The 144,179-nt window shown below is 44.3% G+C and overlaps 1 protein-coding gene across 1 annotated transcript; it reads right to left on the bottom strand.

Annotated features, from left to right (window-relative positions):
* Positions 1-36,731: 36,731 nt before the first annotated feature.
* On the bottom strand, positions 36,732-136,671 carry VSTM4 (V-set and transmembrane domain containing 4). The gene is made up of 8 exons (XM_069240878.1): positions 136,262-136,671; positions 98,020-98,418; positions 82,211-82,279; positions 64,381-64,488; positions 58,993-59,026; positions 57,857-57,957; positions 53,698-53,762; positions 36,732-39,101 (listed from the first exon to the last, which is right to left on the bottom strand). The coding sequence occupies exons 1-8, from the start codon at positions 136,314-136,316 to the stop codon at positions 38,976-38,978; spliced, it is 957 nt and encodes a 318-aa protein (XP_069096979.1). The 5' UTR covers positions 136,317-136,671; the 3' UTR covers positions 36,732-38,975.
* Between the last annotated feature and the right edge of the window lie 7,508 nt (positions 136,672-144,179).

Here is a 144,179-nt window from a genome sequence, read left to right as displayed (position 1 = left end):
ATATGGTCGTAGGGAACAGCCTGGCCACCGGCCTGGAGATGCCTTGCGCAGGCCGCCGTGATCTGTCCACTGTGGTGGTCCGAACTGAAACATGTCTGTGTTCTACAGGTGCCTTCCCAGTACTTGTAGTATGGGGGTCTTCACTGCCACGCCCGAGTGTCCGCCACTTTCACCGCGGCGGTCTACTGACCGCCAACACCGTAATGAGGGCCTTAATCTCTTTTTCTTTGAAACTGTGTCCCTGCAAACTAATAATATGTACTCATTCCATCAACCATTTGCTTCTCACATAACTCCCTCTAATCATCGCACCTAAGTCATTAATGTACTACAAAGAAACTGCTGTAAATACATGGAATGGCTTTTTGAGAGCCCAAACTAAACCCAGTAATCAATGGATGGATCACTAAATACTTTTTTAATACTTTTATTAATAGTTTTCCAGCAAAAACAAATCAAACAGTTCACAGGTGAGCAATGAGCAAATACCCAAGGCAAAATACAGATAAATTAGACATCACACAACTTTGTAGCACATTTTGGTACAGGCACATACATCTTCAAGTCAAAATATTGTATACAGTTATAAAGATTGGTCTGGTTTTAAGATGAAGAAATGCACACAGCAATAACACTCAATATAAATGCTCTTGTACACCAGCATGGTTTGTACAGTTCACCTTTAATAATCATATCATGTTCAATACTAACCATCCAGATGTGGGTAAGGGAACATGATCTCCTGGCTCCCTTTCCAGAATCACCGATCTAGGTTCCATCCAGAGTGCTAAATTGACAGTGAGTGAGCCCCATATTTCTTTAGGGTGCGATCAAGAAGGCATCAGATCTCAATACCCTTCAAGCTGCTCCTGGCATGTGACAGCATCCTAAAGCCTGCACCCAAGGACAGAGGTGGGATATCGGCTCCAGTAAATTGCCAGCCTCTTCTTTGCCACCATAAACAGTATAGCAATGAGATACCTAACCACAGCTGGAACATCTGTCATGTAGCTGAGCATGGCAATTAAAGGGGATCGCGCCAGTGAAAAGTCAGTGATGGAATCGGTAATATTGAATACTGATGCCCAAAATCTAGCAACAGCAGAGCATCCCCAGGCCACAAGCAGAAAGTCAGCATCTTGGGCACCACCGCGCACGCAATTAGGGCTGCATGCTCCATTCTATGTATAGAAATAGGTTTATGGTACAGTAGGTGTAGAACCTTGATGTGAATCAGGTACAGACATTTCTCCAGTCTGGAAACAGTATTGCCACTGATCCACAGTTGAGAAGGGATGCAGTTCTGTCACCCGTTAGGACATTGTGCCCGCAGCCCATATAGGTGCTTTATCCTGCATGGTAGGATGGTAAGATATAGTTGGCTGTGAGATAAATTCATGGGGGGAGGGAGTGGCAATCATGTCTTCAAGTGCATGCAATATAGGGTCAGTTAAGAAAGAGTTGTGTATCTACCTGAATGTCACAAAGAGGTGATAGTAGAGGAAAACGTCTAGAGGGGAGCAAGGTAATCCTCTTTTATAGCTCACAGAGGAAGGAACTGACTGCCAGGATTTCATTCCCTAAAGGAGGTGAAGTGCAGGTGGGTAAATTGAAGACATACCCACTATCCATGGTGAGGGGCAGCGCAGGATTGCGCATGCCAGGCATCCCATTTGTATACAATACATTCAATTTAGCCAGTTGTCTGAGTCGTCTCCAAGCCCACAGCGTACAATCTACAGGGTTAATTTGTAACAGAAGGCAGTATCCAGAAGGCAATGTGCAGCGTTATCCACCTCATTGTCAGAGTACGGTTGAAGTTATGTTGGATGGTGCCAATAATACGCAAAAATGGCCTGAGCACAGTATTAGTACAACCTAAGATCCGGTGCGCAGACCCCACCCTGCTCAAAGGGCAAAGTGAGGATTTCTCACGCCACCCTGAGCTGCATACCTGCCCCTGCTAATAAACAATTCTAAACCTAATTTGATAAAAGAAGTATTTAGAGAGCAGAAGCAACACATTAACAAAGAGGTACAAATATTTTGGAAAAACTAGCAATCCTGTGCACCAAGGACAGCGGGAGCCATGTTCAAACAGGAACCCACTCTTCGGGCCGATCAATAGTCCTACATAATTCTTCCCAAAGAGTTCCTAAATATCTAGCCTGCTCCAGATACCTAAGTACTTAATAACCTAATTGGCCCACCTCGATGGAAACTCCACAAAGCATTCACTTGTAGAAGGGGTAGGTGGGAATTCAGTAAATATCAACCAATTAATGGTGACCCTGATGATGGCTCCAAACCTGATGAATTAATATAGTACGAGCCGAACATTGGTCTCAGGATCCCTGATGTACAGCATCATATCATCTTGATACCACAATATGAAGAGCCTACGTAAAGTGAAGTATAGGCCATAGCTAGAATAGTGCTGCCGTAACCTGGTGGCCAATGGCTCCATGGCAATGGCAAACAATACTGAGGACAGAAGGCACTCTTGTCCCTGTCAATGAGAAATAGAGGAGTTACACCGCATGACAGGGCTCGCGTATAGTAATGGATTGATCATTAACTTTGGCCTTCCGGGTAGCGTGCTACTTGCCATAAAGTACTTAAACACCACGACACGAGTAGTAAGCAGTACAGAGATCAAATTTCAATACGCATTTGTCAGCTGGTTTGATTACAATTTTGTCATTACTTGCAGAATTGCTTAAGGCTATATTATTTTCCTCAAAGGGAATAGATTTCACTTATTTTTTTAGATTTGCATGTATTTCTTCAAATTCATTCGAAATCACGCTTTTAAAAGTCAAGATTTCATTGCATAAGTGGTGGTAAAGTCTTGAAGTATCCTTGTTTTTACAAAAGTCTTTAGGCCTCATTTAGAATTTGGTGGGCTGGATAAATCAGCAGTGCTCCCTCCCTAGCATATTCGGCGTTTCCCTGCCTTATTTAGAGTTGGGTGTGCCAGGGTTTCCAGGACCAGATCATCAGCTGGCTCCACGCTGGAAACCGTTGACTTGACAGTGCCCCCTTTATTGGACAACTGCTTCACAGTGACTATCACCTTGAGTGACCTTCAGAGATTGTTCAGTGCCGTAATCATCATGCAAGACAAGAAGGGGAATGTGACAATGCTGCTGACATACGTGGAGAAACTTATCTGCACCTCAAGGACTTATCCCTCTTGCTTTCAAGTAATAGCCTCCTGCCCTGGGGGTTTCTTCCCGAAAAGGAAAAAAATAATGCAAAACGGGACAAAAAACACACAGCGGCATGGTCGGCATGCAATTGTGATGAAAGATAATCGAACAAAGCAGCGGACACACTTTTATCACAGAGATCCATACCATGAGTGCAGGGACCTCTAAATATAAGCAGGACCTCTTCTGGCCAGGGGGCCCCCATCTCTTTCTGTGCTAGTATCATTGGAGGATTCTGAAAAACGTGCTACCCTCATACACTGTGGGTACCCTCTATTACATTCAATTCGTTGAGCCTTATACTACTCTCCTTGTGGTAAGGGATACATTGTTCTCTATTGTCATTCTAAGTATCCTTTTCTAGTTTAGTTGTTTTTAGATTATGCTGTTATGATTGTCAGTCAGGACTCTCATGTTGCAGATGGTTTAGTTTTCTAATATATGCTTTTTTCGTTACCAAAACTGAGCTTCCAGCCTCTGTACATAAAACAGAGCAGTTTTAGTCACAATGCCACCCATTCTGGGAGCAGATCTTCACAACAAACCTACAGGACTTATTTATCAACACTTTGCACTGTGCAAATTTACAAAATGTGACACAAACCGGAGCAAATGATGATAAATTATTTACTTTCCAGCGCTAAACTGTTTTTGCACTGAATTGGAGCCTGTAAAGTAATGCAAATTGAGCTCTGGGCTGCTTTCTGTTACTTTGCATCAAGGAGGTGTTCTGTTGGTGGTAAATGGGTGTTTTCATGCTACAACCCATGGTTTTGATGAAAAGCCCTATTTACTAACAAAAGTAGGCAGGGCACTGTACCAGACAATAATATTGCCTGTGGCAGGCGCTAACAAGAATAAATGTTTGTATTTTTTCCTAACGTTTCCAACATTCCATATGTGCTGCTCTTTACAGCACGGGTACACCTACAGGCCCAGATTTACTAATGCTGTGCGCTGGATTTGCGTTACGTTTGTAACACAAACCCAATCAAAGTGTTATGCTGGGTTTTGCTATCGCATTTGGACAGCTTTCCAAACTAACACAAGGTAGCAATATGCACATTATTACTACCAAACTCCTAACTCCCAACATTTGTAGTCACGTATTTGCACCAAAACTTTACACTTCCTCGAGGCAGGCGCATTTCTAGGGTTTTACAGTTTCCCTGCAAAGGTGTACATAGACCAATCTAAACAAGTGGCTATTTAGAATAGAGTACAAAAAAGTTTTAGAGATATTTACTAAGGCTCTAAACCAGTGCTAACACAATGCAAAATGCAGATGGGATTTTCTTTCCAGTGCAGAGTGTTTGCGCTGCAGAGGTGTCTTTTTCACAGCAGCAAATCCACTTTGAGTTGTGGTGGGGTTTCTACGGTGGGTCAGTGGCAAATACTCATAGGTTTTGACTCAAAGCTCAATCATCTAATAGAGCAACACTTGGCCTCTGTGTCAAACACATATTCTAAGAGGAAGTAGGGCACAAACAAGCAGGAATGCACTGATTTTCTTCAAAACGGATGCGATGCATGTGTGCTGAGCATCACACTTTCAATGTATCTGATCATTCTACATATGTATAGGCACAGGAATTGGTTCTGGAATAGTATGTCTCCACTGTAAGACCTATGCAAGAGAGTACACACTCTCCTTTGAACCAGAGTTCAGATCTGTTGATCATGCTTTCTACGTGACGGTACCAGCAGTAGGCCAACCTTTGTAGATTTGTTTACCTTTTCTTGCCATTCTGTGCAGCACATTTTGAACTGCGTTGTGTGAAAACTTAGTAAATCAGGGCATCAAAAGCTATCCAGTTTTGCTAACTTCCAATAAGGTTTCATTTTGATGTACTCCAAGTCAATGAAGGGATAAAAACTTACTTCATGACAGGGAAGCTGCATTTTTTAGGGTTATGAAGTGTTTGTATGATTGTGATGATTATGTGGGCATTTTTTGCTGATTTTTGTGTTTGTTTCCTTGTACCGTGGGACCAATGAATGATTAGTTCATGCTTTCTTAATAAACATAAGGAAAGTCAAAGTATAAGAGTTTAACAAAAAAATTATAAGTGGTCTCTCCCACTCCCAACTATCAACCTTCTACTCAGTTCTCCCTCCACAGTCAGAAGGAACAAGCAGCTCTACCGTGCATACTCCATTTTTCCCAGCACCTACTTCATAACAGAGAGAAGTCAGAAGCAATTTTCACACCCCTACAGGGGAGACTTTATGATACTTACCAACGGGGTACATGTCTAGTTCTGCACTATTTCCACTCCATTACATCAACAATGATCTATCACCTTTGTAGCTCGGATTAAAGCTGCTTCCTGAGATGAGGTTTTCACAGACCCACCACATGTCCAACAAAACAACACAGTACACTGACCTTGCAGGGCAGAGATCCTAATATCAAAAGTGGTCGGCTCACTCATCGAAGCATGCTATATTTAATTTTTTTAAATATGCCAGTCCCCTACCCTGTTTGACTGCGTCAGGGTGCCTTTTCTCATGGGTAACAGGTAAGCTGACGGATAGGGTTACAACAAAATGCCTTGGATATTTACCAAAACATTTCTAATATTGTCAATTCCACTTTCCTTGTTTTTTTCCTTCTGAACTTTTTTTTTAGCTTCTTGCCCCTCACTTTAATATTACCCTACCTTTCTACCAGCCAATAGATTTGAAAGCCTGAATTATTCATCTATATCCATAATGTAATAAACATTTAATGAAATATCCCTCATGAAATGATAGATGTTTTCATTGGTGAAATCTGCTGTATCTGCTCGAATTAAAGTGTATCTTCTGCGGAACAAAATAGATCAGCCGATTTGAAGTCAAAAAGATCACTTTTCTTTATTGGCAGGTTAGAAACAGATAACAAACAAGTAATTTCAAATGAACTTGTGACCTGGCTACAATATCAAAAAAGGCCAACCATTCAACAGTTAAAACTAGGAGCATGAGATCTTACGAGGAAATAATTGTCTCCTACCCCAATCTCGCAATTCGCACACACGTGGCGTGCAGATTGCATTTGGCAGCATTAGAATGCAGCCAATGCTTGCAAATTTGTAGTGAAATGAAGTCTTCATATTAAAAAGGTAAGAAACCTATTTATGAAGAAATCAAATTTCTCTTGCCCACACTTGGTTTTGTCTCCAGAGCCCTCCTCTGTATTTGCCGAGCCTGAACAGAGTGCGGAGAAGTGAAGAGAGGTGTGCCGTACAACTTCACTGCAAGCATCATATAGAACAATTTGCCTTCAAATGGCCTGATTCCACTGTTTGAAAACTATCGCACAGTATTGTTGAGAATACTCTGTGGTATCAACATAAAGCAACATATGGAAAAGCTAGGACCTTTGCTTTCTAGTTTGCTCTTATAAAACCTTAGAGCAATGAGCCACTAATGCCAGAAACCCTTTTCCCCACTCTTCGGCCAGTCATCACAACCATTAATGAACTTTGTGGGCCCGATTCACAAACTGCATTTTTTAGTACATAAAGTAGTACTGCAGTAACATTGCTTACTACAAAATGCAATTCACAAACCTATGAACATTAATCTCCATCTCATCTATCTTTTCTACTGGGAGACTCACACACATGTTTCACTACATAACGATGAGTAAAACGAGAATGCCTACAATGATCTACAGCTTTGTGGTCAACAATAAATTAATAGATTGAACATTTGTTTGGCTAATGTATTTCCCCCTTTTGGTGTATTTAACTTAAAGGCAAGCTAGACAGCAACACTGCAATGACACCAGAGCAGAACTTCAAGATAAAAAACACAGAAGGCAGCTTATTTAAAAAGTGAGTTAAAATTGTATTTTGTAACTAAATGAAGTATATCCATGTTTACACACACACACACATACCGTTCAATGCATCTGAATAGCCTTCATTTTATGTTGGTGAAAAATAAAAAATAAAATGTGCAATGTGTTGTGTTACAATTGCATTTATACAGCGCTATATAGCCTGCCAAAACATTTGATGCATAGTTTCAACATCTGAGTATATGCAGTCTTTTTCAAATTATGCTTTGGAATCCACATGGATATGGTGGGGCTGAAAGTGATACAGTTAACAGTGATGTCCTGTCACTTCTGGTTTTACAAGGACTGTTCCTGTGCCCTGGCACTTTTTACTAATACAAAAACTTGCCCCAGATTTTGGGAGAGGGTCGGGTGAATATAAATTGAAAGGAGTCCTTCCTGCACATAAACAATCCTGCCTGCAATGAAGGAACTCTTACACCATGATGCAAGGGTGCCTGCCTTCACACTGGCTGCACTGAGTGCACCAGCGCAGAGAGGTAAAGATAAGGAATGAGCCATATGCTAGTAAATATGGCACATTCCTGCTCTCTCCGTTTGATGCGCACGTTTTCTTGCTGCATTGCACTGCATCAAATAATGATAATTATATATAGTGGGCCACAAGTCCCAGTATGCAATGAAACCCTGAATGACCTTGCATGTGTGTGGAAGGATATCCAACTTTAAATCTCTATTCTTTTTCCGAGCCTAGACATTTTTTTTAAAGAAACAAAGTGCACAAACGTAGAAAAGCTGGTCTGTTATAGTATTCTTAGATGTATGTTTATAGGTTTGTGTAATATGGCAGTGGGACCTGCCTTCTTTGACGGTGGGTGCTTTATTGCAGTCCTTCAATATCCCAGGCCAGTGCCTCTATTTAGTCCTACTTCTATGCCCATCACCGTTCAAGTTTTTGGTTCTGAAAGTCTGGTCAGCCTAACTAAAAAGCAATTTGTATGTCAGAAGTGCGTCCTCTGGATATGCCTGTTTGACCTCCATGATAGAGTTTGTTTTGATCATGACATAAGTTCAGTTAATTATTTTACCAATCAGTTTTCAGTGCATATGTTGTGCCGATGAAGTCTTGCCATGATCCTAGACATTAGCCCTCATCACAAGTTTGTTGGAATAGGGTCAGGTATTTTCTGCACATGGTAATCACACAACTTGTAATTTCAAACATTGAGTTCTTAGAAGCTGTTGTAAATGGGGTTTCTTGAGAAGCTCTACATCAATATTGTGGATTCCGCTTCCCAGCAGTACACAGAGGATGTGTTTACATCCTGAAGGTTCAGGTTACTGACTCAATAGTATCTGCACACCAGGTTCAAGAATGAGAAGATGAGCGGGCAGTTGGAGTGGAGTTGTAGATGAGGCGGTTGTAGGTTTGCTCTCCTGAATAAACTCTTGAATTGGACCTACCTGTCTCATGAAGAGTTCTTACATAATGGCGACGAGCGTGGGATGCAACAGTACTTTGTGATAGGAGAGCAAACAAGATATCCAAAAAAGAAACCTATGCGGCAGCCTTAAGAAGGGACAATTAAGATGCCGGATGACTTCCATCAGCTGACTTCCATTCAGCTGTGAAGGTACAGACTTTCAGGGGAAAAAAAACTCACCTTTTGGCATTAATCTGAATTTGGATGTGTGGTGCTCGTACCGTGCTGCACGAACAATCTATTCTGACGCAGGCTCCTTCAATGGATCACGTAAGTGATGTGCTCTTTCAAAAGATTACGCATGTGACGCAACACGCTACTTCAAAGGATTACGTACATGACATGCGTACAGCCCGGCTATTTTAGGTTGGGGGAATTACGACGTCTCCAGTTCCGCTCGCTGCCCTGGTCTCTGCCGACAGTTGGATTCACTATTTTAAAAATAAGGTAATAACATTAGCAGAGCACAGGGCTACACACATTTCGTAATGTTCCAAGTGAGTGTTCAGCTTTGAGTGACAGAGTGTATTATACATTATCATAAGCACAAAAAGTTGGTATTAAAGGTAGGCACACAAGAGGAGTCAAGTGCGTTAACTGTAGTGACCTTACACTGTGGTACGCACACAATAAAGACTGCAGCACGGAGGATTTACTATTTAATTGAAGATGTGTGCCCAAAGCTGTAGCTTAACTCCTCCTGTACCATTTCTCCCGAGACCAAGAGATCCTTTACTTAAATGGCCAGATCGGAAGGAGTATTTTTTTTAATACTTATCTGCGCTAAAAGAAGAGAACGACAAACAGTTTACACCTTCCAGGAAAAAGAAGATTCTATTGCATAGCCTTGGTCCTGAAGGTTAATGTATTGACAGTCAAATTGGAAAAAAGGATATACAAACCGGGGATACTAATACATTCAAGGATGCACTGGAAGATTTAGATGTGTATTATCAACCAACAGTCTGTGTGGCAATTGACAGCTATGCATTATTTTAAAGGAAACAATTATCTAATGAAACAGTTGAAGATTACATATCAGCTTTAAAGAAACTCGTCGTAAATTGCAAATTTGGCATACTACAGGATTACCTAATTAGAGACCAAGTAACTATGCATTCAAACAACACTAGTATACAGGAGAAATTGTAGGTGTGTAGCGAGTCACCTTTAAATGAGGTGGTCGCAATTGTGAAAAAAGCAGAAATGTCTAAGAGATGCGCTAATGTGGTTCTCAAAAACAAAAATGGGGAAGAAGCTTTATGCAAGATTAGTCATCCCATAGATCAGGGAAGGAGAATGGACAATTACTCCGTAAAAGAGAAAATGACTAAAAGTAATTATAAATATGTAGACAAGTGTTCCATGTGTTTTAGGTGTGGCAACAAAGGACATTTTGCATAAGATAGAAGCTGTCCAGCAGTTAAAATTAAAGGCACGTATTGTGGAATCGTAGGACATTATGAAAGAGTGTGTAGGAAAAAGAAAAGTGCAAAAAATCATATGGTAAAATGTGTAGTAACTAGAGAGGAGACAGATTAACATTATTCCACGAGTGATGAGACTGTATTAGGTATTAGTGAAAATGATACATTTTAGATGTTAATGTTAATGTAAAACGAAGTGTGATTTAAGCATAAATGGAATTAATATGCAAGTGGTTGCAGACTCATGATCTCCATACTCCATTATTCAGCGTTCTGTATGGGAAGAGAAATTCGCAGCTGTGTTGGGGGAACAGCTGCATTCCACTGACATACATCCAGTGACGTTTACAGGCGAAAAGATGTAGTTTTCAAATTTAAGAACAGAAGGCCCATGGAAGTTATACATTGCTTAGAAAGGGCCTTTGATTCTTGGGTGGATTGGACATGACACCTTGCGCATTGTGTTGAACCCTAACGGTGGGGACCAAGTGATGCTTGTCAAGGTTCCCACTTTAAAACTGGAAGAAATGGTTAAGGAACAATGTCCAAGTGTGTTTTCGGGTAATGTCGGGAAACTAAAAGGGTTTACACATAAAATCAAATTAAAGGAGGGCGCCATTCCAGTATGTCACAAAGTTAGAAATATACCTATAGGCATAAGAGAAAATGTTGTTCTGGAATTTGAATCGTTGGCAGGTAAAGGAATTATTGAACCAATAGAAAGTGCTGAATGGTTGGCTTCGCCGGTGGTAGCTGGTAAATCAGATGGACGTTTATGCCTTTGCATTGATTTGAGGGAATTGAACAAAAACATTGTTTTTGACAAGTTTCCCTTTCCTAAAATTGATGAGCTTCTGTCTCAGTCCAAAGATGCAAAATGGTTCTCCGCCATAGATCTCACTTTGGCTTACCACCAGGTCCAGTTACATGCATCTAGCAAGGACCTTACAGCATTCATTATTCCATTTGGTTGTGACAGGTTTATTAGAATGCCACTTGGGTTAGCATCAGCAGCGGCTGTATTCCAGGGGTTGATGTATAAACTTTTCAAAGGAATGAGTAAAGTCATTAATTTGTAAGATGACATATTAGTTATGTGCCATAGTAGAGAGAAACGTGATCACAAACTCAAATTGGTATTGAAGAAGCTAGCTGATGTAGGTTTAACAGCAGAACTAAGGAAGTGCAAATTTGCCATTAATTCAGTAACTTATTTGGGACATGAAGTGAGTAGTGAGGGCATCACACCTAAGAAGAATATTATCAGAGCAATTAGTGACTCGCCGGCACCGTCATGGAAAGATGAAGTAAGATCCTTGTTAGGACTTACAGAATTTTACGCTAAACTTTGCCATGAAAACACACAAATTGAGAAAATTATTTAAAGTAAGGCAGGAGTTCAATTGGGATGAGCAATTACAAATGGATTTTGAAAATATTGCACTATATATTTGCAAAGCCAGTCCCTGGCAGGGATTTAAAATAGGAGTACATAGCATTGTTACAACAGATGCTAGTGGGAAGGTTCTAGGCGCAGTGCTCACCCCAGTATCTGAAGATAGTAGTGAAAGCACAGTGGCTTATGCCTCCCGTTCACTTTCACCTGCAGAAGAGAAATTCTCTGTGATTGAAAGGGAGGTGTTATCTGCTGGGAAGGCCTTGGAAAAATGTAGGCAGTATATATGGAGAACAAGATTTATTCTAAGAACAGATCACAAGCCACTAGTGAAAGTCCTCACTTCAAGTGGGAATCTCAAAGCAACACCACACGTTGCGAGAATTGCCTTAAAGCTGTTGGATTATGTGTATGATGTAGAATATCTACCAAGGAAAATGAATAAAGTTGCAGATTATTTAAGTCGATCTGCATGTAGAAGAGATTAAGACTGGAGACTGGGATAATTACAATGTAGCAGTAGTGAATGATGAACATAGCGTAATATTAAAGGAAGAATGGGATTCGGAATACAAAAAGGATAAGAATATGGAGTTAATAAAACATCTCATTGTCAAAGGGTGGGAAACAAAAGACAAACTACAAGAAGAGTGCAGGAAGTATTGGGCAATTAAAGATGAACTATCTGTAAGAGAAGCAGGGTATATTTTCAGGGGAGAAAAATGAGTACCTCCAGAAGGGTTACGTTTAAGGATTTTAGAATTGAACCATGAAGGGCATCTGGGTATAGTAAAATTGAAGAGAAGAATTAAATCCTTGTTGGTGGCCTGGTATGAATGCAGTAATTGAGAGATTTGTGAAGGATTGTATTACTTGTTGCAACGCTGATAAATTCGACTCTGTGCTTAGACCTTCCATGGCTAAATGTATACTTCCAGAACGCCTGTGGGAAGAAGTAAGTTTAGACATATTAGGACCCGTTTTGAATGATTGGGGAATATCGAAACACATAATAGTCGCCGTGGACAACTACTCCAAGTAGCCTGAGATTGTGGTAACAGAGAAAATTGAGGCGAAAGAAGTAGTTATCTTCTTAGAGAGTCTGTTTTCAAGGGAAGGTATTCCAAAATATGTGTTAAGCAACAATGGACCGCACTTTATGTCAGAGAATTTTGATGAGTTCACAAGGAGGAATGGAATTATCACAACAAAAAAAACAGTTTACCATCCAGAGGGGAATGGAATAGTGTAGCTGTTTAAGAGAGTAATTATGGGTAGTATACAGGCTGCCATCGCGGGGGAAAGGATTGGGAGGAAGGTCTGAATAGCACTATTTGGGCATGCAGGATAACCTCAACTAGAATTGGATATAGCCCTTTTAGGATATTAAGGGGGAGAGAACCCTTCCTAAGAGACAATGTAATTTACAGGATAAGAAAATGTGTAGTAAGCGGTCATCCTCTGTAGTTAACAACAATATGAGAAAAATACAAGAAGTGTATAAAATGCAGTATGACAAAAAACATGGTGAGCAAGAGGTGCGTTTATCCCCAGGTGACTGGGTTAAAGTGAAACTTGGTCACAAGGAAGGGTGGTAGCACATTTTCAGTTCCACTACGTGTATGTGAAGTATACAATAAGTCAGTGTTGTTAAGTGATAAAAAAAATTGGCATTTTAACAGAATGTTTAAATGTAATAAATAAACAGTTCGAGAATTCCACAAGAAGGAGAACTTATGTACAAATAACATGGATTGGCTGTGGGATGATATCATAAACAAAACCACACAGCCTAGGTGCACTCCTGAGCCTACGGGTATGGTTCCCAGCATTCAAGGGGATACCGCTGATAATTTACTACAATCTGCTAATAAACCAAGTGCACATTCATTTAAGACGACTTGTAGGGGAAGGGAAGTTGTGTTACCAAAAGGAATTTGAGGATTTTGCTATGCGAAGAATATGATTAAGCATACAGTAAAGTGCGAAGAATTGTGGGGAAGCTATAGTAACGGGTGTTGGTGTATTTGTTTATTATGTATTGGTTCCATTGTATGTTTATGGATAGGTTTAAAATTTCTGTTAACACTACTCTGTGTAAACATGTTTACATGACATTGTTAAATATTATTAAAGGAGGGAGAGGTGGTGTCTGGGTTACTGACTCCATAGTAACCGCACACCAGGTTCGAGAATGAGAACTGAGCGGGCAGTTGGAGCGGAGTTGTAGATGAAGCGGGTGTAGGTTTGCTCTTATGAATAAACTTTTGAATTGGACCTACCTGTCTCCTGAAGAGTTCTTACGGATGTTATGCAGATGAAGCCTTGCCACGACCCTAGGCCTTAGCCCTCATTACCCGTTTGTTGAAATAGGGTCAGGTATTTACCACACATGGTAAATACCATTATGACACAACCTGTAATTCCGATCATTGAGTTCACAGAAGCTGTTGCAAATGGGGTTTCTTAGGAAGATCTACATCAATCTCGCGGGTTCCGCTACCCAGCAGTACACGGAGAATGTGTTTACATCCCGAAGGTTAAGCAGACAAGGAAAAAAATATCTCCCTAGGAAAAAAAAGCACGGATCGTAATTATTGTTTTTACATTAAAGGGAGTTTAAAAGCTTTCACATAAAACCTGCAGAAAGCGCCGCTCACTTCATTACAGGAAGACAGCTGCGCTCGGCTGCGCGGGCTCTGTGCAGGGGGTTTCCCAGAATCCTGCAATATTGATTGCAGCGGTTGGCAGACAGCACTGTTGCCGCTGGAGTGCTGCGGGTGAATGGCGAATGTGAGAGGCAATACCTTTCCAGTATGCATGTGTGTGAGACGGTAATGTACTTTTGCGTCCATGCTGTGGTTGTGCTAGGGTGCTCAAGAGGTGCCAAGCACTGCTTTGTATTACTTAGCACCAAATGGGTGTTACATGGGTGGCACGGGTGTTCTCATGCAACCATCCATGCCTTTTGACGCAAAACCCTATCTACAATCAATATTAGACAGGGTTTTGCACCAAAAGTTGCCATTTGAAAGCAGGCGTTAAAAGGAGAAATGTGCAGCATGCATACAAAGTAGGAAAATATTTAGGGCCATATTTATACTTTTCGACGCACAACTGCGCCAACGCAGTTGTGCGTCAAAAAATTTAACGCCGGCTAACGCCATTCTGAAGCACCATGCGAGCGCCGTATTTATTCAATGATGTTAGCCGGCGTTAGCCGGCGCTGCGGAGTGGTGTGCGTAAAAAAAAATGACTTACACCAGGCAGCGCCGGCGTAGGGGAATATGGAGGATGGGCGTCAAAAAATGGGGCAAGTCAGGCTGAGGCAAAATTTTCGACTCAACCCGATTTGCGCCTTTTTTTTTTTTTACTTCCAACCCCCATTGAAATGACTCCTGTCTTAGCAAAGACAGGAGTCATGCCCCCTTGCCCAATGGCCATGCCCAGGGGACTTATGTCCCCTGGGCATGGTCATTGGACATAGTGGCATGTAGGGGGGCACAAATCAGGCCCCCCTATGCCACAAAAAAAAAAAATAATAATACGTACCTGAACTTACCTTAAGTTCCCTGGGATGGGTCCCTTCATCCTTGGGCGTCCTCCTGGGGTGGGCAAGGGTGGCAGGGGGTGTCCCTGTGGGCATGGGAGGGCACCTCTGGGCTCTTTCCGAGCCCACAGGTCCCTTAACGCCTGCCCTGAGCAGGCGTTAAAAAATGACGCTAACGAGGGTAGACGTCATTTTTTTTGACCCGCCCACTCCCGGGCGTCATTTTTGCCCGGGAGTATAAATACGACGCACATGCCTCGGAGTCATTTTTTAGTAGGGAACGCCTCCCTTGCATATCATTAACGCAAGGAAGGTGTCCACGCTAAAAAATGACGCAAACTCCAAGATCTTTGGCGCTCGACGCGTCTAACGCCAAAGTATAAATATGGAGTTAGTTTTGCGTCGGATTTGCGTAAAAAAAACGACGCAAATCCGGCGCAAACAGAGTATAAATATGCCCCTTAGTGTCGATAAGCAGGGTACCCTTCCAGAACAATACCTATGCTAGACTTTCGCACACACCCTTGCACTATGGTGCAAAGGTCTGTGTGTGGGGCACAGCAGCTAAAATCAGTGCCAGTGCTAGGGAGAGGGGAGGGGAGTACCATATTTGTTTAGATATGGCGCTCTCCTGCTCCCTCCCCGTCACGCAACGCAGCAGAGCATTTATGGGTGCTGCTGTGCCTTTTCTGTAAATCTGGGCCTTAGTGTATAACCTCAAGGTGTACGTGTGAAATACGTAATCAGTGTAAAGTGTGTGCTAGTGAACCCAACTCTAATCTTTCAATGTACTGGCCATTTGGTGAGCTGTGCGAAGTAGAAATTGCAACTCTCAGAGCTATGTGTCTACCGGAAAACCAGTCATCTCAGAGCGATTTTTGCAATCAATAACGGTACATATCTGTGACAGCGCGGATGCAGATTTTAAGCCAGGAGAGTAAGAGATAGTACAGAATTTTGCCTCGATATGCACCACGGTTCAAAGTGGTTATACAGAAATGGGTTGCTTTGAACAGCATAGGCTGTTGAAATGAGAACGTGGTGTTGCATAACTGCTTTCCACAAGTTACTGAGAGACAGAAGTGAGTGGGCTGGGGTCCTCCAGGAGGGTTTGGTGGATACCTACCGTAGTCCTGAGAACATCTTGAAAAACAGGGCCACAAGTCAAATTGTTGCATGCATGTGCACCTACAACTCTGTGTGTATTCAGTATACAAAGCCACACATTTTAGCTTTGCCAATGCCTGTTTGTCTCAAGTTAGGACCTCATACCCAAAGTCGCCCTGAAGTACCCTCTCCAGTTAGGAAGGAAATAGTAAATCAACTCCACTGGCAAGTCACATGGTGAGTGACATGACCCGAATGACGATGGTGTGGGAAAGAGGGTAGAAAGCTGTGGTTTATTGCGCCTTGATGTTTATGGGCGGTAGGAAAGCAGGGTAACAAACAGGCTGTGCCAGACCCGTGCTTAAAAATCTAGAAATGGGAACTGTGCTCACTGTAGTTTACAAGCCCACTTGGAGTGCTCCTTAGTGATTCACATCATTATGATAAGGTGAGATCTCATCTCCTCTTAATTGTTTATGACGCTCTGTACCTCAGCTCTATCTTTGCCCTGGTGTCTGCAGTATGCTTTTCTTATCCTACATAGAGGTCTCCTTCCAGACATTTAAAATGGTTAGGACTACTGTTAGTGTCGCCTATTCTCTTTTGTGGGCAGTGGAGGGAATAATCTCCTAGGTAACATGTACATCCACAGCCACACATAACGAGGCCTAGTTGTTTTACTGTCCCGAAGACTGCACAGCGCAATATAGAAGATGATATGGGAAAAGGTGAGCTACTTTCCCTTTTATTCAAGCACGTAGAAAACAGTTCTTAGGTGGCACCAGAAGGCCCTCATTCTCTCGTCATCATCAGAATCAGCTCCTTAGGTTGCACCAAGAGAATGAGATAACTAAGAGGTTTTAGGATGCCCTCATTAGATCATTTCTTGCTGCAGTCTCTATACTCTGTTGGTGTTAATAACGTGTTCACAGTTTGTTATGTTACATTATATTGATTAGCATAATCACTCAAGAGGGTATCCTGGCACTTGAGAAGGTGTGTAGGTTTGTGGTCTCAAGATGCTGAAATGAAGATCCAGGTCTTCTGCTTCTTGCGGAACTCAAGAAGTGAGGAGGAGGCTTTGATGTGTTGAAAGAGGTTGTTCCATGTCTTGGGTGCAATGTAGAATGAGCGACCCTCAGTTGTGCTTCTGCGGATGCAGGGAATGTGTGAAAGTGAGAGTGAGGCAGAGCATAAGTGTCTGGTGGGTTGGTCAATGTTTATGCAGCTGCTCAGGTATTCTGGTCCTGTGTTGTGTAGGGCTTTATATGTGTGCCTGAGAAGTTTAAGTGCCCTATCTCCTTTGTGTATTGTGGACACCTGTGCACCTGAACAGTGGCACTCCCTCATACACTAAAACAAGAATTGACAAAGGCAATAGATGTGCCTTTATGAACAAGTGACAAGCTACTAGCTATGCAACAGAATAGCCTGCTGCACGAGATCCTAGCAGAAAAATAACACAGATAACTATTTGCAAGTTGTGAGGAATGTGGTGTATTATAAGGTGTGGTTGCGCAGGCTCACCATGAAATACTCTCATGTTACCGACTTGGATCCACTCAGGCTCATTTGTTAAACCTTAGCTCAACCCTTGATAGCTGTGGCTTTCAGCATTTAGGCTTAAGAGGCACAAGTGTAAAGCATTTAGAAGTACTAAAAAAATAAATTAAGAAAGCCACACAACACTGCAGAAATTGGACACCAATTTTTAAAAAGAGACCTTATTTTTGTGTATCTTTGGACATCAAATGAATAAAATCCACTGGAAAGTTCCAGAGACTCAACTTTTTAGGTAAATCGTAAATCACAGCATTTCACTCAAAAAACGTCAACAAGCATTGGTAACTGCAAAGTATGGAAAGATTGTTTGAGTTGTGTTGGCTATACCGGCCTGCTTTGGGTGACAATCTGACAGAAGGAAGATCAGGGACTGCGGCAATGTGGAGTAGTAAGAAAGTTACCTTGGCATCAAAGCAGTCTCAAGTTCAGTTCCTGGCTTTATAGACAAACCACAATAGACTTCAATGGAATAGTCCTGATAAAAGGGATACAGGATGTTGAAGATGCTGTAAGATGACGAGGATGCTGTATGATTGGCAGGTGTCTTCCTGGGTCTACACCTTGATTCGTGGTCCAGGAGGAGTACTTTGGCCACTGGGATCGATGTCCCTCAAACTCCTCTCTGGTTCAGCAAAAGTTCTGTACCCACTGGACTAGTAGTCTCCTGTCACAGCAATACCAGATGTTTCCTTTGGTGAAGGCAAGGTTCCATCTTGAGAGACCAAACTGCACTCTGACAATTATCCCTGTTCCGGCAGACTTGGGTGTAACTATTGAGCATCAGGGCTTGGTCATCCGGGTTGCATATTGGCGTTCAGTGGTAATCAGGCAATTATGGCTATAGACTGGCCAGAATGGCCCTCTTCAGTTTTTGTGGCCCTGGTACTGTAACAGGAAGTCAACCAGCTGACACTTGGAAAAGTGATGATGATGCACCACTTCTCTTGCGCCCCCCCCACTGGCACCTAACACCATGGTTCCACTGTATTTACAATATAGTGCACCATGGCGGTTGTTAGCACAATATCGTCAACATTTTGCTATTGTGGCCCTTTGCTACACTAATGTCAAAATGTTGGCGCTAGTGCAACAAAGCACAGGAAGGCCCATTGAATATAATGAGTGTGTCATTTTAATGCCTGCTCTCAGCAGGTGTTAAAAATGATGGAGAAAATGTCACGGTGAAATGCTGAAATTTCACTACGCCATTTTTTCAGGCCTCCCTACGCCGGAATGCCCCCTTGCATACATTATGCCTGCCTCAGGCATAATGTGGCGCAAAGGGTTACAAAGTGGCGCAATGCAAGCATTGTGCCACTTTATAAATATGGCGCAGCAGAAAAGCCATCTTAGCATAAAATTATGACACTATGGCAATTCTGAGGTGGCCCAAGGCACTTGTAAATATGCCCCTTGGAGTTCACCTCCTCTGTCTGGGGTTCGGGAGCTACTTTTCACAAACCAGGCACCAGAGGTACAGTCCCCTCTTTGCTAGCCCATGAATCAGCAGGTGCAGTCCAGCCGGTTGATACAGCCTCTCGTGCAAGGTCCAGGGAACTGCAGGGCAGTCCTTCTTTGGTACTCTCTCAATTGTAAGGTCAGCCAATGTGTTACTAGGACCCTTCCAGCTTGATGACTAATTCCTGCAATGTGTGACATCTAACTGTCTCAGAGTGCACTATACTGCCCATTCTCAAGATGGCAGAACCCCTCTCGCAGTGTTTGGAGCTTGGTAGCCCACCCCAGAGGTGTGCGTCCTTGGGGTTCCAAGTCCATGGTAGAACTGGTTTGGCAACTGGTCTCCCTCTCTGTTTCCGACACCAACCTGTCTCCCTCAGCAGAAGAGCAGCCCCTTCTCATGTGTGTTGACCATTTGCCCTTCAAATGGATCTTTCCCTTTGAAGCTTGCCTTTTGGGGTCACACTCTGTTTAGCTTCCTGTCAGGGAAGGGTGACGTCTCTTCCAGCAGCAGGTTTCTATTTTTCATACTCCTGGGAATCTTTCACACTTCTCTCCAAAAGGTCAGACGCTGACTTTGTCACCAGTATCTGCGAGGGGCCACAGGAAGACTTACGCAAGTGGCAAATTTCTATTAAATCAAATCAAATCATTAACATTTATAAAGCGCGCTACTCACCCGTGCAGGTGTTAAGGCGCTAGGGGAAAGGGGGGGGTTACTGCTGCTCGAAAAGCCAGGTTTTTAGGAGTCTCCGAATGCGGAGTGGTCCTGGGTGGTCCTGAGGCTGGTGGGGAGGGAGTTCCAGGTCTTGGCTGCCAGGAAGGAGAAGGACCTCCCACCTGCCGTGGAGCGGCGGATGCGAGGGACGGCAGCAAGCGCGAGGCCAGAGGAATGGAGGAGACGGGTGGGGGCGTAGAAGCTGAGGCGACGGTTGAAGTATTCCGGTCCCTTGTTGTGGAGGGCTTTGTGTGCGTGGGTGAGAAGTCGGAAGGTGATCCTTTTGCTGACTGGGAGCCAATGCAGGTGTCTCAGGTGTGCAGAGATGTGGCTGTTGCGGGGTACGTCGAGGATGAGGCGGGCCGAGGCGTTTTGAATACGTTGCAGGTGTTTTTGGAGTTTGGCGGTGGTCCCAGCGTAGAGGGTGTTGCCGTAGTCCAGGCGGCTCGTGACGAGGGCGTGGGTCACGGTTTCTCTAGTGTCGGCGGGGATCCAGCGGAAGATCTTGCGGAGCATGCGGAGGGTGAGGAAGCAGGCGGAGGACACGGCGTTGACTTGCTTGGTCATGGTGAGAAGAGGGTCCAAGATGAAGCCGAGGTTGCGGGCGTGGTCTGCGGGGGTTGGAGCGGTGCCGAGGGCCGTGGGCCACCAGGAGTCGTCCCAAGCGGATGGGGTGTTGCCGAGGATGAAACTTCCGTTTTGTCAGAGTTCAGCTTTAGGCGGCTGAGCCTCATCCAATCTGCGACGTCCTTCATGCCCTCTTGTAGGTTGGTCTTGGCGCTGGCGGGGTCCTTGGTGAGGGAGAGTATAAGTTGGGTGTCGTCGGCGTAGGAGGTGATGATGATGTCGTGCTCGCGTACGATGTCGGCGAGGGGGCTCATGTAGACATTGAAGAGTGTCGGGCTGAGCGATGAGCCTTGAGGTACGCCGCAGATGATCTCGGTGGGGTCTGAGCGAAACGGTGGGAGGTAAACTCTTTGGGAACGGTTTGAGAGGAAGGAGGCGATCCAGTCCAGGGCCTGGCCTTGGATCCAGGTGGAGCGGAGGTGGGTGATTAGGGTGCGGTGACAGACGGTGTCGAAGGCAGCCGAGAGGTTGAGGAGGATGAGGGCGACTGTTTCACCGTTGTCCATCAGGGTTATGATGTCGTCTGTGACTGAGATGAGGGCGGTTTCAGTGCTGTGGTTGGTTCGGAATCCGGTTTGTGAAGGGTCGAGCAGGTTGTTGTTTTCCAGGAAGGTGGTCAGCTGTTTGTTGACGGTGTTCTCTATTACCTTGGCGGGGAAGGGCAGGAGTGAGATGGGGCGGAAGTTTTTCAGGTCGCTCGGGTCAGCCGTAGGTTTCTTTAGTAGGGCGTTGACTTCGGCGTGTTTCCAGCATTCGGGAAAGGTAGCAGAAGAAAATGAAGAGTTGATGACGGGCTGGAGGTGCGGGGCGATGATGTCGTCGGCTTTATTGAAGATGAAGTGAGGGCAGGGGTCCGATGGGGCGCCGGAGTGGATAGAGTTCATGATGGTTTTGGTTTCTTCAGTGTTGATGTGGGTCCAGTCGTTGAGGGTGATGGCCGGGGGTGCGGGTTCGGTGATGCTTGGTTGGGTCTGGTGTCCGAAGCTGTCGTGGGTCGCTGATCTTGCGATGGAAGAAGGTGGCGAGGGAGTTGCACAAATCTTGTGAGGGTGTGACGGCGTTGGGGTTGGAGAACTCCTTGACAATGCTAAAAAGTTCTCTGCTGTTGTGGCTGTTTTTGTCCAGTCTGTCGGTGAAAAAGTTCCTTTTGGCAGCGCGGATCAGGTGGTGGTGTTCGCGGGTAGCGTTGTTGAGGGCGGTCATGTTGTCAGCGGTGTGGTCCTTGCGCCAGGCAAGGCATATTAAATGCCTTTCTTGAAAATTTACATTCAATTCAACTTGGGCATCAAGTCAGGTCTAATGTAATGATTATTTTGATACTTTGATATATCAGCTTTTTTAGTCCTTCTTAGTAGAAGTTAGCATAGCTGACTTGTCAGCTTGTAACCCTGTACTAACCTTTCCACAGAACAAACAACAGTTAACTGTTTTACTATTAAGAAATAAAAAAATAAAATTCTACTCTTTGCTATACAGCACCCTGCCTTAGGACTCAATAGGTCTGTTATAGGGGTGACATATATATATATATATATATTAAAAGGGAGGTTTTAGTTTTGCCATTAGTTTAAATGATAAAGTGGAGTTAATAGTTTAAAACCTCTCAGTCAGTGTGATTGTGCTTCCACATCCAGGTTGGCACAATCAGGGGCATATTTATAGTGCCCTAGTGCCACCTTTCGCCACATCAACGTCATTGTTTTTTATGTTAATTTGGCCCAACCATGCCAAATGCGCCAGGCATAATGTACGCAGAGGGGGCGTTCCCTCATTAGGGAAGCCGGAAAAATGGCGTAAAGGAAATCAATGAGCTTTCCTTTTGCCATTTTTCATGGCACTTTTAATGCCTGCTCCAGATATTTTGGTGCTACTTCTGCAGAGTACATCAATAGCGTCATGAATAATGACACTATTTCCCCCTACCCTGCACCATATTTTAAATACGGCGCACACATGGTGGTGGTAGGGGGGTGCTAAGGGGAGAAAAATTCCTTAAATCTGCCCCTAAATGATGCAGACTTGCTGGATCACTTTAGCTTTCAGGTCTTGGGTACCCCTGGCACCACATGCTAGGAATGAATAAGTAAATAAAGTAATATCAATTGGGTATAAGACAATATATACTTTGTATGGTCCGAACACTTGCACTAAGGTTTGGTTAGAAAGCCTTAGTGCACTTTGAGAGTCGAAAAACCAGCAGCAGCAGTCCAAACCCTGGGGGGTGTTCATGCAAAAAGAGGAATTCCTTAGACAGGCACTTAATAGCTCATAACTGCAAGTCTGAGGCTGCAAGTAAGAAAGTATCAGAAGTTAAGGGAAAACGCTTGCAAAAACAGGGTTAGAATCCTGTTCGATGCTTCGGGTATTTGGTTCTCTGGAGCAACCCAGGAACTCAAACCCCAGCTGCGTGTGTGGTCAGCATACCTCCCCCATTCCACAAATGCTGTATTTTTGTGCCAAGTCCTTAATTTTTATGCAAAATGTGTGAGGTAGGCACCAAAAGAAAGGAAGATTAATTAAGTCTGCTGTATAGTCAAATTTCTGAAAAATATGCAAATTTTAGTTGCTCGTTTAAACTGGATTTGGGGGTAACACAGAGACTGGATGGGAGGAATGTGAAATGGGAAATCAGCTTCTGGAGGATAGAGCAAGAAGACACATGCACTTCTATAGAGTGCTCAAAGAAAAAGAAAAAAGTAGTTCACTGATGTCAGACATAGAATTATACAAGTCATCTACAAAAAGGAGGATGACAGCACCAGCATACCTTCACAGGTGATAGTGCGCTTTACAAATACACATAGCAAAGAAGCAATGCTGCATCAAGGAACAAACACGAAAAGCGGAAGAAAAGCCATTGAATAAGAAGCCAGAAAATAATAATAAAACTACAAATGACAAGCAATGGGCTTAACTAAAGCCCACTCTAAGTATCAGTATTGTGAAAATAGGTCTTCAATAACACACTGCTAAATGCTGTCTATAAGTGAAACATAAAACAGTTGTATTGGGACTGCAGCACACACAGAAATGGAAATACTAGGAGAAATAAAGATACTTCTTCTTGTTGTGCCTCCCTCATGCCTCCCCTAAGGTGGTGTAGGCAGGGTGGCTTTACTTGGCCTTGTAAATATAGCCCTGCAGTGTGCGCCACCGGACCGTCACTAAAAGTAATGTTCCAGCGGCACACATGGGCTTGTTAATAAGCCCTGGAGTTTGGATAGAAATTTACAGAGTTCAGGATAAGACTTTGGAAAAAAAGTCAAGCTAATGATTTTAAAAATATGTCTAAATGTGACTTTGAGGACCTAAATATGACTTTTGCCCAGTGGAATTCCCAGTGTGCCGATGATTTAGTAATTCTTGCACCCAACTCTACCCACCCCATTCAAAAGTTTGAATGGGGTCTGTGCTCTGGAAGGCTCAATATAAAAAAGTTTTAAGACCAATGAAATAACATCACACTATCTGTTGGGCCTGGCCCTTTTTTTCATCCCAAAACTTTTTGCCCCCTTCTTCCTATTTTTGCTGACCAGTTGTTGTTGGATTTAGGACTCTGGGCACTTTACCACTTCTAAACAGTGCTTAAGTGCAAATGCTCTCTGTCTAAATTGTATTGGTGATTGGTTTATCCATGATTGGCATATTTGATTTACTAGTAGGTCCCTAGTAAAGTGCACTATGCCTGCCCAGGACCTGTAATTAAAATGCTTATAGTGGACCTGAAGCACTGATTGTGCCACCCACATGAGTAGCCCTGTACACATGTCTCAGACCTGCCACTACAGTGTGTGTGTGTGTGTGTGTGTGTGTGTTTGCAGTCTGGTACTACGAATTCTACCAGGCAAGTGTACCCACTTGCCAGAACCAAATCCTCCCTTTTAATACATGTAAGGCATCCCTCAGGTAAGCCCTAGGTAGCCCCGTGGGCTGGGTGCAGTGCATTTAAAAGGTGGGATATGTATTGGTGTGTTTTACATGTCCTGATAGTGAAAAACTGCCAAATTTGTTTTTCCACTATTGCAAGGCCTATCTCTCCCATAGGTTAACACGAGGGACTGCCTTTAAATATTAAGTGCAATTTCTCATTGGGAGCAGATGGAGATGTGGAGTTGGGTGTCTCTGAACTCATAATTTAAAACTACATCTTTTGGTAGAGTTGGTTTTTAGATTGTCTTTTTTAAAATGCCACTTTTAGAAAGTGGACATTTTCTTGCTTAACCATTGTATGCCTCTGCCCGTCTGTGGAATCCACACTTGGGTTAGACTGACAGTTGGGCCGTTTGTGAATTGCCTCTAGACAGTGACACAAAGGGAGCTGGGGTGTAGCCTGCATATCCTGATGAGTCTCCTGGGCTAGAGTGAGGTGGGAGGAGCTGACACCTGCACCTGAAAGGACTGTGCCTGTCCTCCCACAATGCAGTCTCTGGCTCCTGGAGTGTGTCTGGGGCCAGGCCTGGGCAAAGCAGGATCTTGTCAACAACGGACTTTCCTTTGAAGTTTACCTACTTCAAAGGCCAGAACTGGTAGAAGTAGTGGGCCCAAAACCCTAGACTTTTAGAACACTTCTGGGTCAAGAGGAACCTCTTCCAAGGAGATGAGCTGAAGAGCTGGAAGTGAAGTACTGCCCATTTACTGTGTGTGCTTTGCTGGGCTGGCCTGCAGTTGCTGCTTCTGCCTTTGAGAGGGCAAAGACTGGACTTTGCTGTCTATGCTGCTTGAGAAGATTCTCCAAGGGCTTGGACTGAGCTTGCCTCCTATTAAGAAGTCTCAGGGACAGCAAACAGCTACCAGCCTCTGGGTACACTTGCTATGGACTCTAACTCACCAGGTGTGCCTATTTCAGTTTCTGTGCCCTTGTGAGTGAACGCTGGTGAAGAACCAAGAAAAAACAAGTAAACCAAATTCAGACGATGCCCATACTGATGCCGCTGCCGGGTCCCACGACGACGCCTGTAACTGAAGCTGTGATCCCTGCTATAGTGCTACGATCTCGACCGACCCCACAGGCCTGACGCTGCCACAACCTCGCTTTTGTCCACGACTCCGTGAGTCCCGAAGTGCTGTGTCAACGACGTCCGTGACAACCAACTGTGCTGGAAGTGTAGGGAACCAACACTTTGCACTGACGCTATCTCATTTCCATTGCACTGCAGCAAGGACCCAATACCTCACACTGATCCCTCTGCTGCTCTTCTCCACAGCAAAGGATCCAGCAATCCCTCAATCCTCGACTCCGTGCACCAGCTTGTTTTCCTCACTGTGCCTGAGGGTCCGTGCGACTCCGTGACAAGCACCATTGGCATCGGATTGTTGGGAACAACTCCGTCACAACGCCGTGATTACACCATATTGAAGCATTTGTGTTTCTAACTGCTATAGTGAAGTTTAATCTTTGAAAATTCATAACTTTGCTTGTGTATGTTGGATTTTTGTTGTTTTGGTCTTGCTTGATTTGGATAAATATTGGCTATTTTTCTAAACTGGTATTGGGTCTATTTTGTACTCTTTTCACTGTATTATTGTGTGTTATGTGCAAATGCTTTACACATTGCTTCTGGGATAAGCCTCACTGCCTGTGCCAAGCTACCAAGGGGGTGAGCAGGGGTTATCCTAGGTGTGTATCTCTATTACCCTAGAGCGATTGTCCCTGCTTAGACAGAGTTCGAACCGACTGCCAGTCAGAGACCCGATTTCTAACACTATCCTTCAAATCCCACCTACAAATGCCCATAGAAAGCAGATACTAGACAGAACAACCATTTCAACATCATGCTGACAACACAGAACAAAGCAGTATTGTTAGCAAAGCGCTGCCCAATAAATTACACTGTCACACATCATCACTGCAGCATACTATGTAGAAACATGCAGATAAAAGTATCATAAATTTAACACATACTTACAAGCACCACATTGCTTCATAAGACACTGACCTTTATTGTGATGCACATACAAAACACACTATAATCTGTTCAATCAATATAGAATTCATTGCCCCAATTGAGTGAAAAATGGAAAGTCCTTTGGAGGAAATTGAAACGTCTGATATTCTATGCCCACTGAAAACTGAGACTTCCTGTCTGTGCCATGTTAGAATGAGAGGCATGGCTGGTGATATGCTAACAGTGGAAGCAGGCAGAGAGGTGATATTGGATGCTATGCCATTGGCTTGGTATCACTGGTGCCTGGGGAGGCAGGTTCCCCTTTCTCTGGAGATTTACTTGTACTAGCTCCCGAAGAAATCTGCAGGAATGGAAGTACATTGACTAAACTCCTATAAGTAACACTCTAAGGGGTCTATTCACCAGGGTAAAATTACATGTGAGTAAATCTACACATGTACGTTTGCCCTTACACTTTTTAATAACTTTACTCTACTGGGTTATTCAGCATTAACGAGTGTATGCCACCCAAAAGCGTAGACTTATATGTCTACTCCCCCTGATAAAGGCGGTGGAGCTAAATTTACGAGTCTTAATTTACTACAACCAAAAAAGGCGCAGTGGTAAATTCAGCACCATGCAGGGTCAGCCATACAAACTGCAACTTCCTCCGATTATAAATATTAGAGGTGAGTTGAAATAAAATCTCATAGGAAATATAGTTAGATTAAAGTCAAATAAATTATTTTAAATAGTTAAAATATGAATAAGATTAACTTAATGTTAAAAATATCTCAATATAAAACATTTTGTATTTTAACATATTTTAGCAATCTTTTTGAAATTGAAGATTAATGTAATATTAATGTTTATTAAAATATAATTAAATTGTTTTTGATTAATTGTATGCATCACTTTTTATAATTGTTATCACATAAAAAATATTATTTTTACTTTAGGTGTGATTTTTCTTTTTTTAAATATTTTAAAAATAATGTTAATTTAATTTACTATATTAATTGAATTAAATATTTATTTAAATGTTAAGTTAATAGTCCTGTGGTAATTTTGACTTTGCTTTACATTTAACATAAATAGATAAAATGAGTTTACATTACTATTTAATATAAAATATTTTATGTTTTTGAAGTTTATTACACTTTTTAATATTTTTCATGTTTAATACACATTTTAATGTTTCCCTAAACTGAACCATAAGGATATCGCCACCATGATGGTGGAGCCCTCCATATGGCAAAGTATAAGGAAACATTAAAATGTGTATTAAACATGAAAAATATTTAAAAAATAATATTAAATATTGGTGTACCTTTTAAATGCAAAACACAAGAAAGTTACATTATGAATAACTGAATGTAAAATATTTTTATGGTGAACTTGTTAAATTAAAATTGTTTCGTGAAGTTTAAATTAGAAAATTGAAGTAAGAAAATTATGTTTTATTATGTATTATTACTAAAAGTGATGAATAGATTTAATAGGAAAAAGTGTTACTATATTGTAATTAAACTTAATTTTACATCATATTTTAAATTAAAAATGTAATTTAAATGTTAAAACAATTACAAAACATGTTTTATTTTCAGATAATATTGAATGAATTGCATATGTATGTTTAACTATTTTATATAACTTAATTAAATTTAACTTATTTTGCAGTGGGGGTTTATTTTAAAATCCTGCCTCTATTATTTTCTATGGGAGGGTGGTGAAGTGCTAGTGATTGGCCATGTGCTGTGCTGAACTTGCTCAAGCTCAGAACTGGAATACATTCACTACTGTTTTGGGCCCTTTTTGGCTGTGGTAACTTTAGAAGAGCAGTTTGTGAATAGGAATGGGCCTACTTTGTTAGCGAGTGTATGTCCCTCCCTAAACTCCTCCTTAACACTTCCTTAATATCTCCCCAAACTGTACCTATTTTGTAATAGGTATGCCCCATTTCCCAACCCTCCCACATCTACTGCTAAATAGTACAGTTACATGTGGGAAGATCTCCCTAAAGAAAAGATAGGAGAGCTGGAGGTAAAGATTTGCACTCAATAGGTTTCTGAACAGAATTTTGTAGTCCTTTAGAAGTATTAATGTAGTACTTCTGAAGCTATTATAAAATGCAGTTTGTGGATAGGCTCCTCAGATTTGAGCATTCTGCTAAACCCGCTGACATAAGTACTGCCTCATCATCAGTATGTGAGAACTCTTTAAGATACCAGCTTTTATTGGAGCAATATAAATTTCTCAGCAATGAGACACTGCCGGATAAAGCAGGAAGAGTTAAAACACATTATCCCTGCAAACATGCAGAAACACTCCCTTCAACTCTGCAGCTCCCTGTGTTCTGCCTTGGCCCTAGTCTTGTACTTCTAGTATCAGAACAAAGCAGTGTGCACACTAGAACTACAAAGTCGGTATCAGAGCAGCAGAGAAACACTAAAGGTTAGCCTGTTTTGTAGCTAACTGTGACACAGAGACTCAGACTGCACCTCACCAATGAGCCCCTGAAGGTGCCACACAATTTGAGGTAATTTGTGTCTCTTCAGAGGGCGCGTGGCCTAGCAGCTGGGAGTGTACTGTTTGAACTGAGGCGGGCCAAGATTGAATTGCATATGGTTGGTCACTTTCAACGGTGTTCATTCAAACTATACCTTCTCTCCAAACACCTCCACCCTTGCTACCTGCTCTTCCCTTCCTATTCAAGGCCCTTCAAAAATGTGCTTTGTGGTCATTTGGACACTGTGATTGACAACCATCAAGGGCTATCAATTGATCGTCAAGAACCTAACGCCACTCCTTTATTCTCTTCCCTTAAAGAGACTTTTGGATTGACTTAGCCCTATGTTCACTTAAAACATGAAATGCAATTATGTATAAACTGAACAAGCACTTGTACCACCCCCCGTGTGTGCTTCGTTTTCACTTTCGCGATAAAATGGATGCCACTAGAAGGCTAAGCAGACCTTGCATTCCTGAACACGACTAGAAATAATCGCACTGCCCCGGAGCACACGAAGTAAAGTGAACATTTGTCGAAAGCAGAAAAGAATGAGAGTGATCGTGGAAACAGAATGAGACTCTGGGACTGGAGAAAATCACACGGGAAGTGCCCAATATAGGCAGCGCAGGGCAGAGGATTCTGGGATTGGAAAGAGGCTGCTCGATGCCATCACAGAAGACGTGGTACTGGCACTGAGCAAGGCTGGAGACAGAAGTGAATTGGATTAGAGACGTGCAGGGCAGCTGGATACTTTAAAAAGAACCAGGACACGCTGTAGAACCCGTGATTAAAAATGAAGCAATGGTGGAGAACAAGGATTAACGTGAAACCCATCAAGGAAGCCAGAGGGGCGTGGGGCTCGCACAGTGCATAGCTGGAGGGGACGTTAGGAAACAGATGCAGACAGTTACAAACCACAGCTGCAGGTTGCTCTTACTCAAAGTTGAAAAGTGAAGACTAAGTTAGATCACGGGGGCAGTTGGGCAAGAGTTTGAAACTGCCAGGGATATAGTGTGTCATGGGCCCTAGCAAAAGGAAGGCTTATGGCTCCTTCAGCTGTTATTTGAATCGTAAAATATGGCAATGTTCAGGGTTCCCTGGCCCCCTCAGACCTCTGGGCCCCTGCACCTGCTGCACCAGTGGAAGCCACACCTCTAGCAAACACACACAGCTAAAGGTTAATCATGAAGTCAGTTGTAGGCTGACTTGGAGCACTGCAGGTGACTGACCCAGAGCATAGCAGATGAATGGCTAAGCACCTGATGACTGATCCAGACAGATCTGGAGACTGACTGTAAAACGCAATACTCAAGACAAAGCTAGAGCACACTCCCAGGAATGGACACTTGGGGTCAAGCCTGCTGAACGAAAGGAGAATGAGACAGACACAGCTACTGTCTCACTCAATGCACTGCTTGTTTGTGGCACTACAGTAAGCTGGACACTCGCTCTGTGCACAGCCAGCGTGTTTCGATGGAGCACTGTTGGATATCGACCTATGAAACAAATGAATGCCAGAGAGGAGCACAGCTGCGGGCTAGAAAGGAGGACCACTAAGGGGCCAGCCTTGAGTGCAGCCAGAGGCCAACCCAGAAAATTCACCAAAAGCACACTTGGAGTCTGACCTACCACAGGAGAAGAATGGAAACAATCTCAGTAAAGAACAGTAAAATAAAAAAATTGTAAACTTTGCACCCGTTAGGGTCTCAAGGCGCTGTACGCATTTCATGTGGAACCCCTCCTAGCTTTTCCCTGTGAGGCACCTACTCCTGGGAACCCCCCCAGGCATCCAAGCACTGTCAGGGCCATTGTGGAGATTAAGCAAGCTATTGCCCAGAGTGGGACCCATTAATTAGATTAGGCACCAAGGCAAGAATTATCTGGTCCAAGGGAATTGAGCCCAAGACCCACCCAAGGCAGGAATTGAACCCTGGTCTTGGGCCAGATCTCTGCATCAGAGGTCTGCCACTCTAACCATTGTGCCACACTCATCCACAGTGGAATGTCCCAGACAGAAGGCAACCAATGGCACGGATTTAACCAGACCTTTGACACGGGTCTGGCTAAATACATGCTGTTGTCCCCTTAGCCAATCTCCCCGAGATAATGTACTCTCACCATGGCTGAGACAAACTGCTCTACTCTCATCTCGCCTTACCTAACCTTGCTGCTACCACCTACATCACCTACCTACCTGCATCTGTTTATGATCTGTCTTTGTAACGACCAGAGCGAGCAAATATCTCTGTTTCGACGCACTAGGTTGTGCCTTTTGTAACGATCATAACTCGCAACTATTTGTAACTTTGAGTTTTTTGTAATGAAACCTGTTTTATTGTAAACCGATTTAACACCTTTGGGTAATGTCCGCGCTATATAAAAATGCTTTTATAAATGAAGAAAATCAAAACCGCCTCTATTGGCTAGGCCGAGAGCAAGCCAGAGGAACAGCTGGAGACAGACACAGATAAGAGCCTGACATAAGTTACCACTTCCGAGTGACCTGAAGCCCAGCTAAAGGTTGAACTGGACCATGGCTGACTGAGAGAACAACTGGAAACACAAGCAAAAACCAGCTGGACAATGATTAGAGCTAAGCTGAAGACGGACAAGAGGAAGTCAGTTTCAGGATGGCCACTAGCATAGCGGAAGCAACCGAGTGACAGCTGGAATCTGACCGTGATCACAGCTGTAAGAGCCCCCAGAGCATAGGGCTGTCCAGACTCATGCGGTGAAACGAGCACTCCAGGACCTGGCATTACAGAGACCGGACGAAATGCACTGGAGTAAGATTTGCTGGCATGACACGGAGACAAGGCCCAGGGAGTCCTCTGTCTCCTCCCTCCTCACAAGATCACTTGCAGTACCGCTAATTGCATCAAATAGCCCAGCTCAGCCAAGTGGAAAATCGCGGTGCATCCCTCACTGCCAACCAAGGCGACCTTTTAAATAACAGCGGCAACTTCCCTTCAAGACCTCAATTAGTGCGGCCCATTGAATGTCACCTCCCTCCACCCCCGAGGAACCAGAGCGCGCGCTGATAGAGCCACTAACACTGCTCATTTCTTTTCCCGCCCAATTACACCGTGTACAGAAAGGACAAGAGCGCAGACTATTCCTTATAGTGATGCATGATCAAGGCCTTGTTTCTGATTCTACGCGAGGGCGGGCAGGGGAGCGCGAGAAGGAATGTCAGCAGTGCTGCTCTTAGTAGACCAGCGAGTACCCCAAGCCCACCCTAGAAGGCACCCTGGCCTGAACCAAGGCAGGCCAGAGATTCCTAAACTCTATGGAGTGTCCCTGATAGCCCAGCAATCTCCCTGATGATGGTTTTCGGGTTTGCAATCATGCCATAAAACCCAATTCACGAGGGAATCTGCTGTTTTTAAGGAAAAATTTAACTTTTTTTTACCTTTCTCTCGCCTAAAATTATCCACCCTTCGATGAAAGTCTAGGAGAAAAATACATTACCCCGTTTATTATTCTTAAATCTCCCTCTATCATGTTTACACATGTGATATGTGTCGGCTTGTCATGTTGCGAGATAACAGAGACCCGGAGACCACACAAAGGGGCGCAGGGTCGGACTGGTACAAAAAATAGGCCCTGGCACCAAAATAAAAGTGGCTCACCCATAGACAACAGCATACCAGACTAACCATGAGAGTACCTATCACCACTTCCAGGTGGGGGTGGGCAGGGCAGTAAGAGGGGACAAAGAGACAATGAAGGATCCACAAGGGCAGGAAGAGGTCTGCCAGGAGTAGAAGACGAGTATAGGTAAGGTTTTACATATGTAACAAAGTAGTATAGCCTATCCAATGAGTCTGTCTCTTCTTTCTGACATGTGGTTTGTTCCAGAAGCTTATAAGATATAGCAGGCGCACAACAACTGGTGACGAAGATTCCAAGAAACATGCATGCAGAAAGCACTGCGATGTGTCATATGAGTTGTGAATACACATTTAAGCATACAGCTGTTCTGTGAAGTACAGCCTTTCCCTATGAAGTTGAAATACAGAGCAGAAGCATTACAGGGAAAGGAGAAACAGCACTGCACTCATGCAGAAGACTTATGCAGAGTGAGGAGAGACAATGCATACAGCAGAAGGCCGCAGCAGGTGCTAGGGACAAGAATGACTTCCAACTACAGGGCGGCCATGTTGAAAGCAAACAGCCTCCACTGAATCCAATCAAATCAAAACTAGCAAGGCAGAAAATTGGGAACACACTTGCTTAAAAGAGTGCATTAGGAATAAGATGAGCAGGGACAGAGGATGGAGGACAAAATCTAGAAAATGTCAAGAGGAAATAATGCGATGAAAACATTCTGGCAATAGAAACAAGAATATTACTTTCATGGGACAAATATGGTGAAAGTGTGGAAAAGAAAACAACTATGAGGTAATGTCCAAAGGCATCATAGGAGATGTCCTGAAAGATAAGAGTCAGGAGGTCCCGGCATCATATAAGAGCTCTGAGAGCATGAACCACCAGCTCATCTTAATGGGACATCTCAAGTCACATCATCATCACAACATTGTCCAGAGGCAGTGAACTGAAGAGAAGTACAAAACAAACAAAACGTCACCATTCAACTGGCATTAAGGGGGTCATTCTGACCCCGGCGGGCGGCGGTTGCCGCCCGCCTGGAGGGAACCGCCATTTGGCCGCCCTGCGGTCAAAAGACCGCTGGGGCCATTCCAACTTTCCCGCTGGGCCGGCGGGCGCTACCTAAGGTAGCGCCCGCCGGCCCAGCGGGAAAGGGGGCCTGCAACACTGAAGCCGGCTCCGAATGGAGCCGGCGGTGTTGCAGGTGTGCGATGGGTGCAGTTGCACCCGTCGCGCTTTTCACTGTCTGCTAGGCAGACAGTGAAAAGCATGCTGGGGCCCTGTTAGGGGCCCCCTGCACTGCCCATGCAATTGGCATGGGCAGTGCAGGGGCCCCCAGGGGCCCCAGGACACCCGTTCCCGCCATCCTGTTCCTGGTGGTAAAAACCGCCAGAAACAGGGTGGCGGGAAGGGGGTCAGAATCCCCATGGTGGCGCTGCTTGCAGCACCGCCATGGCGGATTTGGGCAACTGGGGGAAATCCGGCGGGAAACCGCCGGACCCGGTTTTATGACCGCGGCTTTACCGCCGCGGTCAGAATGGCCCAGGAAGCACCGCCAGCCTGTTGGCGGTGCTTCCGTCATCCGCGACCCTGGCGGTTTTGTACCGCCAGGGTCGGAATGACCCCCTAAGTGTTGTTCTACAATAATGGAGGAATACTTCACACAGCACTGCGGCTCAATGCTGACAACACTCATGCTTGTGAATGAAGTGTGCCCCTGACTTCCCAGCAGGAGCACAACACACCTAAAATAAGATCCTTGATTACAAGAAACAGGAGGATGATCTACCCTGCTGAGGTTAAACAAAGAAGTACAAGATGAAACACTACTGCAACTCCAGATGAAAAACCATGGAATGCAACATCAAAGAAGGGCACTAGTGGATTCTTCGAACAGGAACAAGAGTGAAAATCTGGCACCAGATACTCTAATCAGCCTCTACAAGTAATTGCTCAGAATGCATCTGCAGGACAAATAGAGAATCAATTGACCAGAAATGTCTCTCACTTCAAGAAATAAGAATGACCAAGCACACCTAGTGTTACCACTCACTGGGTGAAATCACATCAATTGTGGAAGCAGAACCTCCTACAAGTTGAAGTTTTGACATTCAGGAAAAATCAACCCTGTCTCTGGGGCAATCAACTCGGCCATCAAAGAAACCACTGTGTCTCAAAGAATGGATCCAGGAGGAATGTCAAGATAAACAGAACAATGTTTCTCAGAGGAAAATGGACCTCAGTCAAGTGGTGGGAAATGTCACTTCGAGATATAGCCGAGTCTTGAAGTTGACACATCAGGAGGAGGTGCCGGGGTCCACCAGACTAAACTTGGGAAGAGTGGTCACCACTTTAGGGTGAGGACGATATAGGGAGGGGAAAACAAATGGTCATTTACAGGCTAAATCAAAAGAAGAAGTACATGGAATGGAACAAGCCACACCAGAAGTAGAAAAAACGAGTGTTGGTGAGGCTCACATACATACTAGCATTGTATAGCCTACCTAATGAAAGTCCATCTCTTCATTCTGAAATGTGATGCCTTCCTCAGACATATCAGGAACACAGCAGTACTTTAAGGACGAATATCTGCAGCTGTATGTTGCAACTGTTTTATCCTTTGTTTATTTTCCTTTTCAAACGTTTCCCTGCTTAGTGTATCAAGTGGTGTTCAATCCAAGACACAATCTGGATGTCACTTCTATGTTATCCCAGATTTCCCCTATGGTGCTAACAGAAGAAGGACCTCAAAAGTATATCCCCACTTGACATCGAAGGGGAATTCTCTCTTAAACACAGGAGTGACTGCTCTGTAGTTGGTAGAAAATAGTGCATTTGAGTGTACAGCCATTGTTATCCCCTATTGGTGAATTCTGCTGATTTATTTTTGAAAAAAACAATGGGGCATATTTATACTCCGTTTGCGCCGAATTTGCGTCGTTTTTTTCGATGCAAAACTAACTCCATATTTATACTTTGGCGTTAGACGCGTCTAGCGCCAACGTTCATGGAGTTATCGTCATTTTTTTGCGTGAACACCTTCCTTGCGTTAATGATATGCAAGGTAGGCGTTCCCGTCTTAAAAAATGACTGCGATGCATATGCGTCGTATTTATACTCCCGGGCAAAAATGACGCCCGGGAGTGGGCAGGTCTAAAAAACCCGCATTTGCGCCGGATTTTAGCGCCTGGGTCAGGGCAGGCGTTAAGGGACCTATGGGCTCAGAATGAGCCCAGAGGTGCCCTCCCCTGCCACCCTTGCCCACCCCAGGAGGACACCCAAGGATGGAGGGACCCACCCCAGGGACATTAAGGTAAGTCCAGGTAAGTATTTTTTTTTTTTTTTTGTGGCATAGGGGGGCCTGATTTGTGCCCCCCTACATGCCACTATGACCAATGACCATTCCCAGGGGACAGAAGTCCCCTGGGCATGGCCATTGGGCAAGGGGGCATGACTCCTGTCTTTGCTAAGACAGGAGTCATTTCAATGGGGGATGGGCGTCGTAAAAAAATGTCGCAAACCGGGTTGTGGCGATTTTTTTGCCTCAGCCTGACTTGCACCATTTGTGGACGCCCATACGCCATTTTCCCCCTACGCCGGCGCTGCCTGGTGTACGTCGTTTTTTTTAACGCACACCAGACAACGCCGGCGGCTAACGCCGGCTAACGTCATTGAATAAATACGGCGCCCGCATGGCGCTGCAGAATGGCGTTAGCCGGCGCTAATTTTTTTGACGCAAAACTGCGCTGGCGCAGTTTTGTGTCAAAAAGTATAAATATGGGCCAATGTTTCTCTGTAAACTGGCTCCCTTTTCCCCCTCCTGGTGTTTATAGTGAAAGGAGACAGTTTGGGGATCCCTGCAGTGACAATGCTGTCCCTTGCAAATGTCCAGATTGACAATGTTGTGCTTTGCAAATGTCCAAAAGCCAGCGAGTTGCTGCAAACGCGGACCAGAGCTCTGCAATTGAACAATGGAACCCTTGAAGTCTTGATTACAGTTTTCTTCCGGGGGATTGGCAGATCACTAACTTCTCCAGGGGGAAGAGGAGTCACACTTGAACCCAAGGCAAATGGAATAATAAGGTCATTGCTTACAGCTGCCATGATCAAGCCTTGCTAGGCATTCAGGAACCCATAATCTAGGGACAGTTTGTGGCATTAGACGTTTCTTCTTTAAAAAAAGATGTATTTTTTAAGCTTAGGTTTCACCCAACATAAAGTGAAATGCATGTGACTTTGTATGCACTCAAACGTTGTGATATCTTTCCAAGAAATGATAGGGGTTCCTTGCCACAAACTACAAGGTCATAGGAGGCCCTCATATTCAGGAAGCTGGGGGCATGTATTAGTTTCAGTGCATCAATCGGAGATTGAATCAAACTGTAATGCATTTTAAGGAAATATTACATTGTGGTTTATTTCACTAAATCCCCACAAAACAGATCCAAACCTGCGTGGGAGCACACAAAACAGATGCTGGTTATGCCATCGGAATGTTTTTTCAACAGTGAGTTGCTTCACCTCTGGGTAGCTTCAATAACTCTCGTATTAAAACATAGGCAGCAAAACAATTGATGGACGGAAATGCTGGATTAATGACGATGGCTCATCTGTCCATTATAGAAGGTAATCAATCATATGTAAATCAGCTCCGGTCTGGCTCTAATAAGAGCAGTCATTCCTAAACTGCTATTCACAACCTCCAGAATCAGAACACAAACTACCACAAACCAGTTTTTGCCTTACTGGGCCTCATCAATGAGGTACTACTTTAAGTCCCTATAGTACAACAAGAAATGTACTGAGGTCTTGGTATACACACATGGCTTAGATCAACTCACAAAGGCAGCAAAACTTTCATCAAGTCATAGTTCAGAAGCTAGCCATAATGCTGAACTCTCATAGGGTAACACTTGCCCACCCTAAACTATGACAGATGTTAGGATGAAACTGAGAGCAACACAAACCAAGAACATGGCCATATGCCTGAAACCACCCTAACTGTCCTTCAAAGATAGACTTCAAAACTATACTATTTTTGACTACATTTTTCATGTTTAAGTAATAACTCTGACTGAATACTAATTGTGTGTGCGTGTGTGTGTGTGTTTGTGTGCATGTGTGTATTCGAAGGAAAGAGAGAGAGAGAGAGAGAGTGTTTGCTCAGTTAGGTAATAATGTACCTTGCTCAGCCTTCACACCATGTTCCATGAGCTAGGTCACAAAGACAGCCAAGGAGGTTTCACAACTTTCTGTCTCTAACTGGGTACCGGGTATACTCTTCAGTATGGCAATGCCGCTAAAGGATACCTGCCTGCAGCATCTGGATCTGGGGCAAACCCTGAAAGATCCTAGCCTCCACTAAATCTTAAAGAATATGAAAAGGACCACCAACCTCAAAATGTTGAGGAGCAGAGTCTTTTTCTGTACTTCTATAACTACAAGTACGAAAAAACAACACAATATCAAATATATTTCTTCTATTCGCACTAGTCAAGGATGTACTTGTACAATGCCCTCCCTCCTGTACCAACACATACATTGCCAAACCTCAGCTGCCTGCAGTCTGCCTTGTTAGCAGAGCATGATGACAGACTACATTAACAAAGCCGGCCCCAAGGGAGCACAAAAGGCACACAGAAATAGAGAACACAGAAGCGAAGACAGACGAAAGAAAGAGATGAAATAGTGCACATTTTCATCGCCTTCCATCAGCTACCATGTGAGCAGTAAAATAAAATTCCATCACAGATGTAAAAAAAGATAATTAATAAAGATCAGCAATGCAAGCTTCTTAGATGTTTGCAAAAAGCACCAATGTAAGCTTCCTTTGCAAACACAAAAAGGTAAACACCTATGCCAGTAGCACAAGCTTCCTTCATAACCGCAAAAGGTATGCACACACAGTGGCAGTGCTAGTTTCCTTCACAAACGCTTCAAGGTAAACTTACACATCAGTAGTGTAAGATTCCTTTACAAACACAAAAAAAAAAAAAACATACAGCAACAGCGTACGTTTCCTACAAAAACACAAAAAAGACATACAGCAGTGGTGAAAGCTTCCTACACACAAACACAAAAAACAGACATACAACAGCAGGGCCAGTTTTCTTCACAAAAACAGCAAAATAGCATTGCAAGTTTCTCTCACAAACACAACAATTATTGACAAAACCAATAGTTTTGCCTTTTGTGTAGGTAAGTGTTTTGGGTTTGTGCAGAAGACATCTCTGTTTCAGTCCATAGACACTTTACTGTCAGTGCCTGTGTCTTTGGAGACATTGACAGCCAAACTGTTAAAGTTCTGAGCCCCTTAAAATGTCATTATCTTGGCTAGATGACGTTTTAGTACCAGATCATTTGACCCAAAAGAAGAACAAAGTTTCTAATGAACAGCATGCGCTTGACTCTCCAATGGGGAAGGAGAAAAGAGACACAGACAGGGATAGGCAGAGCTATCTACAGGGGGTAGGTTTATGTCTGAGTTTAAACTATACAGAGAATGGAGAGTCAACAGGGCTCCAGGCGCCAGCAGAGAGTACGCGAAGACAGCACAGTAACAAAAATAATGAAATGTGTTTCTTTTATAAATATCAGTCCAGGAGGGCTCAGTGCCAGCATTGGCCGGATCCTTTTAGATGGTGTTCTCCTCAAACAGGATCTGGGCGTAGACTGTGGCTGTGGGGTGGCCCTTGGCAGGCGGCGGGGGCTTCATCAGCTCCAACTCCGCGTATGTCAGGCTCTCCTCCGTGATTCGTGGCTGCAGAGACAGGAAAAAGCAATTTGAGCTGAGCGATCAGGACGCTTCATTGACTAAAGTGAATACTAATACTACACAATAATGATGATAATGTTTTTATATAGCACTTCATAATGCAATCCAGAAATGTTCTAATACCTTTAAATAATATATGTTAATATTACACACTTTAATGTTCTTACTTTACAAACTCAAAAGGATGAATAGCTGAGTTAGACTTGTCAAGTTTCAAACAAATTGCTTGACATTTGCCACATGGCGAATTTTCACTTCACGTAGGTACTGATTGGATGGCAATGGTCCCTACATAGCAAATGGATGAGTACCCCTACTCTAAGTACCTTACTGTAAGTGAAACTGATATCTTGAATTTTGATTTTGGGTACAATATTATGATAATCTAGCATGTGAACAGAGACCTAGACCTGTCCCTCGTAACTCCAGGTCCTATTTTGTGAACTAGAGGGCTGCCCTGGGTAAACCACGTAAAATGATGAACACAGAGTAGCTAGTTTTGTGAATCAGTAGTGTGGTAAGATCTTTTTATGAGTCAGGGACAGGGGATTCTACTGACCACTCTTGTAAATGTCCAGTGTTATGGGAACCTAGAACTTCACAGTGATATTCTGTGTATGTGTGGGTTGCAGATAGCTACAGTGACTGTGTAGCATTGTGAGTGTATACGACCGGTACAAGTGGGATCGATTTTAGATGGCCCTTGTTTTACCATGGCTCAAGAAAAGGGTGTTGCCACATTCCTAGATATTGGAAGCATATTGGCTGCATGGATGTGGCAAGGTGGTGGCGATACAAACACTGAAATGAGGAGGAGAGGCACAAAGCTAGATTCTGAAAATCAAAGAGGTCTGTGCTAGCAAAAGGCTGCTCAATAGTTCTTTTTGAGCACTTCAATTTGGTGGATGCAAAGGTGAGGGGTAGAACTGCACTTTCTGTTGTTCAGGATGAAGAGGTTTCTAGGCCAGGCCTGCATGGTCATAGAAGGAAGTGGTGCACCTGACCCTGCAGGAGGAAAATCTGTCTAGGAGAAGATGGCAGCTGTTCTCCTGGCATTCAGAACACCTATAAGTTCTTGACAACCCTTGGGAGTGTAGCCAGAACCGACCTTCGCCATATGAGGTCTTCCTGTCTCATTGCAACCCCACAGTAGAGCGCCTACAATATTCAAGCCCAAGAAGTAACCATGTGGTGTACGACACCCCTTCAACGCCCAAGTCCTCATGTTGTTGCTTACCGACTCCAGGCCAATGCATTTGTGTATTAACCATCACTGCCAGAGAGGAAGCCTGAACTTAGCCCGGAGGCAGCACATGAAAGATAAGCAACCCATCTGGTCCTGGTCAGAAGGCTGCAACTGCTCAACGAACACCCACTGGATCCATGCCCAGGGGTCACATCTACCAGGACTGGCACCCACCAACCATACCTATCTTGCTGCTCGCGAGCTGTGGCCCAAGTCCTTAGTGAAGCTGCCACTGCTGTGCCTTCTCAGCAGAGCCACTGCCGAAAGCACCAGCCAGGAGAGCACTGGCCAATGCTGCACAAGTGCAGCCACATGAATAGGAAACACAGCTTCACACACAAAAGAATGAGCTAGGGATTCAAACTGTGGTCTGCAGTGGAAACATTGAGTGGTACGTAAAAAATCCCATTGGTACGAACTGTTGAACTGAGCTAAAAAAATACTCCAAATCAGTGGAGACCAGTACATTACACTTGTGCCTAATACCTATACCTATACATGGGCAGAAGTTCCATAGAGACTAGAGTAGCTCTTAGAATGGGAAGTTGGCACCATACAAAATTGAATTCTATCTGGAATTACAACCTTATTGAACAGTGAGTACTGTGATTTGCTGTGTTATTAAAGTACTTTCTAAGATTTCAAACACTTCACTAAAGTAAGCACTTGGCTGGACAATGCATGCATTATCATATATGTAGTTTGACTGGTGGGTCCTGGGCTTATGCCCATTCACTACCTACTCAAAAAGCCTTTGGCCATTTGCCCTTGCAAACTTGAGTGTCAAATGAGGAAAGAATGCACTTTGCCTAGTTTGCAAAGCCATAGTAGGAGGGGCATCAAAACACCAGTGCCAAATTACCTCAACCTCCATGGGTGAGGCCCAGTAGCCTCAGACTGTTCTGTGACCCTCAAATGGGTCAGATAGCTATTCTGCTGGCTAATGTAGTATGGATGATCTTCATTGGCTAGCGTGATATTACAAACTTTTCAGAAGGTAGTGGTCTAGTTTGGTGGACTAGTGCAACACGACGAGCTCTTTATCTGCTAATGTGGCACTGCCAGATCTTCATTGGCTAGCGTGGCAAGCCTAGCTCTCTATGAGCTTTTGGGCTAATGACCTCTGGTAGAGTATCAACGCCATGAGGGTTTGTCAAGTACTCTGATGGTTAAGTTACTTGTGGGCTAGTGTGACATAACTGGTTGTTCATGAACTAGTGTGGCATAGCTATCTGCTCACGTGCATGTGGAGTAATGTGACACAGTCATCTCCTTATGAGGCGTGTGAGCTGAAGTGGCATAGTAGCCAATACTTCATGGACTTCTGCCATGAACTGCCCTGCATGCACTTGCTAGATTGGTAGAATGGTAGATTGCTAGAATGGCCAACTTTTCACAAGCTAGTGCAGCATAGGCATCTTCCCATCCGCTTGAGTGTCTAGAGTGGCATGTTCCGCTCGCTGTGAAATAGCATGGCAGTCACAGTAGAGTTTTCTCTATTTCTTTCTACCTCTAAGCCTCCCACCCCAATGTTTTTTTCTCTCTCTCTCTCACCCACCTCCCACACGCACGCACACCCTCACACACACACCAATTTTTTGTTGTTTTACCTCCCTGTGCCACACAGGTGCACACACCCTGGGGTATGTTGACTGAACCTGGTACTGTACTAGAATAGAGAACGCACTGTGAAAGTTGTTCACTCTCTGTCTAGAGAGCACCCTTGTGGTACGCTCTGTTGAAGGTGCCAAAGTATTTTCCCTCAATGACACCTGTACTCACAGGAACACACACCAAGTAAGGTGGTCTTTCTCCTTGGAAGTGCGCCCTCCACACCGGACGTCGTGGACACCGTTCTGTCTCCCAAGCAAACTGGACCGTACACTGGACGGTGCACTCTTTCCCTGAGAGAGAACTACATCAGAGCACATACCATGTAACGAGTTCCTACGGTCAGAGGACACTCATGAGAACAAAGTTTGGAAGGTGTCCCCTTCACGTGCTACAGACAACATGTGGAATGTATCCACATTCCATGGCAAAGTACACATTTGTGCATGTATTGTACTTACAACCACCACCTCCAAAGTAGAATACACAGTGGAGCAGGCACTGCGGACAGTTAGCCCTCTCGTGCAGTGTGCCACCTCGGAGCACAAATTGTGGATGATGTTCTGCGTCTGTGACATGCACGGTGGAATTCGTGTCCCCTCCGTGGCAGTATACACCAGAGCTAACACTGTCGAGCGTGTTACATTCTCACTGTCACGGCAGCACCTGACCACCGACTCTGGATCCTGGGCTTCCTGCTGGACTGCCTGGGCTGGGAAAGGCAGCCGAGGTCCTCCTTATTTCTTAGGCTACCTTTCCCATTATCTTTGTAGAAGAAAAATAACCCTCTCCCATTTCCCCAGGTCAGCGGCAAAGAGGGCTGCTCTGCCTTTTTCATGCATTTTTATGATGTTCCCTTTGTAAACATAATTTAATAAAGCCAAAGCACACTAAATAAATAATTGCATCTCGAAAAGCAATAAAACCAAATAAAATTAGCGCGCTCATAAACGAAGACGGCCCCTCAATTACCGCTCCAAGCCGCGGCTCGCTGTAAAACGCGGAGCAGACGCTCCCCCATGCATATTTCTCGCATGTAATAATTTGATTGTGGATATGAAGGAATCCGCTGGAGGACGGAGTTTGCGCCGCTTGTGAGTGAGCTTCCAGCTCATACTGTGAGGTTAAGGGACGGGCTCCACCGGCAACAACTGGAAGAAGCCCCAGTCCGTCCCGCCATCAGCCCCAGACCCTGTCACGTGCTTGTGACTCCTTCCCATTGCAGAAGCCTTAACACGACCATTCTAAGTGACTGGGCGAGTTTAGCCCACGAGCACCGCACATGACTACACCCAAGTCTTTCATTATCACACATGACGCCACAGTTCTTAATTTGTGCAGATGGTTAGACACTGTCATTAATTTTGGGGGTTCAAGATTTATTTTTATCACCAGACTTTGATCCAAAATAAGAGAAAAAAAGACAGAAAAACGAGGAAGAGAAAGACGGGGAACATTGACAAAAGGCGAAGCAGTTAGATAAAAAAATTAGGTATAGGGCCAGGAAGCCTAGGGTGGTGGAAGAATAAGGCATGAAGTTGAATCAACGCAATGCTACGTGGGCGTTCCGTAATCCCAGTATTCAGCAGCAGGCTTCTAAAATATATTGTATACTTTGTACTTGTATTTTTTTAAATACTTTTTACAAATGGGCTTTGCCAATTAACCGCTTACTACATAACACATTATCAAAATGCTATCACTCGTTAGGCACTCGATCCTGTCATACACCCCGGTGGCTTTACTGCTGCCTAACAGAAGGAGCAAAAAAAACCATTTCTTCAAGGCGTATCTCATCTACCATTGTTAAGCCACCGTTCTTTCTACACTATGGTGTCTACTGCACGATAAGGAGGGGCAGATTTAAGAAAGTGACACTTTCCTTGCACCCCTTAGTGCCCCCCTACCGCCACCATGAGTGTGCCATATCTAAAATATGGCACACCATATCACAGGGTAGGGCGCAATAATGTCATTTTTTTACACTACTGAGGTACCCTGCATGAGTAGCACCAGCATTTTGGCGCTACTCCTGCAGAGTATATAGGGGCCCATTATAAATAATGGTATGCTCCCTTTTAACGCCTGCTCTGAGCAGGCATTAAAAGTGCTGAAAAAAATGTTGCAATTAAATCTTTTATATTTCCTTGCACCATTTATTCCCCCTTCCCAGGGGGTAACGCCCCCTTTGCATACATTATGCCTGGCGCAGGTATAATGTGGCACAAGGGTTGAAAGAGTGGCGCAGTGCATGCATTGCGTCACTTAGTAAATATGTTGTGCATAAAATGCCACTTTAGTGCTGCTTTAGCATAAAAAGAATTACACCATGGCGGCGCTAGGGGCTCTTAAATCTGTCCTTGAGTGTTTTTTGTACAATAGTGGGCGTCTATTGCACCACAATGGTAGTAACAGGCTCCATCCCTCTAACCCATGTGTACATTTTGTGTTCTTCTGATGTACACAGTTCAGATCCTTCCTTGCTCTAAACTACAATGTTCTGTTGCTTCCCAGCTACGTCTGGGCTTTATAAATGAATACCAATAACTGTACAAATAGTAGAATAAGGTACTTCACATTTTTCCAAGGAAACATGCAAAATATAAGAAAAATATAACCCATAGTTAGGAAATAGCTCTAAAGTTTCATCTGATACAAGCCCTTATGAAAGGTTTATTGCACATTCAAACCATGTGGGAGAAGGGAGTATGTGGCTTCTAAATGAATGTATAAACTGTGGTAGGGCCCAGATAGGAGATACTTATCTTTGCATTTTGGTGGGAGTTCTCCCATGCAGTCAATTCCAAAGAGGCCCCATTCAAATCTATGGACACTAGCCATCCTCCCTCTCTCAGCGCAGAAGTAAGAACATGTCTGATTTCCACAAATCTTCTGAAGAGACTGCAAACCTCACAGACCTCAGTGGCCAGACTAATCCTTAACTGCCCTAGATGGAGCAACATCACCCTCGCCTCAAAAGCACCAGCTTACATCAACCACCGCACACATGAACTTCCCCCAGCCCTCCAAACTCCTGCACTCTGCCTCCCTCTTTCTCTCACACACACACACCCCACATCTGCCAAAGCAACAATGTTGGACGCTCCTTCCCCCACCTTGCGCAAAGTCCTGGAATTACTTCCCCCTGCACCTCAGGACCTGAACCTCTCTTCACGAATCCAGGAAAGGACTGAAGACCTGTCTGTGCCCCTCCCCCTCAAGCTGCATACTCTCAGTGCCTGGATACCCTCACAGGTGATTAGCCACGCTTTACATATCCTGATTGATTGATTGATTAAATGTGTGGCATTTGAAGTTTGATTTCCAAGAAACTGTCCCCCATGGGATTCATAAAGGGGATCCCTGCCTTGAGAGAGAGAGACAAGCTCCATTGGGATTTCCTCCACTAGAAGGCATTCCACTCACACATCACCCACATTCAGAGAGAATAACGCAACCCTTGTTTCTTCCTGGGGAGGGCGGGGAAGTGGCAAATCAGGAAGTACTGAGAGGAATCAGACTCTGAATTACAAATACACCTGGTGATTTCTCATTTATAAAGGTACTTTGAGGGTCCAACTTTTAATTCCAGATGGCTCTGTCCCCTGGAGTTACCAGTGCCCTCAGAAGTGGTAACTTGGGGATGGGGAGACAGATTTAATGGCTGTAAATCAGTGTGATCTTGCCAAGCCCATTTGTACTGGTCCCATGCCTCAGATTCAAATTCTTTCTTTCCATTACAAGCTCTCTGTAGGAACACATCTGATATTCAAGACTACTTTAGCAACGTGCTTTGTAGGCAAGCATTGTCCTACATGGATTTCATTATTCTCACTCCCTCCTTATAACCAATGGCAACCACCAGCCCTGTGGTGTTGCATGATGAGGAAGGAGGTGGGAATGTGCTTCAGTCTGAGCCGAGCCCTGATCCCAGGCTAGTAAGCTGAATTACAACTTGCATGAGGCCACCACATAGGGGCCAATGGTTGTTCAGTGATGCAAGGTACACAGGAACATCTTTCAGGGGCAGGAGCATTGTAGTTTAGCAAAGGGGAGAAACCTGGGGAAACGCAGTGAGAAAGTCAGGCATTTAAATAATATTGAAATATGGTCTATTCCCCCTTTTTAGAGTATTCAGTATGCATGTTGTGGAGTGCATAAGTCAAACGTTAGGGGACTGCGTGACAGGCTCTTGTGAAGCAATGAAGCGTGGATGCAACATGTACACATCTACACATACAACTCAGGAGGTGCCTAATTGTGATATGCACAATCCACAATTTAAATGGAAGCTGTTGGTTTTGCACTTTGTACAGTTAGGTAAAAGGGGGTCCTATATTCTGCACACAGGGTTCATGCTCACGCATGAATAATATTTAGGCTAAAGCAGTGTGTGATGCGCTCACCAAATTTTATTTAAATGCTCTTATTCGGTGGACACAGTCAGAGCTTAGTGCAAAAATGTATTGTGTCCACCTGACGAAAATGCGAATGCAATACATTTAAATTAAACTCATTTACATATTCAGTGGTTATCCTGGAAATCTTGCCTAACAGGACCTACCGTTAGACAAGAGAGGCTTACCCTGTGCGTGAAGTGCAGAGTTCCGTTCAGCCGGGTGATACGTGTGAGGGCCATTCGTAAGGCGCGCATAGGAGAGCGAGTAAGTTTGATAATGTTGCTAGGTCAGAGCTCAACAGATATCTAGCCTTCAGAGTATGAGTGAGACATGCAGGTCACTGAGGCCGCATGCATTCCACAGGCAGAGAGAGGCTGTCACAGCCCCTTCACTCAGATCATAATTAGAGGATACAATGACGGGGCCCTTCCGCAGGGGGGGTGAGGAGATGGGATCCCTGCTGTCCCCACAGAAATCTCTTACTGGAATCCCCTCATTCACAGGGCAGTCTCCATCCGAAGCGCATGAAACAGAGATGCCATATTCGCTAATCCGATTGCCATGAACATCGCCATTAAGTGGTAATGGAAGCTCATCCCAAACTCTTCATCACGAGTCCCTCAGGGCTAGCGACATAATGACAGACAGCCCCTGCACGACACCTGACACCCCCCGTGGACCATGGATGGAAGGTGTAGGGCCAGGAGAGAGAAGGAGGGGTGTGCGCGCAGTAGTGATTTATTGAAACAAGCACTGGCAAAGCCCATGGGTTTGGTCTTAAAAGCGTGCAATGTTTTTTTTTTTTAAATGTCTATATTTCCTTTTTTTTGCAAGCATACGCAATATGCATTAAAAGCTTGAACGCTACAAAAAGTATAGACACTACTGTCTAAATGTGCTATGGAAAAGTTGCAAAAATAAATAAAGACACATAAGTAAAAAATGACTCCCTGCAAAAGTAAACTTAAAACAAAACCAAGAAATTAAAGTAGAAATAAATGCAGAGATTTGTCCACCAGCACTGACACTGAATTGGATTACGTTTTAGGTGGATGTGCACAAATAAATGCCATCACTTATGGTAAAGAGATCAATGGCAGCATTGGGCTGATACCTTGCCCCCTACTCTATGCCTTGGCAGCAGAAGGTGAATGACGTGAACAGACAAATAAATGAAGACGGTGCACCAAAAGCCCCTGTGCAACTATATGTTCATTTTATTATGATTCTTGTGGAAAACGTAAGGCAGGCAAGATTATTCGTGCCTGTGCAATACCGAAATGACCAAGGGCTTTAGGTATAGTTCTATTGAAATGTAGCAATAATGGTTTACATAATGTGACTTGACAAATCACTAACAATAAAACTATTTCCACTTCATCAGGATTGGGATGTACCTCACTACAAGATTCCCAATTTTCACCCTTAGTTGAGCAGCCCAAAAAACAGCAGACACACATTTTTAATCACCACGGTATTTACCTTCTCATCCTTCACACTCTGTTTGACCACGTTGCCTTAATAAGAGGTGTGCATGTTTTCTTTCATGCCAGAACGAATTCTTATGTCACTCGGCTCTTGTACTGAGGAGACCTTTACACAATTTCAGTGATGAAATGTGTCAACGTCTTGGGGCAGCGGTGTTTCGGGAGACTAAACTCACAAAAAGAATGCCCGATATTCCTGACACAAGAAAACTGAGATTAATATGCTTCCCCTATGTTTCGGTCTGGCCTGACCATGCAGCTGTCGTCTATGTGATCAAAAAATAGCTTTCAGGAGTACTAGAAAGAGGGACTGTGGCTACTTCCAGATGTTGGTTCACTGGAGTATAGCTTATAATTTGGCAAAAAAATGTGTGCTTCCACCGAAGGACTGATTATCCTCCAAACAGCTGAGATCATTTGTTTATTTAGCTGCTTGAGCGAAGGCACTTTATCAAGCAAAGCATGCCATTATGAAGGATAGAGCTTACCCCTTAAGGTGACACAGATGCCACTGTGAAGCTCTGAAACAATTTCCTTTAGACATGAGATATGCAGTGTTTGTTCTCATCTGGGTGCTATGGGTGAAAGCTTATTCAAAATACAACTGAGCTTTGTTGGTTATAGGGGCACGCCAATGGCCAAAACTATAACCTAAACCCACTTACAGTTATACAGCTACACATATTCACAAAATTACAGTTGGCAAAACAAAATATAACCCCACTGGAAATGACCTGACAAGGATTATCTCAGTGAAAATCTTCTGCTCAAAGGGTTTGTCACTGGGGATAGTGACACCAAAACCCTTGCCTACAATGGTGATCTGTGAGATTTCATGTAACAAAATACTTAGGCCCATATTTATACTTTTCTAGCGCCGCATTTGCATCATATTTTGACGCAAAAGCAGCGCAATCTTACAAAATAAAATTATATTTTGATAGTTTGTGCCGATTTTGCGTCACAAAATGACGCAAATGTGGTGCTAAAAAAGTATAAATATGGGCCTTACTACAGTCTGTAACAGTGTGATAATATTCCACCATTAAAGGTCTATTGGCTTTAACAATTTTTCATAATAAACAAGCCATGCTTACTGCATTTGTCTTAAATTTTTATAATAAAAGGATTCAGACTATGGCTTTAGACACCAGTTGATCACTTTGGCACGCACCTTCTATCATTGGCTTGTTACTATTACCAACTCAGGCCTAGTGTATTGAGTGTAGGCTTTCCAACAAGGCACTGAACAGCCATTAGCCCCAGTGTGTCACAATTAGAAATGTTCAGTTCCTAAAGCAAAATACTTGGTCTCCCATGAGGGCCTAACTGTGATTATCACATCGCAAATCTTTTATCCCCATAATTTGACAGAGGCAGTAAGCAACACTAAAACCCTTGCCTACTGCAGTCAATTTTTAGATATTCCATATTAAGCAATACCTCTCTGCAGATTTTAGTAGTGTAATAACAATTCTTCCTTTAGTTTTTTAACATCAGTTTCACAATAAAAACCATAACTTTTTCATAGTTTACTGACTAGGGGACTACAGATGGTCACATTGGGTTGTTTGGTCCTGAAGAAAGCCCCAGACCCCTTTGTGGGCCAATTAAGGGCTGAAACATGTCGACCTAAGTAGGACATGAGTGGCATAAATAGATTTCATATGTCCTATCATAGATTTTAACCATCCCTTTACCGCCTTTCTAAAAATCTAGAGTGTCTTTTTGGTAGGTGCCAAGGATTTTTTTGGATCCCTCTGACTCTACCTGTTCCTTCCCTCGCTCTGCTGGCGAGGGCTCGACTGCCTTTACAGAATGCTTTGGTGAGCGCGGAATGGCTGATGATGAAGCATGACACCCTGGGTGTGTGTGAGGCCATCCCATTCTTTTTATACATATACCTGTTGGGTCTCATCCGTGGAATGCTAGGATGTTTGATCCACCAGTAATAATGGGCAATTTCTCATACAACATGGTGATTCAGCCTGGAGTCAGGGATGTTTTGAAGAGGGCACGTTCGTTATTTGGTGCTAGGTCGTTGTAAGAAAGAGCACGAACGTTTACCCTACAAATCTCTCTTCTTCTCCGGCCCTTCAAAATTGAGTGGGCATATGTGTTGCGTGAATTTTATTTAAATGACAGACTTATTGGCATTGCCAGTGCTTGTTACAGTATCAGCTCCCGAATCCCAATAAAAGGAATCCCAAAATACTGGCTCAACTTTGATCCCCCCAAATGAAAGAACTGGTGTTAATTTATTTGTGGCATCACTTAAGAACTGAATTACAAATCTGTTTTTGTTGAAACTGTTCATATTCTCTTTTTTGATTCATAGGTATATGTGCACATCCATTCCCGATGTCAGTCACACCCACAGAGTCACAACAATCGATTTTTTAAATGAATGATGCAACAGTTTTCGTATATAAACGACATTGTACAAAATAATTACCTATGATTGCTGGTCTGGATTTATGTTTTGGTATCACAAATGTCAGCAGGTTTTCCTAAATCTACCATCAGGCCAGTAATGCCCATTCCAAAAACCTTAGAAAAGGGTGATTTTGAATGCAAAGGCTGAAGTAATCTTTCTTTTTTAAGTACTTTTGCCCAGTCCCAACCCACCCTAGCCTTCAACGTCCCCAAACATAGTCATCTACGCAATCTTGAACAGCTGACACATTGTGCATATCTTAACCACAAGCTCTGGGGTAGTGAGAGATTAAGCGCTAGGCACCTGATACCCTCCCAGGTGCGCTTTGGAAGTGTAGAACAGGGCGGACGTAGTGAGGGAGGGAGTCATACATATCTGCACAACTGACACCCACAAAGAAAATGATCTGAAAGTCTAGCAGCTCTCACTACGGAGTAGGTCCTACTCCCAAGTGGTGGTCGATGTTGCACACCTTGTGGATTCCTCACAGTGCTAGAGAGGAAAGCTTTTCTAAATTCAATTGAAGCCACACATCATCCATACTATAATCTTATTAACGCACCTGCAGTGCTCCCACAAATCAATCTGGGAATACTTATTTAATTTTTAGCCTCCAATTTCAAAATCCTTGATATTTACAGTACTCTTTCAAATATTCAACTGTGCATTTAGCCACTTTATTTCTGTACACTTTATTAATCTGTTAATATTATTTAATTTTCTAAGCAGTCCTGGACCACCTAAGGAGGCTTTGCAGACCCCCAGGTTTCCCCGGAGCACAGGTTGGAAACCACTGTTCTAACTGACCTGATTCCTCCCACACCAGCTGATGAACAGTGATGCAAAATGGGTACCAACCCTAGCTGTCTCATTGTCTGAACAGTAAGGTGGGAGCAACAAGAGATTGGAGATTAAAGATCAAGATATGGAGTGACAGAGAGAGCGATAAAGAGAGAGAGTGAGATAGAGAGATAGAGAGTGAGATAGAGAGAGTCCATGTGCCAGTGAGATCAAAAGGCTAGGCATCATGTAATCCTTGGAGAGGAATATTGGGCCTGAAATGACCAAAGGGAACGCAGGACTGATACTTTCTTCCTATTAATGTCTACACTCAGACATACATGTCTATGTGGGCCCACAGAACTGAAGAACGAATTTTAGGAATTTGAAGCTGGGATTTGTAAATACACCTCCACCCCTTCATTCCCTAAGATGCTTGGACATCTGAGATAGCATATGTATCAACTTTCAAAGACCCTCCACAAGAGTATTTACTCTCTGAGTGTGATCAGTGTTTAATGTGAGCTGGTGGCTGCAGGTAGGTCCCATCAGCAATCACTTTTATGGACTGGCACTTATTTTTGATCTAAAGCAAAAGAGAAAAAAACACAACAACGGGAAAGGAGGTGGTAAAAAAGACAGAAAACTGTCAAAGGAGAAAAGCAGGGTGAAAAAGAACAGTAAGAGTGAGGTAAGGAGGCAGGGAATGTCTAGTGGTGGATTAAAGAGGCATGGGGTGAAATCAAGACTACACAGTCTTGGTATTCAGCACTCTGACCTTTGATAGCACTGGCTGGGGGCATCTAAGAAAACTTTGGGCCCCTGTACTTATCTTATTCTTTTACACAACAAACAGTGGCCCTAGTACTTGCTTGACCACAGAGGCTTCTCTAAGACGTCCAAGGTTAATCAGCTTATGCTGAATTGGGCTGAGATTTGAGTAACTTTGGTAGACAGGGCAAACAATCCTGCTCGTTTTGCTTCAGGATTTAAGGAGCACAGCTTGTGTGATAGGAGGACATGTTCCTCAGAATGGTGTGAGAGCTCTTGTTCCATGGAATGGTGCAAAGGTTTAGGGTTTATGAGTGTATATATGATTAGCTGTTCTCTGGGAGGGTGCTAATTCATTGGGATTCTTAGCATAAGGCACAGTGGTGCACATCTCTTCAGAAGGTAGTAACTATAACAAGAGGGGACATAGGGTGTAGTTACCTAGAAGTGCAATGTTTAGTGCATTGCAAATGTGACAGGAATATATTTTTCCATGCACTAGCTTCTGTTGTTATATGGGAGATCTGAAAGCACTCATTGGTATAGTAAAGAAGATAATGAATGTTCTGCCCTTATCCAGTATCCATCCTGTTCCTCTACATATTTCCTAAAGGAGTCATCAGCTGTCCTATGCTCATTGCATCTACACGGCAAATAAGCTACAGGTGCAATCAGTCTATTTTCTAGTGCTTCCTATTCCATGGAAGACATGTGATCATCATAAACACAGATCTTCTCCACAAGTCCCAGCTACTCAGTATGACAGCTATCTAATAGGAACTCTGAGACCATCACTGGAAACTCCTAGTATTCCCCGACAAGTATTACAGGATCACTCATCCCTTCAGAATAATCCCTGGAAATCTGTGTCAGGTGTGAGATAGGAAAACTATTACTTCCTCCATCATTTTTGGTCGAACGTAAAAGGTGAAGAACACACAGCCTTTCTAATGCCTCTGCTTTCAAGAGATCTATAGTATCAGAACACCAACTTTCTTCCAGAGCTTTTAGTTCACAGTACGCAATAGGGTCAATCCTGCCCTTCTCCACAGAGGCTACAATCATGGAACCTGTGAGAAGAACAGTTGCTTCATGGTTTTCGCTACGCCTGCTAGCCCAGGGTAGATATGTTACAGCTCATCTTCACAGTAATCAACTGAGCTTAACAATCAGAGGAAGACAGCTTTGGTTTGGGCCATAACTCGAATATGTCTGACATTATCATAATTTGGACACTTTGATCTTTGAGAACTAGAGACTTATTCCTTTCAGTAAGGGTCACAACTACATCCTGTTCTGCATGCATTTGTATCCGTGATTGTTGGTGGCAGGCACAGGCAAAATATGACTTATTTTTCATCATCAGACTTTGGCCCAGAGCAAGAGAGAGAAATGCAAGAAGGAAAATTGGAAAAAGGAGAGAAAGCTAGGTAAACTATGGTAAAGAGAGAAGGCATGGGTGGAATTTAGGTTAGTCAACCTTGGTATCCGGTACCTTGGACTATGGCAACAATGGTGGCAGGCTCCTAACATTTGGTTCCTGCTCTTAGTTTTTTTACAAATAAAGTTATGCATCCATAGGAAAAGAAAATGTTCTGGGGCTCGAAATGGAAGTCCCATAGACCACTGGGTATGCTCTGTTTCTAGACAAGCATTGAGCATGCCATGCAGTGCAGAGGCCAAGCAATCACTGATATAAATGTGAAAACCTTGTGAGCACTCAAGGCATAGAGGGGAAATGCATCCCTTCTAGAGTTTGCTGTATCCGGTAAGGGTGTGGATGCAGGTCTCAATGTAGACCGGACACTAGAAGCATAAGATGTCTAAAAAGAAACAAGCCAGGACTTACCAGTACAATGTTACCCGTGTGATGCTTCAGCAACTTGGGTCCAGGGGGCACCTCCAACACTGGAGCTGGAAAGAGCAATCAGGATAGGGAATTAATGTAGAAGCCATTATTTAATTAAACCCAAAGCGACTGTCCATGTGTAGATTTGTTTTACGTGCATTTGGTTACTATATCATGGGTCTCGTGACCGTGAAGTAGGTTTTTCCTTTCACTTTCATGCTGAGTATGGACAAACAAAATCATGGAATTTCTCAAAATTCTCTTTCCCGAATCTCATGAAAACTGGATACATACCTTTTCTGCTGATTACATTTCTATTTGGTATTAGCCTTTCTACAGACACACTTAACCTTCCTTCACACCATCATTAGTCACCCTCTCTTTGCCACGTAGGACCCAAAAAGCACAAGGTGAACCCACAGAGACTTAGGCACGGTCTTTTGTACTTGCTTTCTTTACATGTCACTTATTGTCACAGTTGTTCAGGTTAGTAGCAATGCTATGCAAAGCCCTGCTTGTAATCTGGAAGGCAGAGATTCAAACCCTAGTATGATAACTCATTGAGTTCATGCAGTTATAAGACAGCTCAGAGAGTTCATGCAGTAGTAAAAAAAAAGCTCAATGAGTTTCCTGTAGTTGTTGCACAGATGCTTGTGAAACCCGCCAGTCACAAAGTCTGACACTGTGAATTAATTCATTGGGTTATGCTGTTGTTGCAAACATCACCATGTGGCTTGGGTGTGATAAATTACGATCCTTGCAGGGCTAAATAAGCATTCATTATTTGGGCATTGATAAAATGAGGGTCTTTGGTTTTGAAGTAATGTTATTAAGTGCCAGAAGTGCAACTTACTTTGTATTGTGAGCTACGTAAATGGTTATTTGTGATCTAAATTATATGAAAGACCTACATGGAGTGTTGTATGTTATTGAAGGCACACACTATTTTCTATACCTATAATCGTGAGCATTTTCTAAACTTTTTCTTGTAAAGGCCTTGTATTTTTAGGAAGCTTGGGTACAACACTATTTCTTAGCCAGCCTGTGAAATTGAATAGCAGTGCGTATCGTTGTCTTCCTGGTGGCTTACTGAAAGAGATGCCAAGGTGTGGGTGCCTAGCAGTGCTGTCTTTGACTTTGAAGAGCTACTCTAGGACATTCACTGATTACAATTAAAGAAGAGACTAGGACAGCAGGTCTCTTTCGTGTCATGAATGAGGAGATTCTGTAAAACACTGTCTGAGGAAGCAAGGGTTTTAGGGCACACAGAATTGTGATTACGCCCAGGCTACAAAACACCCTGGCATGACTCTGAGCCTCAAGGGGTGGGTGTGTTGCCACATAGTTTAAAGGCCACTGCTCTAGTCTGATATGACTAATGTGCAGGGTCGCATTGGGCTACAGGGCAACCAGGCAGTGCCCAATGGGCTAGTCTGACAGATCAGTGTGTGGGTCGGTATTTTAGCAGTTCGTGGGGGTGTTTTATGACCAGATGTACCTTGTTTTGTTTACTGGTGATTTCCATGATATTACCACAGATATTGCCTGCAGCAAACACAAATGCACGCAGTCCCCCACACCTTGCAAAATACACACACAGTGTGACTCTACAAGTTCAAAACTGGCCCGATCTTGAAATGTGGGCCATTGTTTTTAGCTACCTGGTTCGCTAATGGGGCCACTTTCATTTAGACGCCCAGGCCTATTATTTGTCTCAGTCCGAGCTGGCTAAAATGCCCTATCCCGTTTTTTGTGATAACCAGTAGATAGCGCGTATCTGCTATGTCTTTGTGCCAGGCCATTTGATTATCTACCTGCCAGGTATTTTGGGGTGAGATGTCCCCTCTCATCTGTACGTCATGGTGGGTGTCTGCTCTACGACTTCCTCATGGCTCTGGAACAGGAAGTGGGAGATCTATTTTGGATATGTGCCTCTCTTGAATGGGAGTCTGTTTTATCATTTCCAGATCGCTTTATAGCGATGCAGGTCAGCTCATTCAATTCCAGACCAAGTACTATAACCTCCAGGTTCAAATGCAGGAACGAATCTGCATGATCAATTCCACAATCTATTAAAATAATGTGCACTGATGGATTCGCCATTTAAAACAAAGGGAAACTCGTGGAATGTTGGGAGAACAAGGGCAGCTTTTACGAATGAACTGCAAAGTTGTGACAGAAAGGCTTTATAGCCAATATATTAAGAACATTATGCTTTAAAATTAAATATTTTGGCTCATTAACATTAGAATATTGAAACATTGGGGCATATTTATACTTCGTTTGCGCCGGAATTGCGTCGTTTTTTTTAACGCAATTTCGACGCAAAACTAACTCCATATTTATACTTTGGCGTTAGACGCGTCTAGCGCCAAAGTCCATGGAGTTAGCGTCATTTTTTAGCGTGGACACCTACTTTGCGTTAATTATATGCAAGGTAGGCGTTCCCGTCTAAAAAATCGACTCCGAGGCATGTGCGTCGGATTTATACTCCCGGGCAAAAATCATGCCCGGGAGTGGGCGGGTCAAAAAAAATGACGTACGGCCGCTTTTGCGCAGTTTTTTAGCGCCTGGTAAAGGTAGGCGTTAAGGGACCTGTGAGAGGTGCCCTCCCATGCCCCCAGGGACACCCCCTGTCACCCTTGCCCACCCCTGGAGGACACCCAAGGCTGGAGGGACCCATCCCAGGGACATTAAGGTAAGTTCAGGTAAGTATTTGTTTTAAAAAAATTTGTGGCATAGGGGGGCCTGATTTGTGCCCCCCTACATGCCACTATGCCCAATGACCATGCCCAGGGGACATAAGTCCCCTGGGCATGGCCATTGGGCAAGGGGGCATGACTCCTGTCTTTGCTAAGACAGGAGTCATTTCTATGGGGGTTGGGAGTCATAAAAAATGGCGCAAATCGGGTTGAGGCGAAAAAATTGCCTCAACCTGACTTGCCCCATTTCTTGACGCCCAAGCTCCATTTTCCCCTACGCCGGCGCTGCCTGGTGTACGTCGTTTTTTTAACACACATCAGACGGCGCCGGCGGCTAACGTCATTCAATAAATACGGCGCCCGCATGGCGCTTCAGAATGGCGTTAGCCGGCGCCCATGTTTTTGACGCAAAACTGCGTTAGCGCAGTTTTGCGTCAAAAAGTATAAATATGGGCCATTGTATCAAGAGGATCTCAGCTCCAAGCCTTGCCCTAGTAGCATCTGTTGGTGATTTAATATGCATGTCCTTTGGATGATGTGTGCCTGCTCATTCATTTCCAGGTAACATTCGGATAAAGTGTATCTTTTGTTTTATGTCAAGGTCACTTGGGAACACCTGTACTTCTTTAGAAGTCCAGCATCAGTATTGTGTAAATTGTGCCTGTTTTACCACTTCCAGGTCATTATAGCCTCATTTATTCCTGTCTATCACATTACGGTTACTCTCGGCGAGGTTTGTATGTGCTTTTAGTTCCAGGTCCCTTGGAGTGATCTTCATTATCACATCACAGTTGAGTGAAGTATGTACATTTTATAAGTTCCCTGACATTTTGAGTAATGTCATGTGGGTCTGCTCCATCCATCAGTGCCACTGGATGTGAAATGGTGTCTGATGTGTCATTTCCCAGTTACCTGTTTAGATCAGTGCTAACCAACCTCTGCCTTTTTGAGGGTGTTGTGGGTCCACGTTGTTCTAGGGTGAAGTAGATGTGCTCAGTTCTGATCTACCATGCTGTTCTGTCTATTATACTCAGGCCACTTTGTAATGACGTAGTTCTGTTATCATATGTTGTCCACTTTGAGGTGTTGTGTGTCTACACTTTAACTTCCAGGTCCCATTGATTGATTCCCACTGTTGCGCCCCAGTCACTTTAGGATGACATGTGTCTGTTTCACCATCTTTTGACCAGTATGCGGATGAGGTGGGTCTATAGCTCTAACTCATCCATTTCTCTCTAAAATTATGTGTCATGTGCAGGTTAACACGTGGGTCACATCGTGATGGGTTTCTGCTCACACCCTCCTCACTTTGGGCTAGTGTGTGCATGCTTCGCTACTCCATGGTGTCTTTGGCCTGGTATGCATTTGCCCCATCCCTCGAATACCCCTTTATGTTTAATTTGGTTTGAAATCCTTTTTAAAAACTGGCACCATGGGCTCCCTGGGCACCTCCTTACCTTTCACAGGCACCGCTGGAGGAAGCTCAGGCTTCGGCTTCCTCTTCTTCTTTGGCTGGAGTGGAGATAAACTTGACACACTCGTCACTGTCTCACCCGAACTGTAAGACACAGAGAGGACAGCAACGTAAAGACAAACACAGGGTATTGGTGGATGACCAACAGGTACAGAAGGTGTGGAATCCGAGGAGGATCACTGATCCATAGATAAGGAGTATAAGGGCCACTGGGATGAGATCATTAACCTACATGTTCTTCACAGGGGATCTCAGAGTGAGTCAAAAGAGTTGAAATTATAATCTTTCTTGTGTGATACAGGTAGTGCAAGGTGATATACAGGGGCTGGTATTGAGGGGTGGCACTCGTGTGCTTACCGATTATAAACAAATACAATAATATATGCAGTGCTTTAAATGGAAACAACATCTAAGTGCTTTTACTCGCTATCCACAGTACCCATCTGTCCCTGAGAAGTGCTGACATTCTCTCATTAAATGTACTGCAGCAGTGCTGAAACGTGCAGGTGCTCCCGCTTCCAAGTGATAGATCTGCAGTACTCAATGCCGGACAGTACCTGCCCATTTAAAACACTGGATATATATTTGTGTTATCTCTGGTGCACACGTTCGGAGAGTTTGAGTCCCTGGTGGTTTTCTCACTATTGCTCAGGTACAGCAAGGTTCAGGATATTCTCAGGATCACCGCAGGTTAGCGAGTCCTTAATAAAAGCCCATAGGGGACTCTGTTCTCGATTACAGCAGATCTGTAGGTCACTGGCACTAGGCACAGAAAGGTCTGTGTTTTAGGTCACAGCTGGTCTGATGTGTCCTGCTAATAAGTCTTGTGACAGCCTGTGTTCCAGATCAATGGTGTTCTATGAGTCAGTAGATGCCAATGAAGTGAAAGTCTTCAGCTAAATCAATATTTAGCAGTGACATTCTACCCTTAGGCAACACAAATCATTCTGTTATTTTCACTGTAGGTCTCTCACCCGCCACAAACCATGTGAAGTTTTGTATTCTTGATCACAGCTTGCCCATTAGTTCTGAGCTATGGAAAGGTTGAGGCCATGAGCTCTGCAGAACACATAGTATCTGTACATGATAACAGTGTGCCTGTTGCAAAGGGTCTCTTACCTGTTCTGAGGATGTCTCACCAACTGATGTCGTACTGTAAGAGAAAACAATATAGAAAGATGGTGAGGGTCAGCTTGGCCAAGTGTCTCACAACTACCAGCTGCAACTTAATCTCTCAGTCTTGGTCTCCTGGCACAATGTAATACAAGTACTAAAGGAAAAAGTAGGCAAAAAACAACTATGTCATTGATGCAGTTGATCCTACAAGAAAATATAACTTTCAGATTTCTGAGAACTCACATTTGCCACAGGAGGAGCGTTGAATTAAGAGCATGGCCCTGCAGACCTAGGGAAATCTCTTGTATGGAAATCCAATCCAAACGTTTTTTTTCTCTATTGAAGTGTCTATAGCATGGGTACCCACAAACATTTTCCCAGGGGCCAAAAGATGTGGTCTGTTATGTGTCCGAGGGCCGCATTGATGTCAGCGGGATGTGGTTGGGGTGGGGGTTTTGGGGGGCATTGGTTGTAAGGTGGGTGTAGATGAAACAAAGCATATACATATAGATGCTGAATTGCACAATGTGAAACCAGAAAACCTTGGATTAATCCCGGCTTCCCCACTTTACCAAATTGTGTGATCCTAGTCAATAGTTTTATTTCTCTTCCCTTCATTATCACATAAACAGGACCTATAAAATACATGACTTCATGATGTCCACTGTGCAAAAACTTCTCCTATGTTTGATTTAAAAAAACTAAAATGTTTTACTTGTATAATAGGAAGCCAGCTCACCCAAAGGGTGCACATAACAACCTACTTGGCACATTTCACTGTTGGCATTGTCAGGGTAGAGGGAAGAATTGATATTTCTAACTTCATGTTTGAAAACTATCCCTTTTAAAATAATACTTCTCAATCCGCTGATATAATCTGATGTACTGAAGTGAAAAGGTTCTGCATGTTAATTAAATACACTGTTTGAATTTTGAGACTTTATCATATGTTTGCACTTCGCTGCAAGATTACTTCAAAATGAAGGTGCTCCTAAAGTTAAATGATGCAGGACTTAACAGTTACCTTCTTTGTTTAACACTAATAATGCTTTAAATAAATCCTTGCCTGTTTCTTTAACATCTTTTTTATTGTTAGCATCTATTAGTGTAAACAGCATCAGAGTGCAGCTGTGAACCAGGGGGCCACATGTCAAGGTTGAGAGTGCCGCATGCGGCCCCCGGGCCGTACTTTGAGTATCACTGGTCTATAGATATACAATTAGCAAAAATCCCTCTTCTACACCACTACATGAGTAAGAAAGAAAGTCAGGTGGCTCCAGGCCAGGAGCTCCTTGTTTCAGTCTAGTCTTTCTGAGCAGTCAATATAATCTATAAGTGTTATCTCATAGAGGGCTGTCCACTGACGTGGAGCCACGGTCACAAATACAAAATTTTCGGCCTGTTGTGGAGCCGAGGCAATGCTGTGAGCTCTCGTGGAGACACAGGGAAGGGAGCTGCCAAGTCTTGCGATGCTGCAGCGGCCATTGCTCTGAGCTCCATAAGAGTGCACAGCTTCACCGTCAGTGTGCAGCTCTGTCATTAGTGCAGCTTAAGGAAAATATACAGCGTCAACACTGCGGCTCCACTGCCACCACACTGAGTCAAAGGAGAAGGGCTGGCTCCGGACACCCACGCTGACCAATTAAAAACAGATGCCAGTGTGGCACAGGTCCAGCTTTATACCAGCAGTAAAGAGTTTTATAGCAAATGTCCATGGGGTTAAAATAAATCACGGGCTTGTTAACTTCTTTGGCATGTTGAGCCAGAGCTGTTCTTAAAAGTGAATGCATTCGCCTTGGTTATGGATGGGCCCATCTGTCACAGCTGCAGTGAAGGAGAAGGGAAAGGGTGTTTAAGGTCAACCTTTGAGCTCCTCGACACCTTCTACACAAGTGATCTCCAGGCCCCACCAGGGTGGTAGAAAAGAAAATGCCTGAAACTAGGACATCTTATTTGTTTAGCAGTTTTAAATAGCGCTAAATCGACCCGAAGGTATCAGAGTATTGGAGCGCTTTACATGAGCACCAATTACATTAAACAAGGAGACACGCATTTTTTTAGGCACAGAGAAATTGAGGGGCACATTTATGAGTGATTTGTGCCATGCTTGCACCAAGCAACATGGTACATGCATGGTGCAATCTACTAAGTCATGTTTATGAAGCCAAGCAAAGCCACTTTGCGTGACATCCAAAATATGTTGTTTTGTTTAAGAAAATAAAACATCCTTCTGCCTTTCCTTTCAGACCACTTGTACCCCAGCAAGAATGTCAGATGGTACACTTTACCAAGGGTCTAATGTATCACCCATTCTGTCCTTAGGAGAAAATTAATAGATACATAAGGCTCAAAATCCTCCAACATTGCAGCCGGAGAAAGAAAAATAAACACCAATCTTCATGTTAAAAGCACCAGCAGCAAACGATCAGAAGACATAGCCTGGCATTTGACCTCTGCCATTGAACACACAGCAAATGTGACAAGATTAAAGGCATGATTATTGCTCATTCACCTTCTGAATTCCACCTTGATTATTTTGGGGGAGTCCCTGCACCTCTACTTCCATGGCATATGATTTCAATGTTTAAAATGTTAAGGATGTTGATATTATAAAAACAACAAATGAATATAATTTTTAGTAAATATATACAGTGACACAATGTCAACATAATTTATGTGTGCTTAATAATATGTTATCTTGCAATATGCTTACCCATTATTTTACATTTAGATTTAGTGAAACAAGCAATTCATATGTTTGCAATTTAGCTACAGTTGGGATATATGCATCTTAACAATGACATAAGTGGGCCTAGGTGCCCGACTTCGTTTTAAAGGAAATGTATTTTTGCTTGCTGGGCATAACTTTTTTTTTAAGGCACCAAAGTCACGTGTTCCCATTGAAAATTATTTCTATTGGCTTGTTGTGTGAAGGTCAAGTTTGTTACAACTAATTGGCCGGGCTATGACTCCCAGCATTTGCACAGGCTGGATAATACTTTATGAGATATCGAGAAGGCTTTGATGATGGAAGAATCTGGCATTGTATTATTTGTGAGAAGGAGGCTGACACCAAGTACATCGGGACCACTGATTTTTGACCGGTTCCTATTATGGTGGGAACTGTGGGAGATGTGTCTTTGCTTGAATCTGTTCACCTTTGCAGCTCATGAGATCTAATAATCCTTATATTTCTACTCGTAGACTTACTTACAAGGGCAAGTACAAGTACATTTCCCCTTTTCTTGTTTGGAACCTTCATTTGGTTATACTTTCAATGCTGTTTTTGCAGACACCAGCTGCTTCAAAAATTTCAGACTTACCCACAAGGTTAGCTTAGCATTATGATGTTTCCCTTAATGGGAATGGAATTTTATCTCATGTTGAATATGCCATCGTTAAAAACGTGCACTTGCATATGCTGAATTGAATTGCTTGGGTTATATTCATACATGCTGTGTTCAGGTGAAAACTAGTTTATGCTTAAATGATACAAATTAAGATTGTAAATTTACTAATTTGATAATAAACCTTCATGGATTGCAAAATTAGCCTTCTCTGTTGTTCCTGTAGGGAAAATTCTGCTTCAATGTTATTGATATATTGCTGGATTTATGATTTTAGCCTCAGGTCGAGATAAATGCTGAGCCACAAATCAACTCTGGACACACCTAATTTTGAACAGATGGAGGAAAAGTCATTGGGAAGAGTCACAGGGAAATAAAGCAACTTTCCCATACTCAGCAAATTGTTTAAACGGGGAATGTAGGATTCACAGTCTGTTGTCCATGTGCCAAAGCCTGTCACTTAGACATTAGAACGTGGAGGGGGTTGCACAGAATCTTCTAGGCCTGTGGGTATGAGTGCATGGGTAGGAGACAACTACTGGGTTATTCAGCACTATTGCTTTCATTATGATTAGCATCTTACTTCTGATGGGGCCAGTGACAGAAGTATCCCTGGCACTGGTAACTCCAATATTGACAAAGCCAAAGGGTTTCACCTCATAGGCGAGACCTATTGGCTTTGCCAGTGCTTGTTCATTGTCACTTCCATTCAGTCAATCCACATTCTGCGCACAAGAATCTCATAACATATCAAGTTGCTGTGGATCCAACCATGGTCTCCATGACATGGAGTGTTATGAAACATACTGAAGGTGAAGTGGGATAGAGGGTTCACATTTTCGAATGCCAGACCACAGTTCATGATAGATGAACAACCTTCTGAGCAGCCAAGTTTGTTCCAGGTCATTTCAGTTCTGATTCCCCAATACAGTGGTTAGTTTGGTGATGTTCTAACTTTAAGCACTGTGCTCCTAGCATCCCTTTATTGATTTCTCACCACTCTGTCTATTATATCATGTTTGTTACTGAAACTCTTGTGCCAGGGAAGCCTAGTCCTTGTTTTGATTCTGCAAAATGATGCCTCAAGTGGAGCAGTTGTGATTCCCCAGAATGCTGCAAAAGTCATAAAGTTCTGCAACACTAAACAACAACAAGCGCTATATAATTGTAATTATGGGCCTGATTACAACTTTGGAGGAAGGTGTTAATCCGTCCCAAATGTGACGGATATACCACCAGCCGTATTACGAGTCCATTATATCCTATGGAACTCGTAATACGGCTGGTGGTATATACGTCACATTTGGGACGGATTAACACCTCCTCCAAAGTTGTAATCAGGCCCTATAATTGCTCTTTGGTTTCCTGGTGACTACCTTTGAGCAGCCCTCCTAGCAATAGGCAGGGAAACAAAGTATGTATAGGCAGTTATAAAAGTATGTATTAATATTAAAAAAGACAATTAAATATTCAAAACTCTACATCCCAATTACAATATGCTTTAGTAAGCTCACAGGTACAGTCAATAAAATAAACCCCCAAATAAAAAAAAATATTCAGATTCAATTCTGTCATCAGTGCAGTATGCAAGAAACTCAAAGGATCTCTCTGCGTTTGATTCCAACTTGTGCACCACCATGCTTTTAATTATATCTAAATAAAACAATGGAAAATTACCCTTGGGTCTCATGTGACCCTCCAGGAAATTCCGTAAAACGAAGAAGAGATACCATAAGAGAAGAGTTTACTTAAGACCAGGATGCTGGATCAAAGATTTTCTGGGTATCCAATGAAGTTAAGTGTAAACATAATGAATCTACATCGAACACATTTTTCTGAAAATCTGTCAAAGATTCGGACCTTTTAGACCAATGTTAAACACTCTCTGTAGGATCTGCTTTACGTTTGTCTGGCCCGGGTTCGCTCAGTAGAGGGAAGGCAAGAGTACTCTCTGCCCAGAAATGAATAGGTGCACCGGGAGAGGAGCACTAAGCCCCATCCCAACCCTAGTCAGAGCTGCTTCTGTTTTTTGGAAACATCCTACCTTTTGTTTTTCTTTTGTTGGGAAGAGATTGGCACCAAACCACAAGTGCAAAGAGAAGAATGCTGAGGATCCCCGTGCAGCACAACAGCACAGCATACACATACAGATCTGGGGAGGAACAGAAAAAAATTAGAATATCAAGCGTATCCCTGGATATGGGTGCAAGACAGCGAGCACAGGCAAGCAAAGACATTGATTAAGAGTGCGACAATGGAAATATCACGAGCATTCCGGAATGTACTAGAAATATGCAAAGCCATTGAGACCGGAATGTGGCGGGGCCCAGGTCAACACACTATACAAGGCCCTGTTTAATTATTTTCATAAAAATGACCTATGCGGAAAAGATAACATAAGCCAGATCTGGGCCCATATTTATACTTTTTGACGCAAAACTGCGCCAACGCAGTTTTGCGTCAAAAAAATTAGCGCCGGCTAACGCCATTCTGAAGCGCCATGCGGGCGCCGTATTTATTGAATGACGTTAGCCAGCGTTAGCCGGCGGCGCCGTCTGGTGTGCGTTAAAAAAAACGACGTACACCAGGCAGCGTCGGCGTAGGGGGATATGGGGCTTGGGCGTCAAGAAATGGGGCAATTCAGGTTGCGGCAATTTTTTCGCCTCAACCCGATTTGCGCCATTTTTTACGACTCCCAACCCCCATAGAAATGACTCCTGTCTTAGCAAAGACAGGAGTCATGCCCCCTTGCCCAATGGCCATGCCCAGGGGACTTCTGTCCCTTGGGCATGGTCATTGGGCATAGTTGCATGTAGGGGGGCACAAATCAGGCCCCCCTATGCCACACAAAAAAAAAAAAAACACTTACCTGAACTTACCTTAATGTCCCTGGGATGGGTCCCTCCAGCCTTGGGTGTCCTCCTGGGGTGGGCAAGGCGCTAAAAAGCGTCGCAAAAGCGGCCGTACGTCATTTTTTTGACCCGCCCACTCCCGGGCGTGATTTTTGCCCAGGAGTATAAATCCGACGCACATGCCTCGGAGTCGATTTTTTAGACGGGAACGCCTACCTTGCATATAATTAACGCAAAGTAGGTGTCCACGCTAAAAAATTACGCTAACTCCATGGACTTTGGCGCTAGACGCGTCTAACGCCAAAGTATAAATATGGAGTTAGTTTTGCGTCGAAATTGCGTAAAAAAAACCGACGCAGTTCCGGCGCAAACGGAGTATAAATATGCCCCTTAGTATCTTTTGCCATCCAATGGTCTTTGCTGTGTAGACTGCCTGTCTATTAATAAATAGGGCAGCTTTGGCGTAAAGTATATAAATAAGTGTAACAGCATAAGTGTTAGGCCTTCAAAAAGCATAGGTCTGGGCAATAATAAATCACCCGCCCTCCTTTCTGATAGGCCTACATGAGACCACCAGGAGCACCGTTTACATCAGCACAGTGTTGAGGGAGAGAGATGATGTGACTCTCAAGAGCACCCCTGCGTTTAACTGTCATTCACATTTTGTTTCCGCCCACCATATCATACAGCATGGGACAGTAGATCAATCCACTTCAACTGCTGCTCTCTTGCACTGTGAGTGACGGTATTTTGCCTGATCAAGTGCATACTCACCTAAAATTAATTGCACTTTACTGCCCCGGCTGGTCAGCCAATCAGTTTTCTTTTCCAATGCTTTTAACTTTCCAATCTTTATCCTTTTTTAATTTTCTTAGCCATTCGTCTGTGTTTTAACTATGCCTTCACATTACAGCAATTCAAAGCAGGTAATATATTATTTTTGCCCCAAAATGAATTCTATTTTCCTGTAATGTGCATAAAAACAAAAAAGCGCCTTTGTGATATTCTATGTACATCTACCTAATAGAAAGCACCTCTACTATTCTAATTATATTATATGCAAAAAAAATTTTTTTATTTGAAAGTTATATTGCAAACTTTGTGGCTTATGCTTGCAACACAAATAAAGATAATGACATCACACCAGCTTATTAGTGCCAGATCTATTAACGTTGGCTAGTGCCATGAGGCCCTGCTGGTGAACTTTGAGTGTATCCAGCCAGGAATTTCAGCAACCCTTTTCTATCCTTCATGACGTTTCTGTAGCTGAGTGACAATCTGCCTATAGCAAACATGAAGGTGTGAAAATGCAGGCACCTTGTCAGCTCTTGTGAATCCACTAGTAAATCAATCCAGGGGCCTAATTCCAGGTACACAAAGTTCAACCCAAAGGGCTATCTTCTTTAATGTTGAAAGGCCATATAGAGGAATCTAGGCGTGGGTGATAAACTCTGCTCTTCCAGCGCAGTCTGCAGTTTTGGCCACTGTTCCAGCCAAATTCCAGCACCCACCGTTTGGTAAACGTTTTTTCTCGAGCGCAGCTCACCAACAGTAAGTTGGTGAGTGAGAAATGGCGTCCCCTAGTGTGACTTCTGGGCACTCGGAGGGCACCCGCCAACATTTTCCCATTGCGGGCGGTCACGACCGTTCGCGTTGGGAAAGCAGCAGCTCAAGTAGAAAATCTACTGGAGCAGCAGTAAAACCAACTCAAGCAGCAGCAGGGCCCTCTGTCGCACTGCATGGTACCATTCACGCTGATCTCTCCACGTGGAACAAGCTCCTGGTGGTGAAATCAGCATGATGTACTGATTTCCTCCCGGTCGCAGACTCTCACAGTTTTTACGTAACTCTGTGGCATACAGCAGAGTGAAACTCCTCGACTTATGTCCACCCATAATGGAATATTGAATATTACTCTTGCTATGAAATCCTGTTGTTTGGAATCACGAAGCTATAACTGCTATGGTTCATGAAGGCGTTCCTGACATTAAAAGCAGCAGTCTGGTGGACTACTTTCTGGCTTCACAGATCTTACGAAAAGGAAATCAGGACACGCTCAGTATGCAAACATAACTATATCAGTCTTTATACTTATACCAAGCTGGAATTCACAGCAGTGCTAACCAAACTCCTCAGATTCCATCGTCATCTAGAGATAGCTAGACTTTTTCGTGGTCCTACAAGTGTCCTAGATTGGCTTGAGGTGCAGAGCATAGGCTCCTTGGCTTCAATCACACACTCTTCATTACATTGCATGCAGAGTGTTGCCTCGATTTAATGTGCCACATTCCCTGCACACATGGAGTTTGACACTATGGGGGTCATTCTGACCTTGGCGGTCCATGACCGCCATGGCGGAGTGCGGCGGAAGCACCGCCAACAGGCTGGCGGTGCTTCCTGGGCGATTCTGACCGCGGCGGTAAAGCCGCGGTCGGAAAAGGGGAGCCGGCGGTTTCCCGCCGGTTTCCCGCTGGCCCAGGGAACCCGCCATGGCGGCGCTGCTTGCAGCACCGCCATGGGGATTCCGACCCCTTTACCGCCAGCCTGTTTCTGGCGGTGTCCACCGCCGGAACCAGGATGGCGGGAACGGGTGCCGTAGGGACCCTGGGGGCCCCTGCACTGCCCATGCCACTGGCATGGGCAGTGCAGGGGCCCCCTAACAGGGCCCCACAAAGATTTTCACTGTCTGCTTAGCAGACAGTGAAAATCACGACGGGTGCCACTGCACCCGTCGCACCCCTTCAACTCCGCCGGCTCCATTCCGACCCGCCTTCATTGTTGAAGGGGCTGTCCCGCTGGCCCGGCCGGCGGTCTTCTGGCGGTCGCCCGCCAGCCCAGCGGGAAAGCCGGAATGACCGCCGTGGTCTTTTGACCGCGGTGCGGTCTTTCGGCGGGAACCGCTTGGCGGGCGGCGACCACCGCGGTCAGAATGACCGCCTATATCATGGGTTGCATTGCCATCATCATGGCTGTGCATTAGGTCTCAAATTACTAGCACTCCTGAAGAAGGCCACGTTGCAGGTTTCTCATTCTCTTTAAATAATGGCTTTGGCTATATTTTAGGTCACATGTTACCAGCATATCTGTAAAACAGCTACAGGCGGTGCATTAACCACACATCTGAAGTATGACTAGACATTAGGGTCCGTATTTATACTTTTTGGCGCACAACTGCGCCAACGCAGTTGTGCGTCAAAAAATTTAACGCCGGCTAACGCCATTCCAAAGCGCCATGCGGGCGCCTTATTTATGGAATTACGTTAGCCGGCGGAGCTGACTGGTGTGCGTCAAAAAAAATGACCCACACCAGGCAGCGCCGGCGTAGGGGAAAATGGAGCTTGGGCGTCAAAGAATGGGGCAAGTCGGTCTGAGGCAAAAAATCTGCCTCAACCCAATTTGCGCCATTTTTTTTTACTCCCACCCTCCATTGACATGACTCCTGTCTTAGCAAAGACAGGAGTCATGCCCCCTTGCCCAATGGCCATGCCCAGGGGACTTATGTCCCCTGGGCATGGTCATTGGGCATAGTGGCATGTAGGGGGGCACAAATCAGGCCCCCCTATGCCACAAAAAAAAAAAAAAATACTTACCTGAACTTACCTTAAGTTCCCTGGGATGGGTCCCTCCATCCTTGGGCGTCCTCCTGGGGTGGGCAAGGGTGGCAGGGGGTGTCCCTGGGGGCATGGGAGGGCACCTCTGGGCTCCTTCCGAGCCCACAGGTCCCTTAACGCCTGCCCTGACCAGGCGCTAAAAAATGACGCTAAAGGGGCTGGACGTCATTTTTTTTGACCCGCCCACTCCCGGGCGTCATTTTTGCCCGGGAGTATAAATACGGCGCACATGCCTCAGAGTCATTTTTTAGACGGGAACGCCTACCTTGCATATCATTAACGCAAGGAAGGTGTCCACGCTAAAAAATTACGCAAACTCCAAAATCTTTGGCGCTAGACGGGTCTAACGCCAAAGTATAAATATGGAGTTAGTTTTGCGTCGGATTTGCGTAAAAAAAACGACGCAAATCCGGCGCAAACAGAGTATAAATATGCCCCTAGGTGCCTCATCGCCATAAGAGTTGGAATCTGGCTTCACTTCCTTTATGTCATTGCCAACACATCTGGAATCTTGGCTCATTGCATGTGTTCCATTACGTACTGTGCATACGCATGAATCTCTTGCAGGAGCATTCTTTCCTATGCTCATTAATAATACAGCCATACTTCAAAGGTCGCACTGCATGTCCACCTGAACCACTGCTACAATTCTGGTTTCTTATTTTGAGTACAGTTGGTGTATGGCTTTTTCAGAGATCTTAGTGCCAGTACTCCAAGAGTAAGTCTACACAAAAAGGTGTATCAATACCTCAATACCAGCACATCTGGAATGTGACACACTTCGAGTGCCTCATTATTTCACATGTGGAGAGCACTTCTACTATATGTGCCTCATTAGGTGAATGTCTGCATTATGGCTACATTCCTGTGTCACATTATCTGCACAACTGGAGAACACCTGCAAACTAGGGCCCATATTTCTACTTTTTGATGCATATCAGCGCTTGGGCAGATTTGCGTCAAAAAGTTTACCGCCGGCTAACGCCATTCCAACGCGCCAGCTGGTCGCCTTATTTATGGAATGACGTTAGCCGGTGCTGCGGCCTGATTAGCATCAAAATAATTTACTATAACCGGGCAGCGGAGGTGTAGGGAAGAATGGGGGTTGTGCGTCAAAGAATGGTGCAAGTCAGGTTAGAGTAAAAAATATTGGCTCTAACCTGACTTGCGCCATTTTTTGACGCACAAAGACAGGAGTAATGCCCCCCTGCCCAATGGCCATGTCACCTGGGCATGGCCAGTGGGCAGGGTGGCATGTAGGGGGGCCCAAGTTAGAGTCCCTGAGCATGGCCATTGGGCAGGGTGGCATGTAGGGGGGCCCCATTTAGGCCCCCTATGTCACTTAAAAAAAATTAAAAAAAATACTTACCTGCACTCACCATAGATGGGTCCCCCAAATCTATGGGTGTCCTCCAGGGGTGGGCTGGGTTGGCAGGGGGTGTCCCTGGGTGGAGGGAAGGGCACCAGTGGACTGCTTCCATGGTCTCCCACCACGGACAAGAGCCCTACAGGTCCCTTAATGCCTGCCCTGACCTAGGCGTTAATTTTTTACGCACATAGGGATTTATGTCATTTTCCAGCTCCGCCTCCCAGCCGTGCGCCATTTTTGCCCAGTTGGATAAATATGGCGCACGGGTGTTTAAGTAGTTTTTTGGATGGGAACGCCTACCTTCCATGTAATTAACGCAAGGCGGTTTCACGCATCCAAAAAATGACTCACACTGAAATATTTTGACGATAGCGGGGTCTAACGTCAAAGTATAAATATGGTCTTAGTTTTGCGCCAAATTTGCGTAAAAGAAATGACGGAAATCGGGCGCAAGCAGAGTATAAATATGGGCCTAGGTTTCTCATTACTTGAAAATTTGGAGAATGCCTAAACTTCGCATGCCATGTCGCATGCTTCACTGGCTCTTCTACTGCCTTTCTAAACAATTTCAGTTTAATCACATGGGCCCCTGAGGTCCCAAAAGATCCCTATCCCCTGCAAAGGCCCTCCGTATTCAATAGTGTCTCCTGTTAATTTCAACCTTGACATGGAGCCACTTGGGATGCTGCCCACAGACAAACAGCGTCAAGATTTCACCAATTTTCTGATGATACACAATTCTACTTGAATGTCCCCTCTGCTTTAGGCATCCAAAACAATGCCTGCACATCAACCAAATTTGGATGTCCAGCGTCAAGCTGAAGCTAAGCCCCACCTAGACAGAATTTCTGTAAATTACCACGAACAATGAACAAAAAACTGTGCAAACCTCTTTCAATGTACTAAATCTTGATAGCTTCAAATCCCAACTTTTACCCAAAGCAAAGTCATTTGGATTCACCCTCAACACCAACTTGACTTTAACATACCTGACAAATTAGAGTGGTGTTAGGTTTTGTTTAGTAACCATAACTGCACTTTACCTGCGTTTATTTCTCTTTAGGGTGTTTCTTCCTTGGGCAAGAAAAACATGAGATTGCGAAAAAACCATGGTGGTTTGGATCCCACTTTTATACACATTTTCCATGTGGAGGAATGTGAATTTCAAAACTGGTTTGTTTTCTTTCTCATTAATATGTAATATCCAGACTACTCTTCAGACATACTCTTTCTTCAAAGTGATGTTTCAAATAGTAGACTTGCTGAAGCAGTAATCATAGCTAGACAAAAGGGCAGCCCCGTCTACAAACTGTTGCACCTTCAACAACAGAAACTGCAATCCCACCCCTCCACTGTACCATCTAAATTGCAGTTCTTAGGCAGAACTAAGCAACAGGCCTTTGTTAGCAATTTATTAAAACAGCCCTGTCTCTATCAGCCTCCTCAGTGATTGGAACTCTACACTACAGACACATGAGGGCAGGCCATGACCTTCCACTGTCTGTAGGAATCTCTCCTCATCCTCCATTTTGTGCCACGCCAAACCAATGGATCCCACTGGACCTAGTACTCTGACTCGCACAATACAGAGGACCCTATATCGAAAACAGATTTTTAATGAGCAAAATTATCTCTAGAATGGGAAAAGAACCCCACAGCGTACTTCTTTTTATTTTCTTGCCTAACCTTCTTTCAAGGTCATCTGTTTTTCCCCAGGTATTTCCTTGCACAGATCTACTTCTTCTTTTCAGTAATAATAAGATGTTGAATGATTGACTCACTAATGACCTTAGGGGTAATAAAAGCCAAATTACCATCCTAGCGGTCCTAAGGTGCAATATCATTCGAAAGAAGTCTTTATACAGCCAAAGAGTCTCAACTCAGCAACTGCATTAAAATATATTTGTTTTGACCAGGGCAAGTCAACTGAGACTGGAAGTAGGCTTTGTGAAATCTAAACTGATTTGTTATTTATCAAATATTGAAAGTGTAAAATCACTCCAGAAAAAATGTTTAAGTGCTAAAGTAGTACTATAATTAGGAAAGAATGGAAAGAAAGGATACATTTACTCGTTAATCAACGTAGAGACGTGTCATAGGAGTGACTGGAACGTACTGCTCTCTGAGTCAATGTACATCACAGCTGAATGACATATTTCAAACAACTATCTTACCATTAAAAATCTAATTACAGAAATGATGCCCATTCTAGATTTAATAATGACTAAGGGACTTTAGTTTATAATAAAGGCAAATCTCTTCATTGAATCCTATTCATCTTTAATTTCACGGCTATCTTTAACTGAAGCTCTAAAGCCAGAACTAAAACATGGCTAGATATGGCTTGGCTTTCAATTACTCCCAATAGCAAATATTAGAGTCAGTTGGGAAAGTAATAGCAATCATGCAGATGCTGTCGCCCATGTGGAAGTAAGTGTGAATCTCTATCACATTTAATCTGTGCATGCCTCACAATTAAAAGTGCTAGCATTAAACCTTTAAACCTGATCCATTGAAAGTACTACAATGTCTCAATTTCAGAGGCCATAACACAGTGAGGCAGATTAACTAAACTTTCACCGAACGCAGCGCAGCAGCCAAAATGCTGTGCTGCATTGCGTGACAGGAAGGGAACAGGAGAGCACCATATCTACAGACATATGTCTCTCTCCTTCCCGCTCCCTAGAGCCGGCACAGATTTTAGCTGCGTGCACCTCGCACACGCCATTGCGCCATGGTGCAAGTGTGTGTGTGCAAGAGTCTAGCATAGGTTTTGTATTGGAAGGATACCCTTCCAGCACAAATACTATGCCTAGACAACTTATAACACTTTTCCTACTTTGTATGTGTGCTGCACAGTGCAGCACGCATGCAAACTGGGAAAAGAAAGGAGAAATGAAAACGTGTCTCATTTTAACACCTGGTTCCTAAAGGCGTTAGTTTTTGATGCAAAACCCTGTCTCACATGTTTGGTAGGTAGGTTTTTGCTTCAAAAAGGGTGGTTGGTGGCATGAGAACGCAGATGTAGAGAAGGAGAACACAATGTCTACAGAGCTATGTGTTTCTACTCCCCTCTCCCTAGTGCCGTCGCAGATTTTAGCTGCTGTGCACCTCGCACACGCCATTGCGCTACAGTGCAAGGGTATGTGCGAGAGTCTAGCATAAGTTCTGTACTGGAAGGATACCCTTCCAGTACAAAATACTATTCCTAGACAACCTATAACACTTTTCCTGCTTTGTATGTGTGCTGCACAGTGCAGCACAAATGCAAATTGAGGAAAAAAAGGAGAAATGAAAACATTTCTCCCTTTAACGCCTGGTTTCAAAAGGAATTATTTTTGGATGCAAAACCCTGTCTCATATTTTCGGTAGATAGGGTTTTGCATCAAAATGGGTGGGTGGTTGCATGGGAACGCAAATGTAACACCCCCTTGGTGCTAAGTAATTGAAAGCAGCGCTTTCTGCAACCGTGCGTTACTTTTAGACAATTTCCAGCACAAAACAAGTTTTTGTGCTGGAAAGTAAATAATAAAAAAAACATTTTCTATTGATTTGCATCACTTTAATGATGCAAACCCAGCGCAAAATGTTAGTAAATCACCCCCTAAATATGAAAGATACTGACATGTGCCTTATCAGAAGACCCATAAAATGCATACACATTGCTTTAAGGCAGCGGTCTCCAAACCTTTTAATGCCTTGCCCACCCATTTGAAAAATAAAAATCATTGGGTTCCCCCCTTCAGAATTTTTTCACAATTATTTTATAAAGCTGGCAATGTTTAAATATGTCTAGATGTATTTAAACATTGCAGTTAAGTACTGTTACCTTTTTAAAAATTCAATAACATGTTTTTGCTTAAAACAAAACACTGTTATCTGTGTAATGACTGTTTTGACCAGAGCATGGCGCCCACCCCTAGGATCACTTGACACCCCCCTACGGGGGCCCGCCCCCCAGCTTGAAGACCCCTGCTTTAAGGACTTTTGAATGAAAACCACAATGAAGCACATCATGAAATGTGTACACACATGACTTAGAATTTAGGCTTTAATGGGCTGATATATTGTAATAGTTTTTGATCATCGTCAATTGTAACCCATCAAGGCGCGTGGTAGTAAAATGAAAGAATACCTTTTTTTTTTTTATTGATCTGTTGAGTATTTTTATTACGTACACGTATTGAACTCGCATGATGGGTTGTTCTTATTCTTTTTAATTCATCACATTTAAAGAAATGTATAATTTTAGTGTGATTTCCATTTTTATTTGTGTGAGTGTGTGTGTATGTATGGAAAATGTCACTTACCTAGTGTACATCTGTTCGTGGCATGAGACGCTGCAGATTCACATGCTGTGCATATCCCGCCATCTAGTGTTGGGCTCGGAGTGTTACAAGTTGTTTTTCTTCGAAGAAGTCTTTTCGAGTCACGAGATCGAGGGACTCCTCCCCTTTCGGCTCCATTGCGCATGGGCGTCGACTCCATCTTAGATTGTTTTCCCCGCAGAGGGTGAGGTAGGAGTTGTGTATATAGTGCCCATGCAATGGAGTAAGTATTTATGTACATAATGTGATTAGAAGTGTTATATTTACAAGTTTACAAATGTACAAGTTTATTTTTATCAACTTATAACGGCTACAGGCTCCCGGGGAGGTGGGAGTGCGCATGTGAATCTGCAGCGTCTCATGCCACGAACAGATGTACACTGGGTAAGTGACATTTTCCGTTCGATGGCATGTGTAGCTGCAGATACACATGCTGTGCATAGACTAGTAAGCAGTTATCTCCCCAAAAGCGGTGGTTTAGCCTGTAGGAGTTGAAGTTGTTTGAAATAATGTTTGTAATACTGCCTGTCCTACTGTGGCTTGTTGTGTTGTTAACACATCCACACAGTAATGCTTAGTGAATGTATGAGGCGTAGACCATGTGGCTGCCTTACAGATTTCTGTCATTGGTATATTTCCTAGAAAGGCCATGGTGGCACCTTTCTTTCTAGTGAAGTGTGCCTTTGGTGTAATAGGCAGTTGTCTCTTTGCTTTAACATAACAGGTTTGAATACATTTAACTATCCATCTGGCAATGCCTTGTTTGGATATTGGATTCCCTGCATGAGGTTTTTGGAAAGCTACAAACAATTGTTTTGTTTTGCGAATTTGTTTGGTTCTATCAATGTAATACATTAGTGCTCTTTTTATGTCTAATGTATGTAATGCTCTTTCAGCTACAGAGTCTGGTTCTGGAAAGAATACTGGGAGTTCCACCGTTTGATTTAAGTGGAACAGTGATATAACTTTTGGCAAAAATTTGGGATTTGTGAGTAGAACCACTTTATGTTTGTGTATTTGCATAAAGGGTTCCTGTATGGTAAAGGCTTGTATTTCACTTACTCTTCTGAGAGATGTGATAGCTATTAGGAAGGCTACTTTCCAGGTTAAGTATTGAATCTCACAAGAGTGCATGGGTTCAAATGGTGGACCCATGAGTCGTGTTAATACAATATTGAGGTTCCACGAAGGAACTGGTGGTGTTCTTGGTGGAATGATCCTTTTTAGACCCTCCATAAATGCTTTTATGACTGGGATTTTAAATAGTGAAGTTGAATGTGTAATTTGCAGATAGGCAGAAATTGCTGTGAGATGTATTTTAATGGATGAAAAAGTGAACTTAGACTTTTGTAAGTGTAGTAAGTAGCTTACAATGTTTTTTGCGGACGCGTGTAATGGTTGAATTTGATTATTATGACAGTAATAAACAAATCATTTCCATTTATTTGCGTAGCAATGTCTTGTAGTAGGTTTTCGAGCCTGTTTGATGACCTGCATACATTCTTGTGTAAGGTCTAGATGTCCGAATTCTAAGACTTCAGGAGCCAGATTGCTAGATTGAGCGATGCTGGATTCGGATATCTGATCTGTTGTTTGTGTTGAGTTAACAGATCTGGTCTGTTTGGTAGTTTGATATGAGGCACTACTGACAGGTCTAGTAGTGTTGTGTACCAAGGTTGTCGTGCCCAAGTTGGTGCTATTAGTATTAGTTTGAGTTTGTTTTGACTCAATTTGTTTACTAGATACGGAAGGAGTGGGAGAGGGGGAAAAGCTTAAGCAAATATCCCTGACCAACTCATCCATAATGCATTGCCCTTGGAATGAGGCTGTGGGTACCTGGATGCGAAGTTTTGGCATTTTGCGTTTTCTTTTGTTGAGAATAGGTCTATTTGCGGTGTTCCCCAGTTTTGGAAGTAGGTTTGTAGTATCTGGGGATGAATTTCCCATTCGTGGATCTGTTGGTGATCTCGACTGAGATTGTCGGCTAACTGGTTTTGAATTCCTGGTATGTATTGCGCTATTAGGCGAATGTGATTGTGAATCGCCCAATGCCAAATCTTCTGTGCTAAGAGACACAACTGTGTTGAGTGTGTGCCTCCCTGTTTGTTTAGATAATACATTGTTGTCATGTTGTCTGTTTTGACAAGAATGTGTTTGTGGGCTATTAGTGGTTGAAATGCTTTTAATGCTAGAAACACTGCTAGTAGTTCTAGCTGATTTATATGAAGCTGTTTTTGCTGAGTGTCCCATTGTCCTTGGATGCTGTGTTGGTTGAGGTGTGCTCCCCACCCTACCATGGAAGCATCTGTTGTGATCACGTATTGAGGTACTGGGTCTTGGAAGGGCCGCCCTTGGTTTAAATTTATAGGATTCCACCATTGAAGCGAGGTGTGTGTTTGGCGGTCTATCAACACTAGATCCTGAAGTTGACCCCGTGCTTGTGTCCATTGTGTCGCTAGACACTGTTGTAAGGGCCGCATGTGTAATCTTGCGTTTGGGACAATGGCTATGCAGGAAGACATCATGCCTAGAAGTTTCATCACTAATTTTATTTGATATTGTTGGTTTGGGTGCATGCTTTGTATTACATTTTGGAATGCTTGTACCCTTTGTGGACTTGGAGTGGCAATCCCTTTTTTTGTGTTGATTGTCGCTCCTAAGTATTGTTGTATTTGACACGGTTGTAAGTGTGACTTTCGGTAGTTTCTTGAGAACCCTAATTTGTGAAGGGTTTCTATGATGTATTTTGTGTGTTGAAGACACTGGTTCTGAGTGTTGGTTTTTATTAACCAATCGTCTAGATACGGGAATACATGTATGTGCTGTCTTCTGATATGTGCTGCTACTACTGCAAGGCATTTTGTAAATACCCTTGGTGCTGTTGTTATCCTGAATGGTAACACTTTGAATTGGTAATGTACTCCTTGGATTACAAACCTCAAGTATTTCCTGTGTGAAGGGTATATGGAAGTACGCATCTGTTAGATCTAATGTTGACATGTAGTTTTGTTGTTTGAGCAAGGGGATCACGTCTTGAAGTGTTACCATGTGAAAGTGATCTGATTTGATGTAAAGATTTAGTGTTCTGAGATGTAAGATGGGTCTCAGAGTTTTGTCCTTTTTGGGTATTAGAAAATACAGGGAATAAACACCTGTTCCTTTCTGATGGTTGGGTACGAGTTCTATTGCCTCTTTTTGTAAAAACGCTTGAACTTCTAGTTGTAATAGATTTAAGTGCTGTTTGGACATGTTGTGTGTTCTTGGAGGCACATTTGGTGGTAATTGTAGGAATTCTATGCAATAACCATGTTGGACAATGGCTAGGACCCACGAGTCTGTAGTTATTTCTTCCCAATTTTTGTAATAATTTGTGAGTATCCCCCCCACTGGTGTTATGTGTTGGGGATTTGTGACACTGAAGTCACTGTTTAGTTTGTGGGGCCTTTGGGCTTTGAAATTTCCCTCTGGTTTTAGGAAACTGTCCACCTCTATATTGTCCCCGAAAGCCTCCTCTTTTGTACTGGCCCTGGTATGTGGGTCTGGCTTGTGAGGTTGAGGGTTCTGTGCTTTGGGCTCGAAACCCCCCTCTAAAATGTGGCTTTCTAAAGGTGCCTCTGCTTTGTGGGGAGTAGAGCGCGCCCATGGCTTTGGCCGTGTCAGTGTCCTTCTTTAGCTTCTCTATAGCTGTATCTACCTCCTGCCCAAACAACTGTTGTCCATTAAAAGGCATATTAAGCACAGCTTGTTGGATCTCTGGCTTAAATCGGAGGTGCGGAGCCATGCGTGTCTCCGAATAGTGACCGCTGTATTCACAGTCCTGGCAGCTGTGTCCGCTGCATCCATTGCCGATCGTATCTGGTTGTTGGAGATACTTTGGCCCTTCTTCACCACTTGCTGTGCACGCTTTTGAAACTCCTTGGGAAGATGTTCAATAAGTGGCTGCATTTCATCCCAATGAGCCCTGTCATATCTTGCCAATAAAGCCTGTGAATTGGCAATGCGCCATTGATTGGCTGCCTGTGCTGCAACTCTTTTCCCCGCTGCATCAAACTTTCGACTTTCTTTGTCGGGTGGTGGTGCATCCCCAGAAGTCTGTGAGTTTGCCCTTTTGCGTGCTGCGCCTACTACCACTGAGTCAGGTGTTAGTTGTTGCGTGATGTACACATGTCTGTTGGGGAGGCTTGTACTTTTTTTCGACCCTAGGTGTAATGGCTCTGCATTTGACGGGGTCTTGAAACACTTGTTTTGCATGTTTTAACATCCCTGGTAACATCGGCAGACTCTGGTACTGGCTGTGTGTTGACGACAAAGTATTAAATAGAAAGTCATCTTCAATAGGTTCAGCATGCAGTGCTACATTGTGAAAAGTAGCTGCTCTGGACACCACCTGCATGTAAGCAGTACTGTCTTCAGGTGGTGACGGCCTTGCTGGGTAGCAGTCTGGGCTATTGTCAGATACTGGTGCATCATATAGATCCCATGCATCTGGGTCATCCCTGTGTGGGTTGGAGATTGCATCATAGGGGGTGTTGTAATTGGTTATAGTTGCGGTGAGTGCTGTGGCGATGGTTGTGGCGAAAAACGTGGTGGAGTTTTTCTTTCGCCACCTTTGCTTTCGGCTGTTTCTCTGTGTCTTGGAAAGCAGGTTTCCTTTTCATTTTAATAGGGGGAAGAGTTCTTATTTTCCCTGTTTCTTTTTGAATATGGAGCCTTCTTTGTGTATAGTCTGGCTCCCCCATCTCTAATTCTTGTCCAAATTGATGGCCTTGTAGTTGTGCTGAAAGGCCTTGTTCTTCTGAATAAGAACTTTGTTTCGGCTCCGATGCTGGGTGTTTCGGCACCGAAACTTTTTCCACAGTCTTTTTCAGCTCCGAAGCCACCTTTTTCGGTTTCGGGGTGCCGATCTCTCGGTGCCGACTTTGCTCGGAGGCGGTATCTCAGTGTCGAGTTTGGTCGGAGCCAGTATCTCAGTGCCGAGTATACTCTGTGCCGGTATCTCGACCGGAGTCGGATGTCTTCGACACGTGTGTGCCCTTTTTCGGTGCCGATGGTTTGTCACCGAGTTTACGGGTTAAGCCATGGCCTGCCGGCGGTGGTGTCCCCTGGGCCTTCGTGATTTTGACGTGAGTTTTGGCTGGGGCAGGTTTACTCACGGTTTTCGCCGGCTGCTCACTTTCGGCATCATCCGAGTCCGAATCGGCGATGGAGAAAGTCTCCTCTTCTTCGACATCGCGGTGTGCTGACGGCGTCAATGCCATTTGAAGCCTTCGAGCTCTCCGGTCCCTTAGCGTCTTCTTCGAACGAAATGCCCGACAGGCCTCACAAGTATCCTCTTTGTGTTTGGGGGACAAACACAAATTACAGACCAAATGCTGATCTGTGTAAGGATACTTATTGTGGCATTCGGGGCAGAAGCGGAATGGGGTCCGTTCCATGAGCCTTGAAGACGCACGCGGTCGGGCCGACCAGGCCTCGCCGGGGGATAGAAGCCCTGAAGGGCTACCGGAGCTCTTCTTTTATTCGGTGCCGATCTGCTATAACTAACCCGATACCGAACGCAAACAATACCGTCGAATTTTCTGAGATTTAACTAACTTTCCGAACCGAAACACGGAGCGAAGAGGAACACGTCCGAACCCGATGGCGGAAAGAAAACAATCTAAGATGGAGTCGACGCCCATGCGCAATGGAGCCGAAAGGGGAGGAGTCCCTCGATCTCGTGACTCGAAAAGACTTCTTCGAAGAAAAACAACTTGTAACACTCCGAGCCCAACACTAGATGGCGGGATATGCACAGCATGTGTATCTGCAGCTACATATGCCATTGAACATAAATATATATATACATATATATATACACACACACACACACACACACACACACACACACATAGACATATTCATATGTATATTTGGTAATTATTTCAAATAGTCATCAATAAATGTTGTCTGAGTAATGATTGGTTATTTACACTATGTCTTGCGCCAGGGTGGTATTGTAAGGGAAAGCAGCAATCACTCTATCATGTTTGTCCAGATGAAAGGATGATGTCACTGCTGCTACTTGACATAAGTCTTAAAGAGACACAATGATTGATGTTGTGCGATTGGTCTGAAGTTTTAAGGATGTATCCGAGTGAAAATGAGTTCTGGACGTGTTTTAGGCAGATTGTTAGTTGTTTCCTAGGAGAAGGGAATGCAGGGCCAGGGGAAGGAAGAACTAATTTTGGAGGACCCTCATATTGCGTGGTCTGTATACACACAGGCCCGTATTTATACTTTTTGACGCTAAACTGCGCTAACGCAGTTTAGCGTCAAAAAGTTTAGCGCCGGCTAACGCCATTCTGAAGCGCCATGCGGGTGCCGTATTTATTGAATGGCGTTAGCCGGCGCTAGCAGACCGGCGCTGCCTGGTGTGCGTGGAAAAAAACCACGTACACCAGGCAGCGCCGGCGTTGGGGAAAATGGCGTTAGGGCGTCTTAAAAATGGTGCAAGTCAGGTTGACGCAAAAAAATCGCCTCCACCCGATTTGCGCCATTTTTAACGACGCCCAGACGCCATTTACATGACTCCTGTCTTAGTAAAGACTTATGTCCCCTGGGCATGGTCATTGGGCATTGAGGCATGTAGGGGGGCACAAATCAGGCCCCCCTATGCCAAAAAAATATATAAAAAAAATAAAAATGTATACTTACCTGAACTTACCTGAATGTCCCTGGGATGGGTCCCTCCATCCTTGGGTGTCCTCCTGGGGTGGGCAAGGGTGGCAGGGGTGGTCCCTGGGGGCATGGGAGGGCAGCTGTGGGCTCATTTTAAGCCCACAGGTCCCTTAACGCCTGCCCTGACCCAGGCGTTAAAAAGAGGCGCAAATGCAGGGTTTTTTGCCCCGCCTACTCCCGGGTGTGATTTTTGCCCGGGAGTATAAATACGACGCATTTGTGTCGCAGTCATTTTTTTGGACGGGAACGCCTACCTTGCATCTCATTAACGCAAGGAAGGCGTTCATGCAAAAAAATTACGCTCTTTCCTCATACTTTGGCGCTAGACGCGTCTAACGCCAAAGTATAAATATGGCGTTAGTTTTGCGCCAAATTTGCGTCGAAAAAAACGACGCTAATTCGGCGCAAACGGAGTATAAATATGCCCCATAGTATCCTTCTGGGCCCAAGGACAAGAGGACTGTGCACTAGGCTAAAGTTGTGCTACTGGTAGAAAGGTTGTACTAGTTTATCCTAGCCCCCAAGCCTTTATCACAAGTCATGAAGATGCTGAATATGGAAGGGAGCTTGAAGGGGCTAGGAGCTAATACATTTGAGAAGGAGTGAGTAGGGGGTGAGAATCCAATTTGAAACTACTAGCTCTGGTAAATAAAATAAGTAATTGAAGGATCCCCTCTCTTTTGTCTGTAATAATTGTGGATGACCTGGCTTTCTAGTGAGCTTTGGTGTACACTGCATACAGTTTGGTGCAGCTTATACCCTATAGCCAGCTTGCGATATTTATGCTCCTCTACAGGTTAGCACCACAATACGATTTGCCTCACAAGGGGGTGGGTTTCCCAAATAGAGAGACCAAAGCTATATTTGGTTCTGACAACACTGAATTGTATTTTACCCTCATATGTTTTCTATATTTGTCAATGATTTTTAATGCGAAGCACTGAGGGGGACGGAGAAAACCTATATCTCTCAGACAAACATCAGTCAGACATACCCTCGAAAATCTCCCAGGGCACAAAAATCTTCTCTGGAAATGACTCTTCTGCCTCTTTGTAGGAATTCACTGAAATACAAAAAATGCATAATTAATACCTTACTGTGAATGGTCATAGCAGTACACCCTTGTCCCACCGACACCAAAGCCCAGATTCTGGTAAGGCACAGGCATCGCAGAGCATCACCCAAAGTTGCTGCACAGTGTTGTGCGACAGTGAGGGAGCAGGAGAGCACCATATTCACATAGATATGGCACTCTGCTCTCGTCTACCTAGCGCTGGTGCTGATTTCAGCTGCTGTGCGCCACGCACACATGTTAGCGCCACAGAGCTAGGGTGTGTGTGTGTGTGTGTGTGAGTCTAGCATAGGTTTGGTACAGAAAGGGTATCCTTCTGGTACAAAATACTATGCCTAGACAAGTGGAAATGCTTTTCCTAATTTGTATGTGTGCTGAACAGTGCAGCAGCCATGCAAATTGAGAAAAGCACGGAGAAATGAAAATATTTCTCAGTTTAACGTCTGCTTTTCAGCTGTGTTATTTTTTGGCACTAAACCTTTCCTACTGGTGTTTGAGAATAGAGTTTCATGCTGCTTTGTGTTACTTTGCCACACAAACCAATGCAAGTACCAATTTGCGTTGGTTTGTGAATCTCAAAAAAAGTTTAGCATCAGTTTAGAGTTATTTTTGGAACGCTAAACTGACGCTAAACCTTGGAGACTCTGGTCCCAAGTGTGAAGCTGCACATTTGAAAGGAGAATGAAGACACTGCCGCTGGCCAAGAAAGTGTCAGATGAGGTGGCGCAGCATTGTGGGTGACTGAGGCACCTTTCTGCACCCACCTGGAAGCCCTCTGTTCCCCCAGTATACATACTTGTGCCAGGTTCCTCTGCGCCTTCTGCAGGGGTTCCATTGTTTGTAACAGAACTGGGTTTGTATAATCTGTTGAAGAGTAAAATCTAGTCACGTCTTCAGGATCACAGCAATGAAAATATAGGCGGGCTATTGACATACAATTAATTTTAATGGCTATTATTTGCATATTTGAAGGATATTCTGTAAATATGGCTAGATTTTCCAAATTGATGGGTTGATGACCCCATCACTAGTATCAAATAACACTGGATACAGAGATAGGGACAAAAACGACTTGGGAATCTGGAGTTTCCCTGGGAGAGGTAGCCCAGACTATGGGGATTGAGAATGCCTCACAGGAGTTCTAGTGCAGCAGCAGCCGCTTTTAAATTCACATACTTTAATCACAAATGCAAAGTAGCAAGACTAAAACGCTGCACACCATTATGACATCATTCTTTGGAGCAGAGAATCAAAATATCTCCAATCAGGTCTTTCTATAAAGTACATCTTCTAGGAGTCTGCCTCAGGTGTGTCTGCAGCACCAGAGGGAGAGGGCGGGACTTACAGAGAGCTTTGTCCTTGTGTGACAGACCTGCCTACCAACCTTTGGTGACACGTTCTACGTTGGGACCCAAAGTTGAGGAAAACCACCCAGTGGTACAATAAATGGCGTGCTGGGCAGGTCGATGAGGAATTCCCGAGTTCTGCAAATAGACCCACTGTGGAAACTATTTCCTAACAGCTGTGATTGTGCTGTTCCTCATCCTCTGTTGTGTACCATGAGGCGGTGCTTTTTGTGTAATAATCTCAAGTTTTATTTTTTTATTAAAAATTGTGCAAAGCATTTCTTATCAGGGAATCCACTTCCTATTTAGTGTAAATGATTTTTGTATACGTCTAAATAAACAAGAAATGTTGTAAGTTAACCTAGGTGCATCCACGTGAGTGATGTTCACATCTAAGAGGAGCACTTATGTTGACAGCTATAGAATGAAGCAGCTCAGACCTTTTACGTCCCTCACCTCCTGGTTGAAAGCTGTTCATTACACTATAGTGGGTAATGGGAGGGTGGAAACAATGTTCTGACTCCAGTAGAAAGACATGCACGCCATTATAGCTAGAATATTGTATATTGTTTGCGTCCTTTTCGCAAACGTCTATGGAAAGCTTTGCAACACCGTAAAGGTTTGCATAGTTTTTCACTTTGGAGTGCCATAAGGAAATCATGTCTTTGGCAAAAATTATGTCACATATGTCCGATTTTCAAAACTTACAAAATGTTTCTAGATACGATATACTTCTCAAAAAGCAGTTAATCCTCTGCTCAAGGATTTTGTGCACAAAAAGATCTACCCAAGAGAACTGGGAAGGAAAATATCTAAATACGTTTCCACCTTGGTTGGCCTTGATTAGCTGAAAATGACTTCACTATCTAGTGAAAATCATCTCACTTTGAGTGAGAATCGTCTCACTATAAGTGAAAATCATCTCATCATGCGAAAAAACTGCACGGACAAAAGTAAACTGACAAACTTCACATACTTCATGAAGGGTGAAATCCGCAACTTTGCACCCACTAGCTGCTAAGTGTGTAATGTATGGGCAATGCAGGAAGCTGCTGGGTAGATATAAGAATTCAGGTGGCATGATCTTCCGTCAGATGCAGGTTGCTGTAGGGTACAACCTTGCAGAAGATTACAAAGTAGAACCTACAGGAGGTGTCATGATAAGAAAACGGAAGATGACTGAAGCTTTCAGAGCTGCAGAAGACCAAATGATGCAATTGTAGAACTTTATAATAATAAACAGCTTGTGCTAAAGAGAGATGATACATAATTAGGAGACCTCCCTCTACTTTTTACCAAGCTTCTCTGTAAACACACTTCACATCAGCACAGCTCACCATGCCCTCCTACTGTAATATCTTAGTTGCTAGTTTTCTGGTTCCAAATGGGCCTATAAATTTCAATCCCTGTACAAAAAAGCTTGTTTGCATATGCATCAGAGTTACATCACCACACAATGTCACACTCCACTATTTTCCCTTATTGAAATATACTGGGTGAAATTATTTTCTCATGTTCCTGATTGTTGGACCTGGCCCTTTTTTCAGGGTTATCTCCAAACTTTTTGCCTTCTTCTTCCTACTTTTTCTGGCCTGTTTTTGTTGGCTTTAGGACTCTGGGCACCTTACCACTGCTAACCAGTGCTAAAGTACATATGCTCTCTGTCTAAATTGTATTTGTTATTGGTTTATTCATGATTGGCATATTTGATTTACCAGTAAGTCCCTAGTGCGGTGCACAGTGTGTGCTCTGGGCCTGTAAATCAAATGATACTAGTGAGCCTGTAGCAGTGATTGTGCCACCTACATAAGTAGCCCTGCAAACATGTCTCAGAACTGTCTTTGCAGTGCCTGTGTGTGTCTTTTTAAACTGCCATATCAACCTGGCAAGTACACCCACTTGCCTTGTCCAAACCTTCTCTTTTATTACCTGTATAGTACCCCTAATGTAGGTCCAAGGTAGCCCCACTTGCAGGGTACAGGAGATTTAAATGGAAGGCCATGTAATGGTGTGCTTTACAAGTGTTGATAGTGAAATACTGCTAAAGTTGTTTTTCACTATTGCAAAGCCTATCTCTCCCATAGAGTAACATGGGGATTGCTTGAAATATCTTGTAATTTCCCACTGGGAACCGTCAGAGATATGGATTTTGGGGGCTCTGAACTCACAATTTAAGAATACATCTATTGGTGAAGATGGTTTTTGAATTGTAAGTTTAAAAATGCTACTTTTAAAAAGAGGGCATTTTTTTGCCTAACCATTCTGTGCCTCTGTCAGTCTTCTGAATACACGTCTGGGTCAGGATGACAGTGGGACGTTTGTGCATTCACTCTAGGCAGTCACACAAAGGGAACTGAGATGTGCCCTGTATATCCTGATGGCCCGCCACAAGGCTGATGATTCTCCCTTAGAATGGTGGGAGGAACTGACACCTGTTCCTGAATAGGGCTGTGCCTGTCCTTAAACAATGCAGTCTCCAACATCTTGGACTGTATCTGGGGCCACAGCAGGCAAAGGTAGGGTCTTGTGCACTACAAAGACTTCCCTTTGAAGTTTGTTTACTTCGAAGACTGGAATGGGTATAAGTACCGGACCTCTGAGCCCACATAGCTAGAATCCTTCTGGACTGAGGACATTCTGCCAGGAAGAAGAGCTGGATACTGTAGGAGGGACTGCCAATCTGCCTGTTGCTTTGCTGTTCTGGGCTGCTGCTTGCTGTTTCTGTCCTGAAAGTGAAAGGACTGTACTTTACTTTCTACCTCCTGCTTCCAAAGCTTTTCCAAGGGCTTGGACTGAACTTGCCTCATGTTAAGAAGTCTCAGGGACATCAAAGACTTCATCTGCCAGCACCTGGGCTCTTGTTGAGTGTCCTGACTTGCAAAGTGGTGCCAAATCCAGTTCCTGCCCCCCTGGGAGTGAGTTCTGGTGCAACCAAGAAAAAACCAAGCACATCAACTCCAGAACAACTTCGGAACCGGTGACGCTGTCCTGTGAAAAAATCTACTTGTCTTTTTGTTGCCATATAGCGCAGCGACAAGTTACGGCACTAATCTCATTATATAAGAGCTCTGATAATAGCCTTTCTGATTATGCAAGGGCTAATACTATAGTGGGACTTGAATACCATCAATTTCCTGATTTTGACACCTTTTAGCAGATTTACATACTGGTGCTGGAGGTACCAGTAAGCAATAGTTCAAGGGTTGCAATGCCCTTTTGAGTCTGTGCAAACCTACTAACTCGCATGTTTTTAGGGTTTCATCAGGTCTTCTCTAATCATTTTCCATGCTGAGGAAGGTTGGAAAATTACTCCTGAAAAGGATCAGAAGTAAAACTCCTTCTAGTGTTGGGGAAAAAGTGGTTAAAGGGAAACTGCACTTCTAAACACTCAGCACATGTTTGCATGAGTAGATGTATACCTGCATATTTGCTCGTGCTAAAATAGTTTACAAATATTTTCTAGGAGTACGATTTCCTGGTCTGCTTCTGTGAATTCTTGTGAATTAATGAAATACGCAAATCTGCACTAGTGCAAAGACATACACCATGGGTGCACTTTTGTGAATTTCTTTAAGAATTTGGTCCCTAATTAGATCTGGCGTTAACCAAGACTTTTGGTTTTATTAAAATTCTGTTTCTCTCTCTATCCATCTATGGGCTGGCTTCGCTATGACTGATCCTGCTTACATAACCCGCTCCTACTCAGCACCTGGGTACCCTCATGGGTGACAAGTTCTGCACTCTACAAATCCATGTTACATTACAGTGATAGCAATCTGCTCTTTCACAAGGAGCATATCAGCACACAAAGTAGCTTTGTTCATTGCCAGGAACTAATGTGGCAATGTGTGCTTTCTGCAACCAAAATATAATTTTGATTTTTGCTTTTGCTTTGTTACAATGGTGAGGGCCCAGCAGGTACCACAGCAATAAAGGTTTACAAAAGCCACAATTTTTTTAAACTGATGTGGAGTATTTTTGTGGTGTTTTCACTGTGATACTGTGTGTACAAACTCTTCGCACATTGCCTTGGAGATACGCCAGACTGCTCATGCCCCGGTGCCAAGGGGGTGAGCAAGGGCTATCTTAGCAGTGTGACTCCCTTACCCTGACTAGAGTAAGGGTCCCTACGTTGGTAGGGATAAAAAAAACTGCTAACTAGAGACCCCATTTCTAACATGGGGGAAACTCATAATTGGAAGTATTTACTACATCTGGTAAAACCTGCACTCAGTGTTAGTGATATTTATCAGATGAGCTAAGTACCTCATCACCTTCCAGTTAGGGACTAAGTGCTGTTAGGTTTCTGCACAACAAGACAAGCTGATCAGAGAGCCAGAACCAAAAATATTGTGTAGACAAAACATTGCGTCAAAAATATTGCAGGACAAAATATCAGTACCGTAAATGTAAATAGGTAGGTATAGATTTACTATTCTTAACTCCACATCTACGTACCTTGGCGATATTTATATCATCAAGGTACAAAAATGTGGAGTTATATATAGCGACCTTTATGGACCTTCACAATATTCTTATCCTTGACATTCTTGACACAATATTTTTGGTACCGATATTCTGTTTAAAAACCAGCAGGCAATATGGTCCAGTGATTTTTAAACACTTGTGGCTGACATCTGTTATGACCTGCAGGTCGTGGGTTTGAATCATTCTGTGGTCAGTAAAATAAGTGGCATTAAATTGAATAAGAGTATCACCTGTTATTCATAACACTTAGAGGCTTCAAAATAACAGTATGAAGCTATATGTAAAAAGTACGTAAATATTACTTACGGGAAATACACCAATCCGACTGTTTTCCTCTATTATGGTTGTGTAGAGAGTCTGTTGTTTCTTTGGTTACCACATTGCTACAGTTTTTATTCAAGAGGTGCCAAGGATTCTCTTACCAACAAGCAGGTGGGAGGTTGGGGAGGCGTTCTCTATGGCAGTCCACTGTCATTCTTCATTTTAATAATTAACAGTGAAAGAAGAGACCACTTCTTGACAGGTGGTGGCTGTTGTTTTTATTACTGTTGGCACTGTTGTATCTTTCTCTCACAAAACCATTGCGATGATATAAGCAAAACAATAACAGAGTGCATCCTTAAGGTTACAAAAGGACACCATTAGAAAGTATTCAGTTCTCTACTGAGATAGATCTGGATCTAATTTCCAGTCATCAAAATATTTACTTTCCCACAGCATAGTGAGGACCAGGGGTCTGGACTGATTGAAACCAAGTGTGAAAGGAACTCCACAACAGCAAACCTCTGCAACCAGCTGCAAAGCAGAGAAGTCAAAGTGTTACATTTCTGCCATCATGCGAAAGTGACTGACAGCCTGAATTGCTGCTGATGCAGTCCATGTCAAGCATTTTACATTCTTCGTAAAGTATGTAATGCTATGTTATATCATGCTATCTGCACTTGCATGGCACCATCTAGCATTATTATAGCACTGCAGTGTGTGTGACATGTCCAGGGTTTAGATGGTTTATGTATCATAGTGACAGCTAACTATTCACCAAATGTGGTGTTGCATTCGTGTGGAGTATTATGTCAAGTAAGGTGTTGGTACAGTGTGGAGCACAACCCAGTGATGAAGCATCTTGATGGGTGAAGTTCCGTGCATTCTGAAAAGGATCTTCCCTTTCGCTTAGCTGAGGTCAAAATGAATAGTGGATCATTGTGAACCTTATAACCGACCTATTTCCGGAACGTCACATACTTTTGTTTGCACTGGAAGCCAAATGTCTGTCTAGCACCTAGAAGCCTGTCTGCTCAGAAAAGGAAGGAGATTGCTTGAACCTGCAGGAGAAGAGACTCTCATGAGAGGAGGCCAGCTGTGTTCCTGGTGTGAGGATCAGCCAAAAGTTGCTGACTGACTTTGGGAGCAAACCCTAAGCTGACCCATGTTGTGAGGGAACTTCAGGTCTCCCAATACGGCCACTGCACTGGCTCACTGCCAAGCAGTCATCTGTGCTGTCTGCTCCCCTGCACTGACCAACATCTTGGTGCTTTTGTGGCCCAAACCCCTAAAGAGTCCACAGGAGGAGTTGATGTCACCCCCAAAGCAGGAGCTGGACACAGCCTGTAAATCCTATAAGAAGAATAACCCCCAAATTAACCTGTTATGGAGGCCCCAACTGCCCAAAGAAGTACAACTTCTGTGTGAACCCGCTGAGCATCCAACAACTGTGGGATCTTGCCTTAAAGCTGCATCTGTCTGGAAAGGTACCCGCTAAGCAGTTATACTATGCTGCTCCCTCACCACAGTCTAGTGCCGAGAGAAACACTTGCATCAGTCTGTGGTCAGCTCAAACACGACTGAAAGAGCCAACCTGAAGAGTGCCTGCCAACACCAGCTGACTGTCAAAGCGAACGCAAGTACTGAGGCCTCACACGAGAAAAGAAAGCAGGTGCACAGACTGCATTCTGAAGCGGGAGTATGGCTGTTGCTTTAACAATGCCTTCTATTTGTGTATAAATTCTTAAACTGAAGTGCCTATGACTAGAATCGAAGAGCTGTAGACACTACACCATTTCCTAAAAGAGGAAAAGTGCACAGTAGCTATTGGGTTGCTTTACTAAGCCCCATTGTTGCAACTGCAATCTTGTATCTGGTCTCCAATGTATTGTGGTGTATTACTGTTTTGTTGTGATAATAAAGTTAAGATAAGGATGACTTAATTATTGTGTCCGTTGCTTGACTGTTGAGTTCTGAGCGCTTGACCCCCGCATTGGCTCCCTAAAAAGCCTTTGGCTGTTTGCCCTCACTACCCTAAGAGTCACGGGTGGAAAGGATTGAATATGACCAACTTTGCAGATTCAAGTAGGAAGGACCCAAGGATAGCAGCAGCAAATGACCCCAACCCCCCTAGTTTTTTCCCAGTAGCTCTGTTTGTCTTGGGGCACTTCTAAAAGTGCTGGACATAAGGCCTTTTGATCGTTGGTTTGTGCTTTGGAGGGAGTGAAATGTATAAGTAGTAGTGAACAGTCCATGTTTAAGAACCCTCAGTGCAGGAGTGTAAACTATTTCCAGATAGTGAATCCACTTTCGAATCTATTTTTTTCTATTTATTAAAATATGCTTTAGTAAGGTTCAGCAGCAAGCAGCTATGGGATGAACACAGACTGGGTGATCGACCTTCTGAATTAGGTCTCTCGATGGCTCATGAAAAGGGTGACCTTCCCTAGCCATGTCTGATTGAATTTTTCTGCTCTAGTTAATTTGTACATGTTAAGTATGGAATTGTAATCCTGATTGCAGGTGTTTATGGGTTGCATGACTCTAATGTTGTGTGTGTGCTTTGGAGGCATCCAGTACCCATTGTTTTATGTCAGTTGTGTCCCATAACAGAATTTGGTACCCTTGTTTTGTTGCCGTTGGGTGTTGCCAAAACTTTGCTGCTGTGTATTCCTGCAGAGCTATGTTGATTTTTCAGCCAGTCTATACGTTTGTCACTTCTGACTGCCATGTGTGGTGGTATTTCGAGGATATGTTTGCATCAGAATCTGTGACTTAGGTTTGCTTCTCATCATGGCACTTGCTGGATACTTAGGGGCATATTTACAAGCCATGCGCTGCCATAGCATAATTTTTCTTTACATTAAGGCGCCGCAAAGGTGGCTTTTACCCTGTGCCGAATTTACAAAGTGGCACAATGGTTGCATTGCACCACTTTGCAACCCCACATTATGCCTGAGTCAGGCATAATGTATGCAAGGGGGGCGTTCCGACACGGGGAGACCCGGAAAAATGGCGCAGTGTAATTTACAATATTTCAATGCGTTATTTTTTCCGTCATTTTTACCGCCTGCTTAGAGCAGGCATTAAAATGATGCACCTGGACTTAAAGTTCATGATCACCAAGCTACAGGTAGAATCTGGTTGCTCAGTGGACTAAGGCATCCCCTCCAGAAATCTGAGTTGGATTTTATGACCAGAGTTTCAAATCTTTGTGGGTCCACTCATTTTTCCATTCTTATAAGGTTGATAAAATGAGTGCCGTTAACTTGGGTAAAAATAAGCACCTGCTATTCGGCACCATGTTGCCCCAATTCTACAATATGCACTTTACAAATACAAGTGTTATATTTTTTCAGAGGCCAAAGTTCAGCTGAGTGAGAAATCCCCACAGCATGAACCGTAACTGTTAGTTAACAAATCCACTTTTACTTTTGAGATTGTTACAATAGTTTCTAACAGTGAAAGATTTGTTAAAAATAAAAAAATAGGCCAACATCTCTTTTTTGAAGCCTACCACGACGGATTCTGGGATTGCTGAATATCAAGGCTGCCGAGTATTGATTATACCTCATGTCTCTTTCTTCCACCACCCTGCACTTCCTGTTCCTTTATCTCACTTTTGCAAGTTGTTGTTTATTCCAACTTTCTTACCTGGCACTCTTTTGCTATTTCTTCTTACTTAATCATTCTTCCTTTTTTGCATTTCTCTTCCTTGCTGTTATTGAATGTTTAATAATGAAAAATAAGTAGAGGTTTCCGAAAAAGATGGCCAGTGCCCACCACCAACAACCACTGCTGTGAGCCCAGGAAAGGAGGCTCAGTTGAGGCAGCTGCATGAGAGGGAAGGCAGCACGTCTTTGGCTCACATACTCTGCCCTTTATGTTTATTGACTCTTAACAAGAAGCATCTTAAGGTACTTCTTATATGTATATTATTGTCAGTGTGGCACCGCAGCTAATGGGAGATGTTGTCTTTTTTTCCAGCAACTGAGACAGAAACTAGACAGACATTCATAGCCTTCAGTTTTTGACACTGGCACATATTACACGCTCGTAAAATTCACACATTCAGAAGCACAAATTCAGTCCATAATATTGGGAGCATTAGCCAGAGATCCATGCTTTGTAATCTATATCTTCGTCAACTAAATATAATATATATTTTGTTCCATGCCTGTGCAACAAAAAATGAAGAACGATATTTTATATTTATAGACACTTCTGGCTTTAGGACGGTGCGACCGGTGCTGCTTCACTAGGCACTAACCTCAGGTGGTGCTGAATTTTAAAATATCCTCTAGGGTAAAAGGTACCTCCTGCAGAGATCTTTGTGTGCCAAGCAATTTGTAGGAGATAATAATAATGGTAAGATATCTCTGGTAGCTAATGTACTAACTGGAGAGATCTGTGTTTTGTCCAGTCACAGTTCTGACTCTTTATAAAATAGCATAGAGGGTTGAGGTGCCTGCTGCAAAGCACAATGGGTAACATGCAGATTACAGATTGGAAATCCTTTTGCTATCTGAAGTTCATAATAAAATCCTTCTAATGTAGCACAGTGAGTTGCAATCAACATCAAAGGGCTGCATGCCAACTGCACGGCATGGGCATGGCATCTTATTTTTTTCTCCAAAATATTGGTATTTTAAGATTGCTATGAAGGGTTGCTTTGGGTAGTAATACATATTAGTGAAGACAACCACAGTGTTACATTTTAAATCCCGAGTTTGTATTTCGTCAGACCAATCACTCTTAACATATAATGCCTGCCAGTAAGGTCTTATGTAACTCTTCCTATCCAGTGATTTACACACTAACATGATTCTTTGCCGCTTTGTAATGTGAGTGTGTGATGTAAAGCACTCTCACACCCTACAGTAGGATGGGTGGCACTTTAAAAGAAATGAAGTAAATGTGAAAGGTGTGCTATGGAAAGAGGATGGTAGTGAGGGAATCAGTGGAGAAGGAGACAGGGGTGTAGCTTGGTTAGTAAGACTGAGGGATTTGTGGGCTTCAGTTTTTCCGACAATCAGGCAGGCTTGAATGGGGGTTTAAGGGCCAGTGAAAAGTGAAAGGGGTGCGTTTCGTGAGGTTTACTTAAAACACAATATTTTGTAAAATAACCATGTTTAAGGCCTTCAAAACTGTGTGTGTGCGCGTGTGCACGTGTGTGTTTTGTCTGAGTATTTAAAACTCCTTGGTGAAATCCAACAGACACCTTACCATACTCGACTGAAAGCTCCTGTACCCAACTATTTGTTGAATAATATATTTATAATGGGGCTGTAACCCCCCAAACACTCCCCCTGAAGCTATGCCACTTGAAGGAGGTCAAGGGTGGGCTGCAGCAAAGACTGTCACATGGGTGAAGCCAACTCCAAAGACTGCCCTGGTTACAGATTTAAAGAATTATCAATGTGATCTTAGTAGGTGGCTTGGACTGGATGGCTATGGGAAAATAGAACTTGCAGACTACGAAAATTATTCAAGCTGTCTTGAAGCACTCTCTCCCCTGGACAACTCACATTCAGGTTCCCAGCCACAGTATAGAGCAGAAACTGCTCTTTTAGCAGCCTCAGACCAGCTTCAGCCATTCTACACAACAAAGGCCACTTCGTTTGAGTGTTATTAGACCTCTGAGCAGCATTCAACTCTGTGTTACACTCCACTTTATTGGAGCGGATGGCTATAAAGGGTATTCTTCGCTCAGTGCTCTTGTGGATACGCTCTTTTCTAGCAGAACACTTACAGAGAGTCACCTTGGGCCCTTCCAAATCCATCCCTTTCTAGCTTAAAGGGGGAGTCCGTCTAGACCTGTCACTTGGCCCTACCATGTTTAATGTGTAATTCACACCTCTAGCCCAAATTCTGCAATCTTTTGGTTTTACAAATTGTGTTTTATGTGTTCGATGGGTAGCTTTTTTTGCCCACATCTGAGCAAACTGCTTACACCCAAGAGGTCATTAAAGACTACTTCTTGTTAGTTGCTAAATGAATGCAGAAAAACTGTCTGCAATTCAATTCCTCTAGAAGTGTGATTCTGGTTTTCAGTGTGCCTCATACTATTTAGTTAAATTGATAGTGGCCTTTGGATCTGGGTCAAGCTTCCCTGCCTTCAACCAAAGACAGAATCCTTGGCATGCTTAGATCAAGACCTGTTCTTTAAGTCTCAGGCTATGGCAGTTTCTTTGCCTAGCTTTATCTTTAGAAAGTCTTGGATTTTCCACCTGCAGCCTTTAAAAATCAATCATCTGGTCAGCGATTATGCCCAGGTTGAGTTACGGTAACTCACTTTACCTAGGGCTCCCCAGGTGAGCCATACAAAAACTGCAGACATTGCACAATGCTATAGCTCACTAAAGGCCCAATTTAGTTTTCAGCGAACGAGTTACTCCCTCACAACAATGACAGATAGCCTGTCCATCGAAATATGAATCCCATTATGTCCTATAAGATTAAGATTTTGGCGGACGGGCTATCCATCACCATTGTGACGGAATAATCTGTCTGTTGAAATCTAAATCAGGCCCTACGTCTTAATACTACCACGTCATATTTCTCTTCAGAGTCTCCTATGGGGTCTACACTGGCTCCCCACTCATTTCACCATTAATCTAACAGGTCCTGAATACCTTTAAAGGCTAGTAAAGCTCTACATTCCATTGAAGGCTCTATGGTCTTTGTGAATCAGGGGCCTGATTAAAGAATTGGAGAATGTAGCATTCTACGTCGGCCTGGCAGGGGAAAAGAAAATCAGAATTGCCGGCAAGTATGAAATGCTTTCACCTGCATCCAATCTAATGATGAAGTGAAAGATTTTGGTGTTGCTGACAGTTTCAATTCTTCCCTAACAACTGAGAGCACTGGTGGTGTCCTCCGGTTACCACGTAACGTAACAAGTTGAAGACTCACCGCATTTGTATCAGAGAAGCATAGAGCTCTGACTGCTAATGCAAATGGACTATTGCAATGCTCTACCTTTTGGAGTGACCAAGATGTACGTCCGAAACTTCAAGTGCTGCAAGATTCTGCATTAATAGTAGGAAGCAAATTCCCATAACTTGAAAGACTGTACTACTTCCCCCACATGCTAAAATTTGATTTAAAACTCGAACTCTGCCTCACAGGGTCCAGAGCTGGGACACACCTCTCCATCTTATGAACAGTCTGAAACGTACACCCGAGCCACTTTAATGGAAGAAACACCAAAGGGTCTAAATCACAAAGCGAAGGTACACTTTGAATACGTTTTCACTTTGTAGTAGGTTTGCTATTTTCAATATTCACAAACTCCAAAAGTAAACTTATTCCATAACAGTAAGGGACATGTCTCTATCCCGAGAAAGCAATTGGCTTACTCTGGTGTGGGTGGGTAATGTCCCTACTTTAAGCACTCCCTAGTTCTCCCTAAACCCCAGTTATTACTCCCCAATCCCATCCCCTTTAGTAGTCGATCTGCCCCTTTCCCCATGTACACGCCTGTGTCCCTCCCACAATGACTGCTAAGATCTATACTTCATGTGTGGAGACTCCGCAGTTGGGGTGGAGTGTTCCACAAACATAAGTATAGGCAAAACTTACATTTTGTGATGTGTTTTGTGGTATGTTTTGTAGTATAACAAAACGTACTACAAAGTTTAATTTGAGAACAAGGCTCGTAGTCTTAGCCAAGCATAGAAGGGTGCAAGATATAATTTTATTATTTGTATCCCACGGTCACAATTTATCGTGTGCATTTAATTCCACATGTTTGTATATTTGCTATATTAGTAATTGTAATGTGTTGTATTGAAATCCTTCAAACCCTTAATACTATCATTAAAAAAAAAAATCTGAAGGAGAGGTAACAGATTATGGCAAGATGTAACGGACTCACAAAAAGCTCCCAAAAAAAGCTTATTACAAGTGGCCTGGTGTTGGGGCTGATATTTATCGGACTCAATAGAATCTCTGCCTGCTCTGCCGAAATTTATTAGGCCTGGTAAATGACTTCCAATTATGAGTTTTTGCCTGATAATAGGAATTAACATGCACATTTTAGTTCTTAAAGCACCAAAATCCACATGTTCGGGTAATTAGGGGGCATTTCCACCCCAGTAGTTTGGCAGGTTTGGCCTGCTGACATTTTTCAGCGGTAAACTGTGAGGGTGTCGTGTACACCACCAAATTCCTAATTGGGATTTGTGGGATAACAGGAGTTGCTTGACATATCACAACTAGCCGGGCCACTTGTAATGTGGGCCAAAGTGTATTGAGGAAATAAGTTTAGTTTTATAATTTTAGATTGTCCGTAAAATTTGTCTGATAATTTCCAGCCCATAAATATTTAAGAAAAGTGACCCTACATCCAATGCAGTGACACTTTTCTAGCGCGCCTTAGCGCCCCCGTAATTCCACCATGTATGCTTCATATTTAATATACAGCACACCATGACACAGGGTAAAATTGTTGGTGCTAGTCCTGCAAAGTACATATAGATCTATTTTAATAAATGGTGTGCCTCCTTTTAATGCCGTTCAGAGCAGGCGTTAAAAAATGCAACTAAAAATGGTGCATTGGAATCTCTTAGATTCCACTGCGCCATTTTTGCGGTCCCCCTAATGGGGGAATGCCCCCTTTGCATACATTATGCATGGCACATGCATAAAATGGCGCAAAGGGTTGCAAAGTGGCGCAATGCATGCATCGCGTACTTTGTAAATATGGCACGGCAGTTTTTGAAGCCTAATGCCACATTAGCATCATACAAATTATGCTAATGTGGCGCTAGAGCTTCTTAAATCTGGGCCTTAGTTTGAATGAATAATAGGCCCAGAGAATGCCATTCTCTTCGCTCACTGCTCTACGGCATCAATGAGAGTACATCTCAAGCATGGTAGATGCAGCAATTGAAATACCTAGGATTGACTAGAAATCTGCTTTGTGTGTTAAAATCATACTTGTATGTAGGATTTAGCGTGGAAAACAATTGGGCTTAATGTTTAACTTCTTAAGGTAGCCCTATAAAGTTTTTTTTATTTTTATAGAACCAGTGATTCAATATTCCTAAACAATTATATGACGCACAGGGAAAAGATGCCTAAATGTAAAGTAGCATATCAATAAGTGCTATGTTAATTAAGGAAAACTAAGTTAAATGAATTATAAGACACTATTATACTAATGAATGGCAATGAATCACTACAAAATAAACCCAATTAAATCACATGACATCCCTTTACCTAATAGGGGACCCCATCACATGGTAAGAAATAAAAGAACGAAAGTATGAAATGTACCGCTTTAAATGATAGTGCTTCAATAAATGGTGGCACATCATTACTTAATAGAACATTTTATCTAAGGAATTGGATGTCATGAATAAATGCTAGAGTGAGGTTAGGCGAAAAGATATCTCATTATACAATGGAATCCCAAAGAATGTTTATATACTGTTTACATGACTGAGCTCCAACTAATGATTAGGTACCCTAATAAATAAAAGCACCCCATAAAAATTGAAGACCCCCGTTAAAAGGTAGAACTCAATTAAATTTAAACGCAGCTATTTGAATTATAGGATACCCCATTAAATGAAAGGAGACCACTGAATGCTTGGCTACTACATTAAGTAAGGGGACCCTCACTCTCACCTATCAGCTCTGTGGTGCCAGAGCCATTAGACCAAGCTGTCCACTTGAACCTGTGCTTGCCAATCTCCTGCACTCTGCAGGTGTAGCGCCCCTGGTCTGTGCGCCGCAGGTTGAACAGCTCAAGCCTGTAGGTCCTCCTTGCTCGCTCCTCGCGCAGGTGCAGCCTCTTCCTGTTGACCGGATTGCTGTAATTCCCATAGTACTGGACAGCCCCGAATTTGTTCATTTTGATCATGATGTGCTCCCGCCCAGGTGACCTGGAGAAGACCCAGCGCACGGCCAGTAGGTTCTCAGGCCTTTTCTTCTGGGAGACATGGCAAATGAGAGAAGCGTTTCCTCCTTCAAAGAAATGCACTGAAGGTCCAGGAGAAACGGTGACATTCAGGCTGTTCCACACTCCTGCCAAAGAGAAGGAAAGAGATGTAGTCTTGACTGTTACATATGTTCTGTTCCAAGTGACCTCTTTTCCTGGTTTACATTCTACAAGTATTCCCACCCAGCACCAATTTCCATCTCTTTCATCGTGTTGACACAGAAAATCTGAAGGTATCCTCAGTGATTGTATGTTCCATCCTCCCCTCCTAGTCTCTTGAATCGTCCACCCCAGTTGAAAAAGTGCCCTGTTCCAGACACTTACTGAATCTCATCCAATAGGCAAATATTACAGTGCTTTTTGGCCAAGATGACCCCACTGAGTGCTGATCCCCTATTTGCATAGGCCAACCTTGCAATGGCAATTTTAGTGTCCAAACAACATGCTTTTGCCATCCTTTCTTCTCCCACCAAACACACCTAGGCTCTGATTTATACATTTTTTGCGCTGCATCGCCGTCATTTATTGGCGCAAAAGAGGCGCAAACTTACAGAATACAATTGTATTTTGTAAGTTTGCGCCGCTTTTGCATCAAAAAATGACGGCGATGCGGCGCAAAAAAGGTATAAATCAGGGCCCTAGTGCCTTCAAGATCACTTCATTGTGAATGAGGTGGAAGCATGTTCACTGGGGAGGCACGTGGGTCCGTGGAAGGGATTACAAAACACTCATTCGCTAGGCGTGTTGTTGGAATGTAATATGTGAATTGTGATGTTGCTCAGCTGTAACTGTAGATCCCATGCTCCTTCCTCTTCCAGCTTCTGAGTAATACATCAAACCCAGAATGCATTTTGTAATTTAAAAAGAAACATTTCTATTAAGTGCAGAAGTAAGCAAAATATAAAAATACCTTAAGGAGTCCTCCACATAATTAATTAAAAGCAAGGAATTACTGACGAACAGGATGATTCAATATTTACAGTAGATACAACGTTTAGAACTTAATCTCTAGTCTGATGGCTTTGTAGCCCATACCAGATTCTTGTGGTCAAAAGTTGGAAAAGGTCATCTGCGCTCCCACACACCTTCATTCTGAACTCACATCTTTTGTATATATGAAAAGTCACTTGGTAACAATTTACTATTCTCATAAAAAAGTTTTTGTCACAAATCTTAATGGGTGATGGGCACCAAATATTTGTATACACTTGTTTACCTGTCATTCGTAGGGTTTTTCTGAAAGCAAAAATAAATGTATGTTTAACTTGAAAACTATGGATTAAAATTGTTGTAATTAGATTTGCAATTATAACATGTGTTTTTCTCTATGCCAGTTCTGATGAATTCTGCTTACTTCAGTATAGAGAAAGAGTCTTTGTTTTCTTCTTCTGCATGAAGAAAGAAAGTGCAATAAATGATCTTTGCTGCAGCCTCAAAAAGTACCAGGCAAAATTTCCATTACACGGTTGTAATGTAGCCTAATTTCAATAATATTGAGGTATGCTTGTTATATATATCACCAGATTATGTGATTAAGCCACATTAAGCAACTATCTGCTGTGCGCAGCAAAAATTTGGTAAGAGCACACAGGGAAAATGTGAACAAGAACTCGAGCATCTGTTATTTGTAAAACTTGTGTCCTTTGCACTACTTTTTGTAGCACGTAATGCATCCTTGTCTCCAAAATGGCAGGTTATTACTTCAAGAGGATTCAGCCTGCCCTCTTCATCCATTGGTCTGTTATTATGTCAGTCACATTGTTCTTCCAACCACTGCCACACACAGGATGGGGCAACAGGTCATCCCACTTTAGCCATTGGCCAACTTCACTGGCAGTGGCAACATTCTGCCCTTTCAGAAGGAGCACATCAACAAAGTAGCTGCTTTAAATGCATAGACTTAAATATATGCTTTTTGAGCCCAAATATATTTTTGCTTTTAGCCATTTTTTTGGCTTGATGGGGGCCTAACAGTCTTCCCAACACTAAGGATAAAACGAGTATGGAAAAACCAGATGTCTAATGGCCAATGCCAGATCTGCTAGCGTTGTCAATCCTGGTTTATATATTATACATAGTTTCTCCAATGTTTTATTCTCCAAGCTGCATCTTCCATCTTTTCTACAACTCTTACCAGGTACTCCTTTCATCCACCAGCCTTCTGATTTAGAATGTTGACACAAGGTGTCTTTGACTATCAGTTGGTAGCTGACAATGTGAAGAGGCAAGGTGTTTGGTGGAAGTGTTGCCCGCCTTAAACAAAAAGATCAATGAAGATGTCGTCAGAGGGTTTTTCTTTTCAAGAAAGGGACTTTACTAAGTTATGTTTCCTAATTTCTCATTCATGCTCCATTTTTATCCCAAAAAATAAAACTGACTTCTAAATAATGTTGGAAATTTGAATGTTTTTTTGTCATGATCAGCTCAAACAACTCTTCGATGTGTGGACATTGTCGGAAATTGGCTTAAATGTATTAGTGAGTTCATGTAAAAAGGTGTGGGCTGAGTGGCTCTATTGTTCTGTATAAGCGGAATCGATAACTTTAATGGTGGCTTGATGCACCACTGTCTAACAAAAGATACATTACACTTTCTAGAGAACATAGGATCTTCCACTCTACTGAGTCCTCCCCTCATTACAGTGGCTGTCAGTGAGGAAAGGTGAGCGGGTATTGAGAGATTCACAGAAGGGATGGCAAGAGACATTCTTTACTCATTTACGGCAGTAACATTTAGGGTCTTCCTAACGCTCCAATCCCAACTTTAGGCTTTCATGTAGCCGTTGAGTAACAGCAATTGTGGTATTCTTTAACCAAGAGAGCAAGAGTCTAACATCTGTATTTATTAAAAAATGCTTCTGCATGTTTGCCTATGATTTTGATGAAAACTTGGCCATGTTCCCATGCAGGCCTTGGTTTTAAACAAAACAAAGGGCTAACTTTTTTTTTTTTAAACGAGGTGGCCGAGTGTCAAACTGGACTATTGACACTTTACGATAAAAGACAGAAAACACCTATCATAGGTGTACATTACGAGATTAGCAGTCCTGTTTTAAGTGAAGTGCAATTTTCTCACTCACCCTCATAGCAATGTGGTCATATGTGCTACTTGAAGGGGCACTATGGCACCTTCTCTGCTAGCTGCTGCCTAGGCAGCTGCATGTACTTCCCTACTCTAGAACATATCCTGAAAAGAGGCTACATTTCTCAAGGGTTCATGCAGATCACAGATGAGCACACTGAACAGGAGAGAGGTGAGTATACAACGCTGTGCGAACTGTCCATCACTCATTTTAACTACGGTCCAATTCACAAATTAAAGCAATTCAACAGAGCAAGTAGAGAGCAGGCTAGTTTTACCCTACTGATGATGTATTGTGTCAAGAGGGCCTTTCCTTAGTTGTGTGGGCCTATTTTCCATGTGGTTCAAAATAATCCATTCATCTTCAAAAGACTTAAAAGCGTTTGCATGCTCCTGCATACAGCAGATGGCTTTTGCACTGTGCACCTAAACTAGCAAACATATCAGCTTTGCTTATGCATATACTTTCCTTATTGTGTTCAATAAATGAATGAATATTCTGCATAAATCTGGGTTCAATGAATTACCTTTTAGTTATATATGCACAAAGACCAACACACTGCCCCACTAGAATTCAAGCATTTTGATTGATAGAAGGCATTAGCACAATATGGGCTTGCATGATGTTCTACCATTTGACGTCATGCATCAATAAGTAACTTGTCACACCTGGTACAGGCTCCTCTATTTAAAACTTTCTTTTCAATAATTACTTGTCAGTAGGAAGTTCCCAGGCAAGCTTGTCAAAGATTTTGCAAGGCTTGGAGCAGAAAACATCATGCAGGGCTCTGTGGATGTTTTTTCTATTTTGCCATATGCTAGAAGCACCACTTTCTAGGTATTGCAACATGTACCTCAAGAAAACAGGGTTTCTAGCACCTTCTAGTGGTATGGCCACATCGATTTCTCCTTAATTAATAAAACCAGCTGGCTTACTTCCATTTACATTTCTATAAATAACTTTTGCTGAAGCAGCAAAAGTATGAGGTCTGGGGCCTAATGCCTCCTCTGCTTTCCTCCTGTGCAGCCCTGTTTCCTGGTAGAGTCAGCCCAGGATCATAGTTAAAATTAATGTGACAATGATCAACCGACAATGAGTAAATCTAACAGTTCCACTGCCTGGGTGACATAGATCATTAAGGTTTCAAACAGGATACTATTGTAATTATGGCTATGGCCTGCCAAAATCCCTTGATGGCCCTAACATGAACACCATCTTTAAAGACTCCTCCATTTTTTTTTTTTTTTTTTTTTCAGATGGGTCAGTCATCTGCTGGTGAAGCCCAAATAAGACAAAACAGTTTGGTGGTGCTTGTCCTCCTGTCTAGATGTGACATGGATTGGCATTTGGGGCTTTATTCTTCCTACTGAATATAATTAAGACTGATTTAAATATAGTTGGTCTCTTTGTGGGGTGGTATAGTGGTAAAGTGGGTGACAAATGATAGACTGGAATGAGGGTGTGAGTGATTGCCAGTTCTGGAGACTATACGCAAGTATTCCACCTATCACCTGTCAAAATCTATTAATGCAACACACTAAATGCGACAGGTACAGCCGATATGGGTCCCTTGGTCACTATGCCAGGGGACCCAAGTACCTTACTAACGAGGGCTAGCTACACCATAGCCAATCTAGGATTGCTTTCCCTCTCTGTCGAAAGAGGGCTTAGCTTGACAGTGTTCTGTCTGGATTGTTCCCATTGGTGTAGGACAAGGGCTGATTTACATAAAGCTGGTCTCTGTTAGGCCTGGGTGAAATTTTAATTAGGCCAGAGTATTTGGAATAATTTTAGTAATTACTCATTAATCTTGTGATGGAAAATTATCGAAATTAAGAGGTTACTCCAGCTTGAGAAATTAGGAGTAATTTTGGGCAAAAATCTTACCGCAGGAGCACAGGTACAAGTGCCTAAGAGAGCGAGAGTGTCCTGCAGTATTTACATGCCCCGCCCTTCACTTATTTTATCGGGAAGAACTATACCGTTCTCTGAATATATTTTTAAAGATTGCTTTATGTCACTTCACTTGTTTTTGGTAGAGAGTGTATGGACTTGGGAAGATACACAACTATTAAATGTATTCGTCATTTATTTATTTAGCAAGCATGACTGTCATTAGAGCTGCTGCTATGGAAAACAGACCCTCAGATGTATAGTTTTTTTTTTTAATTGTGTAAGGGGAGAAACTTTGCAGGGATGGGTCTCTACTCTTCTTCTTGATGTTAAACAGGCATTTGGAACACCAATTTCACCTTATCAAACAGATGAGGAACGGTTGGTGGAAAGAGAGAGGTGTCTTTTACACAGTTACAGTGTGACAAGAAGATAGTGCTAAATACTGGATTACGCTTCTCATGCAATTAAGCATAATCACAAGATATTTTGCATTAATTCTGAGTAATTATGCAAGAGAGAATTACGCCAGTGATGCCCACCCATAGTCTCTGCCTGGAGTGACATAGGATACAAAAAAGCTATGGACTTCAATGCAACCCTTACTGATTACCAGTGGCTGAGGCAATTTAGAGTCACTCTACCCCTCACCTTTGTGTTTTCTTCATTTGTCTCCTGAAATAGTTCTTTTGAAAAATACAGTCAAGGACAAACCAATAGTTTCATTAAACATTCCCAATATCTGAAAACCGGTTACAGGAGGATGGCAGTGGTAAAGTCAACCATATTTACAGTACAATCCCAGAACTATATTTGTTTGTAAAGGATCAAAGCTAAGTCAAAAATATAGAATGTTTACAGGGTGCTCCACCTAAAATAACCCATGCCACCTTGGAATTCATATAGTTACCTTGGTGGGGTACACTATTTCTCACTATGGGCCAGATTTACGACCCTGTCACACAACACAGCGTACCAGCTAAAGTTGCAGCACAGCGTTGTATTACAAGGAGGAGGAAAGTGCCAAATCTACTGAGATATGGCACTCCCCTCTCTCTAATGCCAGCGCACAATCAGGCTGCTGAGCGCCACACACACACCTTTGCACAATAATGCAGAGGTGTCTGCGTGAGTCTAGCATAGGTTTGTACTGGAAGGGTACTCTTCCAGTACAAAATACTATACCCAGACAAGCTAAGAAACTTTTCCTACTTTGTGTGTGTGCTGTACAGTGAAGCACACATGCAAAGTCAGAAAAGAAAAGAGAGATAAAAGTATTTCTCCTTTTAAAGCCTGCTTCAAAGTGGCATTATTTTTTGGTGCAAAACCCTGTCTACTCTGGTCAATAGATGGGGGTTTGCATCAAAAAGCACGAGTGGCTGCATTGGAACGCCCATGTACCACCCATGTGATGCTCCTCTGTCACAGAGTAACGCAAACCACCGCTTTGTGTTAGTTTTAAGCACCTTTCCAGCGCAAAACCAAGTGTTGTGCCGGAAGGTAAATGCAACAAAAGCTTTTTGTGCAGGTTTGCATCACTTTTGTAAATCTGACCCCAATTCTTTAAGTATTTAAGTAATTGACAATGAGGTAGAACAACCGACTCTTTTGTACTGACCTCAAACTTCTTTTCAATCTCTCACGGACCTGAAAATGTTTGAGGAGAAAAAAAGACGTGTTGCTTGGTTTCCTGTGAAACCTTACAGTATCTCTTAAGACATATTTCGAGGCACTAATCACCTATAACAATGACCTTCTGGTCGAAGGACAAATTGTATCGGAACTACCTAATATGAACTAAATCCTACATCAAGAAATAATCTAGCCAGATTCTTCTTGTTATCTACAACAGAATGTTTAGTAAGCACTTAGTTGACCAAAATGTATAATGTTTAATAGATTTTATAACACTACACTTCATTAGTAGGTAAATGAAGCAGATTAACTAAATTAAAAAGGTACAGAACGCCAGACTTTGTTCTGTCCCTTACTAGAATACTTCATCATTGTTGACAATCTCACTATGCAGACAGTGATCATTGCAACCAGCCAGCTCGTTGACTAGATTACCCACCCAGACCTCAGTGTCGTTCAGCCGTTCCGCTGCCGAAGTAATTTCTCGGCCAATGAGACCTGTATAACTTTGTAACTGACCTAAGAAAACTGTGTTAGCCTCCCCATGTACTCTCATGATCTCCATCGTTGCAAACTTTACAATGCTGAAAGGGCAGCTGAAAAGTTATCTACGCTGTTTCATAGAAGTGAGCATCTTCCACACGAGCAATACTTTTAAATTAACCAAGCCTTCCCAAACGTTGTGTACAAACTCGTGAAATCGTGACTGGCAATTTTAAAAGTTTTTTAAAATATTGGTTTATATACTCGGAGTTAGTGGATAAACTAGACTAACTCTGACCTACACTTCTGTAGAAAATAAAATGTACCCTTAGCAGTGGGTAGACCCACTGAACATAAAATTGTAACACAGTATGTTGCTCATACAGGATATGTATACAACTGAGGCTTAAGGAGAGGTCGGTGTATGGGTGTGTAATGTATTACTATGTGTGGTCACTTAAACTCAATATTGGACCATGACACCATGGGTCATACTTAAGGAAAGAGGCACTGTCCTAGTGGAGTGCCACTTTCTTTGCACCCCTTAGCGCACCCCTACCGCCACCATGTGTGCGCTGTATCTAAGATACGGCTCACCATGGCGCAGGGTAGGGGGCAATAGCGTAATTTTAATTGACGCTATTGATGTACTCCGTAGGAGTAGTGCCAAAATACTGGCGCTACTCCTGCAGAGTACATAGGGGCCCATTATAAATAATGGCTGCCCCCTTTTTAACGCTTGCTCTGAGCAGGCGTTAAAAGTGCCATAAAAAATGACGCAAGGAAATCTGTTAGATTTCTTTGTGGTATTTTTTTGTCCCTCCCTAGCGGGAGAACGCCCCTATCGGTATACACTAAGCCTGGTGCAGGCATAATGTAACGCAAATGGTTACAAAGTGGTGTAATGCATGCATTGCACCACTTTGTATATGTGGTGCAAGGATTTTGGCCTTGTTGGGCCACATTCATGTTAAAACAATGACGCTAATGTGGCGCAAGGGGCTTATAAATATGTCCCCATGTGCAGCTCATACAGGGGTATCCTAGGGCAGTAACACTATGTAAGAAGCAGACAACAAATGTCCTGAATAGGACCATCGCACTGTGTATGACTCAAGTATTCTCACTAAAGTATTACAATATTTGTTGAACATATAATATCATGTGTGGCTCATAGATGCTCAGCAGAGGTGTGAGACTTAAAGGTAACCTTCAGTAAGCAGAACAGCAAAACAAGTTTTACCAAATAGTGTTTGACTGCTCCCACCAAATCTAACCAAAGAAATTCTGAACCAAGAGGAAAATATTTGTTCCAAATTAAACCATTATTGTTAGTCGTAGGCCAGAAGCATCTATTTTGGACAAGTGTGTAAGGCACAATTAAATAAACACTGCAAGAAAAAAGTAGTACATATTAAATATGCTGAATTTCCAAACTTAAAGAAAAGGGTTGATAAATTAGAATTATTTTTAAAGTCCACCGGAAACAGGATAATTTAAACAAATAATAAATATGTTTCATGGGTTCCCAAACAGTAAGTCCCTATTTCAAGATGATGTCCAAAGAGTAAAGAAAGCTCATACTGTAACCTCACCAAACATCACAAACTGAGTTGGGAAAAGGAAATCCTAATTGGTGTCTTTCCAAGTTGAGGTTTGTAGAAATGTTACAATTGGGCTGGGCAGGTCAGAAGAGAGCAATCGCGGAGCATGGAGCAGCCCAGAGAGGACCTTCAGCAAATGGATGAATCGGGGGCCATAAAAGGAGTTTTCAGAAGATGAAACACCCGTCTGTTCAGTTCCCATTGCCGAGTTCCTGTGGATTTTGGCCAGTCTTGTCTAATGGCTGTTCCAGCTGAGGTGTCTAGGTTTTTTCCTGAGTTTCTGCGTGGGAAATCTGACTCACAAAAGATTAAGCATTGTGTCCTGAGCTAATTCTTCACTGCACAACAAAAATGGACAGAATTTCCTATTCTTCCAGTAAGATCCTAGGAACTTTGACACAAAGCACAAGGCTTGGAACAATTTTGCCAAAGGGTGTGGCGTGAGGCCTTTCCTCCAACAAAGATATGCTTAAAGTGGCCTCACAAGGGACCAGTATGGTGAACTTCAGCTTGCATGAGAAGTTGTATTCTTGTCCTAGGCTCACTACACCGAACTCTTACAACCTGTATGCAAAGTGGTCACGATCAGTGATCCCACATTGGTTCCCTGCCAGCCTTAGCAGGCTCTCAAGATTTATAATAGCAGCTCCTCTAATCAATTTTATGCAGGCAAGCGGGCTCTCCTGTCATAGGCGTGTTTGACTTCATTTTTTCCAAGCAGGTCTGATACAAGACATAGCAAGCATCTCGCTGATGTGAAGCCACGAGGATAGTTTTGTTGGTTTCTGAGACAGGGAGATCTTTATGGAGTAGGAAAAAGTATAAGGGGCTGATTTAAGAAAAGTGGTGCTGCAACCAGTGCAGCTCCACATTCCTTGCGCCCCTTAGCACCCCCTACTGCCACCATGCATGCGCCATATTTAAAATACAGCACACCATTGTGCATGGTTGGGGGCAATAGTGTCAGAATTGCTGACGCTATTGATGTACTCTGCAGGAGTAGTGCCAAAATTGTGAAGAGTTCATAGGGGCTCATTGTATTCAATGGCATGCACTCTTTTAACGCCTGCTCTGAGCAGGCACTGAAAGTGCTGAAAAAACATGCCGCTATGAAATGTCTTAGATTTCCTTGTGCCATTTTTTCGGCCGACCTAACGGGGGAAGGCCCCCTTTCCAAACATTATGCCTGGCGCAGGCATAATGTGGCACAAGAGTTTACAAAGTGGCGCAATGCATGCATTGCACCACTTTGTAAATATGGTGTGTGGAAAAAGCCACAAAGAATTATGCTATTGTGACACTAAGGTGGTGTTAGGGCCTCTTAAATCAGGCCCTAAAACTGCAATAATCACAGTTCAAAATGGTACCAGTTTTATACCTCAAGGTTGGTTCTTAAATAGAGAGCTTCTTGAACGATGAATATGGTACCATTAAAATTGTATATTATCCTTCTTTCTGTCATTCAGTTTAGCATTTAAGATTCAATCCATGTGGGAATTGCTTTTTCCTTCTACACACTTTGAAACATCTGCCTAAATACTTAACAATTCACCTTAAACCTTACCTTTGACCTCACCCTTTCTTTAACCATAATACTTTTGGTCCTCAATTATATTTATTTTATTTATCAGTAATAACATCTTGACCAGAAACATTTTAAAAAGCAAAGCTGGTGGCAGATAGAACAATAAGAGTGGTTTTGTTACTATTAAACTGAAACACTGTTGTCCATTCACTGTGTCAGTTGTATGGATATCAATGGAAAAGACAAACTCATAACTACGATAAAACATTTCCTTGACTAGAGGGACATATAGGCCCTAACCTAAACCCCCAACTTTAACCTTATCCTGAACCTTAAACCTTTATGCTAGGCATTTTCAAATTCTCAATAAATAACTGAGGCCCTCATTTACACTCCAGTGGTGCAGTGTGCCGGCCCATATTTATAAGGCCATGCAACGCCACCTTGCATGGTTTTTCATGGCCTTGTAAATATAGCCATATTTCATGCATAACTCTGCATGAAAGAGGTGTTCTATGGGCGTTACTGAGGGTGTTCTCACGTAACACCTATTGAATGTGACGCATTCCCAGATTTACAAGGCTGAGAATGTGTCCGATTCCTACGCCACCTCAGGGGTGGCATTAAAGTGGTGCAACGGGGAGAAATAACATTATTTCTCCCTGTTTTTTCCTCTGTGTGTGTTGTATTCTGTAGCACACATAGAAAGAGGAAAACACCATTAATGATTGTTTATGGGCAGGAAGATGTTCCTTCCTGCACATAAACAATCAACCTGGCAATGAGGACATCCTTGCACCATGGCACAAGCGTATCTGCATTGGCGCTAGGCAGCAGTTTGTGCATCAGTGTAGAGGAAAGTACAGGGATGCGTCATATTTCTGTAAATACAATGCATCCCTGCACTTTCAAAATTATGATGCGTGGTGCAGTATGCTGGCTTGCAGCACCACGCCGCATCATTTCTTTGTATATGAGCGCCTGAGAACCCAAATTGTAAACTTAATCAACATCATATCACTAGGTAAGACTGCCCTTTTTAGGTCACCCCTCACATATGAACCATATACCTGAATTTAACCCTTAAGCCCCTGATGCTGTATTGCTAATCATAACTGTAATTAAGATTAGGGCAGGTCTTCATATACAATGTCATTTTACAGGAATGAGTCTCTGTCTCAGAATAGGAAAGCTAAGTAAATACATGTTCAGGTTTTTACTCAGACATGCACAATCAGCTAAGATCTGGTGGTAAGTTCTGGGACAAAAAAATAGGTTAGCATAGGTTGTGCTTAATGCTGAATAGGCACATGTGTAAAACAGGCTACAATTGAGTCCAAATGGCCCAGTAAGTGTACTCATGATGGCTCTGCATAAGATCAGAGCATTATCTGCAACTCACAAAATGTCGCAAAGACTCTCTCAGCAGATTTCATGCTGCAGATGTACAGTGGATCTGGTTTCCACATGTGGACTGCTGACCTTATATCTACCTGTTAAACAGTATTTCTGGTCAGCTCACTCTCTAATCACCTCAGACACAAAACGTGATAGTAACCACACAAGTGAGAATTCTTCAAAACCAGACCTCAACTAGTCCCCATGATAAGAGATATGGGGGGTCATTACAACCCTGGCAGTCAAAGACCGCCAGGGCTGTTCTGGAGGAAGCACCGCCAACAGGCTGGCGGTGCTCCACAGGGAATTACGACCGCGGCGGAAGCGCTGCGGTCGCACCGCCGGGACCGGCGGTTTCCCGTCATTTTTGTCCCGGCGGGAGTAATCCTCCAGGGCAGCGCTGCTTGCAGCGCTGCCCAGGGGATTATGAGTCCCCCTCCCGCCAGCCTTTTCATGGCGGCATGAACCACCATGAGAAGGCTGGCGGAAAGGGGAGTCATGGGGCCCCTGCACTGCCCATGCCACGGGCATGGGCAGTGCAGGGGGCCCCTGCCATGGCCCGTGCAGCTTTTCACTGTCTGCTGTGCAGACAGTGAAAAGCGCGACGGGTGCAACTATACCCGTCGCACAGCGGCAACACCGCCGGCTCCATTTGTAGCTGGCTCCTGTGTTGCGGCCGAGGTCCCCGCTGGGCTGGCGGGCAGAAACCAGGTTTCCGCCCGCCAGCCCAGCGGGGATCTCATTATGGCTGCTGCGGGAGTGCGGCCGCATTGGCGGTCCACCGCCCGTCAAGGTTGTAATGACCCACATAGGCCCTCATTACAACCCTGGCGGTTGGTGTTAAAGTGGTGGTAATACCGCAAACTGGCCGGCAGTAATTACCGCCATATTATGACCATGGCGGTGTTATCTCTGATAGACAGCCAATGTACCACACTGACCGCCAGGGCGGAAACAACAGCCACCACGGTGGTAGCCGCCTACAGCCAGGCGGAAGTCAATGTTCCGCCCACCATATTATGACATGCTAAACCACCACCTTTTCCTGGGCGGTACCAACAACATCAAAAGCCTGGCAGAAACACTGCACAGAAGTGAAAGGACTCACCATTGCAGACACAGGGAACAACCACACCGCCATGGAGCCCGAGCTGCATGTCTTCCCCATGATTTTCTACGTGCTGCTCCACCACGAACATCAACGCCGGCGAAGACTACAACGGTGAGTACAGCCGCCTAGTACACAAGGGAGGGAGGGAGGAAAAAGAGAGTGGCACACACACGCAACACCCCCCCCAACACCATACACACAATCAGCTGCATCACAAAAACATTTGTACCCTGTACCTCGGATGAATAATGCAAGGACAAAACGATTTTGAGAAACTGAATGTAATGGGAGAAACACATCAAGATAAATAAGTGAGGCAAGACATGAGATATATACATATGCACACAAAAAGGGACACAGCCCAGTCCACAATCTACGAAGTCCACATAGCCACAGGCCAAAGTCCAAGACCAAACATGGCACCTGCCTCAACACGGATAGAACACTCCAGAGGCATCTGTTGGTAACTAGGCAGGCACCTCAGGGGAACGTGGGATGGGGCGCATCTCAGCCGGGAGATGGAACAACACCACTGGTTCAGGTGGGGGCAACATGCCCTGTGCTTGGTCCTGGGGAGTGCAAGGCCAGTGTCTCTCGAGTGGGTGACTTGCCCACTTGCTCTGGAGGGGGCAACATGCCCTGTGCTTGGACCTGGGGAGTGCAAGGCCACAGTCTCTTGAGTGGATGACTTGCCCACTTGCACTGGAGGGGGCATCGTGCCCTGTGCTCTTGATCCTGGGGAGGCTGGGGTAGGTGGATGTCTTACCCACTGGTTCTGGAGGGGGTATCGTGCCCGGTGCTCTTGATCCTGGGGAGGCTGGGGTAGGTAGGTATCTTACCTACTGGTTCTGGAGGGGGCATCGTGCCCTGTGCTCTTGATTCTGGAGCGTGCAAGGTCACAGTCTCAGGTGGGTGTCATACCCACTGGATTTGCAGGAGGCAGCCTGCACAGCAGGCCAAGGAAGCAGGATTACATACTGTCCTCCGGCAGTGAAGGCTGCTCAGTGGTGTTGCTGCTGCTGGTGGTGGGAGGCTCCTGCCCATCCCCTGCAACCTTGGATGGCTACTCACTGGAGGTGGTGCTGCTGCTGGGAAGGGGCTCCTGCCCATCCCCTGCAACCTCGGATGGCTGCTCACGGGAGGTGGTGGTGCTGCTGGGGGGGGGGGGGGGGGGGAGCTCCTGCCCATCCCCTGCAAGCTTGGACGGCTGCTCACTGGAGGTGGTGGTGGTGGTGCTGCTGGGGGGAGGCTCCTGCCCATCCCCTGCAACCTCAGATGGCTGCACAACCATGGTTGTTGGTGGGGGCTCCATCACTGTTCCTGCCCCAGGCCCCTTGCTCTTCCTGCCTGCTGGTGCGGGATCCTTTCCCTTCTGGGCATCAGCTTGGGCAGGCTCCTTTCCCTTCTTGGCAGCAGCTTGGGCAGGCTCCTTTCCCTTCGTGGCAGCAGCTTGGGCCCGATCCTTTCCCTTTTTGGCAGCAGCTTGGGCAGACTCCTTCACCCTCAGGACATGTACCCTGGATCCTTTTCCACCACGAGTGGATGTGGGGACGACTGTGCCCGTGGACTGGGTGGCTGAGGTGCTTGGATGGGTTCTTCCCAACCTGGCAAGACGTTCAAGACGGGGGGAGGGGTAGGGAAGAGGTCAAATGTGGATAGTAACAGTTTTTTAGGGACACTGAGGTGGGAAGAGGGAGATGGTTTGGGAGTGGAGGAAGAGGGAGTGGTTGTTGGAGGTGTCTGCTGATTTTGGGTGCAGATGCATGGGCTGGATGCTGTTGTGAGGTGAATAGCTGTTGGGTGTCTGAGTGCTTCCGTTTGTGTACCTTAGGAGGGGGGAGACAGAACAGTGGGAGAGGACACAGGGGACGTGGAGGTGTCTGCCAGTGAGGTGTGTGTTCTGCCTGGTCTGGTGGTGATGCTGGTAGTGAATGATGATGTAGTGCATGCAGGTGTGAGTGTGGATGGAACTGGGTGGGAGGTGGAGTAGGGGGAGGAGGGGGAGACAGTGGAAATAGTGGATGCTGTTATGTCTGCATCTGGATTGTGTTTGTGTGAGTGCCTGTGGGAGGAAGTGTGGTGCTTGTGTTGGACTGAACCACTCTTGTGTGTTGTCTTGTGTGAATGCTCGTCTGCCTGTGTGCTTGGGATGGGTTGGGGTTGAGGAAAATGGGACTGGGAAGTGGAAGTTGGAGGGTAGAAACAGTGACAATGGCTGCCATCAGAGAGGGGGCCAGAGCCTGAATCAATCTCTGTTGGGCTGCCAATCCAGTGAGAATGCCCTCCAGGAATGCATTAGTCTGTTGCATCTGGGCTGCCAGCCCCTGGATGGCATTCACAATGGTTGACTGCCCTACAGAGATGGATCTCAGGAGGTCAATAGCCTCCTCACTCAGGGCAGCAGGGCTAACTGGGACAGGGCCTGAGGTGCCTGGGGCAAAGGAGATGCCCACCCCCCTGGGTGAGCGGGCACGGGCAACTCGATGAGGGGCTGCTGGGAGGGCGGTGCTGGTACTGGGGTGGCGGTGGTACCTGTAGCAGGGGTGGTCAAAGAAGTGTCCGCCACCACCAGGGAGCTTCCATCGGAGATGGTATCTGTGTCAGAACTGTCCCCTCCAGTCTCCGCCATGGTGCTCCCCTCACCCTCCGTCCCACTGGTGCCCTCAGCGTCGATGGACTCTGCCTCCTGGATCCTGTGGGATGCAGCTCCTTCTGTGTCCAGTGCCTCTGCTCCTCCGTCAGATGATGCTAATGCTCATAAGGACAGGATGACAAAACAAAAAGGGGGGGGAAGAGACAAAGGATACACTTGGTCAATGGCTGCATCAACACCACCGTTGGCGTACACAGCACCCTCACGCACAGGGAACAGGCCTACACAATATGCCATAGCACTACCAGAGTAAAAGTTAGCTTCCAAGTCATTGGGAGGAGAACACACCGCCAAATGCAGCACACCTGGGAGCCATGCAGCCCTGAACAGTAGTGGATGCTTACAAGCTAGGTTGCAGGATTATCCCCTCAGAACCCTAGCCACCAGGGGACCTACGCTACAATGTCAGGCCTGGCCTAGGGACACCCACTGACGCACAACCCCCACCCGGATACCACCCTACCATGCGTAAGTTGTAATGATGGACACTGTACTCACCCCCTCGTGGCTGCTGTGATGCCCTCAAGCGCCCATCCACCGCTGGATAGGCCACCACCAGTATGCGGGCCATCAGGGGGGTCAGGGCACGACGGGCACCCCTACCTCGTTGGGAGGCCATCCCCAGCTGGGCCTCCTCTGTCTTCCGTGCCCAGCGTCTCAGGTCCTTCCAGCATTTCTGACAGTGGGTGCTCCACCTGCCACAGACCCCCAGGATCCGCACGTCCTTGGCGATGGCATGCCATATACCCTTCTTTTGATGGGCGCTGACCTGCAGAGGCAATACACACAGGGAAAAGCCATTAGACAACGAGTCCAGCCTGTTACACATATGGCCCACCATACCCGTTTCCATCACCACTGGCACACACATAGCCCAGCACACTACCTGTATGCTGCCAAGAGGACTTCCACCCACCCCCTTATACAAGGCCTTCACACACACCACTCCATGCATTCATGCCACATGCATCGTGCCCACAGTGTACTCACCTGTTGGTCTGGAGGCCCATACAGCAGTCCGTACTGGGGTCAGACTCCATCCACCAGTCTCTCCAACTCCGTCAAAGTAAAGGCAGGGGCCCTTTCCCCAGTCACACGGGCCATGGTAGGTTCCAGATACAGGTCACAGCAGCACATGCAGTGTAGGTCCTGTCCTGTGGATGATCAGGTAGCAAGTGAGGAATATGATAGAAAATGGCGGTCACGTCCACGGCGGTGCATACCATCACCGCCAGCATAGATCCCAATTGGCCACTGTACCTCATAGGGCCCAATGTTACCCAATGAGGAGTTGCATGGCGGTTCCCGACCGCCTCTGCAACTGCGCACAATGTCAGCGGAATTACCTCACTTCCACCTGTCCCTCCACACAGGACAGGCGGACGCCATTTCAGGGTGGGTGGGGGACAGGCCCTGGATATTTGCTGTTTCACTGTTGAAAATTGGACATGCCATACTAGTCACACTTACCTATTGCAAGTTCACAGCATGCAAAGTTCTGTTGTAGCCCCATTGTTCATTTTGTGACCGGGTCCTCACTCTTTTGCCCCATAGATTGCTACCCTGCGGATGAGTAGGAGATGGAGACATAACCTGTGTACAGACCCCTGGTTGACTTGGCAGCAATGGAGGACAGGCACATCATCCTCACCTGTAGACTTGACAGGGCCACAATCACAGAGCTGTGTGCCCAATTGGAGCCTGACCTGATATCTGCTATCCGTCACCCCCTGGAATCCCCCCTCTTGTGCAAGTTGTATCAGTGCTCCATTTCCTGGCAACTGGTTCTTTCCAAGTGACTGTGGGGTTTGCAGCAGGAACGTCACAGCCAATGTTCTCAATAGTGCTGACCAGAGTGTTGTCTGCCCTGATTAAATACATGTGCAGCTACATTGTTTTCCCCCAGGTTGAAGATTTGGCCACAGTGAAGATCGAGTTCTATGCAATGGGACATATCCCCAACATAACTGGGGCGATTGATGGAACACATATTGCATTTGTTCCCCAACGTCAAAATGAACAGGTGTTCAGAAATCGGTGGTGTGCTTGGCGGACCAGTACATCTCCCACGTCAATGCTAAGTATCCTGGGTTGGTGCATGATGCCTTTATCCTGAGGAATAGCAGCATCCCAAATGTGATGGCCCAACTACAGAGGCACAGGGTGTGGCTAATAGGTGAGCCCTGGTCCCCACCCAGTATATCTTGGTGTATGGGTACGGTGTGGGCCATATAGGATATTGTGTGGATAAATGTTGTCCCTCAATATTTGCAGGTGACTCTGGTTACCCAAACCTCTCACGGCTGCTGACCCCTGTGAGGAATGCCAGGACAAGGGCAGAAGAACATTATAATGAGGCCCATGGGTGGACCATAAGGATAATAGAAGGGATCTTTGACCTCCTGAAGGCCAGGTTCCGGTGCCTCCATCTAACAGGTGGATCCCTGTGCTGCTTACCCAAGAAGGTCTGCCAGATTATAGTGGCATGCTGCATGTTGCACAACCTTGCCCTGAGACGCCATGTGCCTTTTCTGCAGGAGGAGGAGGCTGGAGATGCCCGTGTGGCAGCAGTGGACCCTGTGGAAAGTGAGGATGAGGTGGCAGAGGATGAGGATGAGGACAACAAAACATCAGTCATCAGACAGTACTCCCAATGACTCACAGGTAAGACAGTGTTACTTCACATTTCAAGGACATTTTTTGGAATTTCTTTGGCACTGGCATGCTGTTATTTCCAACTTCTATGCCCACTTACTGTCCCCTATGGCAATTCATTTCATAGATGTTGGTGACCTCACATATGCTCCTGGTGTGATCACTGCAGCCAGCTACAGGTCATACACCTATGCTCATTTTCTATACAGTTTAATTGCACTGTCTGTACCTGTTGAAATGAATACATACTTTAAAACTGACTTTGACATACTCCAAAATCCTTTTTTTTCCCAAGGGTGTTTATTGAAGTGCTAAAATTTGGAGGGACAAGTGCAATGGGAGGGGGTGATGATGGAGAAAAGTCCAGGGTATAGTTCCCGTCTATTTGTAGCACAGGTGCTTTGTCCAAGGGGACATAGGAAGGGGAGCAAGGACAGTTCAAGGTGGACAGGGTGACAGAGTGGGACGCAAGGGTGACAATCATGACAGTCTTGTTTCCTGGCAGGGGTCTCGGCAAGTGTCTCTAGCTTCTGTCTGGATCGCGGGGAACGTTTGCAGGGTGGTTCACCTTCTGCTGGTGGCCTGTTGGTCCTGTGGTGGGGCCTCCTGGCCACTAGCGGCAGTGAAGGTGGAAGGCTATTCAGATATCTGGCTAGTGGCAGGGGCCCGCTGGTGTGAGACTGCCTCCCTCATAATGTTGGCCATGTCTGCCAGTGCCCCTGAAATGGAGACCAGTGTGTTGTTAATGGCCTGCAAGTCCTCCCTGATCCCCTGGTACTGTCCCTCCTGTTCTCCTGCACATTGTCCAGTATCTGGCCCATCGTGTCCTGGGAATGTTGATATGCTCCCAGAATCCCTGCAAGTGCCTCCTGGAGACTTGGTTCCCTGGGTCTGTCCTCCCCCTGGCACACAGCACTCCTCCCAGTTTCCCTGTTGGCCTGTGCCTCTGTCCCCTGAACAGTGTGCCCACTGCCACTGACCCCAGGTCCCTGATTGTCTTGGGTATGAGGTGTGGCCTGGGGTCCCTTTAGCGGTGAACATGCTGCTGATTGACGTGTCCTGTGGACAAAGGTGTGGGTACGCTGGGTGGGTGCTTTTGTGGTGTTTCCTGATGGGGGAGGCTCTGTGGTGGTGTGTGACTGGGCCTGGGTAACCGGCTGTCCAGAGGTCCCTGATGGGCCAGGTTGGTCATCCAGATCCAGAAGACCAGAGTTGCTGTCATCACTGTGGGCCTCTTCTGTGGGGGGGCTGGATATTGCTGGCACCTCCTCTCCACTGACATTGGCTGGGGTACCTGTGGGGATGTAAATGCTGTGTTATTGTTTCTGTGTCTGACATATTGTGCACCTGTGGCTTGCCCTCTTTGGTTGGATTTGCCCTGTCAGGTTTCACTTGTGTAAGTTGGTATAAGGTGGGTTAGCTGATTCTCTCTAGTGTGCATGCTTTAGTGATAGGTGTCCATGCAGGTCTGTGAGTGGTGTCCATGCATTGGTATGGCATGCCGGGCTTGGCATTGGGATAAGTGAGATGTGATGGATGGGTATGTGGGCAGTGGTGGAGTGATGGGACTGAGGGTGAGGGTGGGAGTATTTGATGGCATGCAGGTAGGGGGTAGTAGTAGTAGTAGAGAGTTGACTTACCAGAGTCCAGTCCTCCTCCTACTCCGGCCAGGCCTCAGGATGCATGATTACCAAGACTTGCTCCTCCAATGTTGTTAGTTGTGGGGGAGGAGGTGGGTGTCCACCCCCTGTCCTCTGTACAGCGAGTTGGTGTCTTGCTGCAATGGAACATACTTTCCCCCATAGGTCGTTCCACCTCTTCCTGATGGCATCCCTAGTTCTTGGGTGCTGTCCCACAGCGTTGACCCTGTCCACGATTCTCAGCAATAGCTCCATCTTTCTAGCTATTGATATTTGCTGCACCTGTGCTCCAAATAGCTGTGGCTCTACCTTGATGATTTCCTCCAACAAGACCCTTAGCTCCTCCTCTGTGAATCAGGGGTGTCTTTGTAGTGCCATGGGTGTTGTGTGAGGTGTGTAGGTGAGGGTGTGTAGGGTGATGTGTTGGGGCGTGTGATGTGGGGTGCGTGAGTGGTGTATGGGTGTAAGTAGTGTGTGGCTCTGGTTTTGTCTGTGGTCTTGGTGTCTGTTTCGTGCCAATGGTTGGCATTCATAAAGTGTTGTGGGCGTGTGTTTTATAGTGGTGTGGGTGTGGGGGTGTGGTGTGTCTATGGTTGTCAGGTGTGTGTTTTTTGAACTGGCCAATGTGATGTTGTTTTGTATGTGTGTGTGTATTTTGAGCACAACGGTATGTACCGCCAATGGTTTCCCGCCATTGAAAGTCTGCTGTGGTAATTCGTGGTGGGCGTAGTTCTGTTGGCGTAACAGTGTGGGTTTTGATACCGCCAGTTTGTCACTGACATTTGGGCTGGCAGATATGTGTATGTGGCTGAATAGTGACGGATTGGTGTATGTGTGTCATAATATGGTGAACGGATATCCGCTGCGGCGGTGGTATGTTTGCAGCCGTCAGCATGGCGGTAAGTGAGATTTACCGCCAATGTCATAATGAGGGCAACAGAGTTCACAAAAACAAGTTCCAAAAAATCATTGTCTTCCTATTTGTCTGTCAACAACTCAGAGGTTCTGCTTGAATTCCAGCAACAAAAAATAGAAGGAATCATAGGATTCCATAATCACCCAATGACATTAGACATTACACATAAATCCTTTGTCCCTGAGCCAACATCAAGCAACAAGCTGTGACACGCATTGCTTGTGAGCTATCAGAAAGCATTGGCAATCACTTCTGACACAGTGCAATATGCTCCGGCAATTCCCCTGTGAAGTCTTCCCTGCCTTGAAGGGGGCTTGGCATCTGGCCCTGTAATACACTCCGAGAATTCCGGGACACACTGCTTGGGAGACCTCTTTCAAGATAAAGCCTTGATTTCTTTTGACACAGTAACCAAATAATACCATTTCCAATTAGGCCAATTCTTGATGAATCAATCCTGGTGATGCTAAACACCACTTGGAATTTCACTGACACCGAGCCAACCCCACACCCACTGCCCCAACCATGTTTCACTAAGGAATCTGGCAGGAAACTAGTCAGGCTTGTTCAAGCAATTCCAAATAATACAACAAATTATTTAACAGACCTTCGTTCTAAATGGGGCACAGATCTCGGGCACCCTCTCACCTAAAAACAATGGGGCAAATCTATCTCCCTCCATCACAAAGTGTCACGGAATGCTAGGTTCCAATACATTCAGTTTATCATACTCCACAGAGCATACATGACACCTACACTTCTCCAAACGATTTGTAATCCTGCTAATGCTAATTGCCCTCACTGCCCAGACCCAAATGTGGGAGTGACAGATGTTCTGGTCCTGCCCTGCCGTATCCTCCTACAGGGGTGAAATATGCACCATATTAACCTCCGTGACTGGCCGACAAGACCTCTTCACATTAAAGAGTTGCCTCTTAGGCTTATTCAAGCTTCCAAAAGGCAGTAAAGAATTCAGTAGGTTTCTAGAACTGGCACTTTTTATTGTCCAGGAGACCAGTCACCGTGAAGTGGAAATCCTCCTTCCCTGAACATGTTTCCCACTGGTGTGCAACTGTGCTTCAGTGGACTGAGATTGAGGCAGGGGCCCTCCACAGGAAGAAGGCCAGGGGATTCCGAAAACATCCTATTGCGATGAAGATGACATTAGACCCCCTTAAAGAGATGCGATGGTACATAATTAATCAGTCTTAATCCTCTTCCACCTCTACCTGTTAAGGCAATTAGGTCTTCAACAGTCACGCATCTCATTCTTCCCTCCCTCGGAGGGTTCCACACTGATTCAGATACCTTACAAGGTACCTTGTTTCTGCCTAGTGCTCTGGAGAGTATTAGAACGTGAATCTGATACAAATGCAAGAGTTTCTGTATGCTTTCCCATCGTTTTCCTCTGCAAATTGATCACAAGACTTGCCACATTTGTGTTTTAGTTTTTGTAAGTTTCAAGCTCTTTTCATATGTTTTTTTTTATTGTTTTTAACAATGTTGATTAGGTGTTCACAATACTACAGGGACAGGTTGTGGGGGTTTGACTATTCTCTTGATATGCTCTTCAAAACTATAGCAGAACATTACTTATCCCAAATGCAATATCTTTGTAACACATCCAAATGCTTAGAAACATCATTATATATGTGTTGGAAAATGGGTTATTGGTAAGGGCAGGTAAGTATCTACACTTAGCAATAGGCCACTAACCTCCACTTAGGTCCAGTTAGGTCTCAGTAAATTAACCTAGCTCAACACTTGGTAGCTTAGCAACAAGCAACAAGGCTTAACTAGGAGACAAAGCGTAAGGCATTCAAATATCACAAAACAGTAATTAAATAAAATACAGGAAGTAGTTTAAAAATCCAAAATCAATTTATAAAAATAGGAAATATTTTTAGCTTTAAAATGACACCAAAACAGCACAGAGAAACAAAAAGTGCCAATCTGGTCATCCGGTCGCACCTCGACCTGGACAAAGTCAAAGTTTATGGCTGACTGCGATGGAGCCCGGCTCAGCTACATACCGCGAGAGGCCTCGGTCAAAAGTTAACTTTAGGACTTAGTCGTTTTTCTGGAGATTTTCTTCAGCAGGACCAAGTCTCCAGTCCAATCCGACCTCCTGGAACTCTTCCTCGGATATGTGTTGCGGGAGCCCTCAGTGGAAATTTTTACCTTTGGACTTAGTTGTTTTTTCGAGGTGGAGACCTGAATCTTGATCCAACGTCCTTGGAGCCCTCTCCGGATACACTGCCGGGGAGGTCCAGATCAACTTCTTATGTTCAGACTTAGTCGCTTTTTCAGAGATTTTCTTCACCAGGACGAACCTGCAAGTCAGGCTGGGTCGCATTAGAGGCAAGCCGGCTAGAGCTGCCTCAAATGCTGCCAAGAGCTGCCATGGCGGGTCGGTCCCTTTATGAAGCTTTTTTCCAAAAGTTCTCCAAACTTCTGGATCTTCTTCCAGATGTTCCTCTAAGGGTCTTTTGAGGTCCACAGCTCACCTCAAGGTTCCAGAAGCTCTGAGATGCTCCTTGAGGGTGCGGACTACAACTCCCAGAACACACCTGGCGCAAACTCCTTTTTTGGCCACTGTGCAGTGGTCAGCTGGTTGGTTTCTTCAGGAGTTGGTGCAGGGGACTCTGGTTAGCAAGTTTACACCTGTAGCAAACAGGGAGTCCCTCCTTGAACCAGTTGAAGCAAGGCAAAGTCCTTCTTGTGGTGAAGCCCAAAAGTGCAGCTGGTGCAGTCCTCCAGAGTGCAGTGTCCAGGTGCAGGTCAGGGGTCCAGCAGGACAGTCCTTCTTCTGTAGTTCTTCCTTGTTGGAATCTGATAGGGATCTGAGGTATGGGTGCAGCTCTGCCAGTTTTATCCTTGCTCCTGGGTGAAAAACAGGGGAGTCCTGGTTCTCCAATCAGGGACAGGGTCCTTCCCCCTGTGATGACCACTTCCTGGGAAGTGTGGCGAAAATCAATCCCAGGGAACAACATTCCTCAAAAATCCATCATGGCTGAAATCCATCATGGCTTAGAGGTTACATCTGGCTGAGCCCACCCACTGGTGTGGCTAAAAATCCTAAACACACCCCTCTCCTGCCCTCTCCTAATCTAATCAAGGGGGCACCTAATTGTCTGGGTTTGTAGGATGTGAGGGTGTTGCTGGGTTGCTCCATATGTCCTTCCCTGCCTTTGAAGACAAGTTTGGCAGCCCTCCCCCCCCTCCTTCCTGCTTCCCCATCTGCTGAGGGGAGATATCCTCCCACAGGCACATCTTTTGCATTGAGCCAGGCCACTTCACACCTCATCCAGCAGCCTGGCCAGGCTGCCAGAGGCTGGCCAATCACAGCAAAGCAGCAAAAACATTGCAGGGCTAAAGTTGGCAACTTTTCAGGTAAAGTTTAAAACTTCATACCTAAACCAGTAATATTAAATCCAACAATTGGAAGTTGTGGTTTATTATAATAATTAATTTGATACCAAACTTGTGGTATATGTTACTTAAGGGGACTTTTAAAATTAAAATAAAGTCTCCCCATTCGAACCTATGAAGGCCATTCACTACAATGAGTGAAAAACAAATTTGGCTGTTTTACCTCACCAGCACCTGTCCAAAAAGTTTGGGCGTGACCAGTGCAAAAAGGAGGACTTTCCTACACTATTGTACGCAAATTGTTCACTAAAAACTCACAATACAAACCTTTTTTTTTAAAAGAAATATACAGAACTCTTCATGTACTGGCTCCCCCTCATCCTAAATAAATTGAAATCAACTGAGAAAACAGCCAACAGGTGGTTCAACTCAGTCCTGGTAGACATGTAGAGACAGGTGAGAAACTAGAGACTAATGTAAGATATTCAGAGAAATAATAGCACTGGAGACATTAAAGATAGCACCTGTTGTCGCTAACATTGCATTATATACTGTCACATCCTTCCTCAACAACAACATTAAAACCGTCCGAAAGGAGGCATCAGAGACCGTAGAGTCTGTTACTAGCCTATCAATTGAGCCACCCATAATCTTACTGTCATCATTCTCTTTGGCAGTGTGGTAAATTGAAAGCCCTAAATATTCCATGGGAAGCATATAGTAGCTAACTCAAAAAAACACTTTTCCACGAGTAGCCCATAGCCAGCTAACATCATAAATATTTTCCTTCCTTGATGTTTGGTCCCAAATCCACTACAGTATGCAACAGTCCTTTCATTACTAAAAAACACAAGGGCAGATCAACTTGAAAAAGGGAATTGCAGACTCAATTTTAATTGTCCCTTCATTAGAAATATCATGGAATGGGAGATTATGCTGCAGTTCCAATACTTTATAGATTCCGACTCAGACTGTGTCGGAGACAGACACCACTATTGCATACAACACAAAAAACCTGCCTTAGATGCAGGCTGCTCTGAAATTCTAATGCTTCTTCACAAATCAGTTACCTTTGTCACAATGGACCACAAATCATTACTGTTCCAGTTCTGCAAAAGGATCTGAGTTCCCTAAACTAGCTCACCAAATGTGTAAATCTTGTCAATTCAGACGCAAAAAAACTAAAGCTGGGTCCTGTCACACAAGGCGCCCCACCCCTCTGTGCCCTATGCTGTTTGACAAATACGTGAAACTGCGCTGTCAGCTAGTCTCACAATACCATCACCTGTTGCAAATATTTGTGTCTGGTAACTAACTGAATATCTGAGTTAGTACACAGAAAGAATATGACCCTGGAGGTATTATAACCGCAGGGCCAAAACGACGGGAGCACCGCCAACAGGCTGGCGGTGCCTTCCGGCGTATTTTGACTGCGGCGGTAGCGTTGCGGTTGCACCGCCGGGGCCGGCGGTTTACCGTCACAATGGCCCCGTCGGATGTAATCCGCCAGGGCAGCGCTGCTTGCAGCGCTGCCCAGGGGATTACGAGTCCCCGACCGCCAGCCTTTTTCTGGCGGTCTGAACTGCCAGGAAAAGGCTGGCGGTACGGGGAGTTGTGGGGCCCCTGGGGGCCCCTGCACTGCCCATGCCACTGACATGGGCAGTGCAGGGGCCCCCTAACAGGGCCCCGGCCAGCTTTTCACTGTCTGCATAGCAGACAGTGAAAAGCGCGACGGGTGCAACTGCACCCGTCGCACGGCCGCAACACCGCCGGCTCCATTAGGAGCCGGCTCCTATGTTGCGGCCTCATTCCCGCTGGGCCGGCGGGCGCAAACTTGGTTTGCGCCCGCCGGCCCAGCGGGAATGTCGTAATGGGGGCCGCAGAAGTGCGGCCGCACGGCCGTTACCGCTTGGCGGGCGACGGTAGCCGCCCGCCAATGTCGTAATGACCCCCATAGTGTGTTCATTGCCAAGTGCCTGAAAAAATGTGTACATATGGTTGACGGAGCGCTTCCCTTTCCTGAATGGTTTAAAAACTGGAGTCCTGAAAGCTGGGGATCCCTCTTGTTACAGCTTTCCTTTAGACCAGTCAGTGGAACCAGTAGTTATGCTGGCTGCGGATACAAGTGCAGTAACTTCACTTTGCGGGTCCCTTTTTTACTCTATAGCTGACAACATAAAATTCCATCTCATGTTGCTTTGTAGGATCCTCCCTTTACTTAAGTGCCCTTATCATTTCAAAATAATAGACATTGAACCACTACAATGTAGTTTATGCCGAAGCACCACATACAAAAGATATTCAGAAACTCCAGAGACTGCAAAAACCAAGCAGCTAACCTGTGAATGTCATTTCGACTTTGGCAGAGTGAAAGCTCCACCACAAATTGCCAAGCACTATCACCTCGCAAACTCACAATTCATCTGCCTTATTTAGAGTTGAAGGAACCAGATTTTCTGATGTCAGAGCCTCGGCTGGCTCTGCTGTCGGAAGCCCTGGACCTGGATTACATCCACCTCTAAACCGCCAGGTCATATTAGATCACATGGTCGTTGCTCTACCTTATTTAGGATGAGGCAATATTCACAGATGTTTCCTTCTCCAGAGACCAAGATGTGTGGTATGAGGGTCTAGGAAGGAAAATGCGAAAATACGCCTTTTCGGCAACAACTAGCATGGCGAGGAATTGTAGATGAAGAGCAAAGGAGAATGCCAAGCAGGACCAAAAATATGGTGCTCGTTCAGCCTTCTACACTGCCAGCTGCACTGATGGCACAGAGTTGAATGTCAGACATTCAGGTATCGCTCAATATGGTTAAAATGACCTTTATATTTCAATTTAAAGAAATATGTATATACCATTCTTGCCCTTAAAGAATTACACTGATTTCAGGAAGCATTGGGAATGCCCTGTAAAATCCTCTGCAGTGTCATCAAATTCAAGAAGGAACTAGCCCAAAATATATCCTGTTGTACTTCATGAATTATAACTGAAAAAGAAAACTGAAATCCAGCAAGTGAATGTTCACCGGAGGATCAATAGTGGGAAGTGAATCAGTGTTTTGTCCAAACCGAAAAAAAAAAAAAAAAAAAATGAGCAGCTGTCAAAAACAAACTGAAAAAAGCCTCCCCTTCCATCTGTACCTACCTAACCCATAGAAAGAAAAGACAGGAGCCCTTTTTATACCCTGATCCCACCTCTGGAGCCGACGTATGAGCCTTTACCGACTGATATGATAAATTATGTGTTGTCATATCATCATAGCAAGAATGTGATCAGTTACTACAGAAAACTGCGTTTTTTTTCTGACTGGCCTCAGTACTTCTAATTGGTAACTTGTAACGAGCACTTGACTTAACAAACTCTGACTATAATTATATAAAGATGAATGTTCTTCAGTCTACCCAATAAAAGACTAGTGCACCAAATAACTGGGTGCAACAGTAGTCTACCCAAGACCAGATAACGGCATGTGTTGTTGCAGTTCTTGATTATCCTTGTTGGTATATTTCAATCTTCCTTATAAAGTGAATGTAATACCAAGGCCTGGGTGAAATTTAGATTACGGAAGCATAATTTAAATAAATTCAAGAATTTAGCATTAAGCTTGTTCCACGAAATTTCCAAAATTATGCCATTACACAACTTCATATAGTGACACGTTATTCAATGTCAAAATTTACTGCAAACATATGGGAACAAGAGAACGTGAGCAGCTGTTGTTTGTGATGATCTTTTGCCCTTTTATAGTTCGAAATGGGATCTTGTGTCAAGAATTGAAGAAAAGTTGCACTAAAATGTAGTTCTAATTGACGAATTTCCATTCTGCGTCACTATGCATAATTTTGGTGAAATTTCACAGAACTATGTGAAAGCAAATTTACACACCCGTATAATAGCCAGAATTCTCACCTTTAACTTCCTACTTAAGCTAAAGGTGGCAATCAAGTACAAACCTCAAAACTTCCAATAGCACATGGTCAGTCTTCAAGGTGTTACATACCAGACGGGTGTAATGCATCCAGATCAAATGGTAAATGTCACCTGAATCCATGCCCAGACTACCAGAGGTCGGAAGGGGTACTAGTGTGTCATCTGCCAAGTGTGAGTCCTCCAGACCCTTTGGCAAAATAGAACAATACGCATGCACTGCCTATAAGTGTTGAAAAGGACAAAAGACAGCAGAGAGCCCTGAGGGACATCACTAGGCAATGGGGTACACTGGAACAAGAATGCGAAACAAATTAACTTGTAAGATTCCATCAACTAAAAATGACCTAAACCTGCTAACAAAAGGATCAGAGTTTGACTCAGCCTCGATTAGACAGTCCAATATAATTCTTTATTCACACAATCAAAAGCTGGTTGTAGGTCTAATATCATTACTAGAGTATTAGAGCATGCGTCAGATGGCCAATGCAGTTGCTTGATCAAATCCAGAAGACCAGCTTCCATTTCCAAGTCTTCCTAAGTGTGATCATTCAGGCCCTTTTCAAAATTCTTTGGGAGCAAGCTCTCTAAAAAGAAGCATTATTTTTTTACAATAACCAACTCCAGGGGGGATCAAATAAAGTCCTTTGCAATGATTTGTGACTGAGGATCACCGGCATATTGGATGTGATTTATGTTTCTTATGAGGTTTTCAAACGTGGTAAATAAAACATTTTAAAACTGAAGGTTGAATTGTCTTTGCTCAACAACTTCTTCCTAGGGGGCACTGAGTAGCGGCTTGTCCCATAACAAAGGATTTTGGAATGAAGAGACAGATGAGATGTGGTATTGGAAGATAAACTTACTGGGTTTCTAGATATCCTTAAATTCCTTTACATGGGGTCGAAATACACATTTTATTGACATATCGAAATCATTCATCTCATTGTCAAGAATAGCAATTCATAAAAATAGCTAAAACATAACATAATACTTTCTACATGAATATATAAATAAAAGCCATTAGCTTTAAACTAATTCAGGTAAAATCATCAATCAGTGCGCAAAATTTAAAACGTATATTATTAAGCTAAAACAATGGATTCTATATTATAGCTGATAGCCTCAAGATTATATTTCTAGCAAAACTTAAAAGTACCAGGCAGTTTATCCAAGGGCCATAATCTCTTTTTGTTTTGTGGACCAAGCCGCAAATATATATTTCAACACAGCTGTGATGACCAGTGGTGATGTATCACTTTTGCATACTCTATATGCATTGACAAGGTTAGAAAGTGTTAGAGTTTTGCAAAGAGCACAACCCATTTTCTGCTCAATTTACTTAGGGTTAACACATTCAGAATGTATTCTTACTAGGGTTGTCAGAGGATTAACTAGATAGGTGTTGTTGAAAACACTATCACTTATTTTAAGGTATTAGAAAGGTGTTTAGTACAACTGACTTTCACAGAAATTTGGGATCAATAATAACTTTTTTAGGAAGGTGAATAGCATGCGTTTAAATTGCCTAATCCAGATTACAAAGAGTCTGTCTTGGTCCAAATTGAATTTTCTTGCAATGTGCATGCATAGAACACATCTTGGCATGTATATACTTTTCAGATCAGAGAAATGCGTTTAACCTTTAACCCCTTGAAGCTTGCCAAGTTCTATTTAAGTAGGCAAACTCATTGGTTAAGTTACACTCCTTGGTATAGGGTTGCATTACTATTTGTGACTTATAATGGCTCGCTCGTGCCGTGTAATACACTGTGACTCATACCGGCTAAGTATGCGGCTGTAGCCTGTCATGGTGGTCAGAGTGTGGATACAGGGGCATGTTTCGCTCATAAGAGAGCAGAATCCTGCTTTTAACATTTGTGGCTCTAACAGGCTCCCGGGTGTGCCTCATATTTGTTCAGTGGTTAAACCTCAAGATCTTTTTTTAAACCAGTCTCACATATCATTTTATGACCGGAAAGAATTACTCATGTCTTTACCTAACGTTTGATAACTCTCAAAGATTAGGTATATTTCATACTACTGTTGCGTGTCCCTCTGCTTCCTCTATGCCACCTCGACCCCCCCCCCCAAAAAAAAAGGTCTGCATATTTTATTCGTGAAGCCTATCCTTAGATATTCTGGGTGTGAGTTGGTATCAGCTATGCAGAATATCATTTCCCCATAGAGAGTGTGGATCCAAAAACAGGCTCAGGGATTAGTCCAGTCTTTGTCAGTAGTGTAGCCAGTGTGTCACGGGCTGTAGTGCAAGGAAGGAAATGCCCCAGGACTGTTGCTTGAGTTATAAAATACTGAAATAATCAGGGTTCAGTTGGCCCCGTTGCCGCTGCATCTGCTGCACCCATGAAAGATGCATCCCTGCTATTTATCCGAAGGAGAGCAGAATGTGAGACTGTAAGAATCCAATTTGCCCTCGGGACTGACTCTAGTGAGGTCCCTAAAGTTCTTTACTTGTCCTCTTTATTTTTGGTACGCAAGTTCAATTTCACCATGCCAGGTTTTCCAAGTGACACTTTTTGAGTTGTGGTAAAGCAAACAAAATCTGAAACTAAACGGTGACAAAACTTACATTAAGTACAAACTTGAATAACAAAATGCATATCTTTGAAGTTGTCTTTTAAAACGAGCACTGTGAAAAGCCAATTGTCCTTGCTTTGCCAATTCCTACATTTAGTCTTTGACAAGGCTTGTATAATTGCCCTGCCTCTCGCAAAGCCAATATCAGCAAACTGCCATCTTGGAGTTGTACCTTCTGTGCTTCCAAGATGGTCATTGCATTGCAAGCAAACGCAACATGTTGGCCATCTTGGAAGCATGGAGAATGCCATTACAAAATGCCCAACCACTGATATTGGCTTTGCAACTGCAGGCAAAATTTCACAAGCATTAGCAAAGAAAACAGGAGACAGAGGTGGGCAATGAGCAGAGAGAGAGAGGATGAGGCAGGGAAAGGGAGAGAAAGAGAGACACACCAAGTCGGAGCAATACTCTGTGTCAAGGCAGATGGAAGGGGAACGAGGAAAATAGAGGCAGTGGGCAAATGGGGGAATAGAGATTGACTGGTTGGCATGGTGAGAGCTAGAGGGACCAAGAGAAAGTGTAAGCATGTGACAAAATGAGACAAAATGCGAAAGAAAGAGGAAGGAATCGGAAAGATGTGTAATCCCATAAAGTGATGACGGAGAAAAGGAAAAATAGATCCCTGCCAGCAGCACTGAAAAGATACACTGTCTCAATCAAAAATCACAGGGAAACATAAATGCTCTGGGGCCACTATAATCACAAGAATAGGGAGGAAAACATCAAATTAGGAGCAGGTAATTGAAACAGACAAGAAAGCCTGCAATCCTGAGCAAGGAGCATACTTAAACCACACTCTAAGTATAACTTAAAGTTTTGGGTTGTGCCAAATGTTGTAACCAGGTTCTGACTATCCAAAAAGGAGAACAGGGTCCAATTCTGTCTGAGACCGACAACTAAAGTTGTCTGTAGTGGGACTGTAAAAAATGATAAAAACTTTGTGGGCCAGATGAACAAAAAGATTGGTTGCAAAACGTGGTCACGGTTTGCCTACCGACTTTTATACCCACTCTTTAATTTTGTTATGTGGCTTACGTACTAATGGGTTGCACCACAAATTGTTCTGTCATAGGGTGTTGCAGAACAACCTGCCTAATAAATATTAATTAGGCAGGTTGACATTTGCAACCCCCTGCAATCGACTACAAACACAGATGGTGGCCTGCAAGGAACAGCAGACCATCTTCCATGTCTTTGCGTTCCCAAACTGTAGAGCTTCTTATTTAAGCAGCATGCTTTCCTTTAGAGAGGAACCTGTGGTGCTCCAAGAACTAAAAGTTCTAATTTGATAACACATTAGGGGAAAACGCATTAGTCCCCTGGATCACTGCCCGATTCCCTTCCCCGAATGTGGCCCAATGGGACAGCTTCCGCTTTTTGAATATGTTACCATGTTGTCAGACCATATTCAGGGGTCCATAAGGCGGGCAGGGGCAACTAGGTTTCAACCTTAAGTGCTGAGGTTGTTTACCACGTATGTCCTGTCCCTACAATGGCTCTGTAAACTGGCCTAAGTACAGCCCTTTCTGCACTTGAGTCTCAGGTTAGTGAGGGTTAACAATCACAGGCCTCTCAAGGAAGACATGTGAGGTGTTCATGCTCAGAACTCAACAATCAATCAAGCAAAACAATCATCTCAATGTCCAAACCAGTGCTTGTCCTTTCAAGAATTAAAATACTTTAATCAAACAGTTTCACTAAATACTGTGCACATTTCTCTCAGTGTGATTCTCTCAAAGCACTACAACCATCCTATTCCCTCTGCAACTCCCTCCTGGCAGACTCTCTGTCTCTTACTGCCCCTCACTGCCTCTCAGAAGTAAGGAGGTAGTGTGAATCAAGCTCAGGTTCCCTTGTTCATGTTTCTTGCCCTGAAATGTGCCCTCAGAGGGCGCAGTGGGCAAGGCAGACATTAGAAGGTCAAATGTACTATTCTAAATGCAATCCTAGAGTATTTGAGGAAAAAGCAACTTTCTGCCAAATATTCCAGGAGGTTTATTTACTACTCTAACTTCAGTCCTGGAATATTTTGGGAAAGCTATAAATTCCCCAAGTATCTGTAAGACAATTTGAAAAAGTAGTAATTTTACATTGGAGAAAGTGCTGCCCTGAGGGTACAGCTTAGAGCAAAAAACTAGGCATACCCCTCAGGCTCGGTTCTTATGTCACAAGTAAAACAAGTGCTCAGTATTTTCAGTCTTTTTAGTTTTCCCTTTCAGGTGCTGTCCTCCCACCCGTGGACGACTGGCTGTCACCAGCCCTTGTTGCAAAGCAGTCATTTGAATACTCTGAAAAACACTCCCTTCCTTGGTCATAATGGACTACAAAACGGAAATGAATTGGGTGGTTTGGGTCCCACTTTTATAAACAACATCTAGACAGGGGATGTGAATCTACTTTTTCAAACTGGAAAATCGATTTGCAGTAGTTCTTTTAGTTGTGCTCCTCAGACACGGCCTTTGTGTAGAGGAGCAAGCAGGCACACCAAAAAGTTCAAGCCTCACTTAGAAACGGACTTGGTTCTCACAGCAGAGACTTCACTTCTATACCTCACCCCGACCATCCACCACAGGGCAGTACCCATGAAGAGTAATCAGCAGCTCCTTGAGAACAAAAGGCCTCATGGAATTTTTAAAGGGAGCCTTGGCTCCATCCCCCTCACTTTAGTGTATGGATGTATTCCCTCCATCTACAGGAATGGAGGCAATACACTTCTACTATCTTGGCCCACAGGCTCATCCTTCATCTTGTGCTATGCCTGGCTTTGGCATTTAGCATGGATCCCACTGCGCTTCCATTACTCTGGTTCCCTCGTACACAATTTACCACCATCCACTTGTTACCCTTATTACGCATGCACTCGACACAGAAATGGGATGCCAGTGCATTAACAGAACTTAAGAGGGCTAGAAGGCATTGCCCCAGTGACACAGATAAAAAGTTTGGATCACACTATTGATTTTTCTAAAACACGATAATCTGCCATCACCGCTTTATGCGCTATACTCAAGATAGGGATGGTAATTCACTGCCCATGATAAGAGAAAGTGTAATGAGCCCCTATAGGCCCCAGGACAGGCGCAAGACTAGGCCTGGGCAATATGTATGTAACTTCCTTGGCGAAAATGATGTTTAATGTTATAAAAAGGTGAGTTTACATGAATTGCGGGTCTGACATTTTTCTCTGTTTTTAGAGCAAATTGTGTAGTCACATGCCCACATATCAATAAAACAATAGTGCACAATTGCTCATGACGTGAGCCCCTACGTGAAATGTTTACTTGCATTGTTTGTACTGCATGAAATTGCAATTATCTGAGTGGTGCAATGGCATAATCCTCAGCATTTCGCAGCACGAGCTTGATGAGAAATGCCTGAAGTTAAGCAGGATTACTCCAGTGAAGACAAACTTTTGCAGATACTTATACAAGATGTCATATAGTTAAGGACAGGTCTAGGTCTCTACAGACACACTTTGAATAATTTGACACCAGTGCCAAAATAAAAATCAACATACCGGATATACCTGATGTAGGGCTATCCGGAAAGAGGAATATAGCAGCATACCGTGCAGGGGACATTGTAGTCCCAACACACTTCCTTTGACGAGTTGGTAACTTTTGAATGGTATTCAACCACTACCGTGGTCTAACACAATTAGGAGAGGCATCCCTTGCTTGCCCCTTCGTAACTGCGATTGGGAAGGGGTTTGTAAAGTCTGAAATGCTTTTTTGATTCACAAAATAGGTATAGTACATAGCAAAAGGCAATCTTTCAGTTCCAATTCTTATGATTTTGGGAATAGCATGGTTTGTGACTTCAAAATGAGTTTCTAAATGAAACCATAGATGTTTTCTTGAAGTCATAATCAATAAGAAGTGAGCAATTGTGAATTTGTTGCTCAGTCAGTAAATGTATCTATTGTAGTTTATAGTAATTATAGTAATTACAATTATATGGTGCCTACTACACCTGAAGAGGCTTTGAAGTGACAATGCATCCACCAGTCGGAACCATGCTTTGGGGATTTACACATAACAGAAATGTTCCTTTATACTTTGCTAATGCTAGCTCTGCTGCGATCCCTTCCAATTCAAACACTTTTGGATGCTCCTGAATGGGCTAGCCCTTGAAATGGCACTTAATGAAGCATCAACTTGGCATTTTCCTAATCACTTATTTGATCAGTTACCAGTATTGTTTAGAATCTTTCATTAGGTCTGTAAGTGTTTCCATACTTTTGCATGATGCCTACTTGATGGATAAGCCCTGTTCCCACTAACAATCTAGATTTCTGCAGTGCAAAAATCAGAACTTGCTGACTGTCCCAAAATGCATTTGGGGGGCGGTATGGAATCTGAGAGGTCAGAGGGTTCCACAGGAGGTCTTAGAAGGCAGAGGTTTCAGGAGGGCTGAGGGTCCCCGCGGTCTATCAGAGGACTGAGGGACCCCACAGTCTCTCTGAGGGCAGAGCTCTCGAGGTTGTGAGGGTGCAGAGTCCCCAGGAGGTCTCAGATGGTACATGGGGTGCTAGAGCCTGCTGTGGGCGGGGAAATGTCCACTGGACGTGACAGAGTAGCGTAAGTTTGAGCGGGTGAGCGGATGCTGTGGCTAGTCCAGCGCTTTCGTGGGGACGTCCTACTTCAGAAGGCGACTGGGGTGTCTAAGGGGGAAACGCAGCTTCCAGGGGACATGAGGGAAGCGAGGAACTCTTGTGAATTTCCTAGTGCTGGGGCTGGTAATACTGTGCCAAAGGAGTGTTAAAAAGCATAGCGGCATTGCAGGGATCCGGGAGAGGGTGGATGCAGTCGGGGTCATTGAGAGTTGCGGGTGGGAGGCGTGTTGGGTGGGGGCTGGGCACGCCATTTGTTCAGTGCTTGAAAAGTTTTAGGCATTTTCCTTTCAAAGTCACTTTGCGGACTGGAGGGAGGATAAGAAAGTTTGGGCCGGGGGGTCGTCATACTTTGGGATGGTGGCGGTGGGCCATGTTGGGGTAAAGAATGGTTAAGTACTACCACCCTTACACATTGTGCCTAGAGACACTGGGCCCAATTCAGAATGATAAACTTAGATCAAAATTTTATGTTTATACTTAAATTCTAACTTTACTCATAGTAAAGTTAGACTTTTGGTCTAAGTTTACCTTTGTGAATCAGGCCCACTATGGGACATATTTACAAGCCCCTGGCGCCACCATAGCGCTGCCATGGCATCATTGTTTTTTCGCTAAGGCGCCCGTAAGGTGGCTTTTTTGCCGCACCAGATTTACAAAGTGGTGCAATTCTGGCATTGCCTACTTTGTGACCCCTTGCGCCACATTATACCTGCGTCAGGTGTAATGTATGCAAGGGGCGTTCCGGAGCAGGGACGCCCAAAAAAATGGTGCAGTGAAATTTACAACATTTCACTGTGCCATTTTTTCCGTCATGCTTAACACCTGCTCAGAGTAGACATAAAAAATGACGCACCCATTATATTCAATGGGCCTACCTGTGCTTTGCTGCATTAGCGTCTACATTTTTGACACTAGTGTAGCATTAGTTGCCAGTGGGAGGGGGGCAAGAAAAGTGGTGCATCATCTATGATGCACCACTTTCTTGTAAATATATCTATATTTTGCAGTGTACAGAAGATACATTGAGAGGAAACCAGGGTTGGAAACTTTAAAGGACTCGGAGAAGGTATTCCAGAAAGTTCACTGAGGAAGCTGTAGGAATCCTGAACAAGGGGGTGATGCAATGTGGCTGAAAACCCCAAATGCTTTTGTCTTGTGATGATCTGAACCTGGTTTGGTGGGTGATGGAGGGGTAGTTACACAGTAGTTCTTGAGTGGCTCAGGGGATGCCAAAGGAGGTGTTCTATTTTGAGGTGCATCCTGAAGAAGTAGGGGGTGATGGGAGATGGATGATATAATTAGAACCAACGGTGTATGTGAGAGTGATGTCATTGTAGTAGGTGAGGCATTAGTGTAGGTTGTCATAAGAGGCGTTATGAGTGGCAAGAGAAAAGGCTTTACAAGGAAGGTCCTTGGTGGTGGTGGAAGGGTTCACGGGGGGGGGGGGGAGTTGTTATTCGTGAGGTTCCTACATAAAATGCTAGATGTTAGAGTGCGAAGTCGGGAAACTGGAAGTTTTCTGGTGAGATAGCTAAGTGACGGTAGTGATGGGGAGGGGGCTGTGTGCCACAGCCTACAATGTTCAGCCTTGTTTACAGATTTTCTCGGGCACCGACATAGACATTCACCTGCCTTATGCCCATCTGGTAGGAGGGTGCTGCACTCCTCACAGTCCATGTACGTACTTTAGCAAGCCCTATCATGCCAATTACACCGCCGCTCATTCTATCACAAATTAAGCAGTGGTGGTTCTTTTCAAGTCTATGGGGGGTATTTCACTTGGACATGGGTCCAAGGAGGATGTGGACAAGTTGAGAGATATGGACCAGTCCGAAAAAATATGTTTGTTCTTGTCAGAGTTCGAAATTCTTATTTTCGCCGATGTTATCTAATTTTAGAGTCGTCGAAAAGTAAGAGGAGGGCAACTTCATCACTTGGTTATTCGCAGCCCCAGAGAGGAGAGCAGACAAAGCTGGCAGGCAGAGGTCCGAGCTGCGCGGGAAGAGGAGGGGGCGAGGGGAGGGGAAGTAAATAAAGGACCGAGGGGACACTTGTTGCAGTGTTTCAAAACCGCTGTCTCGGAGGCAGAGCACGCCACCTCTCCCCCCATTCTTTACCCCAACATGACCCACCCCCACCATCCCAAAGTATGACTACCCCCCACCCCTCCCAATGCCAAAACTTTCTTACCCTCCCTCAAGTTCGCACAGTGACTTTGAAAGGAAAATGACTACAACTTTCCAAGCACTCGAGAAACGACTGGCCCAGCCTCCCTCCCAAAGCGCCCCCCACCCCGCGATTCTCAATGACCCCGACTGCATCCACCCTCTCCCGGATCCCTGCAACGCCGCTACGCTTTTTCACACTCCTTTGGCGCAGTACTGCCAGCCCCAGCACTAGGAAATTCACAAGAGTTCCTCGCTTCCCTCATGTCCCCTGGAAGCTGCCGTCCCCCCTTGGACACCTCAGTCGCCTCCTGAAGTAGGACGTCTCCACGAAAGCGCTGGACCAGCCACAACATCCACTCACCCGCTCAAACTCACGCTACTCTGTCACCCCCAGTGAACCTGTCCCCGCCCACAGCAGGCTCCAGCACCCCTTGGGCTCTGTGCCGTCTGAGACCTCTTGGGGACCCGGCACCCTCACAACCTCGAGAACTCCGCCCTCTGAGAGACCGCAGGGTCAATCAGCCCTCCCGAGACCCCCGCCTTCTAACGCCTCCCGTGGGACCCTCTGACCCCTTAAATTCCACAACCCCCCCGCTCCCCTCCCCACCCCCCCCCCCCCACACACACACTTTCGGGTCCACTCTTACCTGCCGCTGCAAGAGCTTCAGTCAGGAGAGCCAAGTTCACCAGAAATGTGGGCATTGTCCGGATCCATGAACGGCGGCTCTTCGTGGAGGAGGGCCGAGAGGGGCGCACTGCTGTGGAAGGGCAGTGGGGGCACAGGCGAGGGAGTCTGAACGAGGGGGGCAGCGCTGGGAGGGTGGGAGGGGTGGGAAGCCCCCTGATGACAGAATGACACAGAGGGGTCACTGCTGACGTCCCACACGAGGTCGGGGACAGTCCTGGAGTCACACAGAAAGGGGACACTGTCGGGCTAGCCCTTCTGTGAGAGTGGTAAAGAAAAAGCGCATTGGTGGAGAAGTGACGCCAAGAGTGACAGTCTCAGCCTAGGAGCTCTTTACAGAGTGATGACCGAGCTGCTGCGCCAACACTGCCTGGTCTGGGAGTCGTATCACTGTGGAGAGAGGGGGAACGAGGGAGAGAGGGAGGAAGTGTGCTACAACTTCTGGGAGGGAGGAAACATGTGTAACAACAATGGGAGGGGTCACAACTCCAGCTACAGAGAGAGAGAGAAGCGATTGATTCCAGAAAGTGCGTGAGAACTCCAAGCACAGGGGAAGTGTGCGAAACAAAAACTGCAGGGGCCGAGAAAGGGGCAATGCCATGGTAAGAGGAGTAAAGTGCACAATAGGTCAGATAGGGGGCTTGGAGAGTAGAGAGACTTCCAAGGGAAGAGTGTTTGGAACTCCAGAGGCGGCAGAAAGTATGATGTTACAACTTCAGTATGGGATCGGGAAAGTGTGTAGTAACTTTTAAGACAGAGGGAGACAAGACAAACGCGTTCCACTTTTTGCCATGCATTAGAGTTTTTTTTTCATTCCATCCATTCATCCATAACCTCTGGGATGAGATTTCTGCACGCTCTTATTGTAATCATGAAATAAGAGCAAATACAGCTCTTGAGACTATATAGTGTGTAAGGTCATAAAAACAAAGAGAGATCTTGACTTGCCCAAGGGCAAACTATTTGGTTGAGTTGAGGAGCCAAGATTACAATGCAGGACATATCATTTCAAAGTTAGTAACATTCCCATTAAACCACATTTTTGGGAGTAGACAGAGATTGGGCATTGTGAGCCCTAGGGTAATATGCTGTGTACTGTGTTCTAACCCAGGATTCTATTCTCACACTAAATGCCATCACTTACCTTGACCAGCGGCAGCTCCTCCATTAGGGCAGTGGAATGTCACCCCCAGCCAGCAGCAGAATCTGCAAAACCTTTAACAAACAAATGGTAATAAACCATGTTTATTATTGTTTCGTTTGTTAAAGGGGTGGGGCCACCGAGTGACGAGCAGTGCACTGTGCACTCCCCTCAGTGCGCATGTATGCTTTGCCGGTCGTCTCGGGCCGGCCAAACACACATGCGCACTAGGTTCTCTCCAGCCCAGCAACATGGTTGCTGGGCTGGAGAGAGCATGCACGGGGTCCTGGATGGGCGCTCCCACCCAATCCTGAAGCTGCTCTGAGCTGTGTCGAGATTGGCTGCAGTGAAGGCTGTGACTGGAAGGACGGGAGAAAGAGGAGCAGCGTAGGTAAGCTTTTAATTTTAGTTTTTTTTAAATTACATTTTACACCTCCCCAGCGCACTGCATCCACCCCTCCCCTTGTGAGCGAAGGCCTGTAATTCAAATGCTACTAGTGGGCCTGCAGCACTGATTGTGCCACCCACATGAGTAGCACAGTAAACATTTCTCACACCTGCCACTGCAGTGTCTGTGTATGCAGTCTTGCACTGCCAATTCAACCTGGCAAGTGTATCCACTTGCCAGACCCAAACCTTCCCTTTTGCTACATGTAAGTCAGCCCTAAGGAAGGCCGTATGTAGCCCATGGGCAGGGTGTAGTGTATTTGAAAGGCAGGACTGGAGTGTTTTACATGACCTGATAGTGAAATGCTGGTAAAATGCAGTTTTCACTATTGCAAGTCCTATCTTTCCCATAGTTTAACACGGAGACTGCCTTTAAATATCTTTTAAGTGCAGTTTCCCACTGGGAGAAGATAGAGATATGGAGTTTGGGGGTCTTTGAACTCACTATTTAAAAATACATATTTTTTAATCGTTGGTTTTTAGATTGTCTGTTTGAAAATGCCACTTTTAGAAAGTGGGCATTTTCTGGCTTAACCATTCAGAGCCTCTGCCTGTCTGTGCAATTCTCATCTGGGTCAGACTGATAGTTGGGCTGTTTGTGAATTCCCTCTCAACAGTGTCACAAACGGAGCTGCAGTGTGTCCTGCATATCTTGGATGAGTCTCCTAGGCTAGAGTGCGGAGGGAGAACTGACAGCTGCACCTAAAAGGGCTGTGCCTGCCCTCACACAATGCAGTCTCCGACCCCCTGGAGTATGTCGGGGGCCAGGCCTGGGCAAGGCAGGATCTTGTGAACAACAGAGACTTTCCTTTGAAGTTTGCCTACTTCAAAGGCAGAAATGAGTATAAGTTGTGGACCCAAAACCCCAAACTTTTAGAACACTTCCGGGTCAAGAGGAACCTCTGCCGAGGAGAAGACCTGGAGGAGAAGTAATGCCCTTTCGCTGTGTGTGTTTTGCTTGGTTTGCCTGCAGTTGCGGCTTCTGCCTTAACAAGGGCAAAGACTGGACTTTGCTGTGTATCCTGCTTGTAAAGTTTCTCCAAAGGCTTGAAGTAGTGTTTGCCTCCTGTTGGAGGTTTCAGGGATATCAAAGACCTCAGATGCATCTGCCTACAGCACTAGGAACTGTGTGTTTTGTGCTGCAACAGATGAAAAACCACCATGATGCCGTCAATGACACTGCTGCCTGCACCTTGACGTGACAACGACGTATTGAGCCGTGCCCCTCTCTTGGCACCACAACCCTGGTATCACAAACACTGACACCGTCACCAAGCCGCTGCTTGCACCCTGACCTGTGCGCCCCACACTCACATCACCTGGCTCACCCGCAGCCTTGATATCCCCGACACTGCCACTCTATGCTGATACCGATGCCGCTGCCTGCACTGTGATCTGAGGACACTGTTCGTGAGGCACCCAAAGCACCGTCCCGTCCCACAACGCAGCCCCAGTCCACTGAAGCCAGCATCATTAACTTCAGCATCTTCAACAGATGCCCCTGTTTGCACCGAAACCCGTGGGCACTGCACAGAGCCTGCTCCTGTCATACAGCTGCTTGGGCCTACCGACGACAGTGCTCCAGCAACGCCAACTCCGCTGCCGGCACCATAACCTGGAGACACCGCATGTCGCACTGCCCGCTTCACACTGCAGCCCTGGTCTCACCAATGCTGCAGGATGCCGTCGCTGCCTACACTGTGACCGCGGCATGTTGCATTGTCCCGCTTCGCTCCGCAGCCCGACGCCATCAATGCCAGCGCCCCTTATTTTGTCATCACCTCGGAGTTCAATCTGCAACACATGTGACTTCAAGGGCCCAATGACCACTGTATGGACCTTCGGAACCGACACCAGCAGCGCTGCACCTTGGAACTCATCACGAGGATCACAACGCCCTACATTTCCAAGGTACTGTTTGCGGGTCTTCCCAACACCGTAGCTGGTCCTTGACTCCGCGTTCAGCCTGAACTGTTGGAATTGTTGTTCACAATGCCCTGAGAGCCCCAAACAGAGCTATCGACTTCAAGGAACTGTGGCCCATATTTATACTTTTGTTGCGCCGTATTTATGTCATTTTGTGATGCAAAAGCGGTGCAAACGTACAAAATATAATTGTATTTTGTAAATTTGCACTGCTTTTGTGTCAAAAAATGACGCAAATTGCTACAAAAGTATAACTATGGGCCTGTATTTTTAAGTAAATTCTTGCAAAATGTATATCTTTATTACTGAGTGTTGGATTTTTCTCGTTTTGGTCTTGTTTTACACAGATAAATATTGGCTATTTGTCTAAAACTGGTGTGGTATCCTTTTGTAGTATTTTCACTGTATTACTGTGTTTTATATGCAAATGATTTACACATTGCTTCTGAGATAAGGCTGACTGCTTGTGCCAAGATACCAAGCGGGTGAGGAGTGGTTTTCTGAGCTGGGCATCTCGCTTGCCCTGACTAGAGTGAGGGTCCCTACTTGGACAGAGTGTAAACTGACTGGCAACTAGAGGCCCCATTTCTACCAATCTGTAATAACACTAGGCAGCACAAATTGCTGCCTTGCCTTACTCTGTCGCAGGGAGGCGTTACATAGGTAGGGGGCATGGGTGTTTCCATGCATCTGCCCATATATATTAGCCTATTCAGTGTCAAAAGCCTATGCCTCCCTAGGGGAGGAAAGAGAAATATGTTTATTTCTTCTTGTTTTTCCTTTTTCTGTATCTGCTGCAATCTGCACCATACAAAGAAAGAGGAAGATGCCTCTGAGGATTCTTTATGTGGAGGAAGGTGACTCTTGTTTGCACCATGGTGCAAGGGTGCCTGTATTGACACTAAGCAGCTAAAAGTGCACCAGCACTGGGAAAGGACAGGAATTCCCCATAATATGTTAAATAGAGCGCATTCCTGGCCGTTCTCTTCATGCAGGTCAGCAAGGTGGCTTGCTGCATTGTGCTAATCTTTTACAAATATGGCCCCAAGTTTTAACTTGCCTGGTGAGGCCCTGAGACTGACCTTCTCAGGAATTACCACTGTGCTGGGAGCCCTTCCTAGATTTCTAATGCTGTGTTTATTATTTGCATATTGTGTAAAAATAGTAAAGCCTAGTAAAGCTTAGATGACAAGTCAACTAATTCCCTGGCTGGAACTTATCCACTGCAACACATGCAGTTGAGGGCCAGTGCTATTTGCCAATACCAGTGAGTTACCCACATTAGTGGGGGTCCTGTTGTGTTTGTTACAGCACTCACTAAATTAATTGAGCTTGTTTCTAAGTGCTTCCAATGGGAGAAAAGTGGAAGGAGATTATGAGGTATTTTCTCTGATCAGCTGGCAGCATATGGATACTGGCCAGTGTCCGTAGAGAGTACTGTTGTTTACTTGGGTATTCCAGTGTGTAATAATACAATGTGATTCCAATTAAAGATATGACTGTGTCCCTGAGTATGCGTGACTGTTCCAGTGAAGAGACTGTGCCCATTTAAGCCTAAACTCAGGAGGTACTAGCGAGTGTACAACTATGAGAGCATATCTGACAGTAACCATACCCGCTACACTCCATGTCCAATCAGATGTGAGGGTCTAAGGGCCTGATTTAGATTTCGGCAGACGGGTTACTCATGATAAACACACAGATATCCCTTCGGCCTTATTGAATTAATGCATTCCTCAAAATGTACATAGTGACTCATTGTCCTCTCCCCAGTAAATGTCTTCTGATGGATCTATGTGCACAAACCGTTTCCACACATGCATAGTGTCCTGCAAACTGTTTTGCAATACTGGCCACTCCAAAGGTAGGGTGAAAATAGTTAAATGTCATATGCTACAAGTTTGTGAATTTATTTTAAAAAGGTAATAAATAGGTGAAAAGGCCAAAAATTGTTGGATGTGGGAGAAAAATATCACTAGGTAATTAGGAAGAAAGTGTCAATCCCAGATGACGTGTGTCAAAGTCACACGATTTGTAAATGTAACAATCATCTAATTTATGAACTTTATTGAACTTTTACACAGATTAATAATTGATTGACAGAATAATAATTTCACACATATCCATTTGTTCATATTTTTTGCAATTATTTTGTAGTGATTGATCAAAGGACAACAACAGTCACACATCCCTTAGTCCACAGTGACCTCTGGACTACCTGGAGCAAATATTTTCAAACAGAGAAGAATCCTAAACTCTGACGTAGAATCATAAGCATTTTCAGAGCCTGCTCCTTTCCTGGAAGTGAAATTCGTATACTCTTCCCAATCTACCGTCCTTACTTAACGCGCTTAAAGCTCGTCTGTTTAAGTTAGTCTCTCCTCCTACACTGGGTGAACGGTGTTTGAGAAGCAGTCGTTTTGTTTTCTATATGCTTTTCTTCCTCCTGTTGGTTTCGTTTTTTCTTTTTTTAATACGTCTTTGCCATTGTAATCGTGTTCTGTTGCGTTTACATAGGGTTTTGACCCAGCTGCTTGTTTTGTAGTTTTAGGCCTACCTTGTATTTTTAGTCAAAAGTGTACAAAGAGTGCGCTGCTAATTTGCAGGTTCAGAAAAAAACTTTAACAAATACACATTTAAAAAAATATATATTTTGAGCGAAAGTGAATACATTGTAGCAATTCTAGACAAAGATATATCTTGCAGGAAATAAGCGCAAGTACCAAAATGATGTACCAACTTTTGGTAGTGAGAGAGAAAGATTGCAACATTTGGAAACGCGAGATCACGTGGGTAACACATTTTGGAAGTAAGAGAGGAAGTTTGGAAGAACTTCAAGGAGTGAAGTAAAATGTGCGGTATCTCCAGGAGGTTGTGTGGTAATAAAGGGCTCTTGTCAAAGAAGGTAGGAGGCATAAAACCATAACTCCTGCTTTAACGCGGACAGTCTATATCACCTTTTCAGAGCGGTCTTCCGATGTTTTAGGAGATATTTGCCTTTTGACACCTCCCTCCACCGCCATCTGTTTGCTCCTGAGAAGTGCAGGGACTCTCTCTCTTAAATTAAAGAAGTGTAGGTACTCAGTACCTGCCCTTGTAAAGCACTAGTTGTGTGGCTTGCATTGGTGCCACATGTCTGAAGACAACTGTCCAAAATTTAAGGGTCCGCAATAGGTTTAGGCAGAACACGATGGTCCAGCGATCTGGAGGTTGGAATGGGAGGGCTGCTGCATTTGGGTCTCTCCTTTTTTTGGAGACTTCCTTTCAGTTGACTTGCCCTGGGCTTTCCTTATGCAAACACTGAGGGCTGTATTTATACTTTTTGGCGCACAACTGCGCCAACGCAGTTGTGCGTCAAAAAAATTAACGCTGGCTAACACCATTCCAAAGCGCCATGCGGGCGCCTTATTTATGGAATGACGTTAGCCGGCGGAGCTGAGCGGTGTGCGTAAAAAAAAATGACCCACACCAGGCAGCGCCGGCGTAGGGGAAAATGGAGCTTGGGCGTCAAAGAATGGGGCAAGTCGGTCTGAGGCAAAAAATCTGCCTCAACCCGAATTGCGCCATTTTTTTTACTCCCACCCTCCATTGACATGACTCCTGTCTTAGCAAAGGCAGGAGTCATGTCCCCTTGCCCAATGGACATGCCCAGGGGACTTCTGTCCCCTGGGCATGGTGATTGGGCATAGTGGCATGTAGGGGGGGCACAAATCAGGCCCCCCTATGCCACAAAAAAAAAAAAAAAATAATACTTACCTGAACTTACCTTAAGTTCCCTGGGTTGGGTCCATACATCCTTGGGCGTCCTCCTGGGGTGGGCAAGGGTGGCAGGGGGTGTCCCTGGGGGCATGGGAGGGCACCTCTGGGCTCCTTCCGAGCCCACAGGTCCCTTAAAGCCTGCCCTGACCAGGCGTTAAGAAATGACGCAAAAGCGGCTGGACGTCATTTTTTTTGACCCGCCCACTCCCGGGCGTCATTTTTGCCCGGGAGTATAAATACGGCGCACATGCCTCGGAGTCATTTTTTAGAAGGGAACGCCTACCTTGCATATCATTAACGCAAGGAGGGTGTCCACGCTAAAAAATGACGCACACTCCACGATCTTTGGCCCTAGACGGGTCTAACGCCAAAGTATAAATATGGAGTTAGTTTTGCGTCGGATTTGCGTAAAAAAAAACGACGCAAATCCGGCGCAAACAGAGTATAAATATGCCCCTGAGTTCCTTCATTCTTCTGTCCTCCCCATCTCCCTAATGATCTGGAACTCCAACTGTGTTGTTCTTCTTTGTTAGTTTTGAGGTTCAGCTTTTGTTCTATGTCCAGTATGTTTTCTACATTGTTTATTGCTCCCAGGGCTCGCCCTTTA

This window comes from Pleurodeles waltl, chromosome 6 (genome assembly GCF_031143425.1).
Source record: "Pleurodeles waltl isolate 20211129_DDA chromosome 6, aPleWal1.hap1.20221129, whole genome shotgun sequence".
In the NCBI taxonomy this organism is placed as follows: Eukaryota; Metazoa; Chordata; class Amphibia; order Caudata; family Salamandridae; genus Pleurodeles; species Pleurodeles waltl.
This window is presented reverse-complemented; position numbering and strand designations above follow the sequence as displayed.

Coding starts and splice junctions, on each gene's coding strand:
- VSTM4 (XM_069240878.1), bottom strand. CDS start 136,316: ATGCCCACATTTCTGGTGAACTTGGCTCTCCTGACTGAAGCTCTTGCA. Junction 82,280..98,019: donor TGGCACCACAGAGCTGATAG/GTGAGAGTGAGG, acceptor TTTGTATTTCAG/TGAATTCCTACAAAGAGGCA. Junction 39,102..53,697: donor ACACGGGTAACATTGTACTG/GTAAGTCCTGGC, acceptor CTGTCTCTGCAG/CCACGAATCACGGAGGAGAG.